Here is a 144,179-nt window from a genome sequence, read left to right on the forward strand (position 1 = left end):
GGGTCAGCACAAATCTCACTTCAATGTCAATTCCCCATCCATTATTCCCATGGGTTGAACTTTAAAGCACAGGTATATCACAAACTTAAAGGTTAGCAAGATACTATGAAATTTCCAGAGTTGTTGATTTTGTTGACTTTTGTCTTCCATAGGCACTGGTACATAAAGACGACTACGAGATTGGAAACAAACTTTAGCAAGATATTAGGAGTTTTCTAGGTAAGGCTTTTGATGGCTTTGGACTCCTGTGGGCAATTCTGTTAACTGGCTATATTTGGCTAAGTTTTTATGCATATTGTTTTCTTAAATTGTTTTGTTGTTTACTTTGCTAAAACCATGAAGAAACTCCAGTTATAATAGTAATAATAGCAGTATGAGACTTCTTTTGAATAACAGTAATGGAGTGTGTTGTGTGGTTTCTCTCTCTCTTCTTCCTCTTTCCTTCCTTCCTTCCTTTCCTTCCCGTCTTTCTCTTCCTGTAGAATTCTGAATATTCCATGAGCTTTACTCTCTTATTCCCTAAGCAACTAAACCATTCTAGACTTGCCCATCTTAGTCCATCTAAGTTCATGTAATGAAATTATGTTTATTTGGGCTGGATATTAGTGTATCACTGCTATAAAATGAATATAAACCAATTTAATAACATTTTTAAAACTACTCTTTATATTATGAAATCTAATAAAAGAAACTCCATAAAATAAAGTCAACAACCCTTGTAACCATAAGTAAAAAATAGAATTTTGCTATCTACCATTCCTAATAATAATCCCTTCCTTTTCTTCAAAACGAATCAAAACCCTGACTTCATGGAAATCTCTTCTTTATTTTTTAAAATAATTTTATCACCCAGATGCTCATCCCTATGCAGTAGTTTAGTTGCGCTCTACCCATCTGTAAATCTCTTTTTTATCTAGAGACTCTGTCTTTTTTTCCTTGTAATTTATGCATTGAAGAAATGGTATCTTGTCTAAGATCTTACCACACACTTGATTTTGCTTGATGGCATCTCCTGTTGTCATTTAAAATGTTGGTCTGTCCTGTACTTCCTGTAAATTGGCACAAGCACAATCAGATTTATACTGATGTCTCTTTTCTTTAAACTTCATAAGTGGTGGTGTGTTCTATTTGGAGGTACATAATGTTCAGTTGCTTCTTTTTGTGATGTTAGCTACAATTAATGATCAATGCCATCAGTTTTTAGGTTGGTGATGTCTCTTTAGATGTTTTGATTAGTGAAGCTCATTCTGTAAAATAAAGAACTTGAGGGGACAATATTTCCTGAGTTCTCACATGTGGATAAATTTGTGGCTTTTTATTTGAAAATCAGGCAGGTTATAAAATATTTGGCTCACATTTTCTTTCCCTGAGCATATTCAATATACTATACTATTATCTATTGGTATAAAGATTTGTTGTCACTGTTTTATAAGTCATTTTTGTTATTTTACTAAATTTTTGCCTTTAAAGTCCAATAATTTTATTCAGAATGTGACTCTGTGTTGGTTGATTTGGCTAGGTTAGTTTCCTCTTTTAATATACAGGTCTAATTTTATTTCAAAGATTTTTTAATGAATCATATTTTTTTAATGATTTTTCCTTCCCTGCATTTCCTCCTTTGAAGATTGGGATCCTATGAAAAATAAAACAATTTTGAACAGATGCTGAGGCATGTCAACATAGGGATGAAAAAGAAATTATCAAGCAGTATTGAAGGCCAAATTGAGATTAAATAACCTAAATATTTATCAGCATATTGATTATACAAATCAGTAAAGCGTACATGTGAGTATTTCTGGAATAGTTCCAAATTTTACTTTTTTTTTTTTTTTTGTGGTACTGGGGCTTGAGCTCAGGGCCTTCACCTTGAGCCACTCCACCGGCCCTTTTTTGTGATGGGTTTCTCTCAAACTATTTTCCTGGGCTGGTATCAAACTGTGATCCTCCTGATCTCTGCCTCCTGAGTAGCTAGGATTACAGGCGTGAGCTGCTGGTACCCGGCACAATTTTATTTAAAATAAAGGAAATGTGATTGTATAAATAAACATAGCTGAATTCTCATTCATTGATAAGAATGTTTTTGTACATTAACAAATCAGAAAAGAATATCTTGGTAGAACAACTGTCCCAATTTTTGGTTTAGAGAAAAATATTCATTGCCTATGTCATCAGCCAGTAAAGGCCCTTTAACTCTTCTCTTTATTATGTTGGCAGATTTCAGATGTCCAAAACATTATTTCTGCTAAATTTTAGGACTGTCGAGCTGAAGGTTCTACCTGCTTCAACAATGAGCAGACTCTCTGAAATGGAACTCTTTCAGTATTTTCTACCTTAAAATTTAGCTTAAAATAATACTAAACAAGATTGCTATATTAAAATAGCATATCATGATGGGCACAGTGGCTCACATCTGGAATTCTAGCTACTTATGAGGCAGAGATCAGGAGGATAGTGGTTCAAGGCCAGCACAAGCAAAAAGTTTGTTAGACCCCATCTCAACCAATAACTGGACCTGGTGGCGCGTGTCTGTCATCCCAGCTATGTGAGAAGCATAAATAAGAGAATCACTGTCGAGCCCAGCTTGAACAAAAAAACTAGACCTTATCTCAAAACAAGAAAAGGGGAGAGCACATACAGGAGATATAGGAATAGGTAGAAAACCCAAAAACATGAAAGCGTTTGATGTCCTCACTCCAGAGGAACTAATACAGAAACCTTAAAATGATAGGTTATCATGAGCAGGGGATCAGGAACCAATGTAAAGATCAGTTAAAGTTGAATCAACATGGGTCGTAACATATGGGTACATGAGAGTAATAGTAGGAATCTTTCTGTATAGCTATCCTTAACTCAACTAGCAAAAACACTTTGTCTTTCTTATTATGCATATGTCTTTTCTTCAACGAAATCAGTGATAAGGGCTGAACGGGACCTGCCTGAAACTGAGGGAGAGGAAGGGTGGAGTAGGGGGGCAGGATGGAGAAATGACCCAAACAATGTATGCACATGTGAATAAATGAACAACAACAAAAATAAACAAATAAAAAAAACCTAAAGACAGAAGGGCTGGAGGCATACCTGAAGTGGTAGAGTGCCTGCCTAAGAAGCATGAGGTCCTGAGTTCAAGCCCAGTACAGCCCACCAAAATAACATAGTATTTCATTAATATCTCCTTTCTTCCTGGGAATGGTAAATGTGCTCCTTAGTTGATCTTTTTCTTACTTTCCTTTAAGTTTCCCAGTGTTCTGCTCTGATATTGTCAAGTCTGACATCACTGATGCTTCTTCAGAGATTGACTTTCTTTACCACCTTCCCTTATATTCCTGTTAAAAGGGGTGGGGTATTGTAAGGAGTTAAAATATCAATAGTTATCTCAGAAAAATATTTCGTTCTACCTGGTCTTACCCTGAGGAGTAGGAGTGGGGAGCTAGATAAACAACAAATTCCATCCATAAATCTGAAAGAATTCTGAGTCAACTTTAGAATCTCTTGTGAAGTTTTACTACTTCTAGCCAATCAGTCTTTTTTCAATTTCCTGTTACTACAAAGTCCATTCTTTTTTCTTGATCTGCTTTGCTGAAATTCTCTTGCTATCCTTTCCACATTTGTTGTTTGTATTCACTAGGATGATGGAATATGGTTGGAATGCACTGAGACTGGCTAAGTAGGATCTTTTAAAAAATATTATTAAAAAATATTATTAAGTAGTATTTCTACAAAAGGGATTCACTGTAATACTTTAATAAATGTATATAGTGTACTTTGATCACATTCATCCCCTCTATTGCCAAGTAGGATCTTTAATATTTAAAAAAAATTTTTAAATTAAAAAAATTCATTATTGTTGTGCTGGGATACATTGTGACATTTACAAACGTTCTTACAATAAATCAAAGTTGAATTTACCCCCTCCATCATTCTCCTTTATCACCCCTCACCCCACTCCTGGAATAGGTTCAACAAATCTCATTTTTCTATTTACATACATTTGCACCATATTCACCCTGCTTCACCCTTTCCTCACCTCCTTCCCCCTCCCACTTGTACCAATCTCTCAGACAGGACCTGTCCTGTCCTCCTGTTCTCTGAATTTGCAAAAGAAAAAAATGACATTTTTGTTTGTTTTACATAGCTACACAGGAAGTTTCCTTGTGACATTTCCATGTATATATGTATTATAGTCTAAACTGGTTCATCTCCTCTATTTCTCTCTTTTCTACCTTAGTCCCCTTCTTATGGTGGTTTCAACAGGTTTAAAAATTCTCTATTCATTCTTGTATAGAGAGTACATCAACCATATTCACCTTCTTAGTTTCCTTCTTTTACCCTACTGGTACATCTCTTATGTGACCTCCCTTTAGTGTGACCTGTTTTTCACAATATTGCTGTATTTGTGTTAAGTTATATTCCACATATGAGAGACAACATTGGCATTTGGCCTTCTGAACCTGGCTAACTTCACTTAAGATGGTGTTCTGCAATCCCATCCATTTACCTGCAAATGACAAAATTTCATTCTTCTTTGTGGCTAAATAAAATTCCATTGTATATAAACAGTATATTTTCTTAATACATTCATCAGTGGTGGGGCATTGCCAAGTAGGATCTTAATGTGAACTTCTGGACTAGTTTACTCAGTTTGTGCCCTGTGCAACAGTCTCCTTTTAAAGGATTTCAGCCAATTTCTGTCTCTATGTACTTAAAGATGTCTTTTGCTGCTGTTACCCACAGACAGCTTTAGGATGCTGATATTTTCCTTGAGCATACCAATATCTAAACTCTCTTGGGCCAAGAATACATGATAGATGCTGATCCTTCCTTGTGACAATACTTAATGACTTGGAGTACTGCTTCCACATCAAAGGCAGTGTATCATATGACTGCTGATTCTTTGGGTTTTGATATCTTAGGGAGATTTACACTGTTTACTGCAGCCTCCTTGCTACAGTACTCAGACTTTGGTATTTGAAGCCTGGCCTAAAATATTATCACTATGTACCATACTGCACTAAAAGTTTGCCTCCCTTCTGTTTTTAAGCACTGGTGTATTTGCCTTGAATCAAATTCATTTACCTTGATTCATCTCATAAAATTCTGTCCAAGAAAAATAGCCTTCTCAATCCCTCAGTTCCTTGATAATTCTTAAACTATATCTAGAGCCCTGGTTATATTCTTCCCCTCCTCATTTCCCCAATTAAATATTTTTGTTCTCTCTATTGCATATATTCTCACCAAATAATCAGTCTGAGTAATTGACACTCCTTCAAATTAGGAGTGTCTTACATAGTACCAAGGCATTGCAAAGTAAGAAAGATGAAGCCAACTGATTCTTGTCTACTAGTTCACATAAGTTTCCACTTGGCTTATAGCTACAGTACCTATTGGTGACATAAAGGACTCAGCAGAGAGCTACTGTTCAGTGCCTGCTTGGGATATGGTTGTCATTCTATTATTTCTATCCCACATTTAGAAAAGTGGTATATTTTATGAGGTTTCTTTTGGTTACATGTTAGACACACACTCAATAAGTGTTTCCTTTCTAGGGTCATGAGATGACACTATCTACACTACCAAGAATCAGAAGGCAGAGTCTAATGCTTTTATTACCCATCTACTTCTTTCTTTCCATTTCCTTTGTCTCTAATCTCAGGGAAATATCCACACTATGGACAAACCTTCAATCTCTCCATCCTTCACTACCCCTCTAAATTAATTTAATTCAACATATTTCTCGCATGTAGCTCAGCTGAGATGGGGGTGGGGAGAGGCTCACAGGAGCAGTTTAAATATCTCTTAGAAAGCCTTGGAGTGGGTGTCTAGCAACTGCTTAATTCTCTTTTTAGGAGGGGTGTGTGTGTGTGTGTGTGTGTGTGTGTGTGTATGGAGGTAGTTTACTCTTACTTTTTTCGGCCTTAAATTTTAACTAAAATTGTGACTGAAAAAGTCCCATTTAACAGTCCGTTAATGTTCTCCATTAAATGTCAATCTTCTGTTTATGTTTAGCAAATGTGCATGTACTTCCCTAACTCTTGTCTGTTGGCTTAGGAAACTTCTTCTTCCAAGACGACTGGACAGGGCACTATCTATCATCTATATCCTAAAATATAGGTGGTCTTTCTTTTTATTACTTTCTCTTTTTTATTTTTTTTGTACTGGGGGTACATTGTGAAATTCACAATAGTTCTTACAGTATATCATAGTTGAATCCCCCCCTCCATCATACTCCTTTATCCTCACCATTCCTGGAATAGTTTCAACAGATCTCAGATGCATAGCACTGTGAGCCTACCCCCATGGAGAGCGCTGGAGAGGAAATGTGGAGAGTGAAACAGAGAAGAAGCATTTGAATTATTGCATAATAGGGCAATAATATGTCCTTGGTTTCTCTCATTGCTGTATCACTAATTAGGGCAAATGAATTAGTTGTTAGGACAGAGTTCCAGAGGAGAAAGCAAAGGCTTCTGGGACCCAGAGTTAAAAATATTCGGTGGTGTTGTGAAGAGACAGTTAAAGAAGGAAAAAAAGAGTAGCATGGTGAAGCATGCAAAGCAACAGACTGCTCTGAGAGTAGCTGGTTAGCATTGTGGGATACACTGCACATAAGAGGGTGGTATTGTTATATAGAAACCACTATGCGGCATTCTACCTTGGGATGCTATAAAGCACATATTTTATAGGAAAAATAGAAATTAAAGGATTGGAATATATGGAACAGACCTTGTGGATGAGAAGAAACTATCAAAACTAGGATTTTTTAGTATGTAACAATACAGAACATTTCTGAAGCTTTGCAAGGAAATGGCAGTATCTGAGATGTCAGTTAGAAATGTGACTGTTTGAAGAGGTATATTTTCTCCCTTGTATGGTGATCATACAATTATCCCTTTTTCTCCTTGGTAGACTTTGCTTTATCTGGTACCATCAAAGTTAGGTAGGCATCCAGGGAAGAGACTCTTTAACCAATGCCTACTTGTGCCTACAATCTTTAAATGCAGCCTTTCGACTAAGCTGTCTGTTCTTCCTTTGGACAACATTCTCAGTTTTGAAGCAAGGCCAAAGAGAATAAAATCCTAGGAACTGAAGTCAGCTCTTTGGGTACCATCTGACTAAGAAAACCCACATTAGGTCTGTCTTGAGGTGGTTATACCTGTGCTAATGGTCAGAACACTTAGGGCAGGGCCACAAACTTGATGACAAATTGTGTCTGTTTACAGATGGTGGAGTTTGGCCACATATACACAAAAGGACTTTCAACTAACATCCAGAAAAACAGATACATTCTGATCTTTAGGATAAACCTATCATATGAGGTTAAATGACCAACCCACGTTAATACATTGGAATCCCAAAGACAAATCTGTAGACTCTATCTGTGGGGTGTGTGTGGGGGGAATGGGGAGCTACTATGGACATTTTTCTGTTGTAGAATGACCAAGCTTGGGGGAGTGTCTCTTATTTTTATTTTGCATAAAATTATGTATATTTAAGGTGTTCAATGTGATGTTTTGATATACATATGCATAGTGAAGTGAATACTGCAATTGAGCAAATTACATCTCTTCACATAGTTAACCTTTTTTGTATAAGAATACTTAACTCTTTTAGCAAATTTCAAGTATACAATATAGTATTGATAATATTGTTAACTATAGTCTCTTTGCTATACATTAGATTGCTACAACTTATTCATTCTATATAACACAAACTTTGTACCCCCCCTTTTTTTAGACAGTCTTTTTTTTCACTCTGTCATGGCATGTTTTTATTGTTGTGGTGGGTGTGGGTACATTGTGGCATTTAAAAAGGTTCTTAACAATGTATCAAATATATCATACTTGAATTCACCCCTCCATCACTCTCCTTTATCCCCCCTCCCACCATTCCTGGAATAGTTTCAACAGGTATCATTTTTGTATTTACATGTATGTGTACACAGTATTTGCACCATATTCACCCTCCTACACCTTTTCCCCACCACTTACCCTTCCCACTGGTACTGATCCCCCCTGGGCAGGACCTGTTCCACTCTTCTGTTCTCTTCCAATTTTGCAGAAGAAAAATGAAAAAAGGAAAACATGACATTTTTGTTTGTTTGGGATAACGGTAGTTACACATGGAGGATCCTTGTGATATTTCCACATATATATGTATTATAACCCCAATTGGTCCATCTCCTCTATTTTTCTTCATTCTACCTTAGTTCCTTTCTTATGCTGGTTTTAGCTGGCTTAAAAATTGTATATTCATTTTGTATAGAGAGTATATCAACCCTATTCATCTTCTTTCAAACTTCATACTCTTTGACTAATATCTCCCTATTCCCTCCATACCCAAATCAGTAGTAATTACCATTCTACTTTGAGCTTCTATGAATCAAATTCTTAGATTACACATATAAGTGAGATCAGTCAGTAATTTTCTTTCTGTGTCTGGCTTATTTTACATAACATAATATCCTCCACTTTTATCAACGTCATCCCAATTGGCAAGATTTCCTTCATTTTTATGACTGTATAATATTCTAGAATATATGTGTTTGTAACAATTTCATTACTTATTCGTCTCTTGATGGACACTTTGGTTGTTTCTGTATCTTGGCTATGTGAATAGTGCTGTAATAAAAGTGGGAGTGCAGATTTTTTTTGACATACTGATTTCATGTCCTTGGTTTATACCCAGTAGTGGCATTTCTGCATCACAGGGTACTTCTACTTTTAAATTTTGTGAAGCTTCCATACTATTTTACATAATAAGCTGTACTTATTTGCATTCTCACCAACAGTGTTTTAAGGTTCTTTTTTCTCCAAATCCTCACTAGCACTGGTTATCTTTTTATAAAAAGATTTAAAAAGATAACCATTCTTACTGAAGTGAGGTGATACCTCATTGTGATTTAGATTTGCATTTCCTTGTGACTAATGACATTGAATATTTTTCATTTATCTGTTGGCCATTTTCACATCGTCTTTAGAGAATTGCCCATTTTTTTTAGTGCCAGGAATTGAACACAAGGGCTCATGCATGCACATAAGGCAAGTACTTTAACACAGAATTACATCCCTAGCCCTACTGCCCACTTTCAATTGGGTTACTAGTTTTATTTAAAGTATTCTGGATATTAACCCCTTGTCAGATGTGCAGTTTGCAAATATTTTCTTATATTCTGTAAGTGGCTTCTCAATCTGTTGATTGTTTCCCTTTGATAAACAGAAGTCTTTTACTTTGATACAGTACCCTTTTTCTCTTTCTTGGATGCTAGAGGTATTGTCTTTTTTTAAAAATTTTCCCCCCTTACCCCCGGCCCTCCCCTTACCCCCCAACCTCTCCCTCTCCCCCCTACCCCCTCACTACCAGGCAGAAACTATTCTGCCCTTATCTCTGATTTTGTTGAAGAGAGAGTATAAGCAATAATAGGAAGGACCAAGGGTTTTTGCTAGTTGAGATAAGGATAGCTATACAGGGAGTTGACTCACATTAATTTCCTGTGTATGTGTGTTACCTTCTAGGTTAATTCTTCTCAAACTACCTTTTCTCTAGTTCCTGGTTCCCTTCTCCTATTGGCCTCTGCTGCTTTAAAGTATCTGCATTAGTTTCTCTGCATTGAGGGCAACAAATGCTATCTAATTTTTTTGGTGTCTTACCTATCCTCATACTTCCCCGTGTGCTCTTGCTTTATCATGTGATCAAAGTCCAATCCCCTTGTTGTGTTTGCCCTTGATCTAATGTCCGCACATGAGGGAGAACATACAATTTTTGGTCTTTTTGGCCAGGCTAATCTCACTCACAATGATGTTCTCCAGATCCATCCATTTACTTGCGAATGATAACATTTCGTTCTTCTTCACGGCTGCATAAAATTCCATTGTGTATAGATACCACATTTTCTTAATCCATTCGTCAGTGGTGGGGCATCTTGGCTGTTTCCATAACTTGGCTATTGTGAATAGTGCTGCCATAAACATGGGTGTGCAGGTGCCTCTGGAGTAACCTGTGTCACAGTCTTTTGGGTATATCCCCAAGAGTGGTATTGCTGGATCATATGTTAGATCGATGCTTAGATTTTTAAGAAGCCTCCAAATTTTTTTTCAGAGTGGTTGTACTAGTTTGCATTCCCACCAGCAGTGTAAAAGGGTTCCTTTTCCCCTGCATCCTCACCAACACCTGTTGTTAATGATGGCTATTCTAACAGGTGGAATCTTAGTATGGTTTAGATTTGCATTTCCTTTATTGCTAGGGATGGTGAGCATTTTTTCATGTGTTTTTTGGCCATTTGAATTTCTTCTTTTGAGAAAGTTCTGTTTAGTTCACTTGCCCATTTCTTTATTGGTTCATTAGTTTTGGGAGAATTTAGTTTTTTAAGTTCCCTATTTATTCTGGTTTTCAGTCCTTTGTCTGATGTGTAGCTGGCAAATATTTTCTCTCACTCTGTGGATGTTCTCTTCAGTTTAGAGACCATTTCTTTTGTTGAGCAGAAGCTTTTTAGTTTTATGAAGTCCCATTTATCTATGCTATCTCTTAGTTACTGAGCTGCTGGGGTTCCATTGATAAAGTTCTTGCCTATACCTATTAGTTCCAAAGTATTCCCTACTCTTTCCTGTACCAACTTTAGAGTTTGGGGTCTGAAATTAAGATCCTTGATCCATTTTGAGTTAATATTGGTATAGGGTGATAAACATGGATCTAGTTTCAGTTTTTTTGCAACTGCTAACCAGTTTTCCCAGCAGTTTTTGTCGAAGAGGCTGTCTTTTCTCCAATGTATAATTTTAGCGCCTTTGTCAAAGATAAGTTGGTTATAGTTGTGTGGCTTCATATCCAGGTCCTCTATTCTGTTCCACTAGTCTTCATGTCTGTTTTTGTGCCAGTACCATGCTGTTTTTATTGCTTTTGCTTTGTAATATAATTTGAAGTCGGGCATTGTGATACCTCCCACGTTGTTCTTTTTACTGAGTATTGCCTTGGCTATTCATGGCTTCTTATGTTTCCATATAAATTTAACGGAAGATTTTTCAATCTTTTTAATGAATGTCATTGGGATTTTGATGCGAATTGTGTTAAACATGTAGATTACTTTTGGGAGTATAAACATTTTTACTATATTGATTCTACCAATCCATGAGCATGGGAGATCTCCCCACTTTCTATAGTCTTCCTCAATTTCTTTCTTCAGAAAGAAATACCTAGTTTACATCTAGGTATTTGATTTTTTTTGAGGCTATTGTAAATGGGATTGTGTTCATATATTCTTTCTCATTTTTTTCATTATTAGTATATAGAAATGCTAATGATTTTTCTATGTTGATTTTATATCCTGCTACCTTGCTATAGCTGTTGATGGTGTCTAAGAGCTTTTGAGTAGAGTTTTTCTGGTCTTTAAGGTATAGGATCATATCGTCTGCAAATAGGGATATTTTGACAGTTTCTTTGCTATTTGTATTCCTTTTATTCCTTCTTCTTGCCTAATTGCTCTGGCTAGGAATTCCAGTACTATGTTGAATAGGAGTGGAGATAGTGGGTATCCTTGTCTCATTCCTGATTATAGAGGGAATGGTTTCAGTTTTTCACTGTTACGTATAATGCTGGCTGTAGGTTTGTCATATATAGTTTTTATAATGTTGAGGTACTTTCCTTCTATTCCTAGTTTTCTTAGAGCTCTTATCATGAAATGGTGTTGGATCTTATCAAAGTCTTTTTCTGTATCTATTGAGATGATTAAGTGGTTTTTGTCTTTGCTTCTATTAATGTGGATTATTACGTTTATTGATTTTCATATGTTGAACCACCCCTGCATTCCTGGGATGAAGCCTACTTGGTCGTGGTGAATGATCTTTTTGATGTGTTGTTGAATTCGGTTTGCCATTATTTTGTTGAGGATTTTTGCATCAATGTTCATTAAGGAGATTGGCCTATAGTTCTCCTTTTTGGAGGTGTCTTTGCCTGGTTTGGGGATAAGTGTAATACCGGCTTCATAAAATGTGTTAGGCAGTTTTCCTTCCCTTTCTATTTTGTGGAACAGTTTAAGGCAGGTTGGTATTAGTTCTTCTTTAAAGGTCTGGTAGAATTCAGCAGAGAATCCATCAGGTCTGGGACTTTTCTTTTTTGGGAGACTCTTGATTGCTGCTTTAATTTCATTTTGTGTTATAGATCTATTCAGGTGATTAATATCCTCTTGGTTCAGTTTTGGATGATCATATGTATCTAGAAATCTGTCCATTTCTTCAAGATTTTCAAATTTATTTGAATATAGGTTCTCAAAGTAGAACCTATATTCTACTGATGATTTCCAGGAAGTCTGATGATTTCCTGGACTTCCATGGTGTTTGTTGTTATCTCCACTTTTGCATTCCTGATTCTACTAATTTGGGTTTTTTCTCTCCTCATTCTAGTCAGGTTTGCCAGGGGTCTGTCGATCTTCTTTATTTTTTCAAAGAACCAACATTTGTTTTAGTCATTTTTTGTATGGTTTTTTTGGTTTCTTTATCATTGATTTCAGCTCTTATTTTTATTATTTCTCTCCTTCTATTTGTTTTGGGATTTGCTTGTTCTTGTTTTTCTAGGAGTTTGAGATGTATCTTAGGTCATTGATTTGGGATCTTTCAGTTTTTTTATATATGCACTCATGGCTATTAACTTTCCTCTCAGTACTGCCTTTGCTGTGTCCCATAGGTTCCGGTAGGTTGTGTTTTCATTTTCATTGACTTCCAGGAACCTTTTAATTTCCTCTTTTATTTCATCAATGACCCATTGTTCATTAAGCAATGAGTTATTCAGTTTCCAGCTGTTTGCATGTTTTTTGTCTTTATTTTTGTTGTTGAATTCTAGTTTTATTGCATTGTGATCTGATAGAATGCATGGTATACTTTCTGTTTTCTTATATTTGCTGAGGCTTGCTTTGTGCCCTAGGATATGATCTATTTTGGAGAAGGTTCTGTGGGCTGCTGAGAAGAATGTATATTGTGTAGAAGTTGGATGAAATGTTCTGTAGACATCAACTAGGTCCATTTGATCTATGGTATGTTTTAGATCTTGGTTTTCTTTACTGATTTTTTGTTTGGATGACCTATTTATTGATGATAGTGGGATGTTAAAGTCTCCCACAACTACTGTGTTGGAGTTAATATATGCTTTTAGGTCCTTCAGGGTATGTTTGATGAAATTGGGTGCGTTGACATTGGGTGCATATAGGTTGATAATTGTTATTTCTTTTTGGTCTATTTCCCCTTTTATTAGTATGGTTTGTCCTTCTTTATCTCGTTTGATCAATGTAAGTTTGAAGTCTATTTTGTCAGAAATAAGTATTGCTACTCCTGCTTGTTTTTGGGGGTCATTGGTCTGATAAATTTTCTTCCAGCCTTTCATCCTAAGCCTATGCTTATTTCTGTCAGTGAGATGGGTCTCCTGTAAGCAACAAATTGTTGGATCTTCCTTTTTAATTCAGTTTGTCAAATGGTGCCTTTTGATGGGGGAATTAAGTCTGTTAACATTAACTGTTAGTATTTACAGGTATGTAGTGATTCCTGTCATTTAGTTGCCTTAGTTGTTTGAGCGTTTGATTGTGTGTAGGTAAATCGATGTTACTCTCTACTTTCTTGCTTTTTCTTTTTCTGTAGTTTGGTATTGCCTGCTCTTTCATGGTTATGTTGGATATTAACCCCTTGTCAGATGTGCAGTTTGCAAATATTTTCTTGCATTCTGTAAGTGGCTTCTCACTCTGTTGATTGTTTCCCTTTTTTAAACAGAAGTCTTTTAGTTTGATACAGTATCCTTTTTCTCTTTCTTGGATGCTAGAGGTATTGTCTTAAAAAAAAAACTTGCCTACTCAACAGTTCTGGAGTGTTTCCCGTATCTTCTCTTTTAGTAGTTTCGTAGTTTCAGTCTTACATTTATGTTTTTCATCCTTTTTGAGTTGACTTTTATAACTGGTTAGAGAGGTATTACAGGTTAGAGAGGATTCTAGTGGTCAACTGACTTTTAACAAGGATACCGCAGCCATCCAATGGGAACGAATAGTCTAATATGCGATGCTGGTACACAACTGAATATCCACATACAAAAGAATGAATTTGGATTCCTACCTCAGAATATATAAAAATTAACTCAATATGGATCAAATACCTAAATGGAAAAGGTAAAGTATAACTTTTAGAAGAAAATTTAGACATAAGTCTTTGTGATTTTGAATTATCCAGTGTATCTTAGATGCAACACCAAAAGTACAATGACCAAAAAATAAATGAAAAGGGCTTCATCAAAATTATAAACATTTTGGGCATAGTGTAATGACACATTTCTGCAATTCCAGATATTCTGGAGGTGGGGATTGGAAGGAGTGATGTTTGAGGTTAGCCTGGGCAAAAAGTTAGTGAGACTCCTAGCTTCCACAAACAAGTCAGGCATCAGGGTATGTGCCTGTAATCCCAGCTTTGCAGGAGGCATAGGTAGGATGATTATGGTCCCAGGCCAGCCTGGGAGAAATATGTGCAAGACCCCATCTGAAAAATAACCTAAATGCAAAAGGGGATGGGGGTGTGATTCAAGTAGTAGAGCACTTGCCTAGCAAGTACAAGGCCCTGTGCTCAAACCACAGTATCATCAAAGAGTTTAAAACATTTTGCTTCAAAAAACATCATCAAGAAACTGAAAAAGCAACAGAGAATGGGAGAATGTTTTTGCAAACTGTATATTTCTTAAAAATGCAGTATCCAGAATATATGAAGCACTTCCACAACTCAACAACAACAACAACAACAACAACAACAAAAGGACAATGACCAAATTGAAAAAAATTCGCAAAAGTCTCTAGTAGATATTTCTTTCTTTTTGGTAGCATTGGGGTTTGAACTCAGTGCCAATTGCTTGCTAGGCAAGCACTCCACCACTTGAGCCAAATTCCCAGCCCTTTTTTGCCTTTGTTATTTAGTATCTTGTTTTTGCTCAGGTTTGCCTGGACCCCAATGCTCTTATTTATGCTTTCTGAATAGCGGGGATCATAGATGTGGACCACTACACCTGGCTTATTTATCAAGATGGGATCTTGCTAACTTCCTGCTTAGGCTGGTCTTGAACTGCAACCTTCCTGATCTCTGCCTCCCAAGTGACTGGAATTGCAGGCATAAGCAACCGTATCAGGCCTTCTAGTAGACATTTCTTCATAAAAGATATGGGAATGACTCAAATGGTTAGGTATTAGGGAAATGCAGAGCAAAGCCACCATGAGATGCAATATCACATCCACTGGAAAAACTAACAAAAAGCATGGAAAATCATGTGTTGGTGAGGATGTGGAAGAACTGGAATGCTTGTTCATTTGCTGTTGTAGTATGAAATGGTGTAGTCACTGTGGCTAATAATGTGGTAGTTCCCCAGAATATTTAACATAGAGTCACCGAACAACCAAGCAATTCCACATGTATACCCAAGAGAAATGAGACCATATCTCCATACAAAAAATGTGTACACAAATGTCCAAGCAGTTTTATTAATAGTAGCTAAAAAGCAGAAATGACCTAACTGCCAACCAACTGATAAATGAATAAAAAAAATGTGATGTTTCCATGAAAAGGAATTTTATTCACCCATGAAGGGAATAAATTTCTGAGACCTGCTACAATATGGATAAGCTTTGAAAATATTAAGCTAACTAATAGAAAACAGGAAAAAGGACACATATTTTATGGGTCATTCATATGAAATTTCCAGAATGGAAAATCCATAAAGAAAGAAAGTAGTCTAATGTTAACCAGGGGTTTAAGCAGGCCAATTAAGGAATGGAGACTGAGTGATAATGGGTATGGGATTTCTTTTAGGGTAAATGAAAATATTCTGGATTTAGATAGTGATGTTTGTTGCACAACATTGTGACTTTACTAAAATCACTGAATTGTATACTTTAAAAAGATGAATTTTGCAGGGCACCTGTGGATCACGCTTATAATCTAGCTACACAGAAAGCAGAGATCAGGAGGATCATGGTTCGAAGCCAGCACAGGCAAATAGTTTGTGAGAGCCTATCTTGAAAAAAACCCATGAAAAAAAAGGGACGGTGGAGTGGCTCCATGTGTAGGCCTTAAGTTCAAACCCCAATACAGCAAAAAAAAAAAAAAGATGCATTTATGGTGAGTAAATTAAATCCCAAAAGATATCTAGGAAGCAAATAAAAGAGGAAGCATCACTTAGAGCTAGGTTGTCCAATATGGCAGCATAGGGTGATAGGTAGATACTGAGTACCTAGAATGTAGCTGGTCTGAATTGTGATGTGCCATAGTGCAGAATACATACCTAATTTAAAGTAAGGTGAAAAGTTTCCTTAATAAATTTTAATATTGATTACAGGAGGAAATAATAACATTTTCAATGTATTGCTTTAAATATAAATGATATTAAACACTTTAAAATATGGCTATAGGAAATTTTAAACTCACACATGTGGTTCATATTTTTAATTCACATTGCATTTTTATAAGACAGCACTTCCTGAGAAAGATAATAAGTGAAACTGAGCACAGTCTTCCTTGATCCCTAGATAGTTGACACCAGGCTTTAGTTTGCAAGTGGATCATGGAAAAGAGGCCTGGAATGTTTGTTGGGAATATTGATTTCTGTGGTGGTGGTGGTGATGGGTTTTAAAAAGGGAGAAAATGGAAGCAATGCTGTTTTTAATTATAAAAAAATACCAAGGACCTAGGAATGCAAGATTACTGTTTATTCATTAGCAAGAATCAATTTGGGGAGTCAAAATTTCTAGGAATAAAATGTTTGGGCCTGAATAGTATGTATTGATTAATGAGCTAATCTCTGAAACTCACATATACATACAATACTTGTATTACCTAGCTATGACATGTTGTTTTATTAGAAGAAACCAATTTGATCATCTCCTCCACATGCTGTCTACAATTCAGCTCCCTTAGCCCCCGTCCCAACCATGAGCATTCATCTCTGTACTGCACAGACATTGCAGCTCCTCATCCTGCTGGTGGTGTCTGATGTAGGAGCCTGTGATTAAGTAAGAAATCAGATATGGCTGGAGACAGTCAAACAAAGGCTGGGCAACTATTTTACAGAACAGAAAGGAAACTCATGCATCAGAAAAAGTGACTAATAAACATATCAAAAGAATATGCTGGCATAAATACCAGAATCTGAACAGATAAAACAGTTTAAGGAATTCCTTGGAACCTATAATAAAGTTACAGAAACCTGGTTTTTGGACTGTGTTAAGGACTTAACAAGAGAAATAAAACCTGAAGAGATCACCTATCATACTGTTGCTTACAGAAATATTTTAAAATGACAAAAAATTCATGAGATTTCAGGAATATATTCAGCAGAATGAAGCCTTGGAAGCCCAAGTCCTTGGTCAGTCATGATAGAGAAGTCCTGATGGGTAGACTTTCAATGAAAGATTGCCAACACCATTGCAGTGGATATGAGAGTTTGTCTAATAAAATCCCCAGAAAGCAGTAGGTACCATGTTAAGCCATCTGTCATGACTTCTTGGTGAAGGGAAACCACTGGAGAAACAAAATTGCTGCTTATCAGGAATGATTAAAATAGAAGGTCATTGTTCAGTTAAAATAGTATGATGCCACATTTGTTGAGGCCTTATGATTCAGAAGCTTGGTCACTTTGATTAGAAAAATAAATTACTATTTCTTTGAAACAACTGTTTCTTTCCTCTCATTGAAACAGTTGAGATAAATGAAATAGTAGGCTACCACATTGAACTCTTCCAACGATTCATGCTTCTATGCAGCTGACTTCATAGAAAGCTCACTGAGGAATTATTTTTATCTCTTCTATGGTATGAACCTCATAAATCAGATCCTAGGAGTATAAAGGTTTTCTAGAGGAGGGTCAGTTGGCCTGACCCAGGAAAGGGTACACTGTTATTTAAAGAAGACAGAACAAGCAGGCAATGGTGAGTGCACCTCTGAGCTTTCAGAGCCCACAGAACTTTACCTTGGCAAACCACAGGATTTAGTGGGATATTTATGAAAATACAAACACATTAAAAATCTTTAAAAAAATCAACTATTATTTTAATAGCATATAATGGAGCCTAGTATGGTGGTAATACCTGGAATTTCAGCAATAGGGAGGCTGAGGCGAGAGGATTATGAGTTTGAGGCCAGTCTAAGTTACATAGAGAGACCCTGTTTCAAAAAAAAATTAGTACATATCAGGTAGATGTTGGCGAAGACATCTCTGGCTTTCAAGATCCATATGGGTTCATTTTTGTTGACCATATAACTTTGGGGCTATTGTTTAAGTAAAAAAAGAAAAGAAAAAAATTGTAAAAGTTTAATGAAGAAAAATTGTTTCTTTGGTGGACAGTAACTTAAGAAGGTCAAGATACTTATATATAGGTCTAGGACATATAACAGTAGATTTATGGCTCAAGTGGCTTCTGGAAGCTTGGTGGGACTTCCACTTCCTTGTCAGGAATATAGAATACTGTGGTTATAGATGGGAGTGGAATAGAAAGAGATAAAGCAAAAACTCATTGTTTTGTGAATAGAAATCTAAAATATACACAGCTTTCTGCAAAGGCAAGCTTCTTGTCAATTGGTTTGCTTCATGGTTCAGGGAAGCAATGCTTTCAGATTAAAATATTTAAGATTGTAGTGTTTATAGCCATTGGTAAGAAATCTCCCCATCTGAAAATAGATGCTTCCTATTTTCTGTAGTTAACTGCAAGCGATATTCATTTTTAGGCATTCCTTCCTTTTACTATTAAAGGAAGAAAATACAAAAAATGTTAGCGGGCGACCACAAGTTATCATCTGTGTCATTGATACCTGTATGGGAAGGTCACCTCTGCTTGATGCAAAAGTCTAACATGTCTTTCTGTTTAAGGTGTTTGTAAAGAATTAAGCTAGAAAAGAAAATGACCCTTCATTTTTTTTTATTTTTTAAAATTTTTATTTTATTCATATGTGCATACAATGTTTGGGTCATTTCACCCCCTTCCCCCACCCCCCCCTTACCCCCCCTCCCCCTCCCTCTCCCCCCACCCCCTTGCTACCCGGCAGAAACTATTTTGCCTTTATCTCTAATTTTGTTGAAGAGAGAGTATAAGCAATAATAGGAAGGACCAGGATGACCCTTCATTTTACAAAGAAACAAAACACACTTAAGAAGCGGGGCAGGAAGGAGAAAATGAATAAAGATTTTAACATTCCAACTTACCAGTAATTTATACCTGCATGTTAATGAACTTTTGTTTCTTGAAGACAAGTTTTTACTTGCTACATGCTTTGGGGAAATGTTTGAATTAAAATCTTGATCTTAAGATGAGAAAGAGCAAGAAAGTCCTGAGACAAAGCAGGATCAGCTTTGCCAGACTTAAAAGGAGAACCTGTGCTGCTGTTCTAAAATGAAAGAAAATAGAGGTACCAGGGAGGACATTTCTAAAGATACAACAAAAAGATGAGCATACAATGAAAAATGGAAGTGACTCCTTCCCAACACACACTCTCTTCACACAGGACAAAGTACCTAAAAGTTGTGATATACAATTCTTTCAGTCTTCTATACCTACATGCACGTGAGAGACTTTTACAAATTTCTGGAGAATACAATGTGTGTGGAGGTGTGTATGTGTGTGCTGCTTTTGAGGCAAACTGAAAGTTATACCCAAGCAGATAGCAAGAGATAGAGAGGAAGGACAACTAAGAAAAGGCTGTTGGCCAGAGGTTCAGTTTTAGCTCATTCTGGGCAAATTATTACGAATTGAGTACAGAACTTTGAGACATTGGAGAGGGTGTCTAGAGATTGATGTGATAATGAGCCAGGATTTTATCTTGGCTGACCACAAGGCTAAGGAGCTCAAATCTCAATAGAAGGAAAGACCAAACACACACTGTCACATGATCATCACAAAGTATCTCTTTGATGGATAATGCTTGAGAGTCACCATACAATCTTTAGGACCAGCATATTTGACAGAAGAATTTATGGCTTTAAGTGACTCAAGGAAGGAGACCTGGCAAATTCATTAGGGACATGGATTCTTGTGGCAGTAGGTGGGATCCAAGAAAGATGCTCAGTCATGAAACTGGATTCTAGTAAACCACAAACTCAAATGTGAAGGGTTTTTTTTGGAAAGTCAAGGTCCTTGCTTAGGGGTACATTTGCTAGAAACGAAGTCAAGGGAAAAGTGGATTTTGATTATAAAAGGAAAAGAATTTGCACTGGTGTTTATTTTAGTTAACTATGAGAGTTTGTTCTCCATTAAAGACACAAATTAGGGCTGGAGTGGCTCAATTGATAAAGTACCTGCCATGCAAACTGAAAGCCCTGAGTTCAAGCACCAGGATCACCACTACCAAAAACAAACAAACAAACAAAATGACACAAATTATTTCTTCTCACCCAGAAAGAAAAATGACAATGCAAGTCAAGAAGAACAGGGGACTGTCACATCCAAAAGTGTTGATCATTGATTCATTCATTTGACTATTCTAATTTCTTAGTTTGAGGTGGTTTTTGGTTTTCATTCATACAGTTCAAGAGTCAGAGTGGGATGTTAGCAATAGACAAGCCTAGCAGGCCTAAAGGAAAGTTTACTTGGCCTGATCCAGGGTCCAGTAGTGTCCAGTTCACTTTGAGCTGAACACCCATTTAAACTGCCACAGGGAAAAAGCAAATGGGTGCTCCATGTGCCATAGGTTGAATATAGTTATAAATAATGCATTTTACATGTCAAAATAGCTAAAAGAGAGAATTTGGGATGCATTTTCCATAAGAAATGATAAAAATTTAAGATGGTAGACATGTTATTTATACTAATTTGAATATTACCCAATGTATACATGAATCAAAATATCACATTAGACTCCACAAATATGTACATATATATATAAATAAAAATAAAATTAATTAAAAATTCCAAAAAGGCTCTAGAAAATAGTAGGTATCATTCAGAATGTTATTAACACAGGAAGCTCACCAATTGTGGGGTGGTGTGGTGATGGGGCATTATATTTATGGCTTAAATGTTTTAGAAGAACTTAGGACAGGGTGTGAGCGTCACTATGTTCCCCACACAAAGAACATGGGAAGCACATGAGTCTCCTAGCATTTTGCCTCCTGGACTTCATTCCCCTGAGGATTTTTTTCTTTTACACTTTTCGGATATCATTCCTCCTCACATCCTCAGCTGTTCTCTTTCAGAACACTCCTGTGTTTGGTATGGGTTTCCCCACACGTCAGGCAATTCTCCAGTGGACACCAATTGGGTCTCCTACAATTTAACTCAATTCTGACACTATCTACGTAGCCTAGACCCACAACACTGCCACTCTTCAGATGTCAACTGCAAGAAGTAGGTTTCCACCTATACTTCTGACTGACCGGCTATAAACTGGGAGTTCCCACAGCTATCCTTGGGTTAGATTAATTTCCTCTAGCAACCAACAGAACTCAGGGGAACACTTTGCTTAGAACTGCCCATTTATTGCAAAGAATATTACAAAAGATGAACAGAACAGCCAAATGGAAGAAATGAATAGGGCAAAGTATGAGGTAGGGATGCAATGCTTCCATGCTCTATAGGTGCCTCCATGGGTTCAGCTCTCCAAGTTCTGTCTTTGGGATTTTTATGGGGGCTTCTTTATAGACATGTGGTTCATCATAGCTTAACCTCCCGCTTTGATCTTTCCTAAGACCAACTTTCAACCTGAAGCTATCTAGTGGTCCCTAACCAGTAGTCAACTCATTAACTTACAAAACACTCTTATCAGTCAGAAGATTCTAATAGTTTTGTCAGCAATATGTCAGGAACAAAGAACAGAGAACAAATTTATGTATTTCTTATATTGTCATATCACATCCACTCTCTTTTTTTCTCAACATAAAACAACAATGAGCTCTATTGACTTTTCCTACCCTGTGTAATCAATCAGTTCTCCTGACTGACCATATTCATGCCACATGTCAGCATCTTTGAACCTTGTTACCTCCCCACCAAAAGGAGAAGGTTTTTTTTTTTTTTTTTGCCAGTCATAATCATCTCAGCTTGTGCTAAAGGCAAGGAATTGGATCTTCTACCCACTGATGGGGGAGAGTAGCTTCTTTTGAGATCTTAGGCTGGTGGATAAATTATGAAAGACAGTGCAAAATGTCATTGAATTTCTCTGTACTCGAAACTGATTTTAGCCTCCAAACCTCTCTCACTGCAACCCAGACCTCAGGCATGGCTCTTGTCAGGGTCTTGACTGACAAGTGTACTATTTTTTACTTACCTGTTAAGTCACATGTCTGCTTAGTGAGGAGAACTGTCCACAAACAGAAAATTCATTACAAGGCTAACAATGTACTCCTGTTTAAAGATTGCACAACAAGTAGAAATTGATGAAAAAGAAACTATTTTGTGGACAAGCAATATTTATGTTCACCTTGACCAACCACATGACTGAGGTCCTACTGTTGAGAGGGTATTTTAAAAGAGCATGAAACTTGAAAAATATAGTAACTATTAGTGTCTCTTTGGGGTAGCTCTTGATGGCCACCATTCCATTATGGGGTGCCAGGACACTTAGAAAAAGCCTTTATGGCTGAAGTGGGCAATGGAGTGAGGCCCTGGAGATCTTTTAGGAATCCTTATTCTTGTGAGGGCACAAACAAGTGGTCATCCAAAGGACTGGCTTTCACTCAACTGAAAAGCCAAAATTCAGACAGCTTCCTGGGAAGGTAAGCTCCTTGTTTGGAGAGTTTATTAGCTAGACTTGAGGTTAGGGCTTAAGGGGGAGGAGAATGTTCAGATTAACACACTGAAGCCTCAAGAATATGCAAAATTAAAAAAAGAACTGCTGAAGACATTTTCAGAAATTCATGAAGAAATCTCTAGATTTCAGTGATACATGCTTATTCTATGTAACTACTATTCTGCTTTAAACATTAGAAATACATCCTTCTGCCAAAAAGGCAAAGAATGAATAAAAGAAGAGTTTACTATATTGAGTCCATGTCCTATTCACACTTTGAATAGCAAAAGCCAGGCTCTGGTGGCTCACACCTATAATCCTAGCTTCTTGGAAGGCTGAGATTGGGAGTATTGCAGTTTAAGGTTAGCCCAGGCAAATAGTTCACAAGACCCCCATCTCCCAAAAAACCAGAGCAAAATATGCTGGAGGTGTGGCTCAAGCAGCAGAGCACATGCTTTGCAATCACAAAGCCCTCAGCCGAAATCCCAGTCCCACCAAAAAAAAATTGCAAAGTTTAAGAACACCAAAGCCGACCTGAAGAGAGTCTCTTAACCTTAGAGTACATTGTTCCTTGCAGATTAAAGATACTCATGAGACAGTATTTTAAAAATTTAGAACTCACTAGGGTTCACCTTGGCCAATTATGAAAAATGCCATTGATGAAAGAACAACAAAAAATCAAACATTTTTAAAACTAAAAAAAATGGCAACAAAAAGGTATCCATTCTAGGGAGCTCACCAGAAGGCCACTACTTTTAACAGAAAATTGTATGGCTTCTCACAGTCAGGCCTGCAGAGTCTCTTAGCAGTACTGATCTCTCTCTCTCTCTCTCTCTCTCTCTCTCTCTCTCTCTCTCTCTCTCGCTTTCTCTCTCTCTCTCTCTCTCTCTCTCTCTCTCTCTCTCTGTGTGTGTGTGTGTGTAAGGAGTAAAGACACAGAAGACCTTCTGGAAAGATCAAATCCCTATTAGAAAGTGTGTTGGTTAGTTCCAAGGTCAGGGTGGTCCCACAATAGGAAACAATCAGTAACGAATTCTCTTGATCTTTCTGATTTGTCCTGAATGCTTACTGCAGCAAAGCAGAAGTGGTTGTTTTCTATTAAAAGATAATAGTATCTTCTCCTTACAAAAGGAAAGAAAATGATTGAACAACAACAAAATATGCATACCACTAAAACATAGTACAATGGAGGCTACTATGTTGAAATCTACCCAAAATATTTTTCTTGCCTGATGTCTTTTGTTTGTTTATCTTTGTAGCAAACTTACCAACCATTAAATTTTGATGATATTTTATTGGAGGCTTTCTTTTCTCCCAATGGACACTGGGAATCCTCCACATTTGCATAAAGTGGGGTAAAAGCAAATCAAATGACAGCCAAGGGGTTACCAGGGGCTTATACACAAGTGGTTCAATAAACCCTGCACTTTTAAAATTCTGAGTTCTATACTGAAAGACCACGTTTTACAGAAATTTCTCAGAGTTAGAATAAGAGCACTGAAGACTGGACACTTGGGAATCTCAAAAAGAGAGGAAAATCAGATTACATGTTTCAAGGATCTGCTTACCTTATGGGAAACATGAAGAAAAGCTGATGCAAGTTGCAGTTAAAGTTATACTCCATCTGTGAGTCAAAAATGTGATTGTCATTTTATTGTTGATTAAAATGGAAGCTCTGAAGGAACATCTGCTGCTTTGGATAACAACCCATATTTTAATGTTTTCTAGCCAAGATCAGATCAAATGACCTTCAGCACAATTAGCTCATTAATCACTCAGAAACCTCATAATTATTTGATGTCATTCAGCTTTTTACTTACTCACAAAACTCTATTATTAGACTGATTTCTATAAAAGACACACAGGCACAAAGCCAGCTATTGCTAACCTGAATATTTGTATTTGTTGGAAGATGTTGCTCTGGAAAGGGTAAAAGTCAGTGAGAACTGCAGCAGGCTACATAGAATGGGGATATGAAAGTAGGACTGTGTGTCACTAGTAGAGACTTAACTTCATCAGGAAGTTGCAGTGCTATTTCCCTGGGTTGTAAGAGATCGTTCTTATAGGCAGTGCCCCAAGAGATTACTTTGAAGGTCCCACTTCATAGAAGACCCAAGAACAACCTTGGAACACAAACACTTAGATATGTGCAGCAAGACTCACTCTGAAGGCAAAGTTTGAAGTTAGTTTAGAGAACCTGACTTTCAGAGAAACTTTTTAGAGACCTGATGAAAATCCTCATTTTTATACTTTTTCTTTTCTGGCCTTACAGGAAAGACTTCAAAGGCCTCCACTAGTCTTGACTACAACTAATTGAATTTTATGGTCACAGGGCACTATTGGCAAAAGATGAGAAGGAGGCTGAAAGGGTCAGGAGTTCTTTAAATTTAGCTTAATTCCAGTGAAAAGCAATAACAGACACCCTTAAAAAGTAGTTGAAGTGTCTTCTTATTGGTCCCAGATGATTATATAGAAAGATTTGGGCATTTTACTTTTATAAATGTATACATATGACTTCTGATAGTGTACTGATCTCCTCTGAATAGGCCAACCTCACCCCTGATGATGGTAGGCCTTCCTCCTTAGTCCACTAGATTTACCAGAGAAATAATAAAATATCTTAGTATTACAAACCTAACTTTTAGAAGGAACTCAAAGATCTGTATCTCATTCCACAAGAGAGAAATGTCAAAATGCCAGAAGGTAGAAGTATAATGTGTGGGGGTTGGGAGGAGGTAAAAGTAAGGGTTCTTAGGCAAATAGTAACCAAAAGAGAGTAGATGTATCACTAATATTGGACAAAATAGACTTTAATCAAAAACTGTTATAAGAGGCAAAGAAAGACATTGTATAATATAAAAGGGTGATTCACTAAAAAGATATAGCAAGTATAAGTATTTATGTACTAAATCTCAGAGCTCCTAAATATATGAAATAATCTTTAATTGAAGGGAGAAAAATAAATAGCATCATGGTAACAGTAAAAGGCTTCAATACCCCACTTTCACTAAAGGTTAGAACAACATGGAAAAACAATAGAGAACAAAGGATTTGAACAACACTGTAGACCAATCATATGCCTGTATGACCTAACAGGCATATACAGAACACTTCAGTCAATAACAGCACAATATACATTCTTCTCAAGTGTACATGGAGCACTACCTGAGACAGACAACATGTTAGGCAGCAAAATAAGCTATGTGCATTTTTTATCACAATAAAAAGAAGTTAAGAAAAATGTAAAGGCTGTGGACATGGTCTTCAGATCTATGATAAATTTGTTCTAGCTGTGCTTTAGCTCTTCACATCACTAAAAAGGATGATAAAATAGTACCTTTTACTCAGGCTTATCAGGAAAAAATTGAAATAATGTATGTAAAATCAGCACAATGCTTACTAGATAGTAAGTGATTATGATTGATTAGCTACAGTTGCTAGTGAAGACAGCCTTAGGCTACAATTTTAAAGCAATTGTTTTTCTGTAGTGAGGGAAACAAAGTTGGAACCTTCATGATAAACTCAGTCTTTATCTCCTCTTTCAAGGCCCTTAGGTGGATCAGAGAAGTAGCTTCATGAAAGTGTACAGATCGGATGTTTCTGATACTCTGCCTATTTCATCTAAGGCAGCCATCTACACATCTTACTGACCAAAACTTTGTTTATTTAGTTCACTAAATTTACTGGATAAAGAACAAAGGATTTGCCAGGCACCTTTGGCTCACGTCTGTAATCCTAGGTACTTGGGAGGCTGAAATTGGGAGGATCATGGTTTGAGGCCAACCTAGGGAAAATAAGTTGCAAGACTCCATCTCCTAAATAAGCGGAGTAAAATGGGCTGGAGGTATAACTCAAGAGGTAGACAGCCTACTTTGCAAGCATGAAGCTCTGAGTTCAAGCCCTACTCACATCCCTCAAACAAAAAGGGTGAGAGAGAGCAAAGGGTTTTAAGAGCATACTTCTAACTTCTAGAGCTTCCTCTCCTATCTCCACAGAAGAGGAGCATTGCTGAGGGTTATAAGAGACAGAATAGTATGTTAAAAATCTATCTATGGGGTACAGACATCAACTTTAGATTTAAATAGAAAAAAAGAGTGTGGTTGAGGGGAAGCAAAAGGTATGTGTCATGATTAAACAGTCCTGGTCAAAGTATGGTCTATTTGATCATTATTCCAATCCTTATTTGGGGAAGGGTTTCAAAGAACTTTTATTTCTGTCATCACTTGAGAGTACCAATCTGGTCAAGATAAGCAAGTCATTGTTGCTTAGTGGGTGGGTAGTATGTCATTCAGAGGCTCTGCTGTTCCTTTCCTTGGGAACACTTAACTCTGTCCTTTCTTGTAAATATGTGATGGATCAGACCTGTCCTTCCTGAATTCTAAGATGACTGTAAGGTGAATGGCTTAGAGCAAAGAAAGATATAAAAATGGAGACAGAGGTGCCACCCTTTTTTCCAGTTTTTCATTAATTCCTGGGCCTGTGGAAGGAGTAAGTGCTTTTCAAAACAGCAGCTTTAAGCACCTGTTAGACAATCACTCCTGTGAGATACCAGAACAAGTCATGCCAAAATATGCCACTTTGGCATAAGGATTATTTTGAGCTGAAGACAAGTGAGAGCAAGCAAATGCAGGAAAACTCCCTGTACTCCATTTGCCTAAAGTTAGGATAAATTTACAGAGACAAAACCTATCCTGCCTCCCTTCTCTTCCAGAGAGAGCAAATGTTAACCCCTGAGGAAAACTTCAGACCCTTTTTGGCCTCAATATGTCACCAGAGGAATCTACTGAAACAAGCTTTATGAAGCAACTTTTATTTACCATTTATTTGCTTTTCCCCAACTTTCCACCCCTAGAGACTCAAAGTCTTTTCATTTGTCTTTTCACTTCTTTAAAAACCTACTGTTCTTTGTTGAAAATTGTATATAATCTAAAATTCAATGCCACCTCTTGAAGAACTACTCATTCTCTGGGCATCTATCATGTATATGTAAACTTGTTTCTTTTTCTCTTTGTTAATCTGCCTTTTATTATAGAGATCTGTTACAAATAGAATTTATTAGGGCTATAAAATTTATTATTCTTCCTCTATATTCCCCACTCTTTTTCTCCCAACCTGGTGAACACTAATCTTTCTATCTCCATATATATGCCTACTCTTAATATTATATATAAAACAAATAATATTTGTTGCCTTTTATGTCTAATTTATTTCACAGCATAATGTTTTCAAGGTCCATTTATGTTGTAGCATGTAGCAGACCTTCATTCCTGCTGATTGAAAATAGTATACTATTGTATGGATACTACATATGTCATCTATTCATTGACTGATGAACATTTGGGTTGTTTCTACCTTTTGACTAATATAAAATTGAGGACAATGAACATTCACGTGTACATTTTTGTTTGAATACTTGTTTTTGATTTTGGTGAATTTTTGCCTAAGAGGAGAACTGCTGATTCATATGGTAACTCTATGTTAAATATTTTTGAGGAATTGCCAAGTTCTATTCCATAGGGGCTATGTAAATGATTTAACACCATCAACAGCAATACACAAGGGTTCTAAATTCTGTAATGTTAACACATATTTTCTGTTATTTTTAATATTATTATAAGCACTATTATTATATTGATGATTTGAATTGTAAATGTTCTCCAACGGCTCATGTATTACAGGTTTGGTTCCCAACTGATGATGCTATTGGGAGGCAAAGAAAACTTTGGGATGTGGGGCCTAGTTGGAGAATGTAGGTCACTGGGAGTATGTCTTCAAATGGGATATCTTGTTCTGGTCTCTTACCTCCCCCCTTCCCACCCACTTTGTTTCCCAGGTGGCTGCCATGAGGTGAATGGCTCTGCTCTACCAAACCTTAGCTATCATGATGATCTGCCTTGTCATAGGCCTACAGTGATGGGACCAAAATGCCATGGACTGAAACCTCTGAAACTGAGTCCAAATAATTTTTTCCTCCTTTAAATTGATCTATCTCAGAAATTTTGTCAGAGAGATGGAAAACTGACAATTATTATTATTATTATTACTCTTATTGCTATCCTAGTGAATATAAACCAGTATTTGTTGTGGCTTTGATCTGCATTTTCCAAATGACTAAAAATTAAAAAAAAATTTTCCATGTGATTATTTGTCTTTTATATGTCTTCTTTGGAGAAATATCTACTCAAATCTTTTTCCCATTTTAAAGTTGCATTGCCTTTTTGTTCCTTCGAGGTACTAAGTCCTTATTGAATGCACAATTTGGAAATATTTTCCAAATTATTTGGAATATCTTTTCACTCTCTTAATAGTGTACTTTGATGTAAAAAAGTTCTTAATTTTGTTGAAATACAACTTACCTTTTTTGTTTCGGTGCTTGTGCTTTTGGTGTCATATTTAAAACACATTGGGTAATCCAAGGCCACAAAGATTTATGTCTATCTATTCTATGATTTTTATTTTTAAGGTCTTATAGTTAGGTCTTTGATCTATTTGTATTATTTTTTGTATATTATGTGAGGTGAGATAGGGGTTGAACATTTTTTTTTCATTCAATTGGTCTTAAACTGCTTTTTGTTTCTTAAGGCATCTGATCATTTTTATAACTGGAGACTTCTTTTTTTTAAGTCTTTTTTTTTCTTTTATTCATATGTGCATACAATGTTTGGGCCATTTCTCCCCCCTTCCCCCCACTGGAGACTTCTTCATTTGCTTTTTTTGTCTGCCTGGATTTTTCTTACCCCAGATCTTTGTGTAACCATACATAGCTCCTTCTGAACTTTTAGGTCTCATGTAAAATATCACCTCAGAATCTCTCCTGAATATACCATCTAATCTAAAGTCCCTCTTTCAACTCTAACACCCTATCTTAAGACCAAAATTTATTTTTGTTTAAGAATGTATCACCCCCTTAAAGCAACTGAGGCCAATAGGAAAAGGGGAACAGGTACTAGAGAAAAGGTTAGATCAAAAAGAATTAACCTAGAAGGTAACACCCACGCACAGGAAATCAATGTGAGTCAATGCCCTGTATAGCTATCCTTATCTCAACCAGCAAAAACCCTTGTTCCTTCCTATTATTGCTTATACTCTCTCTACAACAAAATTAGAAATAAGGGCAAAATAGTTTCTGCTGGGTATTGGGGGGGAGAGGGAGGGGGCGGAGTGGGTGGTAAGGGAGGGGGTGGGGGCAGGGGGGAGAAATGAACCAAGCCTTGTATGCACATATGAATAATAAAAGAAAAATGAAAAAAAAAAAACTATGAAATCAACCCAAAAAAAAAAAGAATGTATCACCCTATTTCATTAATTGTTCACTTGCTTTTATTGACTTTCTTCTTTACTAGAATATGAGCTCTGCAAGAGCAGGTCCTTTGTCTATCCTTTTGTCACTGTTATCTCCAGTGCCTGACACATAACAGGTGGTCAACAAGCCATTGTAGAATGAATGTAATGGTCCCATAAGTAGTAGTAATACCAATACCAATGTCCTCTAAATCATTTTGCAACTTAATCAATGATCTGTTTCCACAGTATATAAGGGTGATATTTAATTGACTAGATAGAAAAACTAAGCTTTGGGAAAGGTAAAAGTGACAGCTCAAGGTCAAACAGGGAGTCTTTCTTTGATTTGTAGAGCAATTCTCACAGCATTAATTTATCTTGTGGTATCCCACAAGACTAAAGTAGAAAGACAAAAGAGTCACATGGTTTAGAGCTGCTCAAGGCCACATCCAAGGTGCTTGAACTTGATTTTAGCTTTTGTTTCAGTTCTTGAAATTTGTCTAAATTCAAGAAAAAAAAAATCAACTGGTACCAGAGTTGATGGCTCTTTGCCATGCATAGCAAACGTCAGCAACTGAGTGACCCCTCAGAACTCATTAAAATGAAAAAGACTCGTTAAACAAGCTGGAAATATAGTTTCATTTCTGAGTGAGATTGGTTTTTCACAGCTCATCTTTGGTTACCTTCAGACAAAGGCTGGTCGATAAAGCACTTAAAATGGAAGGAATTTGAAGCACTCTGTCCCCCTCAACCCACTACCCCCACACCATACATCCTTCCTGAGTCAGTTCTTCCTGACCAACTCTTGTCTTTAAGAGGCTGTGGTGTGTGGGAAACAGAATGATAAGAGAAGGACTCACCAATCTTTGTCTCCTTCACAAGTCCTGTGTACTTACCCATCCCTTAAATGTGGGTGTTTCTCAGTGTTGCTCTTGTCCATAGCCCTCATATTTGACAAACATATTGGTCAGGTCATCTGCTCTTAGTGTTAGTGCCTCTCACACATGAACTTTCAGCCCAGAACTTTACTTTGAGCTGTATATCTATATAACTATATGTTTACTGCACATCTCTTCTGAGATTTTCTAGAGGTGTTGTGAACCTAGCCAAACTGAACTCAATTATAAACTGATCATCATAGTCCTTCATCAAAAAGAAGAGGTGGAAAGGGAAGAAACTACTATGTACTGTTATTCTTATCTTAAAGGAGGATTTCTCTATGCACTTGTTTTCTAAAAGCAGAAATTTAGTATCCATACATTTCTTCCTTTCCCTCATACCCATCTTGATCCCTGCTTTCTGCTCTCATCAGCCTGTCTTCTGTCTCCAAGTCTTCCTGAATTCATCATTTAGTAGACCTATTCTGTGGTTTTGGGACCATCATTTAACTTTTCTAAGTAAGCTTCAGTTTTCTGCCCTGAAAATGGGGATTTCACAAGGTTGTCGTGAGGATCAACTTTACTATTTCAACTTAAGAGATGATTACTCTTAAAAGGCAAGTGCAAACATTAGGCAATATTTGCCTACAATTCCTAGCATATATTACTCATGACAGCCTCCTGGGAGGGTCACTGATGTCCCTATGATGTTCACAAGAAGGAGCAGAAAGAGGTAGAACAACACTTTTGGCCATCAATTGTTTTACTCACTGTTGTCTAGAAAACATGGTTTATACTGCAGCTCACTAGATAAATTGCCCAAATGTGTTATAGGGCAATCTTAACCTAGCACCCAAAAACTTACCCAAATAATAAAATGAGGTTCATTGAATAAGACTTTTCTTACTGTGTGGCCTTCACTTCTAGTAACTGTTGCTTCATCACATTTTGTGGGCAAGTAGTCTTGCTTGTAGTACTGTCTCCACTAGTCAGCCACTGGTGGTATCAGATTACCACTATGGAAAAGACTGTTATATGTTTCTAGGGCTCTATATTTTAGTTCCTAAAAAATTTTGGGCTATCTTGTAACTCTCACTTTTCCATCAGGAGCTAAGCTAGCCTCTGAAATGGAAGACTTCTTCTAGCTCTTTATGTCTTTCTATAGTGGGGTGGCCCAGGATTTTGGAGGAGCCTGACTGGCTACACCATTCAGCAAAGCCAGGAAATTGTAGTAATGTTTTAATAACTAACTGGTTGTCTACAAATCAGCCTTTGTAAGTGAGGTCACCCAATTCACAAAGTTCTGTGACTTACTTCAGGAGTTAGAGGCAAGAATACTGATTTCTTGTTTCTGGGATATGGCTTCTCTTATTTCATAGAAGTTTTTAAAGCTGACTTAAAGTGTTCCCTAGGAAATGACTTGGGTTTGGAAAGTCAGTTATGCTACTAGTAGCCACTCTGCTACATGGTTTGGCTGACTGAGAAGACAGGTGTTAGCGTTGGAAAGCCTTCAAAAGACTTTGAGGGCTTTGTGGTGAGAGAGGTAGGATGGGAAAGAGTGGCACAGGAAATGTTGTTGAGATAGCTGTGAGACTAGTTGTCCTTTCAGCCCTGGACCATGATGGTAGGACATTGCTCTAGAACTAGAATTCTATTCAAACCTTGATTACCTGGAACATGCGAGAGTTAAGTTTCTGTTCCTAGGAAAATCAATCTGATAATTAGTTCAATGTTGCAGTGCCTTGAATGTAGAAGCCACAGGGGAAATGAAAAGTGAAGTTTGAAGCTTATACATGTAAAATGATCAGTGAGAAAAGGGAACTGTGAGAAAAAACTGGAGCCTGGAAATGATAACACTACAAATTTCTGTATTTCACAAGAAGATGGTTTCCAGATAGTTATTATATTAAAGTTTTTAAAAACTATTTTTGAATTATACATTAATAATACAAGAGGATTTACATTGTGATAATTGTACCTTGAACAAGTTCACCCACTGCATTATATTTCCATTCCACTTCTCCCTCTTTCCCCCTCTTTCTAACAGATTCGTTGGGTTTCATTATGCTGTTTTCATATGCATATATGTAGCCTATTTCCATCCTTTTCACTTTTCAGTACCCTTTGATTTACCCCTCCCCCATTACATTTTAAAACAGTCAGTAGCTTTCCTTTGCTCTGAGCTAGGATAGACCTAAAAGCATGATGCAGTGTCAAAGACTTTTAATGTAACGACTCAGACTATGTCAAGGTGGCCTTTACCTTGCCTGCTATTAACCAAATTGGTGAAACAGCAATTCTTAGGAAACCCTGAGATAAAAATACAAGTTGATGGATACTCTTTCCTGTAGCTGCTCCTGTTTTCATAGAGATATGTCTAAAGTTGTGTGGTCTTAGAAATCTAGAGTCTGGGGACATCAGCATCCTAGGATCTACCTCATTTTGCCACAGTTATCTATTTATGTATGCACCATATTTTTGTGCCATACTGAGGTCATAATAGGCTTATTCATAGGCTGTCACTGCAACTAAAAGGAAATTTTAAAAATCTCTGTATGATCTGTCCTCTTCCTACCTCTTCAGCCTTAGCTGGTACCACTCTCTGTTTTATCATGTTTCAGCCCCTGCCTCCACTTTTAGTTTCCCAGCATGCCAAGATCATTCCCTCCTTGGAGGTTTTGAATTTGCATTCTTCTTGACTTCTTCCAGCTCTTGTTCTTAGCTCCAAACGACATCATAGAAGCCTTCCTTGACCATTTAACATAGGTCTCCATACCCCTACTACCCTGTCATATCATTACTTTTTAATCACTCAGAGTTCCTCGCTGTCTGTTATTATAGTTACTTATTTGATTTCTTCCATCTCCTGAATAGAATGAAAAGTTCATAAGGCCAGGGTCTCTGTCTATCTTAATTCTATGCTTCCAGAACTTCACAGTGCCTGACACATGTTGAGGATTAGTAAATTCTTTAGTGTGTTTGTACGATTCTAACAAAATGATCGAGACTGGATGATTTATGAAGAACAGAAATTTATTGGTTCACAGTTCTGAAAGTTCAGAAGTGCAATATCAGGGCAGTGACTTGTTTGGTTGTCTGGTAAGGGTTGCTCTGCTTGTTTCCAAGATGGTGGCTTATTGCTGCATCCTCTGAAGGGAAAGAATGATATGTCCTCACATGGCAGAAGGTAGAAGGTCAAGATATCCAAATATTGTGTGAAGCTTTTTTTTTTTACAATCAATTCCTAGGCCCCCCTCTTAACACTATCACATTGAAAATACACAAATTTTGGAGGGGACACATTCCATTCAAACCATGGCAGTAAGTAATCATTAACTGGTCACCTTTCTATAAGAAAGCCAAGAATCAGCATGGGTGATGGATCCCCACACTGGTATATAACACCTTTTAAAGTATTTCATTGAACATATAAATGTAAATATTCTCTAAATTTGTTTTTTAGGTATATTTCAATATACACATGCATACAGAAAGATACCCATAGTGATTAGTACAATGCAATTTAGTTTAACTTATACAATTTGAACTACAAATCTGGTACATTTGTTAAGTTTTGAAAAAGAATCACTGTTTTATTTTTATCCATTAAATATAATAAAAATCTTTCTTCAAAAGTTGTTAAAGCAAGAAACAAGATCCATGAGAAATTCATTTTTGGTTTACTTCCAAATAACACACAAATTGCAATCTAAAAGTTTAAAAGTTGCTACCCAGCAAAACATTTTTGAAATGAGTCAGTGCCAGCTAATGTATTGTATAATGGGGGAGAAGCCTGTGTGTAACATACCAAACAACTATGATAGTTATTCTAATGTGATTAACATTGTATGTAGCTAACAAATCTATACAGACAGAGACTAAAGTAATTCTTTGAATGTGCGTTCTATTGTTATGCTGGAGCTAGTTTATACCAGCTTGTGAAAGTCAATTCATCTTCCCATCTCCACTTCATTGACATCAAGTTGGTAACCTGAACTTGGCCATGGTGGGAGGATTTTGCACTACCAAAATAGAAAATGCCACAAATCAGTGCTCTCTTTACCTTCCTGTTCACTCTGAAGTCAGTCACTAAGCACTTACTAGTACACCATATAACTGGTCAATACCACCAATTCATCCTCTGAAGTTAATAAGGAAATTCGACTAAAGTACCTATGCTTATTGCAGCTCTTTTCAAAGTAGCCAAACTGTAGAAATAGCTGAGGTGCCCAACAAATGATGAATGGATAAAGAAAATTTGATATATATATATATGTACATATATAATGGAATATAACTCAACCATAAAGAAAAATGAAATTATGTCATTTGCAGGAAAATGGATGAAACTAGAGATTATAATGTTGAACAAGATAGGCAAAGCTTAAAAGGCCTACTATGGCTTATATGTGGAATCTAGACTTAAAATAATGATGATGAGCATAGTAATAATAATGGGACATGGGATTCATAACAAAGGAACTCTCTGGGGAGGGATCAGTGGGACAGAGGAGGAAGAAAGGAAAGGATATTGAGGGGGGAAGAGGATCAAAGTACATTACATATAGATATATGAAGACAGCAAAATCATACCCACTAAAAACTAAAAATGGGGGAGAAGGGGAAATAAGGGGAATATAATGGAGAGGGTGAACTTGTTCAAAGTAAATGGTATACATCTATGGAATTATCACAATGAAACACCTTTGTATTATTATTGTATGCTTATTAAAAAATAAACATATAAATAGGTAGTGAAAAATGACTTAAAATACATTGAGAAAAACCATGATGACAGATTCAAAAAATAGTTAAGAGAGAAGTACATTTGCAGGAGGCTATGGAATATTTGGCTTACAGTGAACACTACAGGCAATATATTTTAAGGAATCAATGAAGGTTGACTGGCAGCTCAACAAAGCAGAAAGCAAGCAGCATGTTTCCATTTATTTCACTTTTTCCTCTTCCTTTTCAACCTCTTTCTCATAACAATTAATATAATATCTAATATAATCTATTGGTGTTGGTCTAAACCCATTTCTCTGTAAAAAGCCAGAATAAATATTTTATGCTTTGTGAACCATAAGATTTCTGTCACAATGGCTCAACTCTGCGATTGTAGCATGGAAGCAGCCATAGATAATACACAAATGAGTAAGTTGTGGCTGTATGCCAATAAAACTTTACTGAAACAGAAAGCCTACAGAATTTGACATGCACAGGCTTTGGCTTGTTGACCCTTTGTCTAGACTGCAAAATATTGTGGGAGTTTTAATCTTTCTTGAGAGGTTCTACCGTAGACAGCAATGTTTGACAAACTAGATATGGGGAGGGGAATATGTATCAGAATCACCTGTCTCCCAAAGCATTTTTTTTTGTTTGCAGAATCTTATTCCAGACCAATTAAATGTAGAATTTAGATACTTGTGGCCAATAGCAATTTTAGCACTATTAGAAATACTGTGTATCATCTTACCCCTTAAACACATGATAACAAGCATCCTCTTCTCAATTCTTCCCTCATGATCTTATGGAAGCATGGCTAAAGAGCACTTTTAATTGAAAAAATATAAAGAACCACAGGATTAAAATAATTTCTGTCTGAAAAAACTATCAAAAAAATAAAAAATAAATTTAAAAAGGAAATAAAACTGCTCAATAAATTATTATATATAATTATATATATAATTATTATTATATATAAACATTATATTATAATTATATATAATATATATAATTATTATTATATATATTATATATAATATATATTATTAAATATATACTATTTTTGTATCCATATCATTTCATTGAAGGGACCTAGACACAGAAGAAAAAGAGGTTAAAAAGAGGGAAGTAAAAATGTATTCTTATTAGAGTTCCAAATAGTGTTAGGTTCCCCATATGACAGGTGTAACCACTAAGTGACAGGCAATACATACTGGTAAATTGAGTGGAATCAATTATTTTTTATATGTCAAAGTTTCATTCACATCTCACACACAGTTTCCATATGTCTGTCAGTATTTTTTCATGAGGGAGGACCTAGCACTTTTCTTTCTATTGCCCTATATCTGAAGCAGTGACGCTGAAAGAGATGACAACTGTGAGATTATTAAAATTATCTGGGGATCTTACAGTGTCAAAAGTCCGACATTCCTCACCAAAGGTCATCTTTCCCTCCCCTAGGAGATGCCTCAGTAAGCTATTACTACAGATGAGAATATTGTTTATCAGTATGTTGTGGAAGAAAAAAATGATTAAAAACTGCTGATGAGAAATAGCTGGATAAACAAATGCATACATGAATATAAATGATGAAAGATAGGATGTAAGCTTGTACCCACATCAGGAAGGAAAAACTTTAATAACTTCATAAAAAATTAAGATGCAAAGAATGTACTAGTTCGTTTATTTGTTTTTCCTTATATTTTGACATATTGCCATAAAATGCCAGAAAACAGCATTGACAACCTTTAAAGAATTCTGGGAAAGGCAACTGGGCCATTACAGAAGGGCAGATATTTTGTATCAGTCAAGTATACTCTGTGAAGTTAAAGTAGTTACAATTCCTCCTTCCCACTCATTTTAATTTGTTTAGCCAGTTCCCTGTTCACAAGGCATCTGGGAGGAGAAATGAGACACATATGCAAAAACTACAATGTAGAAGGTGATAAGTTTCCCCAAATAAATACAGAGTGCCCAGGGACATTTACAGATGGGAAAAATGACATCAGGTTGGAGCAGAGCATCAGGTGAAATTCCATTTATCACCAGATTTCTCAGCTTTTTCCCCAAGCAGAAAAGCAGTCACTGGGGCTTTCAGATAAATTGAACACTGACTTTTAGTAGTAATGTTATATTTAAAAAGATATTATTTAGCCCTTTCAGTGTGTGATTTCAATAGATCCTTTTCACTCTCTCCCTTTCTTCCTTCCTTCCTTCCTATCTTTTTTCTTTTTAGTTTTGGAGGGACAGGGTCTTGCTATGTAGCTCAAATTGGCTTGGAATTTGCCATGTAGGCCAGGCTAACCTTGAACCTGCAATCTTCTTGCCTCTGCTTCCTGAGTGCTGGAAGTACAAGTGTTTACTACCCTGCCCCCTCTCAATAGTTTCTTAAATGTGAGCTCATTACATCTCAGAGCCAAAGATTCCTCTGTTGGAGCATCATCCCCACCAGACAGTGGAAATCAGTTTTGAGAAAAGAGGTTATTCTGTTTTAGTCCACTCAGGTGTGTGCTGTCTCAGTTGTTTCTTCGCCTGTCTGTTTGCGACCTAATCTCTTTGGTAGAATTTGGTGCTTTGGACAAAAGTTAGGGACAACTTCTGTTCCTCAGCTGGCATTCGGGCAGCAAGTGAGAAAGTGAAATACATATGCAATTCAATAGTAGGTGTGCCTACACACACACACACACACACACACACAGCTGACTTGGCAGCTGCAAGTTGGAGCTGAGGATCTCAGGATGCCTGCTCAGCAGGTTTCTACTTCAAGTGCCTGCATGTCTGAGGCTGAGTATGAAGCCTCCAGCGTGGTTGGAGTTAATTCCCATTAGGTTGGACTCCGCCCCTCTCTCCCAAAGGTGAAGCAAGGTTTTCAGACATCACTGCAAAGAGCAGCTGGGATTCCCATCCTTGTCTGACAAGCTGTGAGAAGTTCTTTCTTAGATCTGAGCCTGAAGAGAGGGAACAAGTCAGTCAGCGTCCGTGGTCAGAAGGTAAATATGCAACTTGGGCCAAATGCAATTGAAGCATCTAGATAAGAAACTGCTTTGCTCTCCCCTTGCTCAACCCTCTTTCCCCCATTCATTCCTTTCTCAGGCTTCCTGTCCTTTCATGTCAAACTCAGAGAAGCTGTTATCTTCCCAAGGGCAGCCTGGTGTGTTTTTATTTCCTCATAATCTGTTCTTTACACGAGGCTGAGAGGAATGAGGGCTGGATTCCTATTTCATATTGACAAGGTTCGAGGACCCAAGGGTTAAGTGCTAGCTGCTTTCCCCAGCGGAGTTGGTAACCTGAGGAGAGGAAGTCCATGTCTCTGGGAGTGGAGGGAAGGATTTTTGTCCTGATTTGTCCATAAGAGTAAAAATGGATCCAGTTTTCGATGTGGTAGGCCGATCTCTTAGACTTGCCTAAATTGGAGTGACGGGGCTGAAATGGTGTGATGAGGTTAAACTAAAATGCAGATGTCCAGGCCATTAGGGATGGAAATAAAAGATGGGATTCATTCAATAAATATTTATGAATTCCTACTATGTGCCAAACATTATGATTTCCAGAAGAACCTAAAATATGTTAACTATAAATCCATTCTTGCAAAGAACATTCTGTGAAGTGGTTTCATTTTGTGGTGAGAAACTAAAAGCAGAAAGAAGTGAAGGAATGAGGAGAAATCACTGATAGAGTGGTTGAGGGGTGAAATAGGAGACAAGTGATGTTCTGCTTCTTAGATGACTTCAAGTGTTTTCCATTACTTATGAGAGAATATGGTCTTCTCTAGTAGAAAATGGGGGAATTGAGCCCTATGCTGGTGTTAGGTAGGAGTCACCACAAATGTTATTTCACTTTTCCATTTTGTACATGAAACTGAAACTCAGAGGTGTTTAGTGATTTGCCTTACAGGTTCATATCACCTGGAAGGGACAGACCTCAGGACCCTGTGTCAGTTCTGATTCTAAAATCTGGACGTTTGCTACTAAAACAATATTCCTTAATCATAAGCTCCCATCAGAATCAACTGAGGTTTTTATTTTATTTTTTGGAAGTTTTCAATGTATTTTTATTTTTATTTATTTATTTATTTTTCTTTATTCATTTATTCATGTGTGCATACATTGTTGAGGCCATGTCTCCCCCCTGCTCCCTGTCCTCTCCCTCTCCCCCTTCAACTGAGGATTTTAAAAATGCAAATTCTCATAAATTTGAATTCAGTGAATCTGGGAGGGAGGGTTCATAGTCTGCATTTTAAACAAGCGTCTAAGGTGATTCTGATGTGGAGGTTAAAACCCCCAACTTGAGAAAAACTGGATATATCAAGCTGCCTCCCAACTCCTCTGAAGTGGTTGGAGAAACATTCAGCTTACCTTCTTCCCACACTGGCCAGATCCACTCAGTGGAGATGGCCATTTGTGGTGTCATTTTATTTCCAGCTGAGGCCATGGAGTAAAGGGTTTATTGGGCAACGATAGCAGGGCTGGAGCTATTGGTGTGGGGGATGCTGTGAGAGATACCTTACCAGTTAGTCCATTGTTGACAGGGCTTATCCATGTCTTGCCAGAGTAGCTTTTGCCATCACTGGTGCAAATAATGCTGTTCCTCAGAGGCCAGTCCTAAACAGACAGTTTTGCAGCCATGTTTTCCTCAGAAGCTATAAGTCAGTGACTCCCTTTCTAACCACTTCTTGTTTTGATCATTAATTCACTGGCTTAGTTTTTTTCTAAACACTGTTGACCTGGTAAGGGAGTGATTTCCTTCACTCTGAAGTTTTACAAGCTCTAATGGGAACAAAAGGATTTATCATTTTTTTGTAAGAACAGGATGAGATGAGGTAGAGAAAGGTATTAGTTTATTTTTCTCCATATATATATATAAATCTCCAGTTTTGTTGATAATATGTGCCCACATATGAATAAGTACACACCAGAGGGAATAAGTGAGGAAAAAAATGATTAAATGCTTGTCAGTGGATGGACACCACAGGGAGAGGGAGAGTGCTCATTTTGGGGAAAAGAGCCTATCAGTAATCTGATTTGATGAAAGGTTCTTATTTGGAGGACAGTGACCAGCTGTTCTCCACTCCCTCAGAGGACTCAGCAAAAGGAACTGATCTTAAGTTGCAGTAGAAACGTTTTATAAAGAGATATCCAAGTGATTTATTGACAGTGAAAGTTGTGAAGTTACTGAGAAAAACTGCAGACTTCCCTTCCCTAGATTTCTTTAAAAGTAGTAGAGATAACCATTTGACATGTATGGCTCAGGTAGGTTTCCTGTGTCCTATAGGGTCCAGGTGATCTCTACCCATAAGGGTGTGTTAGAATGACTAGCATACCTTGGAAGATTAGCAAACTGGGGATAGTAGATGCAGAAAAGATTTCTTCAACCCTGATTATTACAACTTTCTGGCCTCATTCAGTGCATTTCATACAACTACTCTCATGATTCATTTACCCATAGTGAAACTGAAGAAAGAAAGACAATGAAATACCTAAAGGGGGAGGTTCAAATGTAATCTTACCAATGCCTGGTTGCTGGACCACATAGCAGGAGCATTAGGGTGAGTGCTGGGTTCCTGAAATCCAGTGTGGCTATGAAAGCAGAGAAACAAAGGTATCACATACAAAAAGCACACAAAAGGAGTTAGGAGAGAATGAAGCATAGCATGGTTTGAGATTTTTGTTAATGTAAACACTAAGCAAATTAGTTTTTGGGAATGATCTTAGTTTGCTTTGGAGGACTGTCGCAAAAGGGGTTACTTCACTGCAGATGATGGTACTAAAAGCATTTGCTGAAAAGTGCTTCTCTGTCTGGCATATGTGAATATGTAACAGTGTGTGTGTATAGTCTCCACATGCCCTCCTGCCTCCCAGTCCAGTCATGGGAGAAGCTGGGTTGTTACACATTGTGTGCTCAGGAAATACTGAGCAATTGAACCTCTGAAATCTAATTCCTTGATCTCATAAGGTCAAGTCTATGATACAGAAAGGTTTACCTTCAAAGTATATAGGCTTCCTCTCCCCAATGTTGACTTCCGTAGTCACTTTTAACTTTATATTATGAGTCCTAGAGAGAACATTAGAGAAATATCTGTGGCAGTCATTCTCAAGACTGGTGTTGACTGACAACATTTCTAGTTCTAAATAGGGTGGGCTGGGGATGTGGCTCAAATGGTAGTGTGGGCCTAGCAAGTGCAAGGCCCTGAGTTCAAACCCTTGTACTGCAAAAAAAAGTATTGAGAATTACTTTTAAATACTGTGATCATCTCATCCCAGGTTGTTTGGGACTTTTCTGACTTTATCGCCAAATGTCCTACATCTCAGAGAACTCCTTGGTCTCAGGCAAACTGGCATGGTTTCTCACCATAGTCCTAAATGAAATAAGAACAATGAATTTAGATACTGAAGGTCAGTGACTTTTCTCATAGCTAGATACATTTAACCTGAAATTTGAGATTCTGCCTTCCTACATCTTAGCTTCATAATGCCACTTTTAAGATGAAATCATGGTAGCAGTGGTTGGTAATATTATAGTTTATTTATCAGCCTTATTTGTCACAGATGAGGTCAACCTTTTGTCAGAGTCCCTCCCATTTTTTTCTACCATAGTTTGGGTATCACACACTGATATAATCCCTTCCTCTGCCTTATGTTCTCTGTCCCTCCTACTAGCTGTCATGCTGGAACTTTTGATCTCAAGGTAATGATGTGCATGGGGGACATATGAAGTTACTTCAGACTGCAAGTGCTGAGCTTGAAATCACTCATGATCTTCTTTTGTTGCTTTACACAGTGTGTCTGGAGAAACTGGCCTTCCTTCTACCTTCTCTGTCTTTATAACTAATTCATTTCCCATTCTTAAACACTTTTTTGAGATTCTGGATGGGAAATTATGGAAAATTTTATTTTATTTTATTTTATTTTTTTTGTTCTTCGCATAATCAATTTTTTTTTCATTTTCTTTTATTATTCATATGTGCATACAAGGATTGGTTCATTTCTCCCCCCTGCCCTCACCCCCTCCCTTACCACCCACTCCGCCCCCTCCCTCTCCCCCCCTCAATACCCAGCAGAAACTATTTTGCCCTTATTTCTAATTTTGTTGTAGAGAGAGTATAAGCAATAATAGGAAGGAACAAGGGGTTTTGCTGGTTGAGATAAGGATAGCTATACAGGGCATTGACTCACATTGATTTCCTGTGTGTGGGTGTTACCTTCTAGGTTAATTCTTTTTGATCTAACCTTTTCTCTAGTACCTGTTCCCCTTTTCCTATTGGCCTCAGTTGCTTTAAGGTATCTGCTTTAGTTTCTCTGCGTTAAGGGCAACAAATGCTAGCTAGTTTTTTAGGTGTCTTACCTATCCTCACCCCTCCCTTGTGTGCTCTCGCTTTTATCATGTGCTCATAGTCCAATCCCCTTGTTGTGTTTGCCCTTGATCTAATGTCCACATATGAGGGAGAACATACGATTTTTGGTTTTTTGAGCCAGGCTAACCTCACTCAGAATGATGTTCTCCAATTCCATCCATTTACCAGCGAATGAGGAAAATTTTAATTGTAATACTACTGGGGTAATGATGTAATACTACTGGGTTAACACTATGGGGGAAGGCTTTGTTTAGAGGAGAGGTGGGAAACAATGGCTCTGCCATTGGATCACTGTACACCCTTGTGTAAGTCACTTGGCTTTTGAACCCTCATTCTACTCATTTGTAAACTGAGGGGTTAAATACCTGTCTTACTGACCTGGAAGACTGTCAGGCAGAACACATGAAATAATGGATTTGGAAGGGATTGTGATGATGCACCCAGTAGCTGTTTATCAGCTTTTGGCCTCTCCTCTTGTGGCCTGGGCTTCTTCATGAGGAAGGGAGTACACAACAGAGGACTGCTTGTACTTTTCATAGTCTTACACCTCCAACATAACATGCAAAAGCATTACCTCATTGCGATCAAGCATACCTGCTTTCTAACAGCAATTACTCAAAACTAGTTCCACTTCTCCCCCTGTTGGCTTTCATTCCCTCATCACATATTTCTCTCATCCCTCCTGCTCCTCTCTCCACCCCCAAAGCCTCATTCCCAGGGGCCTAGAGCAGGGCACTTTTTTCTCAAACCCTAACATTCCAAAGTAAGCACCTGCAATTTATGATCTCTGCTCCCTTCCTGCACAAAACACATAGCACGAAATACATATGCATCAAGAGGGGAATTGTGGTGGAGTGAGAAAAGAGCATTATATTAAAACCAAATAACTGGGCTCTGGTTTGGCCAATTTACCTTGCTAGCTGTTTACCCTTGGGCAAAGCACTTCCTCTCCATATTCCCATCTGTAAAGTGATGGGGGCAGGGGTTTAAGCATTATATGGTAGTAAAGCACTGGCCTAGGAATCTGAAGATCAGGTTTCTGGTTCCAGTGTTGCTGTTTGGTAATTGGGACTGGGGAAAATCACTTTTCCCTTTACTGGACCAATCTCCTCCAGATGTAAAACAAGAAGGTTGGATTAGGTGATTCATTAAGGTTCCTGCCAGTCTGGAAATCGGTTGATTCTATGAAAGTGGTTCATTAAACAAATATGAATTATAATGCCTTTTCTATGCCAGGTCCTGTGTGATGATACTTATGAAAGCTCTCATGGCTGAGACTCTGAATACAATTGTTGCTTGCTCCTGTTAGTGTCCAATTGGGCACTGTGGTGGCCTCATATAGCTAATTCTTGTACTTTCCCTGCTTTGGGTCTCCCCAACATCACTACTTATAATTTTAAGCAATGGCTATGAATCCTGAAGAAGTTTCTGAAACACCCCACCATCTGCCTGCTGGAGACATTCACAGTGCTGTCATCAAGCTGCAGTGTGGTCTCTAGCCATCCTAATAGAAAACTTGGCCAGAAAGCATGGCAGATTAATGGATTGAGAAGGAAGTGGTTGATTTTGACAGAGGGGTCTGTGAAAGGCATTTGTGAGCTGGGCTAAGGAGACTAGATCTGGAAAGTCTCTCAGCATCCTGAATCTGGGGTTATTTATTCCTAAAGGGACCTTGAAAGGTCTGTACAGCTATATGTTTCTGCTGCAAGGCAAGGAGTGCCAGATCCTCATCTGTTTCAGAGATAATAAGCTGTGTAAACTATATACAGGAAAGGACATAGAAGCTTTTCTTAGTATCCAGTCTAGAGTTAACTGCCACTGGTTGAAAAGTTGTCTCCCATTTTGATTGTAAGTGGAGTGACCTCTCCGTGATAGGTACAGGATACAAGAGTAGGTACCTTTTATTTTATTCTACCCATTTCAACTTGGTTGATATATCCAGTAAAAAGCCCACAGTAAAACACATCCCACCTAAGTTAATGGGAAACATCATATACCAAACACCATGGTGGCTTACATGATCTTTAACCCCTTATATAGGGGCAAGTCTGTGACTGGTCTTCCTTCCTCCTTCACTCCTGAAAACAACTTTGTTTGTGACCCACTGCAGTCTTCTAGGCCCACAACGCTGTTCAGCTGGAATCTCCAGGGACTCTTGGGACAGGCTTACTTTCATTCAGACTCTCTTCCTTCCACTGGTTCCATGCTGTATATCAAGCATTATTAGTTGGCTAGTCAGGCTATTTTTGGGTTGGCAGTGTAGTCACTAATTCAGTTTTGTTGGTTTCTTTCACTGCAGCTTAGTGACTATACTCTGAACCAGGCAGAAGGAAAAGAAGATGGAAAGCAGAATCCTACAAGGGCCCAAATGGACTTCAAGAGAATAATCTTATCTAGAAGCAAAGACCAAGTGGTACATAAATGAGCCCACAGACTGGCCAGACAGATGAAAAATAGGCTGTTGGAGCCTACGTGGTAACTTCTTGCATTTAGCACTCTAAACCAACTCACCTCCCCATTCCACAGAGAACCCTGAGATCATGAGGAGCAGCCTGACCCTGGTGGGGACCCTCTGGGCCTTCCTGTCCCTTGTTACTGCTGTGGCCAGTTCTACCAGTTACTTCCTGCCTTACTGGCTCTTTGGGTCTCAGCTAGGGAAGCCAGTATCCTTCAGCACATTCCGGAGATGCAACTATCCTGTGCGGGGAGAGGGGCACAGTCTGATCATGGTAGAAGAATGTGGGCGCTATGCCAGCTTCAGTGCCATTCCAAGTCTTGCCTGGCAGATGTGCACAGTGGTTACAGGTGCCGGCTGTGCTCTGCTGCTCCTGGTGGCACTGGCTGCTGTCTTGGGCTGCTGCATGGAGGAACTCATCTCCAGAATGATGGGACGTTGCATGGGAGCAGCACAGTTTGTGGGAGGTAAGACTGTGTCCCTCGGATTGAGTAGGTTTGGGAGCTTTGGGACAGGGGAGGTAGGGAGTGTGGCCTTATAGGAAAATCCACTCTCACTTCTTCTACTTTGTTCAACTGTAAGCCCATGAATAGGGAAATCTCTGAAATTCCTAGTCTAGCATTTCCAAAAGTGTAACTACATCAGAGTGTAATTCACAGCAAAATTGGATAGTAGGCAGAGTTAATATATGTTACTTAGCCTCAGTTTTTGTTACCTGTAGGTCCCCCATTTAAGAATCACAACCAATAGAAGAGAGTAGACTAGTGGTCACTGGAGGCTAGGAGAGAGGGGATAGTGAGACAGAATGTGGTTGGATGGGTACTAAAATACAGTAAAATAGAAGGAATAAATTCTGGTGTTCTACAGTACAGTAAGGTGACTAGAGTGTTTAAGGAGAATAGAAATGATAATTATCATTTCATCATTATACATTGTATACATGTATCAAATTATTGCACTGTACCCCATAAATATGTATAATTATTATACATTAATTAACAATAAAATAAAACAGAACAAAAAAATCCACTTCACTATAGAGTTCTTAGTTTGTACACCATTAAATTCACTGTGCTAAAACAGTTCTCAATGCAAAAAAAATTTAAAAGAATATCATCCAGCGCTGTCTTCCAGTGACTGAAACACATACTCAATAACATTAGTGCTCCCATATAAACTTAATCCTTAAAAGCCTTGCCCTTTGGGATTTATCTCAGAGGACAGCAACCTGATAAACACATATACAGAGACACAAATTATTAACAATTTTCTTGAACGCAATACATCTGTAATAGTAAAATGCTAGGTAACAGACAGACTATAAGTGACTGTTTATTTGGCCTACATCTAAGGCTACCTCTGTCTGGCAGTCATTAAATAAGTCAATCCAGATTTTTCTGTGACCCCAATTCACCCTACTGATCCTTTCCCTTATTCATCTCCCCTTAAGTTTTTAGTGCAACCAACTTGGGATGCTGACAGTCTGGGGATGGAATAAGAAAGAACAAAATGTAAAATGGCAGACTACAGGAAGGCAATGGAGCAATCTAAGAAGGAAAATGAATTTAAGCAGACAGACAAATGTATATGTGAATATTTGTGCTATTTTGTACACCTAGATGGGGCACTGGGCAAAGTGCTGGTAGAACCTACTGCTGAAATGCATTGTTTTTACAGTTTTAGAATCATCATCCACTTCTTTAACATTATTGTCTCTATTAGCATTGCAGTATGAGAGAGTAGAGCCAGGAAAGTTGGATTTCACTTGTTTGTTTTACCATGTTTCTCTGTGGCTGTCTATGGGCAAATGACATGACCTTTCCTGTGCTTCACTTCCCTTGAGTTTATTCCCTAGCAATTCAGTTTAGATCTGCGCTTAGGCAGTGATTCTCAACCAGTGCTGGTTTTTATCACTTCTCCCTGCTCCATATGGCATTTGGTTATGTTTGGAGACATCTTTGGTTATCAAACCTTGGGGAGGATGCTACTGACACCCAGTGGGTAAAGGTGAAGGATACTGCTACACATCCTACAATGCATAGGAAGAAGACATCCTCCCCCCCACCATCAAAGTAGCCAGTTCAAAATGCCACCAGTGCCAAGACTGAGAAAACTTGGGCTAAGATATCATGGTTTCCTGGCCTGCTTGTTGTGCCAATTAAAGTGATGCTTTCTGGTTCCCTCTACTCAGACTCACTCTAAATGCTTGGAATTTGTGTTTTTATTCTAGTCTCCCTCAGTTCTGAATTTTCGTACTTTTTAGCTACATTAAAAAGTAGAATTAAGTTAGTGTCCCCTTGAAAATCATGGTACCAAACCAGATGTTAACACTGATCTAAACCACTGATTTTATTTTTCTTTGGAAGCTCCATGGGTATCATAAATGAGTTAGTCTCATCTTTCACCCGTATTCTTGTGTACCCTCTAGTTAACTCAGCAGTTCTAGGAGCACATTATTTCAGCAATGACATTTGACTGACAGGAGAAAGGGGTGGTGGTCCTTACTATTTGTCTTTATAACCCAGCTCAGTGCCTGGGTCAGAGCAGGTATTCAGTAACTATAGAAAGAATGAATGTGTGCCTAAAGCTAAAGCAGTATCTAGTGTTTGTTACGATAAGTTGGATGTGAGACCTGAGTTAGTTATTTTCTATGTTTCCCCACAGGCCTGTAGACTCCTGAATCTTTTTTCTTTTCTGATAGAGGAGTGATAAAATACCCCATTTGTATTTCTAAGAATTTCCACCAGGCATATATCAGAAGGCTAGCAGTAACAGCCTCTAGTAGACTCCAAACACTACTTCCAGTTTGCTTTGTCTTTGGGGTTTGACTGAGACTTTTATAAAACCCTCATAGTTCTCCCTGTGTGCATTTTAGTTGTTGAGTCAGGATGTGAAAGGATAATTAGGATTTCAACATTTCCAGGCTGAGTGGAACAGAACTTTGGCTGAATGGCTGGTGTCATACAGGGAAAACGAAAACCCAAAAACCATTTTAGTCTCATATGACTCTGCCATTCTATAGTCCCTAATACATTCACTCATAGATAGGAATATGGTCACAGTATTTACATTTAATGAGTGTCTTTAAAGTTTAATAATTAAGTGCCATTTGTCAGTAGTCTCAGAAAGGATCAAGACCAAGGGTGTGCTACCAGGTTTTAACCAGGGAGGGGAATGATGTTGGGACAGATTGCTAGACCTCTACAGCTTTCCTATCTCTAACCAATCAACTAGCAGCCATTCCTGACTCCTTTCTAGGGACTGGTAGCTGTAAGATTATATCAGATATGAAGAAATGGTGAAGAGTATCTGGATGCATCATATTTTCTAGGAGCTCCTTGGCACATGACCATTACCTTTGGGTCTTTGGATATCTTGGGTATGACCCTCAGAAATGGGCTCTGCCAGTAGCAGGAAGCCAAATCTGGGCAGCATTTGGAGCACCATGGATAAAAGACACACACAAAAAAAGAGCCATGGGGGTTAAGTTTAAGCCTGTTGTTCAGCTGAGAGAAATTGATTTTGTTGCTCCATGCTTGGCTGCTTCTCGGCAGCTAGTGCATTAACCGAAATACATCAGGGGAAGAGCCAATTTGTTTCAGGTCTGGATTATCTCTGCCAGGCCCCAAACCACTGAAGAGATGGAGTATCCATTAAGAACTACCTCCTCCCTGTCCTGACTCTTATTCTCCAGTCTGGCGGCTGCCCACAGAGATGAGTAGGAAGTAGGAGAGACAGGAAGAAATAAAGAGCTGCTGGCCTGAGTCATACTCAGCAAGGTGACCTAATGGGGCCCTGGGGTCCCATTTGCTCCACCTGCAGCTGATGCAGCTGGACAAGCCTAAGGTCCAGAAAGTCTTCCACTGGGAACTTTGTGCCCTGCTCCAACTAGTGAAGGAAACATCTGGCTATGAGATTATTTCAACTCTGGGGATGCTGAGGTTTCCAACCAGCTGGCCCCTGGTCCCTGAGAACATGGTCATTATTCACATTCCCCTGTGTATACATATGCAAGATGCTTGTGAATTATCCTCTATCTTCAGTGAGAGCTAAACAAAGAGGAAATAGGTGAAAAGTAAATATAAGTAACTTCTTGGCAGGAAACAAGTGTAAGATCTTGGGTCAGGTTACTTGAGGGAGGCCAAGAATCTTTCTAGAGCAGAGAATAAATTGGAATCACCTGGAGTGTGTAAAAGAATGTGAATCCCCCAACATAGCAACAGGTGGAAGGCTGCATGTTTTGAAAAATGTCCCCAGTGGCTCATAAGTGTATGCTGTATTCCCTTTCCCCAACACAAAAGATAACTACTACCATGGATATATATATATCCATATATATATATATATATATATATATATATATATATAATTTTTTTTTTCCTTAAGAGGGCAGAATTGAGCACACCCAGACAGGCACCAATAAGTTTTTTTTTTTTTTTTTTTTTTTTGCTATGTAAGTTCCTAACATTACATGCTTCAAGCTGAATGAAAATGGCACTGGGGGCAGACATCCTAGAACTTGATTTCCCAAAAGGTGCCATCTTTCTAAAAACTATTATCTTTCAGTCCACATATAGTGTATAAATGATCAAATCGGAGTAATTAACTTTTCCGTAACCTCAAACACTTATTATTTCCTTGTAATGGGAACATTCAAAATCTACTCTTCTAGCTATTTTGAAATATACAATATTATACTTCAAATAATAATCATTATATAATGATTGTAATGTTATAATCATTATAGTTATTAATTATAGTCATGCACTTGTGCAATAAAATACCTGAACTTATTCCTCCTATCTAGCTGTAACTCTGTACCCATTATTGTGTGAATTAAAAGAACACCATTATCCTCTCTTGAAACCATGTATTTACTGAAAAGTTCTCCAAAATGTCACCAGATATCATGTCATTTATCCTTCTTATGCTGAACAAGGAATATAAAGTGGCTGTCTGTTTAAGGTGGTTAACCTACTAGCAGAAACTCATGTAACAAATTGGAGCAAAGCAGAGAATACTGTCCAGGGTCTCTGACTCCTGTATTGGGGTTTCTGCACTCACTGGTACTATTTTCGTTCAGAAAAATGCTATCACAATGTTTTTTGGAGTGGTCTATGAACCATTTGCCTAAAAATTACCTGTGGTGTTTGTTAATGAAGATTCCCTAGTGCTTTAGCCTTGGACAGGACCTGCATTTTACATAGCCTCTCACGCTGATTTATTTTTAAATATATATTATGAAATATTTCAGATTCATATGCTACTCAGATTAAAATGTCAATACTCTTTAAACCTTCTTCATAACCGGATCATATCCCTGGTCTCCACTACAAAGATTATTACTGTCTTGATTTCTTTTTTATCATTTCTGATCATGATTCCAGTACACACTAAAATTTAAGAAACTTGTCTCAGTTTTGTTCATGGTTGATTCTGTCTGGAATCTCCTTTTCTTAACATCTCTGTCTATAAATATTTTCCCGTCTCTCAAAGGCCAGGTCCAATGCAGCCTCACTGAAAATCCAACTTTGATTTACTTTTGACATCTCTAGCAGATGTGAACAATCCTATAACTCTGAGAGAGAATATGGGGTCAAATAGATGAAGGAAGTGAACAGGAAGAAAAAGTCAGAGGGCAGGCTTGGATTTTCCAGAGTTATATTTGAGTTGAAGCTGCTATAAGACCAGTAAACTGAGCAAATTAATCCACATTGTGCTTCTGCTCAGGGTAGTAATGGAGGATTGGCAGCCATGCAAAGACAGGGAACTTGGGAATGGGGGTGAGGAAGTGTAACAAGATGACTGCTTACTCTATAGTTGCATTTGTGAGTTAGGTGGTAAGAAAATGGGGTTTAGAAACACCCAGTGAGGAGACTAGTGCTTGCAAATAAATAGGCACCCATTTAATTGAGAATGTGTTCTTGGGAGGGGCTGTGGAATAATAGTCATTCTGGGTAACTGTGATGTACCTGTAGGGAGGGGTCGAAGTTCCGTCTGAGATTTTGCACCTGAGAATTTGTATTGGTATTGAGCTTGCCACAAGAGCTGAAGCTGAGTAATGTCCAACTCCAGATCTCTGCTTGGTCAGTGAAGTAATTCAAACTATAAAACCCATATTTAGGTGGACAAATGTTACATTTTATAATAGGGGATTCTTATGGAAGGGAGCAGTTGAAGAAAGCAAGCAAGATGGCAGCCTATTGGACATGTGCCCATTTACAGTAGGAGAAGAAAGATAGTAACAAACTCTAAAGAGCTCTGTTTCTTTTCCTAGAGACAGGTGAGACTAGTGAAGTATCCAGTTGAGCAGAAAAGTTGAGAAAGACTTCTCTAAGGGGTATATGTAGTTGAAAGGGCACTCAATAAAAGTGTGAACTAGCCATAAAACTCATATGTGGCAGGGCTTGGATTTAAATTCTGCCACCAGAGCTCCAGCTCTTTTTTTGCTTTGAATATAAATTTTTATTATTTAAAGATATCTTTAGTAAAATTGATTACTGTAACTCCAAAGGCAAGGGAAGAAATTGGTGAATACCATTGTGAACCTTCAATGTAACAAGAAAAGAAAACTAAAATGAAAAATCAATAGTTCCACAATATAGTTGAAAATTTTACCCTTCTGTCAGTAATTGATAAGTAAACTTCAGAAAATCAGAAAGATTTAGAACATTTGAATAATACTATCAAAGAATAGCCCAAATTTATATCTATAAATCACTGTAAACAATAATAGAATACATGCTTTGTTTAACTCCAAAGGGAGTCTGTTTATACTTCATCCTGAGAGCTCCTGCTCTTAACATTTCTAGTGATGCTTTTCTTAAGTGTTGGTACCAGGATCAGATGCATCAACATCATGGGGTACATAAAAATGCATATTCGTGGTCTTCAGTTACTGAATCAAATACCTGGAGCCAAAGCCCCCACTCTTCCAGAAGGTCAGCACCTAGCACTGGCAAATGACTTCTCTGTTGATATTTGAAGTACATCTTCACAACCTCAAATTGATGAGAGGAACTGTTGGGGACAAATATAATTGAGGATGAATTATCCTGTGACTTTATTTGTTTATTTACTTATTTTTTTGGTGGTACTGGGGATTGAACTATGGGCAGGTGCTCTACCACTTGAGCCACACTTCCAGATTTTTGTGCTTTATCTTTCAGATAGGATCGTGTACTTTTTTCTCAGGCCAGCCTTGGACTGTGATCCTACTACCTACACCTCCCAAGTAACTGGATTATAGGCATGAGCCATAGTGCCTAGCCTTCATTAGTTTTAAAAGACACAGTTTTACTATGTAGCCAAGGCTGGCCTTGAACTAGCAGTCCTCCTGCCTCAGCCTCCTGAGTGCTGGAATTATAGGTATGTACCACCACATTGGGCTCATTTTTATTTTTTAGTATGTCCCCAAGGCTTATGTAATCAATAGCCAGTTACAAGTCAAATATCTCCATGAAGTATGTTTACAACCTTATGTGCTCACCTGTCCAAATGGCAGAGTGACAGGCTGATGGGGGGAGGCAGGAGGACAGGTTGGGCAGAATCTGGTGCTCTATGCACTGGGGTAGGACTCGTGCCTTGCAGAGAGACTTCTGGTCTCTCACCAGGTGCCTCTGCAATATTCCAAGTTAAAAACTTCAATGAGGCAGTTTTTTAATTGAGTCCTTTTCAGCTTTTGGCTTTTGTGTATCTTATGAAGACAAAGATGGGAGAAAGAAATTAGCACAAGGAATACAGACAGAAACTGGGAGAGGATACACAAGGAGAGGCAGCTGTTCAATAACAATGTATCTTTGTTAAGTACTAGCTATGTATCAGTTAGTTTATTTGTAGTAATATCACTGATTTTTGGAACATCTGTATAAGATATAGTACTATTATTATTTCTGTTTTTAAAAGGTAACTGCCTGAAGTCACACAGCCTCTAGATGGCAGAAGTGGAATTTTAACTTAGATCTATACTGATTCTAGAACCCATTCTCTGAAGCCATCATGTTGTGTCATCTGTCCAACCTAATGCCTGCACAATTACCAATGTCTCCTAGAGACATTCTTGCCATAAGGAAGTCATTTATAGACAACTGTTTCTAGAAAAACAGAGCCTGTAAGGAAGGGCTGATGATCTCTCAGATCAGTGAGAAAAAGTGTTGCCAAATGCCCTTGGGTAGATCACTTTACCTCTCAAGGTCTCAACATCCACATCTCTAACAGGGAGGAGTTATAACAGGCAATCCCCTTTCTATGGTTTTTTGATTCTATCAGATAGCTAGAATGGTCTTCCAATTCTGCTATTGAAGTCCCTTCAAAAAGCTTCCTCCTTGAAATGTGTGGGCAAAGGGAGACGTCTAATATGTAGTAAAGCATACCCTGAAACAGATGCATTTATGGTACCAAGGATACAGAGTTGAAGATAAATATGCTCCCCCCGCACCGCCTTCAAGGTGCACACATTCATGGGGAAAGCAGATATCAAAGCATGATGAAGAATATATATCACAGACTATTTAGTCACTGGAATAAACACAGAGTGCTATAGAAGAGACAGGAGGAGAATGTGAATTAGCCTGGGGATTGGGAATGGTGAGGGAAGGTGCCCCAGAGAAGTAGATAATCTCTGGTCTGATCTTCTAAGCATGATGAAGTCTGAGGAGAAATGAGGGCTAAAGAAGGAAGGGGGTTTCTCATGTTCTGTCAAGAAAGGCACTTGGCTAGTGCTAGTTGCTGCTTGAGAAGTCAGAGTTCTTGCCAGTCGCAAGCATCTGAATGTGGAAGCTAGAAACTATATTCTTTCCTCCCTAGCCTTTCCGGCAAAGCTCAGCCTCTATTAACTCTTCCCACCAAGGGTATACACTACAGGTGGAAAGGCTTAGTTTTCATTTCTAATTTTGTCTTAACCCATTGTGCATACTCTGGGCTACCTCCTCATCTCATAGGATTTCAGTTTATCTGTGAGTAAAAACAGTGGCATTGGCCTATTGCCACTGGACAAATTCTAAAGCCTAGAAAGATCTTTGAGTGACCAGTTTCATTTCCTGTAAGACTATAAGACAAAGAAGAATGCTTTCTAATTTTAAATTTTCTACTGCCAGACATTTCTAACCTTAATTAGTCATTCTTCTAGTTTTAAAAACTGTTCTGTCAGTAAGTTCTCCCTATTTAAACCTTTCTTGCTATTTCTTAAGGTCCTTGTCTTCTGTGGCCTCACTGGGTAACGACAAAAGCTGGTTGCTATGTGGCAGACAAGCTTGGAGGCTACTTTGAGACTTCTTAAGAATCCATGTGAAGGCAAAGTGAGCTTTCGAGTTCTTAGAATGTCAGTGGGATCTTCCTCAGTGAGGAAAGATGTGAAAGTGAAGCCAGAAGTCCCTAAAGCGGCCTGCCTTTAATGGTCCTGCTGATTCCCAGAGATCTGGAACCTAGAATATAGCATTCCTTCTCACCAGTCAAGTACCTCCTCTGTGGCAGTTCTGTGTTTTGGTACTTCTTGCATCTACATTCATGACAGGTGTCCCTTCCATGTCCTTTGGTGTGACATTCAAGTATAATGGTCTTATGATCAGGAGTTTTTGGTTGCAAATAGCAGAGACTTACTTGAGTTTTCTCAATTGAAAAGGGAATTTATTATAAAAAAAGGAAACTGGTTTCTCTTTTCTCTAGATTGTTCATGGACCGTAATGAGTTTTTCTCATGATGCATCTGTTTCATGTTACTTTTCTACTCTAGTTTCTCCCTCTACCAGTCAGGTTTCTCATCTTACCCAGAACTGATGTCCTCTCATAAGTTTGGATACAACTTGGCTTTAGCTTGACACAGATTGATTCTACCTACTGTTTTTTCAACTTCTGCACTCTCTGTTAATTAACTCAGCATCTCTATATTTCTCTATAATTTCTTTTCTTTCTTTCTTTCTTTTTTTGAGACAGGGTCTTGCTAAGTAGACCAAGCTGTTCTAGAACTCATAATCTGTCTTAGCCTCTTGAGGGCTGAGATTACAAGTATGAACCACATACTCAGCTATGTACCACCACTATGTTTCTTAATTAAAATTTTCAGAAGTAAGAATTTGGTCCAGATAATCTTTTCATGCCAGACTAAATGTAAGTCATTACAGGCTAGTCAATGAATTTGGTTGTATTTTTGTCTGGTATCAATGCTTGATCCAACTCCATGTGGCTCCTCAAATGCAGGGTAAGGTCATAGGTTATAAAATGTGAAAATCTAGGCAGTTAGAAAGAGCTCTGATATGAGGTAGTTACTTCATCAAGTTAGGTACACACAATCAAACCTTCAAACAACTAAGATAACTAAATGGCAGGAATCACCACATACCTATCAGTACTAACACTTAATGTCAATGGACTTAATTCACCCATCAAAAGACACCGTTTGACAAAATGGATTAAAAAAGAAGATCCAACAATTTGTTGCTTACAGGAGACTCATCTCACCGACAGAAATAAGCATATGCTTAGGATGAAAGGCTGGAAGAAGATTTACCAAGCTAATGGCCCCCGAAAACAAGCAGGAGTAGCAATACTTATCTCTGACAAAGTAGACTTCAAACCTACATTGATCAAACGAGACAAAGAAGGACATTCCATACTAATAAAAGGGGAAATAGACCAAAAGGAAATAATAATCATCAATCTGTACGCACCCAATGTCAACGCACCCAATTTCATCAAACATACCCTAAAAGACCTAAAAGCATATATAAACGCCAACACAGTGGTTGTGGGAGACTTTAACACTCCATTATCATCAATAGATAGGTCATCCAAACAAAAACTCAATAAAGAAATCCAAGATCTAAAATATGCAATAGATCAAGTGGACCTAGTAGATGTCTATAGAACATTTCATCCAACCTCTACACAATATACATTCTTCTCAGCAGCCCATGGAACCTTCTCCAAAATAGATCATATCCTAGGGCACAAAGCAAGCCTCAGCAAATATAAGAAAATAGAAATAATACCGTGCATACTATCTGACCACAATGCAGTAAAAGTAGAACTCAACAACAAAAGTAAAGACAAAAAACATGCAAACAGCTGGAAACTAAATAACTCATTACTTAATGAAGAATGGATCATCGATGCAATAAAAGAGGAAATTAAAAAGTTCCTAGAAGTCAATGAAAATGAAAACACAACCTACCGGAACCTATGGGACACAGCTAAGGCAGTCTTGAGAGGAAAGTTTATAGCCATGAGTGCATATATTAAAAAGATTGAAAGATCCCAAATCAATGACCTAATGATACATCTCAAACTCCTAGAAAAACAAGAACAAGCAAATCCCAAAACAAATAGAAGGAGAGAAATAATAAAAATAAGAGCTGAAATCAACGAAATAGAAACCAAAAAAACCATACAAAGAATTAATGAAACAAAAAGTTGGTTCTTTGAAAAAATAAACAAGATCGATAGACCCCTGGCAAACCTGACTAAAATGAGGAGAGAAAAAACCCAAATTAGTAGAATCAGGAATGCAAAAGGGGAGATAACAACAAACACCATGGAAATCCAGGAAATCATCAGAGACTACTTTGAGAACCTATATTCAAATAAATTTGAAAATCTAAAAGAAATGGACAGATTTCTAGATACATATGATCATCCAAAACTGAACCAAGAGGAAATTAATCACCTGAATAGACCTATAACACAAAATGAAATTGAAGCAGCAATCAAGAGTCTCCCCAAAAAGAAAAGTCCAGGACCTGATGGATTCTCTGCTGAATTCTATCAGACCTTTAAAGAAGAACTGATACCAACCCTCCTTAAACTGTTCCATGAAATAGAAAGGGAAGGAAAACTGCCAAACACATTTTATGAAGCCACTATTACACTTATCCCAAAACCAGGCAAAGACACCTCCAAAAAGGAGAACTATAGGCCAATCTCCTTAATGAACATTGATGCAAAAATCCTCAACAAAATAATGGCAAACCGAATTCAGCAACACATCAAAAAGATTATCCACCACGACCAGGTAGGCTTCATCCCAGGGATGCAGGGGTGGTTCAACATACGAAAATCAATAAACGTAATAAACCACATTAACAGAAGCAAAGACAAAAACCACTTGATCATCTCAATAGACGCAGAAAAAGCCTTTGATAAGATCCAACATCATTTCATGATAAAAGCTCTAAGAAAACTAGGAATAGAAGGAAAGTTCCTCAACATTATAAAAGCTATATATGACAAACCTACAGCCAGCATTATACTTAACGGAGAAAAATTAAAACCGTTCCCTCTAAAATCAGGAACCAGACAAGGATGCCCACTATCTCCACTCCTATTCAACATAGTACTGGAATTCCTAGCCAGAGCAATTAGGCAAGAAGAAGGAATAAAAGGAATACAAATAGGTAAAGAAACTGTCAAAATATCCCTATTTGCAGACGACATGATCCTATACCTTAAAGACCCAAAAAACTCTACTCAGAAGCTTCTAGACATCATCAATAGCTATAGCAAAGTAGCAGGATATAAAATCAACATAGAAAAATCATTAGCATTTCTATACACTAACAATGAGCAAACGGAAAAAGAATGTATGAAAACAATTCCATTTACAATAGCCTCAAAAAAAATCAAATACCTAGGTGTAAACCTAACAAAAGATGTGAAAGACCTCTACAAGGAAAACTATACACTTCTGAAGAAAGAGATTGAGGAAGACTATAGAAAGTGGAGAGATCTCCCATGCTCATGGATTGGTAGAATCAACATAGTAAAAATGTCTATACTCCCAAAAGTAATCTACATGTTTAATGCAATTCCCATCAAAATTCCAATGACATTCATCAAAGAGATTGAAAAATCTACTGTGAAATTTATATGGAAACACAAGAGGCCACGAATAGCCAAGGCAATACTCAGTCAAAAGAACAATGCAGGAGGTATCACAATACCTGACTTCAAACTATATTACAAAGCAATAACAATAAAAACAGCATGGTACTGGCACAAAAACAGACATGAAGACCAGTGGAACAGAATAGAGGATCCAGATATGAAGCCACACAACTATGAGCAACTTATCTTTGACAAAGGAGCTAAAAATATACGATGGAGAAATAGCAGCCTCTTCAACAAAAACTGCTGGGAAAACTGGTTAGCAGTCTGCAAAAAACTGAAACTAGATCCATGTATATCACCCTATACCAAGATTAACTCAAAATGGATCAAGGATCTTAATATCAGACCCCAAACTCTTAAGTTGATACAAGAAAGAGTAGGAAATACTCTGGAGTTAGTAGGTATAGGTAAAAACTTTCTCAATGAAACCCCAGCAGCACAGCAACTAAGAGATAGCATAGATAAATGGGACCTCATAAAACTAAAAAGCTTCTGTTCATCAAAAGAAATGGTCTCTAAACTGAAGAGAACACCCACAGAGTGGGAGAAAATATTTGCCAATTATACATCAGACAAAGGACTGATAACCAGAATATACAGGGAACTTAAAAAACTAAATTCTCCCAAAACTAATGAACCAATAAAGAAATGGGCATGTGAACTAAACAGAACTTTCTCAAAAGAAGAAATTCAAATGGCCAGAAAACACATGAAAAAATGCTCACCATCTCTAGCAATAAAGGAAATGCAAATTAAAACCACACTAAGATTCCACCTCACCCCTGTTAGAATAGCCATCATCAGCAACACCACCAACAACAGGTGTTGGCGAGGATGTGGGGAAAAAGGAACCCTTTTACACTGTTGGTGGGAATGTAGACTAGTACAACCACTCTGGAAAAAAATTTGGAGGCTACTTAAAAAGATGGACATCGATCTACCATTTGATCCAGCAATACCACTCTTGGGGATATACCCAAAAGACTGTTACTCCAGAGGCACCTGCACATCCATGTTTATTGCGGCACTATTCACAATAGCCAAGTTATGGAAACAGCCAAGATGCCCCAGCACTGACGAATGGATTAAGAAAATGTGGTATCTATACACAATGGAATTTTATGCAGCCATGAAGAAGAACGAAATGTTATCATTCGCTGGTAAATGGATGGAATTGGAGAACATCATTCTGAGTGAGGTTAGCCTGGCTCAAAAGACCAAAAATCGTATGTTCTCCCTCATATGTGGACATTAGATCAAGGGCAAACACAACAAGGGGATTGGACTATGAGCACATGATAAAAGCGAGAGCACACAAGGGAGGGGTGAGGATAGGTAAGACACCTAAAAAACTAGCTAGCATTTGTTGCCCTTAACGCAGAGAAACTAAAGCAGATACCTTAAAGCAACTGAGGCCAATAGGAAAAGGGGACCAGGAACTAGAGAAAAGGTTAGATCAAAAAGAATTAACCTAGAAGGTAACACCCACACACAGGAAATCAATGTGAGTCAATGCCCTGTATAGCTATCCTTATCTCAACCAGCAAAACCCCTTGTTCCTTCCTATTATTGCTTATACTCTCTCTACAACAAAATTAGAGATAAGGGCAAAATAGTTTCTGCTGGGTATTGAGGGGGGGAGCGGGAGGGGGTGGAGTGGGTGGTAAGGGAGGGGGTGGGGGCAGAGGGGAGAAATGAACCAAGCCTTGTATGCACATATGAATAATAAAAGAAAAATGAAAAAAAAAAAAAAAAAAAAAAAAAAAAAAAAAAAAATGAGGTAGTTACTTGTAGAAGACATATTGGCAAGCAGATTCAGACTGCTTTGCCAGTCTGAAAGACAGACTGTTACTGTCTTTGTAACAGTAAGAATACCACTAAGATCCTGTGGAGTTTCCCTACAGTGACTATGTTACCTAAACCAAAGGGAGATAAAGGTAAGAAGCAGAGTGGAAGGTATTGGGAGCCAACAAAGTGAGGGATACTTGGCTGGTGGGCTAAATGATTTTTTGAGGAAGGAGTGTAGTGCCCTGCTCACCAAGAGAAGCCTAACCAACCTGTATGTGATTTGCCGACTTCAGTTTGGAAGCTGACTCCAAGTTACAAAACTCATGACCTATTGCCAGCTACTAGAGGCCTGCTTGAAACTTAGAAAAATTTCAATTTTAGGAAACATTAGTGGTGTCCTTATTGTTATTTTCTGTAAATAAGACCAAGTTATAAGAAATTAGAAAAATTAATCTTAAAAGTTATTGGCTGGGCATGGTGGTTCATACCTGTAATCCCAGCACTTGAGATGCTGAAGCAGGAGAATGGCAAGTTCAAGGCCAGCCTGAACTACACAATGAGATGCTGTCTTCACACCACTCCATAGTTTGACTGTAAAATATACATTAGCCTGTTTCAACTTCCATTACTACCCTTTCTTTATGAGTTGTCCCCTCCACTGTCTAATGCACTCCACTGCTGATGGCATGGCAAAGAAATCTTGTTGAGTTCACAATACCATAGAAATCTAGAAGTGCAAGGTCTGAATGAAGGAGGCAGTATCAGAGCTGAGCTAATCCAGGGGGTATATTGGGATAACAGAAAGACTATTGCATTTTTTTCTACCTGTGTGTATGCTTTTCTTTCCAGGACTACTGATTAGCTCAGGCTGTGCATTATACCCTTTGGGATGGAACAGCCCGGAGATAATGCAAACATGTGGGAATGTCTCCAATCAATTTCAGTTAGGTAAGGTGTCTGGACAGGATGGCAATAATGCTTCATGGAAAAGGTTTTCTAGCCTCTTTAAGGAGCTTCTGTTTGTTAGTGGTACTTTGTCTGAATCTCTTATGCTGTTAGCTTATGGAAGGTGGTGTTTGGGCAAAATCACAAGTGTTGGCTATAAATTCTACTTCTCTCCGCATTATTACACACTTTTACTTAGAGTCATTTGACCAGTTTGGAGAAACTCAAGAAGAATTTAAAATTTACTTGTAGCCAGACATGGTGGCACACATCTATAATCCTAGCACTTAGGAAGCTGAAGTCAGAGAGCTGTAACCTTGAGGCCAGCCTGGGCTACACAGTGAGACCCTGTCTCAAAACAAACAAACAAACAAACAAACACTTGGAGACTAATGATCTACTATCTTCTGAATAAATCCTAGTTACTATTAGTGTTTCCTTCTTAGCACTGTTTCCCACATATAAATTGACAGTATTTCTTATTAATCTTCAATGAGGATATAACAAGAGGTAATTTAGTTTACATGAAGCATGAAAAAACTAGATTAGGTGTAAATTGTTCCTAATAGTAAGAGCTGTTAAATATTATAAGTAACAGTTATAACTCTAGAATAGTCCTTGGTTTCCTACTCTCACTGACTGTAACTAATGTTTGCAGTTGTGAATTAGTAAGATATGAGACTCTAACTGGAAGACTTCAAACTATGTCCCCAACCTATCATGATGGAATTGGGTAGGAGAGGACATGTCTAAATTTCCTTGAATATATTCTCAACTGTAGGAATGGATTTGTGAACCATGAGTCCACTTGTACTCCCAATATTTTTCCCTCCTCTGTGTTGCCTGAAACTGTCTTTTGAGCCTCATCTGACTCATGTTCGGAGGAAGGAATGGTTTTCCTTACAAACATAACATGAGAGCAGGTCTATATGGAAGATATGACAAGTCTGGACTCTGTAATATCCATTATTCTTGATTCAGGTCAGAGAAGATTGATAAATATAATAATTTTGTCATATAGGATGGAATGAGGAAAAACATAGGGCAAGTGTTGAATAAAAGCAATAGAGTCATTGGTCTTGCTAGCTGGGCTAGAGAAAACTGAAAATTAAGCATACATCTCCTACTTAGTTGTTAGGTTTAAGATTATACCTTTTAAAAATAATAGCCTTATTGATATATACTTCACATACCATAAAATTCAGCTTCTTAAAGTGTATAATCAATGGCTTTTAGCTTATTCACAATGTTGTGCAATTATCACTACTATCCAATTCCACAATATTTTCATCAGCACAAAAAGAAACCTCTTACCCTTTAGCCATCAGTTCCAAGTCCCCTCTGCCTCCAGCCCCTGGAAAACACTGTCAATATGGATTTATCTATTTTGGACATTTCATATAAATAAAATAATGTAACATATAGTATCCTTGGAAGTACAAATGTATTTAGTTTTGAAGAAATCATGCTCAAAATGCAACAAAGACTCAAATTGTAAGACCTGAAACTATAAAACTGGATTTTTTTGTCATGTTGTTAAAGTTTTTGTTTTATGTATTCTATTTAGATAGTAGACCTTTTTAGATATTTGCAATATTTTCTCCCATTCTGTGGGTTGTCTTTTCACTTTCTTAACGTTATCTTTTTGAAGTACAAAAGTATTTAATTTTGATGAAATCAGATTTATCTAACTTTTTCTTTTGTTGTTTGTGCATTTGGCATCACAGGTAAGAATACAGGCATAAATCCAAGGTTATGAAGGTTTGCCCCTATGTTTTTTTTGTATACTGTAAAGTGGAAGTCCAAATTCCTTTTTTGTTTTGGATATCCAGTTATTAAATAGCCTATTTTTCCCCCATTGAATGGTCTTTGTACCTGTGTTGAAAAATCAATCACCCATAAATGTAACTGTTTGTTATTTGGACTCCTACTTGTATTCCATTGACTTATATGCGCATCCCTGAGCCAGTACCACACTATCTTGACTATCATAGCTTTGAGGGGCTAAAATTGGAAAGTGTGAGTTCTCCTTTGTCAAAACTATTTTGGCTATTCTGGGTCCTTTGGATTTCCATGTGAATTTTAGGTTCAGCTTGTCAAATTTTACATCAAAGTCAGCTGATATTTTGATAGGGATTGTGTTCAATCTGTACATTATTTTAGGGGGTATTGTCCTTTAATAATATTATGCATTCTGGTCCATTTACATGAGATGAATTTCCATTTAGTTAGGTCATGTTTAATTCCTTGCAGTGATGTTTTGTACACAAATTTCATTTCTTTGGTTAAATTTATTCCTATTTTATTCATCTTTAAAATATTTATTTTAATTGACAAACAATAATTATATATACTTATGGTATAAATGTGATATAGTAAACCATGTGTGCACTGTAGAATATTTAAATCAGGGTAATTAACACAGACATATTTTCTTAATTTTATTTTCAAATTACTTGTTATTAGTGTACAAAAATACAAATGTTTTTTATTTCTAGTTATTTACCTAGTTATTTTAGTATCCTGCAACCTTGCTTCCTTTATTGATGCTAATGCTTGCTTAGTGGATTACTTAGGATTTTGTATATAGAAGATCATGTCATCTGAAAATATAGTTTTGCTTCTTCCTCTACAATCCAGATGCTTTGTGTTTCTTTTTCTTGCTTAATTTCCCTGCCAAGGACCTCCAGGAAAATTTTGAATAGAACTAGTGAGAGCGGAAAGAAATCCTTATTTTAGCCCTGATCTTAGGTGTAAAATAGCCAGTTTTGCATCATTAAGTATTGATGACTTTAATCTTGTTTACCACAAAACTATTTTTTCTTTCTTCTTTTACTTAGTTGCATTCTATTCCTTTAGTAATCCTTTATCCTGTACTATATGTCTTCTTGAGGGCTCTAGCTCCTCTCTCCTCAATGTACTAAATATGTGATATTCTGTGAATCCCTAGAAATAAATGGAATAGTGAAGCCTACTTGAGTCAAGTCTCATAGTTCCCTTCATTGAACTAACTTTGAATTTTTCTGGTTTCTTAAGTGTCATTCATTTGTCTTTGGAGTTGGTAGGGAGGAGAGTAGATACAGGTATTGTTGATCTGTCAAAGTAAAATAAATTTCTCACTCTGACACTGTGACAGGCCTTCCACAGTCCCCAGCATGAAGGGCTCATACTTGTGTCTTCAACCCATCTTTCCATAGGCTTCTATTCCAGTTATCCTGAGCCATCAATACTATGATTTTTAAAGATTTTCCAATTAAGACTGCTCAATAACAGAAGTATCACCAAGCTTGTTCAGAAATGAACCTGTATTATGTCTAATACAGGTTGAGCAGTCCTAATAACTCCATTTGCATCTTGGTTTCTTGGATCACTAAGCCAATCATAAAAAGTCTTCGGCTACTCTGAAGAGACCACATAGAAAGTTCTAGAGATCCTTGGAGACAGAGATAGACTCAGTTGAATCCAGCCTTTCATCCATTTCTGCCAATGGACCAGACTTATAAGTGAAGCTTTCCTGGACTATCCATACCAGTCATATGAATATCACTGATTGACCCTGAGGTAATTTTTCTGGTACAGCAATAAGTAACCAGAAAAAATGCCAAACAATGTATATAGATATATTTTTTCTCTTGCCAAGCTCATTTTTATTTCACTATGAATACATTAATAAAATAACAAATAAAAGTAGACAAGGTATACAAAATGCAAGCATGAGTATATGTAGGAAAATGTGTTTCTAGTTTCTTACTTCAATAATCACAGAATTTAAGGGAAGAAAGTGACTTTAAAAATCATCACATTGAGTGATATAAGCCAAGCTCGAAAAGTCAAGCATCACATGTTTTCACTCATATTTGGACTCTAGACCTAAAATTATGATGATGATGATAGTAGGACATGAGTGTAAAAGGGGGATCAGTGGGAGGAGGAAGAGGAAATGAAAAGGTACTGGGGTGGTGAAGAGAACCAAAAATCTTACATATGTGTACACACACAGACATATACATATAAATAAATATATATATATATATATATATGGATACACTGTTTGAAAAAGGGGAGATGAGTGAGGGAGGTGAAAGAAATATAATGGGAGGTGAATTGTTCAAAGTATAGTGCATGCATCTGTGGAATTATCACAATGAAAACTCATATTAATATATGCTTATCTATAAAAAAATCTTAATTCTAGAAAAGCTAATTAATACTTGCCAAATCTCACAGTTACTTCATTCATTGAACTATTCATTTATTCATTCACTTAACTCTTCCTTATCCCCTATATGTTATTTTTTTGGTGGTACTGTGGTTTGAAGTCAGGCCTGGTTCTTACAAAGCAAGGGGTCTACCACTTAAGCCATACCCCTAGCCCATATTTTCAATCAAAAGTAGCTTGTATATGTTGCAAAATAAAACAGTAAATATATTTAGGTTGAAAATGCAGTCAGTCTTTTTCCTGAACTTAATCCTATTCCCCAAAATGACCACTAAGTTTTTTGCATTTTCCAGAAATTTTAATAAATATAAAAGTATTTGTTTCCAAGTGTGATCATATTTTTAATGTAAATATTGAGTTATTTAGCTAGCTATGCTTTTCAGCACTTTGAGTTTTTCACTTACCTATCTCGTCAATATATGTGTATATGTGTATGATATATGATATATGTGCACATATATACATATGTACATATATCATACTCCTACATTTTAGGTTTGTCATATTTTTTCATTTTTATAAGTAGCATATGCTTTATGAAGGCAGAGATTTTTGACTGTTGTTTATTTATATCTTGCTAGTGCCTGCTTGAACAGTATCAAATAGTAGGCACTGAATAGTTTTAGAATGACTAAATTGCATACTTTTAACTACTCTTTTATTTATGCACATTTACATTGTTTCCAGTTTTTAACTTTTCAATACATATTTTGGTGAACAACCTTATGCATATGTCTTAACATAATAGTATTCCCTAGCATATAGTATACAAACACATATGAGTATAGTTATTGGAATTGCAGCTCTCTAAATTTCAAGTTTTCCAAAGTTACTGATGAATTAAATGTCCTCCAAAGGGGTTGTACCAAGTTATTCTCCAACCAAAAAGGAGAGCTTACTTGTTGTCCCATCATCTTCTTGGTTTTTGCAACCATCATTGTTATGATTTCTTTCACTCTGGTATCTTCTTTTAATCTGTATTTCAGTAATTATGAAAAAGACTATGCATTTCATTTTATTATTTGTTTCAAACAACATATTCAATTAAAGTAACTTTCAAAGGTAACAGTATCTTACTTAGAATTATAATCCTTAAACATTTTTAGACTTTCATTCATTCATTCTAAGTCTACCTTAATTTTGTACCCTGAGTACCCTGAATAGAATGTTTCTGAGATTCAATTTGACATTGCTTAGCTTGGAGTCAAAGTCTTTCATAGCAGCTCATATCCTCAGGTAAGTTTGTCATCAAAGGACCTATGCTGCTTCTCTTTGAGTGGCCAAATTTTGGTAAATGCTGTCTTCTTTCATTTACCTATGGAAAAATATAAAGGGAGGAAGAAGAGAACAGGAGACCAACTTCTTCGTTCACTTGTTCTTCTTTTTTCCCTATCTGTACATGGGATGGAGGAGAACAAAGATGACATTAACAATAATCAAGATGTTTTTGAGCATGTACTGTATTCGACGCATTACATCAAGTATCCATTGAGAACAGGCAGAGAGAAAATAACTGAAAGAAGACCTTCTTGCCCAGGGGCACAAAACTTGTAACTGGCAGAACCAGGATTCAAACTCAAGTCCACGAGTATGCTAGCTAAGCTCTTAATCACTACTTATGTGCCATGATCATTATGAAATAATGATTGCTGTAATTCATTGAGCATTGCATACAGAAATCATGTTAATGCACTTTAAAAATTATTGTACACTTGAAGTATTTTTAAAAGTAAAGACTAATGTATCTATTGCAGATTGAGTAGACAGTTAAGTTCACTCAGCTGACAGTTAAGCTTATATACCGGTTTAAGAAATGAAACCTTACAAATATTATTGAATTCCTTTGCATATCTGGCCCCAATTATATCTCCCTGCCTTTCCAACAGTGGTAACTATTATCCTGAATTTATAGGTTGTAATTGCTATATAAATTCAAAACAGTGATTGTGATATGAACTTAATATTCATTACCATGTTTTATTATTGAAACAACTCTATGAGGTTGATTTTATCTACTGGTATTATCCTGAAAGGAAAAATAAGACCCTTGCATCATTTCATGGAAACAACAATCCTTAGGGTGACAGTTTTAATGAGGCAGCATCCTTCTATATACTGCTTGGCATACATAGCTACATGTAGCATGCTTTTACACAGAAATATATAATATCTGAACAAAATAGATATTGTCTATTATTTGGGTCTGTCTAGTTCATTACCATCCTTTATCTTAACTATTACATTGTCAAAGGCCTCCACCACCATATTTTGTATCATAACATCTTTTTGGTTTCATTTGTAGCACTGATCACATCTAGCAATTAGTTAATTTATTTGATTACTTGTCTACCTTATTAAAACAGAATCTCCATGCTGACAGAGACCATATCTCTCCTTTTTTTTCATTCTCAAATGATGTTTTTTGAGTGAATAAATGTGATCTTACCTCCTTAGTTTGAAGGCAAGGATCCTGAGGCCTGGAAAATGATCACACAGTCCAGGTTTTCTGACTCAGACAGGGACTATAGTTGTTATCAAAATACAATTGTCCATATGATGCCCAATTATAGCATTGATAAGTGCTATGAAGGAAAAGATAGGGTTTTGTATGAGACAATAATATAGGAGTATCTAACTAAAATTGGGGGGAGGGATTAAGGAAGGCATCTCTAAGGAGATGTGACTTTAGAAGTAATTTGAAGAGATGTACAGGAAGAAAAAAGTTCCACACTAAGGTATGAAGGCCCTAAAGTGGAAAAGCACTTGTGTTGGGGAACTGTCAGGCCAGTGTTGCTGGAGCAGAGTGTGATGGAAAGAGTAATGAATGATCAGAGATGAAGGCAGCAGTCAGATTAAGGCTTTGTACTTTACCTCAACTACAATGGAAAGTAATTGTAAAATTTTAAGAAGGAGAGAGGCAACATATGATTTATATTCTAAGAAGGCTCTATTGGCAGTGGTGCAAAGAATGGTTATGGGGGTGATGGCAAAAGTGGAAATAGAAGGCTGGGTAAGAAGCTATAACCATAGATTAGGCAGAGTAGATGAAGGCAGAGGAGCTTTCATTGGCAATGGAGCCAAGTAGACTGACTCAAAATACATTTGATCCTCCATGTCTACAGATCACGATTCAAAGGTTTTGCATCATTGGGTACAACCAACCACCAAATGGAAATATTTGGGAAAATTTGCACCTGTACTGAATGTGTACAGATAGTTTTTGGTTAATATTTTTTAAAGAATACAAATAGTTTCTGCTGGGTAGCGAGGGGTAAGGGGGGATAAGGGAGGGAGGGGGGGTAAGGGAGGGGGTGGGAAGAAGGGGGAAGAAATGACCCAAACATTGTATGCACATATGAATAAAATAAAAGTTAAAAAAAATAAAGAATACAATATAACCACTATTTATATACATTTACATTGTATTAGGTATTATCAGTAATCTAGAAATGATTTAAAGTATGTGGGAGAATATGCATAGATCATATGCAAATACAATGGCATTTTACATATGGGACTTGAGCATCCATCCATGTATTTTAGTGTATGTGGGTGGGTGTTGCCAGAACCAATACCCATGGATACTGAATGACAACTGTATACTTTAAATTTTTAATCAATTATAGATGTTTAATTAATTATAGAAGGTGATAGATTTGCTGTGTCAAGAAATGGGAATGACTAGAAGAGAAACTACTCTGGTTGGAATTGGAAAGAAAAAGAAAGAAACTCAGTTTAGACAGATTTTTGAGATATCTATGTGAGGAGTCTAAGTGAGAATGTTAAGCAAGTGTTCTGGAGATCACTGAGGAGTCTGGTTTCAAGTTTAGAAACTGGGAATTCGTTTTTTGGTGGACTGGGACAGGGTTTGAAGTCAGGGCCTCATGTTTGCTCGGCAGGTGTTCTACTACTTGAGCCACTTGACCAGCCTAGAAATTGGGAGTTCTTAGCACATATATAATAAAGATATGGGGATGAAAGATTGTGATAATTGTAATGCATATCATCATCTAGTGAATGTTTTCTATGTGCCAGGCACAGCTCCAGATGTTTTATATTTACCATATCGTTTAATCTTCACAGTAACCTAGTAAAATAGGTGCTGTTATTGTGTTTATCTGAAGAAGATGAGTTTATACACAGGCAAACTGACTTCTCCAACATGAATTTATCCAGGAAAAATGAGTTGAATGAGAAGGAAGTGTGGAAAAATTCCCTACATGTAAAATTTGAGTAATAATAACAAATTCCTATTTGGCATTCACTATACATATAGAAACTTATTACATCCTAGGAGCAACGTGCATGGAAATGATTATTATTAGCCTCTGTCTTTGTCCATTTGCATTGCTATTACAGATGGGTAACATATAAAGAAAAGAGGTTTATATAACTCATGATTCTGGTGGCTGGGAAGTCCAAATAGTGTAACACCAGTGTCTGACTGTTTCGCAACATGGTGGAGAAGCAGAAGGGGAATTAGCTAGCTACATGCAGAGGGGTCACCTGTGTGAACAAGGAAGCAAGAGGACAGGGGGGAAATCAGGCTTACTCTTTTAAAGCAACCTGCTCTCTTGGGAGCTAATGTACTCATGAGAGACTTGCCCCTGTCCTGTGAGACAGCATAGACCACCCATTTATGGGGCTGGAGCCTATTATTATTCAACTATCTTCTATTAGGCCTAGCCTCTTAAGGTTCCACCACCTCAACACTGCTACCCTGGGGACTAAGCTTGTAGCACATGAACCTTTGGAGGACAAACCATAGCAGCTTCATTTTAAAAAGTAACTTTTTATTAGTGTATACTAATTGTACAAAATAATGGGTTTCACTATGACATTTTCCAGAAAGGGAAATCAAAGTTAAGAAAGATTAAGTAGTTACCTAAAGTCACTCAACTAGTGGAGTGGCAGAGTTGAGGTTCTAATTCCAGAGGTTTGGCTTAGGCAGCACCATTCAGCAGAAGTTTGTGCGGTGATGGAAATGGTCTGTGTCTTGCTGTTCAATGTGTTGTTAGATGCAGGTTGTTGTTGAACAACAGAAATTCAGTTGGTGGGACTGAAGAGTTGAATTATTAATTTCAATCTTATGAAATAACTAACTTTCTTAATCTAACTTATTTTTTATTAATTTAAATAGCCTCAGTGTGATAGTGGCTGTCATGTTCAGCAGCATAACTCCAGAATCTGTGCTCTTAGCTGCTACATTCTAGAGGAACCTACTAAGGAGCTCAGAAGGAGTTGCTGGAGAGACATAAAACAGAAAATCAAGAATTCCAGGTTATGGGAGCTAAAAGAAAGTGAGTGTGTCAAAAAAGGTATAAAATTGTTTAGAGGCATTGAAAGTTACTAAATAAGGATAGAGAAGTGGCCATGGGAGTTGGCTAGACAAAGGTGACTTGGAAGAGTAGTTTTACCCATATAGATATTGGAGATATTGTTAGATAAAGAAAATGAAGGCATTGTGTGTACACTATTCTTTCAAAGAGTTTTGCTGTCCTGCTGGGGGTGGAAATTAGTGGTGAAGCACTTATTTGGCATGTGCAAGACCCTGGATTTGATACTCAGCACTGCACAAATAAATAAATTTATTTAAAATAAATAAATTTATTTTAAATTTATTAAAATAAATAAATTTATTTATTTTAAATAAATTTATTTAAAATAAATAAAAAATATCATTCTGCTGTGATAGAGAACAGAGAAAATGATCAGAATCTGGAGGATCAATGAAGAGAGTTGCAAAGAAGAGAGTTTTCTTTTGAGATGGCCAAATGCTTGAATGCTGATGGGAATAATCCTATAAGAGAGAGAGATGGATACAGAAAAGCAAGGTCCTTTAGCAAGTGAATGAACAATGAGGAGGAATTTTTCTTTTGCTACATTATTAAAAAATCCAAGAAAGAACCTTGAATAGAGAACCTCAACTGATTTTGTAATGTACATAGTTCAACTTTGCTGAGATTTTCAAAATCCTCTGAAATCTACAAACTATGAGAGAATTTCTTTTTTTAATCATCTCTCTTTTTTTAATTCATTTATTCACATGTGCATACGTTGTTTGGGCCATTTATCCCCCCTGCCCCCCACCCCCTCCTTCTCCCTCCCACTCCCTTGCTTCCAGGCAGAACCTGTTCTGCCCTGTTCTCCAATTTTGTTGAAGAGAAGACATAAGCAATAATAAGAAAGACATAGCATTTTTGCTAGTTTGAGATAAGGATAGCTATATAGAAAGATTCCTAGCATTGCTTCCATGCACATGTGTATTACAACCCGAATTGATTCATGGCCTACACACAAGAAATACTGAAGTAGACCCCATGTGAACTTAAAGAAGCTAAATACTCCTAATGGGATGAAGCTGTTTTCAAGCAAACTTACAAAACCACTGTGTTATCAATAGCATCTAATTTCTAAGGTAAGGCCTATGCTATCTATGAACAACATTTACAACATATTCTCATTAACATAATATAATTTACTCTTCAAAAACTCATGCCTAGCTGATGGTAACATGCAGTTCTTATAATGAGGAAACCTTGACACATGGAGAGGTAAAATGATTTATGTAAAGTCATGTAGCAAATTAAAGGCAGAACAGGGAATTGAGCCTATCTCCGAATTCATTGTCCTGTATGTGCCACAGAGTGACTATTCTTCAGTGGTGAGGGTATGTCTGAGTCATTTGAGAACTTATTTTCAGAAACAAATTCTGAAACCCAGTTTTCATCCTATCTACCCATCCCCACTTTTAGCCTTAGTCTCTCAATCTTTTAATATGATAAGAGGAAAAACTAAATAAGGCTACTGGATGGGCAGAATAGAATTGAAGAGGTTTCCAGTGGAATGGATATATATAGGAAATATTTTAAGTGCCTCTAATTTTACTTGCATTAATAAAAGCATCTAAATTGTCCAGCTAGACTTGATAATAAAAGACAGATATACACAACTTTTTGTGTTCCATATGCTCCAAGATCATATACAGTAAAAAGCCTTTGTCTTCTGGAATGTCTACTCCTTATTTCAGTCTTCCTTCTTGAGAAAACAATTGTTTGTGGTTGGGGGATGGGAGGATGCATGATTTGAGAAGGTTTGGGGAAGACACAACCCCAAAGACAAAAACATACAAGCTAGGTGTTATAGTGCACACCTCAGCTTGAAAGGCTGAGGCAGGAGGATTAGGAGTTTGAGGTCAGCCTGGGTTATATAGTGTCAAAAAATATACTGTCTCAAGAAAAAAAAAAAAACTAAGCAAAACAAAACAAAAACCCCATACAATTGCAAAAGGAATTCCAAACCTTCCCCATAAATTTGACCTCCTTCTACTGCCTTTCCTGTTTCTAAGATTTCTTCTTTGTCTCTCAGTCTGCCAGAATCCTGCAGTCCCAGTACTCCCCTGGTGCCTGCTCTAAAAATTACTAAACTCTTACTTACCAAGGTCTTCAGTTGAACAGTTTAGGAAATGGACTCCCTTTCTTGTTTTCTTCATTTAAAGAAGAAATTACCAACCAACTATTTAAAGCAGAAAATCAACAAACATTAACTGTAAGCTTGCACTGTAACCTACAATGAAAGGGACCTTGCATATCGATCAGTAGGCTCAGTTATAGGTACTGAGATCTAATAAGGGCAAGTGACTTTCTCAAGGCCCTACAACTAGTGATTTGAGATTAGCTTTCTGACTGACATACTATGTCGATGCTGCTTGATGACAATCCAATACCTGTTTGTTGAATGAATCGCCCATTAAGAATGAGAAAGTCAGGCAAAAGCTCCCAGCAATAGCCCTGTTAAATACGGTGTCTTTTCTACATCTTCATTTTATTAAGTGAATGAAAGATTTAAGCTGAGAAAGGTGCTTTGTTGGTTGTTAATTGTATTGTAGCCATCAAATGGAAATTTCATGGACTTGATCCCACACAAATGAATCTCTGAGAAGTGTAATGCTAGATTGATGCATTTAATGCCACCTTTTAGCCATCCTTCACTAGGCCTCTAATTGACATCAAAAGCAGTGGGAGCCAGGAAAAAGAGAAGAACCTATGGGAGGAGGGCTGAGTACAGATTGTTTATTGGTAAGAGTGGGCTTTAGCCTAACCAGACCCTCAGAGTTGTGACCTTGGATAAATTATTCAGCATTTGTGAACTTGTTGCTGTCTCATGGAGTTTTTGTGGGGATTAAATATGATCATGCATGAAAGATACTTAGTATAGTATTTGGCATATAGTAGCCAGTTAATAGTTACTATCTGATGTCATCCTTACCATTAAATTGATACCACTTTTTACTTGACATGGACCTTCTACTTTATTGTTCTTTTTTTTTCTCTTTAAACAATAATACAGAACCAGGCATGGTGGCAAACATCTGTAATCCCAGCTACACAGGGAAACAGAAACAGGAGTATTGAGGTTTGAGGCCAACCCAGGCAAAAGGTAGTGAAACCCTATCTCAAAAAACAAACCAGGTGTGGTGGCACATGCCCATGATCCCAGGTACTTGAGAGATGGAAATAGGCAAATGTGTGAGACCCTATCTGAAAAACAAACTTAAAGCAAAAGGACTACCTGTGTGGCTCAAGAAGTAGACCACTGGCCTAGCAAGCATGAGGCTCTGACTTTAATGCTCAGTCCTGCCAAAAGGAAAAAAAAACCTAATAATACATGTGTAATACACTAACATCAGAAAATCAAAAAGAAGGAAATAAAATTTCCCCCAAAACCCCACCATTCATTGTCACCAGTATTAACATTTTGGCCAATAATTGATTTAGATTTTTTTAGTTTTTAAATTTAAAAATATATCAGCTGATATGTGTTGAAAGCTGTTGAATAATGGGGGTGGGAAGGAAGGGGTAAGGGAGACTAATGGAAGGGTTTGAAACTGACCAAAGTAAAGTGTACTCACAGCAGGGATACATAGAGAAACCCCTTTGAACATTGACTTTGGAATTAATAATGAAACACAGAACTGTAAACTAGATACAATGTCAAGAGGGTATTTTGAGAAGGGGGAGTGTAAATGGAAGAGATGAAAGTGATGGAATATGGGTAGTTGGGTTCATGTACATATACAAAACAGAATGATGAAACCTCTTGCATGTGCTTTAAGTGGGAGTTGCCCAGGGGAGATGGAGGGGGCAATCTAATCAATGTATAATGAAAAGCTATTTGGAATTGTTATAATGAATTACCCCTGTACAATGAATGTTTCCTAATAAAAATGAAAAAAGAATATCAGCTGAAACCAATTTTAAAAAATGAAAATGTGCTTTAGTTTTCAGAAAAAAGACCAATTATAGCAAGGAGCCAGACTATATAGCATGAAGGATAAAACCACAGGTTAATGATGGAAAGAACTGTGTTCACATTTGAACTCTGCTACTTATTAGCTGTGAAAACCTAGTCATACTGCTTAATCTCTTGGTGTCTACCTTAATAAGTATTGGTAATAGTATTTCTCCTCATAGGATTATTAAGATGGTTAAGTGAAGTAATAGATACACCACAAAGCACCATTGGCTGCTTTAATGTAACTTGCTATTAGTAGGTAGCAAGCTCAATTCTCAAGGGCCTCTTTGGAGGGGATGCCCAAGGCTCAACTTCTGGAGGAGACAGAAAGAGGGACCTATTGAACCTGGCAAAGACCTGCCATAGAGGCAACCCAAAAGCCATGTGTGTGTTCACTGTGTTTCCTCTCTCTGAGGCTCATTTCCGTGGCTCTCCCAACATTTCCTTTCATTCTTGTCAGTTCAAAGCCTTTTACAGTGACTTGGGGTTTGGCCTTTGTGGATTCAGTTTCCAGGCATTTCCTGATACCTTTTCTTTCTGTCAGTTTCCTTCTTTACGGACAGTCTGTTTTCTTGTGCTCACCAAACAACAATAAGGCAACTAAAACATTCTCATATCCACAGAAGGGCAATAGAATGAGGTAAAGACAGGTCTGACCAGGCTATCAGGATAGCTGGGTTTTAATCTTCCTAATTTTGCTCAGGCATATCACTTTCAGACTCTGAGCCTTAGTTTTGCTGTTTTTCCAAGAGTATTGGACTAATGGATGAGTAACCAGAGGGTCCAAATACCTACTTAGCTTCCTATTATGACATGCCTATCATTTATAGTGAGGTTGTTGATCTAATTTCATATTTATCTATTTTGGTCTTCAAAGCAGTCGATCTGAACTATCCTTTTTTTTTAATTTGGAGTAATTTTTATTTATTTATTTATTCTTTAATTCAAATGTGCATACAATGTGAACTATTCTTAACATACACACACATAGAGGAAACCATGGGAGGAGATGTATCTGTTAATTTGTTTCACTGTGATGATCTCTTCACCATACATATATCAAAACATATTACGTACATTAAATATATACAATAAGATTCAACCAATCTATTTAAGAGAGTCATCTTAAAGGAGAGGAGACTTTAAGAGTCACTTTCCCAGTGGGAGAGATAAGGATTAACCAAGGAAATTTCCCCAAACAACTTTCATGGAGCATCAACAGATGGAAAATTCATGGCTCAGATGTTGCTTAAGATTTGTTAGTTACCTGCATAGTCTACACAGACAGGAGTCTCCATTCAGAGAAGAAGCCAGGATAAGCTGGAGAAGGCAGGAGGAAATCAGCGGTCAGGGAGCAACTTAATTCAACTGCATATCTCTATTGCCTAGCATACTCTTGGCACTCTGTAAATGTTGCATTGGACGTAATAAACAACCTGTAAAATGATGATTCTGTTACTGTCTTACTGGGTGGCCATAGGCAATTCATTTCAGTTCTTTAAACCCATTTCCCCAGGGCAAATGTGAGGATGATATTATCTACTTCAGAAATTGTTTTGCCATGAGATGAAAAAGTACACATAAAAATGCTTTAGGAAGATAACACCCTACATGTCAATAGGGTACAAGATTAGTAAAATAATCTGTTAGATTTTCTCACTGATCATCTTCTGTATTCAAAATCGTGAGATATTTGCAGTAATGAGACTCTATACATGGAACAGGATGCTATTTTCATTTTGACTAGGAAAAATAATGATGGGGCTTATAAACATTTCTCTTCTGAAATACGGAAGGATGTTCACCCCTGGATTAGCTGATTGGCTGGGATTTCCAGCCATTGACCCCAGAGAAAGACAAGGCTATTACAAAGGCCTCAAGGGCAGGTCCTGTACATAGCCTTATTTCCCCCAGTGTCTACAGAGGGACTAGGTGGCTCAATAATTGGAACAATGCAGGACTATGAACTGGTTGTCTATATATCAGACAACCACACGATGGCAGTAAAACCAGGCAAGTTTATTCTGTTCTTTGCTGTTCTCTTACTCTTTTTTTTTTTTTAATTTACTTTCTCTTACTCTTGCCTCATGTTAAAAAACTGTTCATTTCTTTCACTGTAGTTCTTTCTGTAAACCTCACTGTCGGTTTCCTTTTCCACCTTTACCTTTATTATGTGATAGTCTTTCCCTGTCTACTGTAGAAAGATACTGTAATTTAAGCCTTTCTTTAAAAGCAGAACCTACTTTTAGTTTTTATTTTTAAAAACCATTTTTATTAGCATATATTAATTGTACAGAGGGGTTCCATTGTGATATTTCTATATTTCCTTAGAGTGTACCTTGGTTAGGCAGAACCTACTTTTAAATGGGAATGCTAATACTGTAACACTCAAGTCACAGGGCAGTAAAGATGAAATGAAATTATATACCTTACACATTTAGTAGAGGGTCTGCACCAAAAACATCAACATAATTGATATTATTATAATTGTTCTGGTTATAGGTTAGACTAACTCAGAAATTTTATTACTAAAGAAAATAGGTTTAAAAAGAAGGGACAAGAAGGAAAACCAGGGCCCTCTGCAATCCTCTAACCTCCTGGTGAGGTTTTAGTTACAAGGGTGAAATGATCTGTTACATCTGTATCTTGTGTTGTATGATTTTTTCAAACCATTGTTACCAAGCCTCATCTAGGTGAATTGTGAGAAAAGCTGAGAAAGATAAAAGTGTGTCTCTCAAGTAAAAGCCCTTAGCACTATATCAAGCACTATGTAGATTCACAATAAATGTTGATTCCCTTCCATTTTTACTCTAAAATCTAGACTAGTATGGGCTAATGATATGGTCAATTCAGGTGGTTCTCAAGTAAGTTGTACATAAGAATCTTCTGTGCTCTTTCAACAGAGATATCAATCTTGTAGATCTGGACAGAAGTTTAGGAATTTTCACCTTAAAGTTTTCTTAAACATTTTTGGGAACTGCCAGGTCAGGTGACAGAATGTTTAGCCCAGAGAAAGAGGAACCAAGAAAAATGAATTATTCTAGCCTCTGTGCTAAGTACTTTATATGTGTTATCTTACTTGGCCCTCCTAACTGTTCTGTGAGGCAAATGGTATTACTTTAATTTAACCCATAGGGGAGCTCTAACTCAGAAAGGTTACGTGACTTGCCCCAGAGGTTCAGTTTGCAAGTCACAAGGCATGGTTTCGAGCAGAGTAAGTGTCATCCCACGTTCTTTTCTAGCATCATACTGACTTCCCAAGCTCACATGGGCCTAGGCCCAGTCTCTATACCTTCTGACTAATTGGGGACTTAGATGAAATGGTTCATTGGCCTGCTTAATTCCTTTCTGTAGACAAATATCCTTCCCTCTAGCTGGGACCTGATGAATGAATAAAACAAATGAAAGTGTATTAAATGAGATAATGGATGAGAAAAGTACCTTGTGAATTGTGATGTGTTATACTTATATTGGATGGTATTATTTGTGACATTTGGTATCACTCTGCATATCATTTAGCTTTTTCATTGGGTAACAGGGTGACTGACATAATTTAAAAGGAGGAATGATTTATTTTGACTCAGTTTCGGGATTTCAGTCCATAGTCCTTGCCTCATTGATTTATACCTGGTTAGGCAAAGGAGAACATCCTGACAGCAGGAATGTGTGAGGAGGGAGCTATTCACCTCATAATTGGCAGGAAGCAAAGGAAGAGACAGCAAGGGCCTCACACAAGACACAGTCTTGAAGGACATACTCCTAGTGATACATTTTCCTACAGCTAAGCCCTACCTCCTAAAGTTTCTAGTACCTCCCCAAATAAGGCCACCACCTAGGAAGCAAGCATTTAATGCATGAACCTGTGGGGATGCACTTCATATTTAAACCATAACGCTCAAGGACTAGACTCTGGATAAATTTCTATGGTGTGCATCTATTGGCTAATGGAACATAGAGAGAAATAGCTAATGCTCAAAGCTGCCATTGCTGGTGTGGAGCTAAGCACTCATTCTTGAGTACTGAGGTAGGTCAGATTGCTGGATCTGATCTTCTAGTCCTCTTCAGAATTTAAGGATTATGTCAAAATGAATGATAGCCACTCAACTAGCAGATTCTGGTTATTCCTGAATATGAAGTACTGAATAAAGCAGTGTAAAAATGCAAAGAATTCAAGGATACAATCCTCAAGGAGCTTGTAATTTATTTGAGGAAACACTTAATTGGCTATCTAACAAATACAACCATAATGATGCTAATCCAAATGTGTGGCATCATCCAAACAAAATACTCTCAGAATGCCAGGGCACACAAAGAATACTGTAGAATCTTATCTCCTTTTTCTTTTTTTTTTTTCATTTTTCTTTTATTATTCATATGTGCATACAAGGCTTGGTTCATTTCTCCCCCCTGCCCCCACCCCCTCCCTTATCACCCACTCCACCCCCTCCCTCTCCCCCCCTCAATACCCAGCAGAAACTATTTTGCCCTTATTTCTAATTTTGTTGTAGAGAGAGTATAAGCAATAATAGGAAGGAACAAGGGGTTTTGCTGGTTGAGATAAGGATAGCTATACAGGGCATTGACTCACATTGATTTCCTGTGCGTGGGTGTTACCTTCTAGGTTAATTCTTTTTGATCTAACTTTTTCTCTAGTACCTGTTCCCCTTTTCCTATTGGCCTCAGTTGCTTTAAGGTATCTGCTTTAGTTTCTTTGCGTTGAGGGCAACAAATGCTAGCTAGTTTTTTTAGGTGTCTTACCTATCCTCACCCCTCCCTTGTGTGCTCTCGCTTTTATCATGTGCTCATAGTCCAATGCCCTTGTTGTGTTTGCCCTTGATCTAATGTCCACATATGAGGGAGAACATACGATTTTTGGTTTTTCGAGCCAGGCTAACCTCACTCAGAATGATGTTCTCCAATTCCATCCATTTACCAGCGAATGACAGCATTTCGTTCTTCTTCATGGCTGCATAAAATTCCATTGTGTATAGATACCACATTTTCTTAATCCATTCGTCAGTGCTGGGGCATCTTGGCTGTTTCCATAACTTGGCTATTGTGAATAGTGCCGCAATAAACATGGATGTGCAGGTGCCTCTGGAGTAACAGTCTTTTGGGTATATCCCCAAGAGTGGTATTGCTGGATCAAACGGTAGATCGATGTCCAGCTTTTTAAGTAGCCTCCAAATTTTTTTCCAGAGTGGTTGTACTAGTCTACATTCCCACCAACAGTGTAAGAGGGTTCCTTTTTCCCCACATCCTCACCAACACCTGTTGTTGGTGGTGTTGCTGATGATGGCTATTCTAACAGGGGTGAGGTGGAATCTTAGCGTGGTTTTAATTTGCATTTCCTTTATTGCTAGAGATGGTGAGCATTTTTTCATGTGTTTTCTGGCCATTTGAATTTCTTCTTTTGAGAAAGTTCTGTTTAGTTCACTTGCCCATTTCTTTATTGGTTCATTAGTTTTGGGAGAATTTAGTTTTTCAGGTTCCCTGTATATTCTGGTTATCAGTCCTTTGTCTGATGTATAGTTGGCAAATATTTTCTCCCACTCTGTGGGTGTTCTCTTCAGTTTAGAGACCATTTCTTTTGATGAACAGAAGCTTTTTAGTTTTATGAGGTCCCATTTATTTATGCTATCTCTTAGTTGCTGTGCTGCTGGGGTTTCATTGAGAAAGTTCTTACCTATACCTACTAACTCCAGAGTATTTCCTACTCTTTCTTGTATCAACTTAAGAGTTTGGGGTCTGATATTAAGATCCTTGATCCATTTTGAGTTAATCTTGGTATAGGGTGATATACATGGATCTATTTTCAGTTTTTTGCAGACTTAATGCAGAAACTTTAAAGCAACAGAGGCCAATAGGAGAAGGGGACCAGGAGCTAGAGAACAGGTCAGTTCGAGAAGAACCAACTTAGAATGTAACACATTTGTACATGGAAGCAATGTGAGGAATCTCCCTGTATAGCTATCCTTATCTCAACTAGCAAAAACCCTTGGTCCTTCTTATTATTGTTTATAATCTCTCTTCAACAAAATTAGAGATAAGGGCAAAACTGATTCTGCCTGAAAGCAAGGGGGTGGCGGGGGAGAGGGAGAGGACAGGGAGAAAGGGAGGAGGGAGGGGGAAGGGGTGAGAAATGATCCAAACATTGTATGCACATATGAATAAACAAAAAAAATGAAATACAGGTTGGAAAAACACAAGGAGAGCTCAGAAATAAATGCTCAATAGTTGCAGGGGAAGTTTCAAAAGGACACAATTGGCTTGACAAAAGTGTGTATGAGAGAAAAACAAGACAAATCAGGGCATTTCTGTCATCATCGGGATTTGGATCTTTACTGCATGCTCCTCTGACTTCCTAGCAAGTGTCCTAGTATTTTTACTCTTCAGAGCGTTGGGTTGGACCAATGTGATGTTGGGAATCCACATGTTGTACTCCCTGGTAGATCTGACTGTGTCAGAGGCTCAGTGGCTATTAGCAATAACATGTTTACCTGAACAACTGTTGTTTTCAAAGGTTTTTTTCCCTCTCTTTCTCTGCCAAGGGAGTCTGGCAGACATCTGGAATATTCACTAGGTTCTGGGCCTCCAATCTGGGCTGCTAGTGACACTCACACCCAGCATGGAGTGTGAGAAGAGAGCTGTTCTCAGAGCTTTGGCTGTCTTTTTACTGGGGGCCGTGATGAGGGTGGTAGGGTGTTTGGCAATTGAATTCATTGGCGTTGCTTTATCTTTGAAGATTATTCATCTGTGTTTGCTGGAACCAAGTGGAGAAAGTTTTCTGCTCATTTAGCTTGGCTACATAGAGAATGTTTTTATATTGCTACCTATGGGGACCCTAAAGTCTAAAACTTAAAGCCATCTCTGAACAGATGGGTCCACCAACTTCTTTCAAGCCTGTGCTGCTCCTGCTGACAAAAAATTCAGGTCCTTTTGACCACTCAGAACATTGCAGGAACAAGCCAACCAAAATGCTGCTTTCTGCACACCTAATTAGCATAGAGATTAAGCAACACCCTGGAGAGGAAAGATAAAAACCTCAGGTCTTGTCATTTCTTAGGTACCCTCTCTTGGAACCCCCTCCCCAACTCTGGGGGTTCTACTCTCCCACTTTACACTTTTCTACCTCAATAAACTCTCCCACTTTACATTTAAAAAAATTCAGGTCCTTGTGGCAAAAAATAGTTAAATCAGCAGATAGCAATTCCAATCTCCTTCACTCCCACCATGCACACCAAACATCAGCTTGAGAGATGGATTGTAGCCTAGTGTCATGAACTTAGCTGGTGCCACAATGATGGAAAGAACAGTTGATTTTTCTGAGCTAAATCTGCTTAGGAATGGATCTGGTAAAGAACTCAATTCTCTCCATTCTTCAGTCCCTATGTACCACAGTCTTAGTGTTGTACTTTTCTATCTACCCCACTGGCCCTTCTTTAAGTCTGTCTCTGAATTCTAAATAATTTCTAGATGTCTCTTTGTAGCAAGGGTCTTGTCATCTGGTCCTGCATAGGTAACCTAGCTTGATGTGGGGAAGGTTGTGAAGGCTACACCAGGTAGTTCTCAAACAGATTTCTCTGTGTATCTGTTTTGTACCTTTGCACTGAGGGTGAGGATAAGGATGAGGATGATATTCAGGTAATCATTGTAGGTCCCTCCCACCCTTGGGGTTACTCCTTACATTATTTTGTCTATTTAAGGCCAGAATGGCATCTTTCAAACGTTCTGGTTATTGGAGTATATTAGATACAAAAACAGATGTGCATATTGTTTTCTTTGCATTCTATTTGAAACACCTTTCCACTTATCTGAATGCACGGATTCCTAGAATTTGGATCTCATCTTTGTAGAGAAATACAGCTTCCTTCTTATACTCCTGAACTATTTACATTCTCCAAATAGCTTTATCTTGTCTTGCGTCCCTCCAAAGCTTCAATCTCTGTTACACTTTTTATCCCTCTCCCATCCATCAGCTTCTCTCAACCACATCAATATCTAGGACTTCTTAATGCTGATATTTGTCACAAGCATGATTTTTCCTAGAGTAGCAGCTGTCAGAGCTTGACTCTTGGTAACACCTGTGTCAAATGAAACTTTCATATGTCTAAATGTTTCCTTATATCTCATCTAGCCCTAGTCATTTGGGGAGATGTTAGTTGCCATTATGTACCTGCTATACCCCTGCTTCCTTTTTTTTCTTTTATTCATATGTGCATACAATGTTTGGGTCATTTCTCCCCACTTCCCCCCGCCCCCTCCCTGCTTCCTTATCTCTTCCTGTAATCTTTAAGGGGCCTGAAATTCCCCATCAGGTGATTACCTGAAATAGTACCCAAGAAATTGAAAAAACAGACTTATCTCACTCTTTTTGTGTGCCTGTGCCTTTCAACATTGCTTCATTCTTTCTTCAAGAAGGACTCCTTTTTTGGGGGGGGCTTAGTTCTACAGCATTCTTGGCTTCAAAACTGGCCTCTCTTCAGATTCTGTCCTATTCTGATTCCTAACTCTGATTCCTGCACCAATGTTAGGTTCCACCATGAGTACTAGTTTGGCATTAACTTAGTAGCTCAGCAGAAACCATCGACAGCTAACCAGGCCCTATGCCCTTGAAAAGCATAGGGGTTGGACTCTGGAGAAGGTGGTCAGTTTAAGTGGCATCCAGTGACAATTTTTCTGTTAACAGTAGTGTTGTAATAATATAACTTAATGCTGAATCAAAAGGAAACAGATTCAATCTCCAAACCAATTTGATTTGCAACTTGGAATAAAAGCAACATGTCTTGATTTAAATGTCAGATCCACCGCTGAGTGATGATTTAATAACTTTTATGAGGGATGCTGTCACAGCAAATTCAGCACTGGAATAGAGTGACTCACAGTTAGGGTGTTAGAAAGGATATAGAAGCACACAAAAAGGAACAAGCTTATCTCAGGACTCATCTAGAAACTTTGAATAAAGCTAATTTGCAGTCAGAACCTCTACTCTCCAACTATCCTGCTGCCCAATCATTCTCTTCACAAACACTCATGCATGGGCAAGAGAAAGTCTCCAGGTGTAATGTCAGCTCATTGCAGCATTTTCTTTCTTGCATTATTATCGTTATTGTTATTTATTTGCATATAATTGTTGCACAAGGGAGATACATTGTAACATTTACATGTGTGCTTACAGTATATCTTAATTAGATTCACTCCATCCATTGTTCTTCCTCATAGCCCCTTCTTAGAACCATTTCAAAAAATGTTTTCATGTTCATTTTCATACATGAATACAAAATGCATCCACCATATTCAGCCTCCTTCATCCACTCTGTTGACTTTCCCTCTTCCCACTGGTACCCACCCCTAGACAACACCTGTTTTACCTGCCTGTCCTTTGTATTTTAAGTATGTATTGATTGTTTAAGGGCGGTTCACCTTGGTTTTTCAGACATGTATATATCATGCTTTAATCAGATGAACCCCATCTATTACTTTCTCTTTCTCTATAGCCCCATTTGCAGCATTTTCTGAGGACACAGGACCTTGAATAAGTGTTGGCGCATTCAATCCAAAGGCAGTAGTAAGCCCGGTTATTTCTCTTACTCTGTGCGGATTTGAACTCAGGGCCTCAGGCTTGCTAGGCAAGTGCTTGACCTCTTGAACCACATCCCAATGAGAACTCATCTTGTCCTAGTGCCTTCTGTTTAGGCAAGTGCTTAATTATTTCTTCCCACTTTAGGTGCAAGAGAGTTCAAATCTAGTGAAGTTAAATGATTTCTCCAAAATCTATGGTTTCCTGGCTCTTAAGAAATCAGTTTTCCCTCCTCAATACCTTGTGGAATCCCTCTCGGTGTCCTTCCCCAGCTTCCAGAGCTATAATACCAGAATGCTCACAGCTGATCATGCCTCAGTCCCAGTCTGTTTCCTGGGTCAAGAAGGAACCATGCATGATCATTCCTAACTGAGAACATTCCATTCTGTTGGGCTAATCCTTCCATTGTCAAGATTCATTTTGAAGGGAATTTAAAGTGTAAATCTGGTGTTTGCCTAGATGAGGGTTGCTCAACCTTGACAATATTGACATTTTTGGCTAAATCATTCTTTGTTTTAGGGAACTGTTTTATGTATTATTGGATGCATAGCAATGTCCTTGGCCTCTGGCTGTCATTCTCTATAACCTCCACTTACTTCCAATCTCTTACACAGAGTTTTCAAGTTAATCTTCTTAAACTATGCCTCTAACATAGTGGCTCTCAATGAGAAGCCACTATGTCTTTCTCAAAAACATTGGGCAGTTAATTTTGATTTTTAGTACTGGGGAAGGAGAAGGAATAAGTTACTGTGGACAACTAGTAGGTACAAGACCCAGGATAACCTCCTCTACACACATTCATTTCCCTCAACAAAGAAGTTTCCAGCCTGAAAGGTAAATAGAGCCAAGATTGAGAAAATTTTCTCTATCAAATAATTTGTTGGTGAAAAACAGTCCATTGTTTTCCATTGCTTGTGAGAGAGGTCACCTATTCAGGTTCCCTTCTGATGTAGATTTGGTTTATTATTTGCCAACTATTGATTTCTTTTCTGAAACAACTCTGAACTGTGTGCTGCTTCTGAGACACATCATCTGCTTTCTCACTCATGTCACTTTGCTCATACCAACAACTCCCTTTGCCCAAAATGCCCATTTCCTGCTATTAAAGTCAAGTTGAAACACTATTTCCTCTGTAAAGTCTTACCTGAACCCGAATTCTCCCAGCTGTGAAAGAGGTTTCCCTGAATGTTTCTATAGTATTTTATTAAAATGTCTCTTAAAGTACATATCATTTTCATAGTATAATGGAAAATTTTAATTGGAATGAGCTTTTGAAAATCTCTTTAGAAAAGCTTCTTCCTGAAGAAAAGGAAACTGAGTGTGAGAAACTGAGTGTGAGAAAGACTTTGTACTTCCCATAAAACTTAGGTTAGAGTAACTTGGTTCCTGGCTTCATTCTCCTGGCATGAAACTTTAAAATTTTGAGCTTTGAGCTTTAAATTAGGTCTGGCCTGCAAATTTCTACTCTGAAATTTATAAGCTGGCCAAGTCATTTGCTTTTCTGAAACTTATTTTTCTCTACTATAAATGAAGTAATAATTATGGTGGTTGTGAGAATCATTTTAGTTTGTGTATTCAAAATGTCTGGCACATAGTAGGCACTTGATAAATATTTGTCAGAATAGTATTAGAACCACTGCTGTTTTTCTGGTGCTAGGGATTGAACCTAGAGTCTTGCTCATGTTGTGTAAGTGCTCTACCACTCAGTTACACCTCTAGGCCCTCAATGGTGCTTCTAAGAATAGGATTTAGGGATTGATGATAAGTCCACAGTACTTCTTAAAAAAGTGACTAGAGGCAAAGATTAGTAGTTCATTGCCTCTGCTCCCTGATTTTTCATCTCGCATAGAATGACCCTTCTGCAGGACATAAGACAAGTGTCCATACTTTCTGTGGAGTAGCTGAGTACTAACAGTCATTTTCAAAGTGGAAAGATAGCTCTTAACATGTCCACTTTTGCTTTTTAGCCTTTTTGGAATGCCAATGATATAATTTCTTTGTTCCCTCAAAGGTAGCATTGTGGGGAGGTGATGAGATAAAATATATATTTCCTCTGTTTCTTTTTAGTTTCTTATATGGCAGCATGCTAGGATTTAGATACCATTCAGCAGCATCACAGGAGTGTCTGTGAGAGGAAATTCAGAATGCCTTTGGGGTGGCAGTGGGAGCACTTTGGTGCTGGCTTTAAGCCCATTGGTAGCTGGAACTTCAGCAAGGTTTAGGGAGGCCTTTCTTAGCCAGCTCTTTACTTGAGAACTTCTCTGTCAGCTTAGGGCTTTGGGGTAATAGCATGCTATGCATTTATTCCTTTCATTTAGACAAACAAGTCTTTCCCTGGTCTCAGAGTACATGTACTTAATAGAAATATCCCTGCTACTCTAATGAGGAGATGACTTGACAGGAAAGTGAAGAAACAGAATAAGAGTTCTGATGCCCTGTCTAGACTAGATTGGGAATATGCTAAGGAAGAGGAAGTTGCTTGACAGTAGGCTTGCCTCAGAGGTGGCTCCTGCCTACTCTGTAATGGGAACAGATTTTGGTTGAGGGGCCAGAGGAGAAGCTCAGAGGAGTCTGCTACAAATTGATTTAGGAGTCTCTTCTTTAAAGTTTACAAGTCAATAGTGTATTAGAGGAAAATGTTTTTTAGGGAAATGAGAAGGCCAGTAGGGGGCAGAGCACCAGATTAGGAGTAAAGAGATTTGCTCTGAATCCTTGCTTCTACCTCTCTGCTTTTGAGAGAGTTCCTAAGGCCTCATATTCTAGTCTGTAAAGTGGGTGCAACAAAGTATGCAGTCTTCCTCCCAATGATGGCAAAGCTTGAAGGTTTTCCAATCTCCAGTTTTCACTGTGAATCCCAAGGAATTCTTCAGTCTACCCTTCCCAGACTCCACTTCTGTTTTCCATGTTGAAACTACTTGGGAGATAGTTTGATTCCTTTGTCTAAGGAGGTTACTCTTTCAAATCTTCCCTCTTTCTCAGGTTTTCATTGTTTTTTCAGTCTACTGACTGGCTCTCACTATGATTTTGGGTGGGGCCACAGGAATTTAGGAAAGTTACATAATTGCACAAGTCTATTAGTAAAGTTCTACCTCTTTGGAAGGACAAATATTTAACACTAGTCATACGAGGGGAGAAGGGACTGGATAGTCAAGTGCAGTAGGAATGATACATGGTACTGTAAGAACCTCTGATGAGGAATTTGACTTAGGAAGGTCAGGGGAAGATTCACAGAGGAAGTAGTGAATTGAGCTCTTAAACTAAGGAAAGAGTGGTGGGAAATATATGTATATACATGAACATGCAGGAAGTAGTTTAGGTAGAAGGAAAAGAACGTGCATCAGCCTTATGGTGGAAAGGGTCATGGCACATCCTAGGAACAAATAGAATATGACTTTAGCTGATTTTCAACTTCAATCAAAAACTGAAACCAGAGTTTTAGGTGTCAAAGGTTGAAAATACAAGAATACCTAGCCCCAAAGTACTATTAGGCTAGATCACACCTATTAAAATTGTACCCATTATGGACAGAGCAAGTGAAGCATTATCAAGAAAAAAAAAACCTAAATATACCCATACTATAGAGCCAACAAACTGGAACAGGGAACTGGCAGATGAAAAATATGTGAAATGCAGATCTTCCTCCCAATGTCTTACCCAAACAGATATAGCTGCATGTGAGGTATACAGATGAATTCCTAGATAACTTCTTGGTTGAGGTGACATGAGCCCATTGGAGTGGAGACATTTAGCAGGTGCCAAGTCCTAAATACTATTCTGAAGAATATATGAATAGGTGAATAAGAGAAGAGAAGGTGTTTAGCGTGGGAGAGACAACATTATGGTGACTTGGTTGTTTGAAAGACTATTTCCAGGATGGAAAATTTGTGATAAATTAGATTGACATAAATGGAAGATCAGACTAATTTGGGGCCACCTTAGATTCTTTCTATGACAAATCAGCTAGTCAGTTAAAATGAGGAAAATCAAGGTTCACTGAGTACCATGTGAATAGAAGTAATTGGTTGTTTGATTGAATTTAGTCTTTAAAAATAAATAAATACAAGTCTTGGCATCCTCAACTTGATACAGTGAGGATTAAATTTCTGTGAGGTAGGTCAGTGTTACTGCTTACTTTTTTTTTCTCAGGACCTCTTTGCAATTTTATATAATTAAGCACCTACCACAGTTTCTGGAGTCTTGTTTTCTTAAGCACTTTATTTTAGCTGTTAATTATTCTGATACCTCAGAAAATAATATCTCTTCTTTCTCTGTACATTAACATTGTCTGAAAGAGTCCTAAAATCCCACCAATCCTCCAAAAAAAGGAATCTACCTTGAATAGAATGGCAGGTGATGGGGTAGATGTGTTTGTGCATGTGACCTTTCCCATTACCCTTCAAACAAAAACATTCCCCCTAGAAGCTTGGCTTTGGTTTCAATGTATTCTTCCCACGTCTATTTGAAGGTTAGGTAGGAACTGTAGCAAGGGGGAAGGGATTTGATTTTGCCTGCTACCTGTCTTTTTTTCTGCCATATCTCTTGATGATGCAGGACATGGCTCTTTAAAAGCAGCCTGTGTGGTAGCACATCACTATGGTCGAAAGTTTGAATCATGCAGGGTTCACATACTGATGCTTTCACCTGGCTGTGTGATTTTTTTTCAATAACTTAACCTGTGCTTCGGTTGCCTCATCTTTTCTGAGACAGGAATAACTCGAATACTTATCCTGTGCACTTACTGTGATGATCAATGAGGTATATGCATAAAATGTTTAGCAGAATGTTTGATACTTGATCAACTTGTTCTTTCATCATTGCCATTAGCATTGCTACACCATCATCACCCACACCCCTCACAGCTTCCCATTCTAACTGGAAAATAAAATCTATAAGCTCTCACTAAAGCAGAGAACAGCAGTCAGCAAATGAGGAAATAAGAAACCCAGTTGTATTCACTATTCCTGTTCTTGGCCTAACCATAATATCCCAAAGAGAATGTTTGATGACTCTATTTTCAGAGATCATTTCTATATTTTGCTACCAAAGAGACAGTATGAGGAGACACCACAACACTCATGTCTCTGTCCCTGTTTCCACAGGTACCTGTCGGCTTGGCTGGGCCTATTACTGTGCTGGAGGTGGAGCAGCTGCAGCCATGTTGATCTGTACCTGGCTCTCTTGCTTTGCTGGAAGAAACCCTAAGCCTGTCGTGTTGGTAGAGAGCATCATAAGAAATACCAATTCTTATGCTATGGAGCTTGACCATTGTCTCAAATCTTGAGCTTTTGAATAAAATTGATTAGTGAGGGTGGGAGAGGGGATAAAAGGCAGCCTTGAAAAGAGGTACTAAGCCTTGCCAGTTGGCACCCACCTACCAGTAGTTTAGCATAGAGTTTGCATGCTTTTTAACCACCTATTATAAAGTTTCTCTTCCCCATAAACCAGTAGGTTAGTGCTATTTTAAAAATTCATCTAGAACAATGACTCTCTCAAACAACAAGAATTTCTTCTGACCCTAATACCCAACATGCTACTTTATGAAAAATAAGAAGATTCTTACTTGAAAAGTAACTACACATCCAAGTAGCTCTTTAAAGTTTGATAGCTCCTGTCTCACACTTACTTTAAAGCATAAAGGCTGAGTAATAACAGCTGTAAAGAGAAGAACCAAGAGATGGACAGGGCTTATTCCTACTATTCCATTTATATGGCCCTACATCTGGTATTTATTGTCACCCCCAAACATATCTGGATACTACTGCTCAAACTTTTGTGACTTTGTCAAGACTGTATCTTCTTTGCTTTTCTCCTTTGCAGTTGTGGGAAAGCTTTGTGGGAGGGTAACTCCCAATGGGGAAAGCATTAATCAAGGATGTTTGTATGTAGTCTGGGACTTGTTTGGAATTATGCTTTAGGATATTCATAGGAGTTTGTTTTCTCTTCTCACTGAGTGATTGATATCAAAACATAGTGGCAAGTATTCTCTAATCTCCTGTAGATACAAAAGTGGTGTTCATCAAATGTTCTGAGAAGAGACTAACATTTATTGGGCACTCAATAAATACAAATTCATAGTAATGTTGACAAGGACATTTCTGCTAGATCCTTATTGAAATTTTTATCAGAGTTCATTATAATTGACTAGGAAATCCACAGTGGCATTTTGCCCCTGTAGACACTCCTGGTGTGATAGAAATTTTGCTACCTGTTTCAATGACTGCTCATCAAATGATCGCTCCTCTATCTGGGATGAGTTAGACATGAAAGAACAGAGCCCTGATGTCACCTAGAGCTGATGTATTTTTAGGCCTGGCCTCCATCCCATCTGTGCTCAAGGCTGATGGATAGTGTAGAAGAACTTGGTGTCTCCTGGGGGAAAAATTACTCTCACCCTCCCCCCAGTTAATTTAGGCCAGCTCTATTGTTCCATAACTACAACTTTAGGAACTGAGGAGGGCCTGTGACTCAAAAAGCCAGCTCATCTGTTTCTATTCTTAATAATTTCCGCATGATTTGGGTACAGCCCTATCTATCTAGAGGGAGAGAAATAGGAAAAAAATGGCTTGATGATTTATACAACATCTCTCAAAGTTCTTATATTGGCTTTGTGTATATAAGTGAATTCAAATGTGTATTCCATTCAGTTAATTCATTTATTCAGTCATTCATTAAGGGAACGTTTCTTGAGTATCTCACTATATGCCACATTCTGTACTACATACTAGGACTAAAAGAATGAAGACAATTTCTCACCCTAAAGGAGATAGTGGTAACTTATTGAAAGGAAAGTCAATAAATAATTAGTGTGTTAAGTGCTAGGAAAGTGATGGGGGAGGGAGCTAAAGGATCACAGAGGTGCCACAAGACCAATTTGGCAATGATGAGGGTTTATGAAAGATTTTTAGAAAACATGATACCTGAAACAAGATGGTTCTGAGAGATGAACAGGGGGAGTTACTCAGCAAAGGAAAAAGTGCACAAGTTAAGAAACTAAAGAGGGCAAGCAAAGGTGTAAGGACAGCATGGGATGACAAACAAGTAATAACAGGGAAGCAATCAAAACTAAAGCTGAAAGGACCAGCAGGAGCCAAATTCTGTGGAACTCCAGCATAAAGAGTTTGAGTTTTACCCTAAAAGAAGACCATTGAAAGGGAAGTGACGTGAACATATTTGTGTTTTGCCAAAGATCACTTTGGCTGCAGTGAAAAGAACAAAAGAGAATAGTGAGAGACTAGAGATATTTTCATAATCTATGTGTAAAAGGACCAAGTCCTGAATTAAGGGAGTGACTGTGGGGCTGGAGTAGATGGATGAATTTGAAAGAAGATGCAGGCTTAGCCTCCCTAATCTAAAAATGTGAAGTCCAAAATGATCCAATACTCAAAACTACTTAAATGTCATGTCAATGCTCAAAACATTTCAGAGCACTTCAGATTTTAGATTTTTGGATTAGGGATGCTCAACCTATAAAATTGATGCAAATATTCCAAAATCTGAAAAACTCTGAAATGCGAAACACTTCTGGTCCCATTCATTTTGGGTAAGGGATATTCAACTTCCATTTAGGAAGTCAATTCCACAGTTTTAATGTCTAATGGACATGTGTAAGTGGGGCAAATGAAAATTTTGCAATGACCACTCTAGTATATAGGTAGTTTCTGTCACTAACATGGGGGACACAAGAGGAATAGCTGATAGTAGGAAACTGGTGATTAAATTCTTGCCAGGTATAGGTCCCTCCTAGAAGTGATTGACTGACTAAGTATGAAGGTAAAGCAAGTTACCTCCCCACTGGAAGAAAGAAATATAATTTTATTTGCAGCATCCTCTTTTCCTTAAGAAATAAGAAGAACAATAGCTAAAACAAGAAACAAAACTGGTTAAAATCTAATTTTATTGTGTAGACACAGTAATTCAACCTTAATTTAGAAGAGAATTTGTGGAGAATATGTCAAATGATTGAGAAAAGGCCGATCAGTTTGTCTTTTTTTTCAGATCATTCTCTTTAGAAAAGGCAATTCAATCAGGTAATCTCTCCTCTTGGGCTACGAAACCTTTTGGAATTCTGTGGCATAGAATTTGTGGAAGTGAGGGCATATATCAGAATCCTGGCAGGAAACAGATGGTATCTCAAGTCATTTACCTGAGATAAGCTTAATGAAGGAACCATTCATGGTGGTATATGTAGGGTTCAGGGAACCTACAATTGATGTGGAGAGCTGTTATCATCCCTAGGACTGAAGGAGCATGGAGAAGAAAGCAAGAACTGTAGCTGTGTGAGGGGCTGCCTGATAGGAGTTGTGGCTTCAGGTACCATAATGAAGTCTCTGCCCAATGCAACACAGTGGGGAAGGAGACAGAGGAATCTTTATCTCACTCTCTGATCTTCTTCCAGTGTCCGCCATTAACCAGACACAACTAGATGCTAGCTGGCAAAAAAAATTTTGCTGCAGTCCATTGTGGTCGGCCACCTTCAGCACCAAACATGCGAGAGAAGTGCAGAGAATGAAATTTGGGGATATAGAGGTAAATGGAAAAGAACAGCTCAGTGAGTTTTTGTAGCTTCCAAGATACTGCTTCCCAGGAATTATTAGTTTTGCTTCCATCTTGTGCCCACATACCTAAACACAATGTAGTAGTTGTATTCTAAGAAAGAAGGGGTTAATTTGAAAGAACTATTTAAAGTGACCGTCACTTTGTGTTAATTGTAGGTAAAAGTTGGAATATTTCCTCCTTCTTTTAGGGAAAGGGGACCAGATTTAAAAAGAATTTTTTCCCCTGAGAGTGAGCCAGGACTGTAGGGGCTTTTATTCAAAGAGGAATGGAGCCCCATGTTAAATTTGAATTTAAATTCTTCCTTGCCTGTGTCTGATTTCTTTCCTGCCAAATCTTGTTTTGGCATAAATGTCTGACTAGCCTAATTTGTTTCCCATGACCTGGAGCAGAGTCTTGGAAGCTAAAGCTGCCTCTTCTGTCCTCTGTTGTGAGAAGAGGAAGGAGAGCCATGGGTCAAGTGGAAGGCTGAATGAGAGAAGTTAGGACCTCAGAGTGAAGTTAGTTTGTCCCCATACTGACAGACTCTCATGCTCCCTGCCTGTGTGTGTAGACTGAATGTCAAACTACAGATCCTCTCCGGCCCTAGAATACCTTCTACCTTACAGAGTGGGTGAACGGTGGGAGGCTACTCAACTGGTTTAACTCATGGTTGACTGAGTATTTCTTGAGAGTCCATGTAGCAGGACACTTCTTTCAGAAAAGAATGCCGGATGGGTAGTAACAGCACAGTTAGCATGTCTTCTTATCTAGAGGGTGGGAATTTCTACATGTAGAGTGGAAAATTTTAAATCAATCATATTTGTCATGAGTCATGCCTTCTCTTTATTGTCACCCTGCAGTATACTAACTCTCAAGGGAGTAACAGCTGATGACTTCCAAGCAGTGGGTTTTGGCCTTGCAGGAGCATGAATCCCAAACCAAAATGGAAAGGCCCTGGTGGTCTCTGGGGGAAAAGGAGCTCTAGGTTTTTTAAGAATTGGTGGCCATATGAAGGTTTGCTTGGGTGACAGAAAGCCCTATTAGGAAGAGGGAGGATCTGGTCCCTTCGGAATGTTGTAGAGACACTGTACTAGTCAGCTTTTTGTTACTGTAATGAAATGCCTGATGTAAGCTACTTGTGAAGGAAATGGCTTTATTTAGCTTTAAATTGTGTAAGTTCAAGGCCATTAAATAAGATCTGGTGAAGGTCTTCTTGTCTGTATCACATCATGGTGGAAGGCAATGGTAAGATCTTTGGGAGCAAAGGATTATGTCTTGATACAGGAAGCCAGATAAAGACTCTGGGACTAGGCTCAGGCTTTTAAAATAACTCACTTTTTTGAGAACTACAAAGAATTTGCAAGGGAACTACCTTAATTCCTTCCAAGGATAAAGCTCACAATGGCCCAAGAACCTTTTACTAGGTCCTACCTCTTAAATGTTCTACCTCCCCAGGCTGGGCATGGTGGAACACAGCTATAATCCAAGCTACTCAAGAGGTGGACATGGGAGATCATGGTTCAAATCTAGCCTAGGAAAAGTTATCAAGACTTTATCTCAAAGAACAAGTTGAGTTTGGTGTACATACCTATAATCCCAGGTACTCAGGAGACAGAGGTAGGAAGATTGTGGTCTTGAGGCTGGCTTGGGCAAAAGGCCTGAGACCCTATGAAAAACAAGTTAAAACAAAAAGGGCTGTGAACATGGTTCAAAAGATAAAGTGCTTGCCTGATGTGAGGCCCTGAGTTCAATCCCCAGTACTATGAAAAAAGAAAGAAAGAAAAGCAAAAGAAAGAAAAAGAATGGTTCCACCTCCCCAAATCATCACATTAGGGACCAAGTTCCCAATATATGTGCCTTTGGGTGGGGGGAAAACCATATCTAAACCACAGTAGATACTTTCATCAGAGTTTTGCTTTCATTCTGTAGAAATACTAATGTGGAGAAGTTTCAAGATTGAGTTTGGTCCAAGGCAGCCTGGAGATGGGAAAAATGGAAGTTTCAAGAAAACTAATAGTGAATGAATCTTAGAAGAGGTGCAAACTATCTCACTTGGTGGCTTGGGGAGAAAGGTATGCTATTTCTAGAAATCCAATCAATCTCCAACCAGGCCTAGTAAAGAGGAAGTACTCTTCGAAGGAGACATCTCTCCTCCCTGTGTCCTTGGTTTAAGAGCATTTTCTGAGCTGGAGGGAGACAAGCCTTCAATGGTATTTATCAGTGGCTGCTCACTAGATGTAGGGGGATGCATTTTCAGCTTCAATTTTCTTTTTGTCTACTTATGAGATTAGGTACTCCCAGGATTGATCTTTTCTATAAACGCATCAACTCCCCACTGAATCCTCAAAGCTAACAGCAAATAAACAGTTGTTATGTGTGTGCACAAATGACTTAGATTTTCATTATACAGAGCTGCTGGTATGTTCAGAGGCAAAAGTAGGGGGAGACAAAATGTTTGGTTTTGAGTGCAGCACTGCATCTTGTTCCTTCTTTCTTCTCCAGAAAGGAAGCCCTAGAGAACAGTACTTGGGAGGGGGCATTGAGGCCAGCTGGATCCATGTGGGCAACACCCCAATACTGGCTCCCTTTCATGTAGTGCCTCTGCTTCCTGAAGAGGTTGTGGCAACTACAGATGTGGAAACAAAGTCAAAGGAGTGAAAAGGGTATATAGAGAGTGGAATACCAGAATCCTTCCAGAGAAGTGGTACCCCTCCCGCTGTGTTCTAGTAGAATCTCATTTGGGGCACTTCGACTTTCTTTACAAGGTATCTTTTTGTATTTTATGTGGTAAAATATTGTCCCTGTAGGTGACATGGCAAAGTGAAGATAGTCCAGGCTTTGGAGTCAGACAGATCAAGGTTTGAATCCCAGCTCAAACATTTCTTCACTGCATGTCCTCAGGCAACTTAATTTTTCTGAGTTTACTAAATTTTCTAAAACATCTCCCATCTGCTGTTTACAGTCATGACCTCCAGCAGCTGCAGAAAGTATTCATCACTTAGTGGCATGCCACCACACTGAGAAACCATGTGGCTTAATGTCCATGCATGATTAAGAACTGACTAAAATACTGATAACTCCCAAATTAATGTCTGCAGGGCAAAATTCCCCGAACCCCAGATTTATATATCTGACTACCTACTCCACATATCTACGTGGATGTATAGTAGGCTTGAAAAATTGTACATGACTACATCCAAGATCCAGACCTTCCTTCTTAAATCTACTCTCTGACTCTGTATGATTAACACCAACTTAGAAATTAAATGGCTTCATACTTATCTGGTTTTCCCCACTACCTCCTTGAGTGGCTCTTCTCTGACTCTTCTAACTCTGTTCAACTGCTTTGTGGGGGCTAGGGGGTGTAGATAAAAATCAGGGCCTTCCTCATCCAATCATGCATTCTATCACTGAACTACACCCTTAGCTCCTGTTCAACTTCTTAATGTTGAAATGTTCTAGGGCACCTTGCTTCTCTGGGTATACAGAATCTTCCCAGGAGATATCATCTGCATGTTGATGAAGGTCTGATTTAAACAGTCAGGTTGCTCAAATTTAACCTGTGCCACAGGAAGTTATTAGTCTTCTCTTCCTATCCTTTCACTAGCTGCTCTTGCCAAAAGGTTGGGAGTAATTACTGATTCCTTTTCTTTTCTTGAATACAACCTCCAATCCATGTGCAAGTCTTATCAACTCTACTTTCAAGATACATTTCTTATCTGCCTACTTCTCTTATCTCTACTACTACCACTCAAAGACATTAATAATAAAAAATTGTAGCAAACTGCAACTGAAAGGGAACATTCTATCCTGATAAAGGGTATCTTTGAAGCTATCAGAAAATATACTAAATTATACAATTTTAGAAACATTCTAATTAAAATAAGAAAAAATGAAAGGAAGAACATTCTAATACACAATGGCAACAAAAAATAGGAGATACCTAAGAGAAAAATCTTATAAAAGTTGCAGAGAAATTTATAAAACATCATTAAATGGCATGAGAAAACACAAAAACTGATTAAACAGGATTCATGAATAGAAATATTTAATATATTAAGGCATGTACATTCTCTCCAATAATTTGTAAATTCAACAAAGTTCCCATAAATGCACTCTGTTTTTAGTGTAATTTTACATGCTAATTTTCACATTTGTATTCAGATATCAAGATAATATATTGTTGTAGAGATTAATATGTGTGATATTGACTCAGAGATAAACCATAGGTGAACGGAACAGAATAGAAGATCAAGAAACACTCACCAGTATAAGGAAATGTGATGTATGATAGAAATTGTCTGTCAGTGAGGGAAGGTTGGCCAAATCAAGAAATGGTACTGGAAATAGATTATCAATTTGGAAACTAAAATAAAATTATATCCTTAATACATCCCACTAATAAAAGTCTCAATTCTGGAAGGATGGATGTGAAAAAAATTTCAAAATGAAATATGTTTGTGACTTTAGGTTGGAAAAGGATTTCTTAAAAAAGACAAAAAAGGTACAGGCTATAAATAAAAAATGATATTCTTGACTATGTAAACACAAAAACTTCTCTTAAGAGTAAGTAATACAAGGGACTAATCTGATTAAAACACGGCATATACATGTCTGAAATACTAAGGTGAACTCCCCTTGAATAATCAATAATGGAAGACAGGAAGGTAAAACAGGTCCTGTCAAGGGGTGGGTATCAGTAGGAGGTAGGAGGGTAAACAGAAAGGGTGAAGTGAAGGAGTGCAAATATGGTGAATATATTTTGTATTCACATATGAAAATAGAACAATCAAACCTGTTGAAGTTGTTCTAAGAAGGGGGGGATGAGGGAGAATGATGGAACGCATGAATCTAATTAAGATATATTTTAAACACATACGCAAATGTCACAATGAAACACCCCTGTACAACTAATATTTGCTAATAAAAAAACTTCTGATCAATGAAATATCTGATTGACTTCTCTGGCCCCATACATTGGGAGGGACAAAGTGACTAGTTCTGGCCAGTGGGCTGTGAGAAGCAGTGATGTATGCCACTTCCAAGCAGGAGTGTTAGTATTTTTGCTAGTAGGTCACCTTCCAAAGCTTTCTTTCCCTTCCACCATACTGATAGTATTCTAATATTCTAGTTCTTTCTAGTTAAAGGCAGCCTGGCTCCTGGAGTGAAGCCAAGTAAAGCAGCATTTCTGGCCAACCAGTGATGCATATTTGTTATTATTTTCTTTTTCTTTTTTGACAGTAGTGACATTTGAACTCGGGGCTTTGTAGTTGCTATGCTGGTGCTCTGCCACTGGGGCCATGCTCCCGACTCTTTTATGTAAACTTCAGTTATTTTTCAGGTAGGAGCTCATGTTTTACTTGGGCCAGTCATAGACTTTGATCCTCCTGGCTATGCCTCCCACATAGCCAGATCTACAGCACGTACCACTATTCCTGACTCATTTGTTGAGATATGGTCTTCCTAATTTTTGCTGGTTCTATCTGCCCTGGAAACATGATCATCCCAATCTCCACTTCCTGATTACCTAGGATTACAGGCATGAGCTCCCTACCAAGCCCCACATGTACTATTTTAAAGAAAACCTCATCAACAAACTATCATAAACAAAAAGAAATGATAAATCTCAGACTGGGAGAAAATATTTGTAAAGAAGACTTTTTGAAAACGGGGTGTTATTATACAGGCCAAGCTGGCCTGCAGCTAGCTATTAGCTCAGGTTGGTTTAAAAATCACAGTCCTTTTGCCTTACCCTCCTGAGTACTGAGATTATAGTCATACAACATGCTCACCTCTAAAGAAGATATTTATAACAAAGGATTAATATCCAGAATCTTTAAAGAACTACAGATCAATAAGGAAAAATATAATCAATTCAACAAAAAACACAAATAATATAATGGAGTAATTTAGTGAAGAGAAAATCTGACAGAATGCTCAATTGCCTAGAACTCAGGAAATACTAATTAAAGTAACAGCAAGTCAGTAAAGTAGTACAAGTTGTTTTAATAATAAAGCAGTACAGTTTTATATTCAACAGTTTGGTCAAAATGTAAAAGTGAAGTTATAGCATGTTGGTGAGAAATAGGAACTATCATTCCTGACGATGAAATTACAAACTGGTATAACCCCTTTGGAGGAGAAGTTGTCAATACATAGGAAAGCTGAACGTGCATACTAAGATTTGGGAATGTTATCTCCATGAATGTGCTGTTGAGAAACTCTAGTACAATAGCACAAAAAGCATATACAATTATGATTGACAATGTTGTTAATGTTTGAAATAGAAGACATCAAATATCTAGCAGTAAAGGAATGGAAAATAAATTTACTATGTATTCAATGGAAATTAAAATGAATGACCTGGGGTCACATGTATGAAGATCTCTAAAAAAATCATAATGTTGAGTGAAAAATGCAGCTTTCAGAATGTCTTATGGGTATACCTTTTACATAAAGTTTGAAAATACACAAAGAATACTATGTATATTTGTCATAGATTAGATTTTTGTGCAGAAAGTATGCCTTCTCGTACCATCATTATTGGAGGAATATAATTTTCCAGTCTATTCATGGTTTGGCCATGGGATTTACTTTTCCAGTGGAACAGGAACACATGGGTAGAACTGATAGTGGGAGAGGTTTGAGCCAAGGCCTTATAAAAGTACACCATATACACATAGAAAATGTCACAATGAAATCCATTATGTCATATAATTAACATATACACTAATAATAAGAATAATAGAGAAGCATCATGACTGTGGTTTGTTCCCCTGGATACTTTTGGCCTGAGAAGTACATGTCACTCAAAGCTATCCTTCAATCTCAACCTCAGAATGAAAATATATGTGAATTTTATCAAAGTGTATTATATACATATATGAAAAGATTATAATGACACCCCTTTGTAAAATTAAAATTTGCTAATAAAAGAGAAAATATATGGAGAAATGATTTCCCACTTGATGTACAGATCTGAGCACGAGAATAGATTTTTCTTGTTATAGAATATTATGTTTAATATATAGCAAAAACTGAAGGATGAAATGTTACATATACATATATGTAATTTGAGCATTTAATAAAAGCAAGAATAATAAACACTAAATTCAGGAAACTGATTATTTATTTTTATTCATTTATTCACATGTACATACATTGTCTGAGTCATTTCTCCCCGTCCCCCACCTCCACCCTCTCCCCCTCACCCCCCTTGCTTCCAGGCAGCACCTGTTCTGCCCTTATCTCTAATTTTGTTGAAGAGAAGACAATAATAAGGAAGACAAAGAGTTTTTTGCTGTTTGAGTTAAGGATAGCTATACAGAGAGATTCCTAGCATTGCTTTCATGTACACATGTGTTATAACCCAAGTTGATTCATCTCTTAATTGATCTTTACACTGGTTTCTGATCCCCTTCTTGTGTTGACTTCTGCTGCTTTAAGGTTTCTGTATTAGTTCCTCTAGAGTGGAGAAATCAAACACTTTCATGTTTTGGGCTTTCTACGTATTCCCATACCTCCCGTATGTGCTCTCCCCTTGTTATGTGATCCAAGTCCAACCACATTACTGTATTTACCCTAGATCTAAAGTCCACATATGAGGGAGAACATATGCTTTTTGGTCTTCTGAGCCTGGCTAACCTCATTCAGAATGATGTTCTCTAGTTCCATCCATTTACCTGCAAATGATAAGATTTCATTCTTCTTCATGGCTGCATAAAATTGCATTGTGTATAAATACCACATTTTCTTAATCCATTCATCAGTAATGGGGCATCTTGGTTGTTTCCATAACTTGGCTACTGTGAATAGTGCTGCAATAAACATGGTGTACAGATGTCTTTGGAGTAACCTGAGTTGATTTCCTTTGGGTATATCCCCAGGAGTGGGATTGCTGGATCATATGGCAGATCTATGTTTAGATTTTTAAGAAGTCTCCAAACTTTTTTTCCAGAGTGGTTGTACCAGCTTGCATTCCCACAAGCAGTGTACGAGGGTTCATTTTTTCCCACATCTTCGCCAACACAGGTTATTGGTGGTGTTTTTCATGATGGCTATTCTAACAGGGGTGAGATGGAATCTTAGTGTAGTTTTGATTTGCATTTCCTTTATGGCTAGAGATGGTGAGCATTTTTTCATGTGTTTTTTGGCCATTTGAATTTCTTCTTTTGAGAAAGCTCTATTTAGTTCAGTTGCCCATTTCTTTATTGGTTCATTGATTTTGGGGGAGTTTAGTTTCTTAAGTTCATTGTATATTCTGGTTATCTGTACTTTGTCCAATGTATAGCAGGAAAATGTTTTCTCCCACTCTGTGGGTGGTCTCTTCAATTTATAGACTATTTCTTTTGTTGTGTAGAAGCTTTTTAATTTTATGAAGTCCCATTTATTCATCCTTTCTCTTAGTTGCTGAGCTGCTGGGGTTCTATTGAGGAAGTCCTTGCCAATACCTATTACTTCCAGAGTATTCCCTGATCTTTCCTGTACTAACTTCTGAGTTTCGGGTCTCATATTAGAGGCCCTTGATCCATTTTGAGTTGATACAAGTACAGGATGATAAACATGGATCCAGTTTCAGTTTCTTGCAGTCAGATAACCATTTTTCCCAGCAACATTTTTTGAAGAGGTTGTCTTTTCTCCATTGTATATTTTTGGAAACTTTGTCAAAAATAAGGTGGGAATAGTTGTTTGGATTCATATCCAGGTCCTCTCTTCTGTTCCACTGGTCTTCATGTCTGTTTTTGTGCCAGTGCCATGCTGTTTTTATTGCTATTGCTTTGTAATATAGTTTGAAGTAGGGTATTGTGATGCCTCCAGCATTGCTCTTTTTGCTGAGTATTGCCATCTCTATTCATGGTCTTCTGTGTTTCCAAATGAACTTTAGGGTAGATTTTTCAATCTCTGTGATGAAAGTCATTGGGATTTTGATGGGAATTGCATTAAACATGTAGATTGCTTTTGATAGTATAGCAATTTTTACTATGTTGATTCTACCAATCCATGAGCACGGGAGATCTTTGCATCTTCTGTAGTCTTCCTCAATCTCTTTCTTCAGGGGTTTGTAGTTCTCCTTGTAGAGGTCATTCACATCCTTTGTTAAGTTTACTCCTAGGTTTTTGATTTTTTTGAGGCTATTGTAAATGGAATTGTTTCCATATATTCTTTCTCAGTTTGTTTATTGTTGGTGTATTGAAAAGGTAATGATTTTTGTAAGTTGATTTTGTTTCCTGCCACCTTGCTATAGCTGTTGATGGTGTCTAAGAATTTTTGGATTGAGTTTTTTTGGGTTGTTAATGTATAGGATCATATTGTGTGCAAATAAGGATATTTTGACAGTTTCTTTACCTATTTGTATTCCTTTTATTCCTTCTTCTTGCCTAATTGCTCTGGCTAGGAATTCCAGGACTATGCTGAATAGGAGTGGAGATAGTGGGCATCCTTGTCTGGTTCCTGATTTTAGAGGGAATGGTTTCAGTTTTTCTCTGTTAAGTATAATGCTGGCTGTAGGTTTGTCATATATAGCTTTTATAATGTTGAGGTACTTTCCTTCTATTCCTAGTTTTCTTAGAGCTTTTATCATGAAATGATGTTGGATCTTATCAAAGGCTTTTTCTGCATCTATTGAGATGATCAAGTGGTTTTTGTGTTTGCTTCTGCTAATGTGGTTTATTACGTTTATTGATTTTCGTATGTTGAACCACCCCTGCATCCCTGGGATGAAGCTACTTGGTTGTGGTGAATAATCTTTTTGATGTGTTGTTGAATTCGGTTTGCCATTATTTTGTTGAGGATTTTTGCGTCAATGTTCATTAAGGAGATTGGCCTATAGTTCTCCTTTTTGGAGGTGTCTTTGACTGGTTTTGGGATAAGTGTAATACTGCCTTCATAAAATGTGTTTGGCAGTTTTCCTTCCCTTTCTATTTCATGGTACAGTTTAAGGAGGGTTGGTATCAGTTCTTCTTTAAAGGTCTGATAGAATTCAACCACTGTGTTGGCGTTTATATATGCTTTTAGGTCTCTCAGGGTATGTTTGATGAAATTGGGTGCGTTGACATTGGGTGCATACAGGTTGATAATTATTATTTCCTTTTGGTCTATTTCCCCTTTTATTAGTATGGAATGTCCTTCTTTATCTCGTTTGATCAATGTAGGTTTGAAGTCTACTTTGTCAGAGATAAATATTGCTACTCCTGCCTGTTTTCGGGGGCCATTGGCTTGGTAAATCTTCTTCCAGCCTTTCATCCTTAGGCTATGCTTATTTCTGTCAGTGAGATGGGTCTCCTGTAAGCAACAAATTATTGGATCTTCCTTTTCAATCTATTTCGTCAAGCGGTGCCTTTTGATGGGTGAATTAAGTCCTTTAACATTAAGCATTAGTACTGATAGGTATGCGGTGATTCCTGTCATTTAGTTGTCTTAGTTGTTTGAAGATTTGATTGTGTGTAACTAAGTTGAGGTTACTCTCTACTGTCTTGCTTTTTCTTTTCCTGTGGCTTGGTGCTGCCTGTCTTTTCATGGTTAAGTTGGGTTTCACTTTCTGTGTGCAGAATTCCTTGAAGAATGTTTTGTAGTGGTGACTTGGTGGTCATATATTATTTTAGTTTCTGCTTATCATGGAAGACTTTTATTGCTCCATCTATTTTGAATGATAGTTTTGGTGGGTAGAGTATCCTAGGGTTGAAGTTATTTTCATTCAGTGCCCAGAATACCTCACTCCTTGCTCTTCTTGCTTTTAAGGTTTCCATTGAGAAATCTGCTGTGATTTTGATAGGTTTACCTTTGTATGTTATTTGTTTATTTGTCTCTTACAGACTTCAATATTCTTTCTCTATTCTCTGTTCTTGTTGTTTTAATGATAGTAAGTCATGGGTAGTTCTATTTCAGTCAAGTCTGTTTGGTGTCCTGGAGGCTTCCTGTACCTGAATGGGTATAGTTTTCTCTAGGTTTGGGAAATTTTCTGTTATTATTTTGTTGAATATATTTCAAATGCCTTTTGCTTGTACCTCTTCTCCTTCTTCAATGCCCATGGTTCTTAGATTTTGTCTTTTGATGGAGTTGGTGAGTTCTTGCATACTCCTTTCACAGGTCTTGAGTTCTTTGAGTAATACTTCTTGAGTTTTTCCTTTAATTACCATTTCATCTTCAAGTTCTGAGATTTTGTCTTCTGCCTGTTCTAGTCTGCTAGAGTGGCCTTCCAATGTGTTTTGTATTTCCGTTTCATTCTTTTTTCTGAAGTTTTCCATATCATGGGTCATTCCTCTTTAATATTGTCAATTTTGGTCCTTGATTCATTTATCTCTCTGGTTATGGTGTTCTCAGTTTTTTTTTTATTTTAGGGGTCCTACCAGTTCATTTATTTGTTTTTGTGTTTTCTCATATTATTTATTTTTGTTGTCTTGGAATTTCTTGAGAGCCTCCTGTACATTTTGGTTGACCATGTCTAGTAACATCTCTATGAAATTCTCATTGATTACTTGTAGGATTTCTTCTTTCATGGTGTTCTTGTGGGTTTTTTTTTTTTTGTACTTTTAAACTAACTTTATTTCATTTTTTATTATTCATTTATTCACATGTGTGTACATTGTTTGGGCCATTTCTCCCTCCTGTCCCCCTCTCTCACCACCTCTCCCCCTTCCCCCTTGCTTCCAGGCAGAACCTGTTCTGCCCTTATCTCTAATTTTGTTGAAGAGAAAACATAAGCATAATAAGGAAGACAAAAGCATTTTTTTGCTGGTTGAGTTAAGGATAGCTATACAGAGAGATTCCTAGCATTGCTTTCATGTACACATGTGATACAACCCAAGTTGATTCATCTCTAATTGATCTTTACACTGGTTTCTGATCCCCTTCTTGTGTTGACCTCTGTGGCTTTAAGATTTCTATATTAGTTCCTCTGAAGTGGGACATCAAACACTTTCATGTTTTCAGTTTCTTACTCATCCCCATACCTCCCATATGTGCTCTCCCCTTATCATGTGACCCAAGTCCAACCACATTGCTGTATTTTCCCTAGATCTAAAGTCCACAAATGAGGGAGAACATATGATTTGTGGTCTTCTGAGCTTGGCTAACCTCACTCAGAATGATGTTCTCCAGTTGCATCCATTTAATTGCGAATGGTAAGATTTCATTTTGCTTCATGGCTGAGTAAAATTCCATTGTTTCTTGTGGGCTTTGTTGGTTTCCTTGGTATAGTTTATCTTTGTTTTGTTGGAGTCTGGATCTGGGTATCCATTTTCTTCATTTCCCTCTGAATCCTGTACTAATTTATTTTTGAGGAGAGAATGGTTTCCATCCCTTTTTTGTCTTCCCATCATTATTCTTGGTACTGTTTCTGTCCCTGGTTTATGTGTAATTTAGTATTAGCTAACTTACAATAGTAAAACTAACAAAACCAAGAAAGAAAGAGAAAAAAGAAACTGAAAAAGAAAGAAAAAAAATGGAGAAGCAAAGAAATCAACAGGGAGAACAGTGGACAATCAAACAGTGAACAAGACAAATAAACACTTAAAGAAAAGAAAAGAAAAATAATTCCCGGTTCAGGAACACTAGAGTTTTAGTTTTAGTAGTTCCGATATTATTCTTTTAGCATCCAGTCCTGTTTGTCTGTGTCTTCTAGGCAGGTTTGGGGCTGGCATCTGGTGGTGCTGGAGCCCTCTTGTTTTCTGAGTATAACATGGTGTGGAGAAGCTTTTTACGGGCTAAGGGTTCAGGGTTTCAGAGTTTTGTTTCAATAATAAATAGAGCACTCAATTGTAAGTTTCATTATTTCTTGGCCATGAAATTTTCTCCTTTTATTATTCTAACTATTAGTGCATATTAATTGCACAAATTAATGGGTCTCACTGTGACATTTATACACATGCATAACTTGTGACTTAATCATGTTCACTCTCTTTCCCTCCTCTCTTCTTCCTCCATCCCTGTCCTCTTCCCCTTCCTTGAAAATCTCTCTTCTATTTTCAGGTCTTTTAATTTTCTAATTTTTACATATGTGCAAACACATTTGATATTTGTCTTTCTGTGCCTGGTTTATTTTGCTTAACATGATGTCCTCCAATTCCATCTATTTTCCTATAAAAGACAGTATTACATTCATTTAATGGATAAAGGATACTCTGTTGTGTATATGTAGCATATTTTAGACATCAGAAAATGCAAGTATAAACCATATTGAGGGTTCATCTCACCTCAGTCAGAATGAATATTATTAAAAAAATAACAAATGCTGCTTAGGATGTGGAGATACAGGAATTTTTATATACTGTTGGTGAGTGTGTATTTAACTTTCTTTATATTGTGACAGAATGCCTGAAATAAACAAGTTAAAAATAGGATTTATTTAGCTTGTGGTTTGTGAGGTGTCAGTCCATCACGGCAGGAAGGATATGGCAGAGTAGAGCAGCTCACATTATGGAGGCCAGGGAGGGGATAGTGTGGGGGAGGTGGGGAAGAGGGAGAGGGAGAGGGAGAGAGAGAATACCTTCATTTGTGGCTTTTTCATTTTTCACTTTTTATTTTCCCTGGGCTTCCATCTTCTGGGATGGTACCACCCATACTCAGGGTGGGCCTTCCTCCTTACAGACATACTTATAGGTTTGCTTTAGTAATCCAGGCACTTCTCTGTTCAATCAAGTTGACAATCAAAATTAACCATAATAGTGAGAATGCAAATTAGTAATCACTATGGAAAACATTATGAAGATTCCTCAATAAACTAAAACTAGAACTGCAGTATGATCCAGCAATACATCAGCATATATAAGAGATACCTCCATGCCCAGTTATATTGCATATTATTCACAATATATTTGCAGTCTTATTTAACCTCTGTACATCGCAGTTCCCAGATCTTCAGACTGGGGACAACAATGCATTCTTCAGAGATTGAGACTATTAAATGATACGATACAAGAACCTAGCATAAGTTCTGACACATAGTAAATGGTCAACAAATGTTAGTTACTTACTACTACTACTACTACTACTACTACTACTACTACTACTACGATAGTTGCCTGTGTAGTGTAAGTTCAAGAGTATTTGGAAGACTGTTTTACCAAAATAATATGTTCCACAGCAGCTTGCCATTTCAATTTTTCTTTCACTTTTTTATTATAAAAATAGTTTTAGGATATATTCGTAATACAAGGGGATTCATGATGACAGTTCCAATTAGGCTTATAGTGTACATTGGTTAGATAACCCCCATCATCTCTCCCCCTCAATCCCCTCCCTGCCCCACTTAAAGCAAATTTCTTTGTTCTATTTCATATAAATATATGAAGCTCATCAACCATATATCCTCACCTTACTCTCCTTCATTCACCTTCCTCCCTTCCACAAGTACCTCCCCAAACACACATTATACCTATTTTACAGTCCAGTCTTTGATTTTTATATTTAAGTTGATGTTCAAGGGAGTTTCCCTATGTATCCCCACTGTGGGTATACTTTATATTGGTCCATTCAACCCCTTCCATTACTCTTCTTACCCCTTAACCTCCCTTTTTTGACAGTTTTCAGTACACATCCTTATATCCTCTACCTTCACAGATGTTTTATGATATTACTGATGCTGTATCATTTTTTTCCTTTCCCTCTTTCCCCGAGTTCCATAGAGTAGTTCCACTATTACTAACATGTTCTACATATGAGTTTGTATATGATCATGCTTGTTTTTGTATATATGTTTATCTTTTGGATCTATCTTCCACCTATGAGAGAAAACATGCAGCCTTTGTCTTTCTGAGTCTGGCTTACTTCACTTAACATGATGTCCTCCAATTGCAGCCATTTACCTTCAAACCACATGTCATCATTTCTTATGGCTAAATAAAACTCCATTATGTATGTGTACCACAATTTCTTCATCCATTGATCAGTTGTAGGGCATCTGGGTTGTTTCCATAGCTTGGCTATTGTAAATAGTGCTGCAATGTCTATTGTAGACAATAAACATTGTCTACAGGTGTCTCTATTGTATCCCAACTTACATTCCTTTGGGTAGATGCCCAGGAGCAGTGTCACTGAATCATATGGCAGTTCTATCTTTAGCTTTTTGAGGAATATCCATACTGCTTTCCATAATAGTTGCATAGTTTGCACTCCCATCAACAATGTATAAAGTGTTCCTGTTTTGCTACATCCTTGCCAGCATTTGTTGTTGTTATTATCCTTTATAATGGCCATTCTAACTGGGGTGAGATGAAATCTAAGTGTTGTTTTGATTTGCATCTCTTTCATAACCAGGGAAGTTGAATACCTCTTCATGTATTTACTGTGTCTCTTCTCTTGAGAATTCCCTGTTTAATTCATGTGCCCATTTCATCATTGGGATGCTGATGCTTTGGATGTTGAGTTTTTTGAGTTCCCTGCAGACTCTGGATATTAGTCCCTTATCAGATGAGTAGCTGGCAAAGATTTTCTCCCATTCTGTGGGCTGTCTCTTGAGTCTGGTGACTGTTTCCTTTGCTAGGCAGAAACTCTTTAGTTTGATGCAGTACCATTTGTTCATTCTTTCTCTTGGATGCTGAGCCTTTTGAGTCCTGTTTAGGAAGTCGTTTCCTATACCTATCCATTCCAGTGTATTTCCTACTGCTTCCTAGAGTTGTTTCAATGTTTCAGCCCTTAATTAAGGTCTTTGATTCACTTTGAGTTTATTTTGGTGCAGAGTGAAACACAGGGATCTAATTTCAGTTCTCTATATGTTTTCCCAACAACATTTGTTGAAGAGACTGTCTTCTCCGTTGTGTATTTTGGGCTCCTTTGTCAAAGATTAGTTGGCTGTACATGTGTGGGTTTATGTCTGGGTCTTCTGTTCTAATCCACTGGTCTTGTCTGTTTTTGTGCCAACATCAAACTGCTTTTATTGCCATGGCTCTGTTGTATAGTTTGAAGTTGGGTATTGTGAAACCTCCAGCATTGGGCTTTTTGCTCAGAATTGCTTTGGCTATTTGAGGTCTTTTGTGTTTCCAAATGTATTTCACCATTGCCTTTTCTATTTCTGTGAAGAATGTGATTGGAATATTAATAGGGATTTTGTTGAACATGTAGATTGCTTTTGATACTATGGCCATTTTCACAAGTTGATTGCCATTTCAATTTTTATTTCACTATTATGGAGTTATTTTAGTTTATATCTTATCCATCCTGGATGCTTCTTATAAACATCATTGTAAATATGCTTCCAATGGTTCAGTGTGACTAATTTTATGTGCTATCTCTTTTTGCCTCTATTCCTGGAATATCGGCAAAATGAAGACTCTAGGCACAGGTTTGGGAATAGAAATAAAGAAATGAATTTCAAAGGCAATGTTGGGCTATTTGGTTTTAAGGATGACTCTCAGTCCTCTTTAGCTGCTAGTTATTGCTCTCTGGCTCAGCATTTAGTTCATTCCTTAATTTATGGATCTATGCTTAAGACTCTTTGAAGTGGATTTGGGAGTAATTGCAATTAATGTGCAAATATGTGCAAAAGTTTGCAATACAGCCATAAGTGGTTGACTTTTTGTGAAAAAATAACTTGCTTAATGTGTACGTCGAATATAAAATTCTCTTATTTCAAGGATATATGTATCTTATTCTTCGTAAATTTTATAGAGTTGTTCAATCATCACCATAATTCAATTTTAGAACATTTTGTGGTTGCCTTCTGAATGTACTCCTTGTATCAACACACAATATTCTTATTGGAAATTCTAGAAAATATCTAAATTTTAGCTGTATGGTTTTATGTGTTTTTCAACAAAAATGATACAAAATTAATTTCTGTAGACTTAATATTATTTTATCATCAAACTTTTCATACCATTAGAAATGCACTAAATGACACAGGTAGGAGGGATATGGGGATCATACAAAAGACTCACTGAATTGAACATTTTTTAATGGGAAGAAGATTGTATTAGGATTAGTAACTGGTAACTGCTACAAAAAAACTAATCAAAATTTCAGAATCTCAACACAACAAATGCTTGTTTTACCACATCCCATGTAGCTTGGTGAGACTTCTCCATGAAGTTACTTGGAGATTCAGACTTCCTCCATTTTGTGACATCAGCATTTCCACATATAGCTTCTAAGACCACAAGAGGAAAAGAGAAAGACTAGGAGGTGGGGTGGGAGGTGGGCACCAGCTCTTAATCTCTGGGACCTAGAAGTGGTACACATCACTTCCATTGGTCAGAACTATCTACATGGCCCCAACCTAACCACAAGGGAATTTAAGAAATATAGGTTAATATGTAGATTATTTAGTGAGAATCTCTTCAGCTATGGTGGTGAAATTTGTAGTGCTTCGTTCTTCTCCTCTGTCCCTTCTTTAATACCTAAGAATGTTTCCAACATTTCACAATTTTATTTTATTTTTTATTATTTTATTATTCATATGTGCATACAAGGCTTGGGTCATTTCTCCCCCCTGCCCCCACCCCCTCTCTTACCACCCACTCCGCCCCCTCCCTCTCCCCCCCACCCCCTCAATACCCAGCAGAAACTATTTTGCCCTTATTTCTAATTTTGTTGTAGAGGGAGTATAAGCAATAGTAGGAAGGAACAAGGGTTTTTGCTGGTTGAGATAAGGATAGCTATACAGGGAGTTGACTCACATTAATTTCCTGTGCATGTGTGTTACCTTCTAGGTTAATTCTTTTTGATCTAACCTTTTCTCCAGTTCCTGGTCCCCTTTACCTATTGGCCTCAGTTGCTTTTAAGGTATCTGCTTTAGTTTCTCTGCGTTAAGGGCAACAAACGCTAGCTAATTTTTTAGGTGTCTTACCTATCCTCACCCCTCCCTTGTGTGCTCTCGCTTTTATCATGTGCTCAAAGTCCAATCCCATTGCTGTGTTTGCCCTTGATCTAATGTCCACATATGAGGGAGAAATATGATTTTTGGTCTTTTGGGCCAGGCTAACCTCATTCAGAATGATGTTCTCCAATTCCATCCATTTACCAGTGAATGATAACATTTTGTTCTTCTTCATGGCTGCATAAAATTCCATTGTGTATAGATACCACATTTTCTTAATCCATTCGTCAGTGGTGGGGCATCTTGGCTGTTTCCATAACTTGGCTATTGCATTTCACAATTTTATAATTCCATATTTTTTATTCATCAAAAGTTTAATATATAGACTATATACAGAACTCAAAAAAATTAACAAGACAAGAACAAATAATCAATAGTGTTTAAATGAACTGAACAGTTTACAAAAGGAGAAGTACAAATGGCCAATAAATACACGAAAAAATTTCAGCATCTTTAGCCATCAGGGAAAACAACATTGAGATTCCATCTTACCCCAGTCAGAATGGCTATAATCAAGAAAACAAAAATCAGCAAATGCTGGCAAGGATGAGAGGGTGGGCAAAAGGATAAGAACCCTTGTAAACTGTTGGTGGAAATACAAAATAGAGCAACCACTATGGAAATCACTACAGAACTTCCTCAAAAACCTAAATATAGAGGTACCATTTGATTCTGCCATGCCACTCCTCTGGATATGCCTGAAGGAATAAAAATCAGTGGAAATATTCATTGATTTCTTTCTTCAGTGATCTTTAATTTTTATTGTATAGATTTTTTATCTCCTTCAGTAAATTTATTCCTAGATATTTCAATTTTTTGAATCTAATGTGAATGGTATTATTTTTCTGACAGTTCATTGTTTGTGTACAGAAGTACTACTGGTTGTTATGTATTGATTTTGTATCCTGCTGTTTTACTGAACATGTTTATGAAATATAAGAGTATTTTGGTAGAGGGTCTTTCAGGAATGAGATCATATTACCTGCAAGTAGGGATAATGAATTCTTATTAGAATTCCTTTTATTTCTTCTTCCTGTCTTATCACTCTTGCTAAGAATTCTAGTAAGCTATTGAGTAAGAGCATAATTCCACATTATTTACTTCTTGAAATTAGATTTGCTATTGGTCATTTAAAATGTGCAGTGCCAGCTACACTATACTGTCACTGTTCACCAAAAGACGACACAAGTGAATATAGTTGCCCTATAGCCTGTAAAATTCTCATCTAAGATTGTCCATCCTATTTAAAGTTTTTTTTCCTTTGGTGGTACTGGAGTTTGAACTCAGGGCAATGTGTTTGCAAAGCAGGCACTTTACAGCTTGAGCTATGCTCCCAGACCTAAGATTATTCATTCTGGACAATAAACTATTTTAGTTTATCAATTTATTGAGGGGAATTCCTTGTAAAATTAGTATTTGTTCCAATAGATAACCATAGTTTATGTCATTCAGTACTTAGCTCAATAAATCACCAATTACTTAGTTCACTATTTGTCCACTCTCTGTAGTGTTCATGGTAAGTTTAATGGAGGGATATCTTTCCTTGTACTTTAATCTCCTCAATCTTTGCCATATTCAGTAGTACCTTACAATAATGTACTGAAGTCAAGGACCTACAAATTAAAGGTGCATTTAAAAAATGCTAGGGGAAAACCCTGACTCTCACTAATTAACTATGTGACATTGGGCAAGCTTCTTAAGCCAGTCTGATTCTTTACTTACTTATCTGATGTGGGCTGGTGATGTGGCTCAAGTGATAGAGTGCCTGTTAGCAAGCATGAAGCCCTGAGTTCAAACCGCAGTGCTGTAAAAAAAAATTTAAAAAATGATACTTGCCAGTGAAAATGAGTGGTCAAGGTGGGCTCCAATGAATAATAGCCTTGTGTATAGCCTGTGTTGCTAGCTAGCTTGCCTTTCCTGAATTGTAGATATTTCTTCTTTTTTAAGAGTTCTGCTTCTGGGTCCCAACCTGTCTTTCAATGTTTTGTTTTTGTGGTGCTTCTCTCTAACAGTGCTTGTGAATTGTTCTGACTCAACAGGTGTATGTATATTGTGAAAATCTGTACTTTAATAAACTTCCTAGGGATTTTGGATTATGGGCCAAATATCACTCCAGATTATCACATTCCACTATTCAGTGTGCATAGTTTAGACTTCTAACCTGAGTAAGAATGCCACAGTTCCAGGTAAATGCCACTTAAGGACATTAAATGTACATAATCACTATTATGAATCCAGCTATTGTAGATTGAAATGTAAGTTGTGCTTTAACAGTTTGCATTGGTTTATTAAATTTCCTTCTCCTTCCTTACCCACAAATGTCACAACTCTCTCTCTCTCTCTCTCTCTCTCAGCTCCTTTGCCCTTTCCCCCAAGATTGCAAAGTCCTTTTTGTCTAAACTTTGCATATTTCACCTTTCCTTTCTATGTTAGACATGCTTTCATTATTTATACAAAATTTTGACTCAGTAGCATTCCAGGATCGTGAAACTAAACTCCAAATTCTTTGGCACACAACCTGGGATAAAGGACCTTTCTCTCATTGTTATGTAAGCTTTCCTGCTCTGTGACACTATGCTTCCACACAGGTCTCCAAGCATTCACAGTTCTGCTGTCTGAGTCAGCACTAGCATGTCTCCCTGCCATACTTTTAGGGCTGAGTCAGTGGTTGTATAGAACATTAAGTTATTAACAACACAATTGTCTTTCTTTATTCTAAAGTCTTGCCAGACTAGATTGTTTTCAATTAGTAAATTTGGAGAGAGGGTTTTTTTAAATTGTTTGTATTGCTATTCTTTTTATAGAGTATTTGGGAAGCTTCAAAGCATCCATGCAAATGTACACTGTGATAGGTGTAAAGCATAACTCAAATATAGGATGGAAGTATATATGAAGATCATCCTCTATAATTTATCCTTTTGCTTTTGGAAAGAAAATGACTAGAATTCTCATGTGCCATAAATTTCATACTACCATACAAACAATTACATTTATATTCCATCCCTACTAGGTTCCAAAGAATAATGCGTATCTTTTTTCTTCTATAAATCTTCATCACAATGCATGGATACTAGCCCACTACTCAACCTCATTTTCAGTCATACTGCCAATTCTAATCTATGTTGATTTTCTATCTTCATTTATGTATATTTCTTAGAATTTATATTTTACATGGACAAATGGGACATAGTTAGAAATTCATTTGATTTTGCAATGACAGGAAAATCACAAGCATTTAGATAAATAGCAGTGTTTACAAAATCAGCAATCCAGAGGGCTTTAGGGTTTCAGGTAACTTATGATACATAAGTGGCCACTGCATACTGCTACACATGATTGAACACTTTTGTAAAAACCAAGCAACTAAAATGGTTTCCATTCTTTTAGACAACTTTGAAGGAGTATTTGTTCTTGAAGTAGTGTTTGGTTATAGCTGTAATTCAGTCACTCTTGTGCTTTCAGCTCAAGGACTGCTCAAGTTTCTGAAATGATGACAACAGTAGGATCTATTATATTTCTTGAATCATCTAAAAATGATTGGTTGGGATGATTCTAACTATTGCTAGATCCTTGGTATATATTGCTTTATGGATTCCCAAGTCTGCAAGTCTGCATGATGATGAGGGAGAAGTAAAGAGTGTGTGTGGGTGCACAAACATATACAACTTTCCTTTTGTTACTTCTGAGGCAGAATTATAAAATGGTATTCCTCAACCCTGGTGAGGTTCCACTCCCTAAGAAGAGGAGATTATCACTCATTTGGTTATGTTAGGCATATGGCACAGTTGACTTAGGTAATCAAATGATCCCTTAATTTTTTTCTGACTGGTTGCAGAAAGGGAAGGCAGAGGGTCAGAGAGTTTCAAAGAATGAGAAAGACAGAAAGCACTGTTATGGATTTGAGTGTGGAGAAGACTATGTGAGAAAAAATGCAGGTGGCCTTGGTGCAGAGAGTAGCCCTCTGGCTAATAGCCAGCAAAGAAATGGTGACTTTTGTCCAGTAGATGGAAAGAACTGAATTCTTCCACAACTAACCTTCTGAGCCTGGAAAAGAGCCCTAGGTCTCCATGCAAATGCAGCTCAGCTGACAACCTGATTTTAGCCTTGAAAGACCCTGAGCAGAGAAATTCCACTCATATCATCCCATACACCTGAACTGTAGAACCATGAGCTAATACCTGGGTGTTATTTGAAGCCACAAAGATTGTAAACAATTTGTTAAGCAGCAATAAAAAACTAACACATTGCAGAATTTGTCTTATCCTAAGATCATAGAGCTCCTGAGTCCATAGATCATGTTATCTCCATAGAAAAGGCCTACTTTCCCTCAAATAATGTCTTGTGTCCAGTAAGTATTCCAGAAGTGTTAAGTGATGACAAATAAGCTCACTGAGCCAGGTGCAATTGCTCAGTGTACTCATTGGACTTGGAGGGACATTGAGCTGCTTCTCTGTTCATGGCTTCTATTAAACTGCCTCCTGCCTGGAAGATAAGGGCCACAGAGCTAAGGCATCCCCCATAGCTTCTCTCTTCTCCTTACCACGGGTCCCTTAGGCAGACACGAGTTTAACAGCCACATCACATGGTCTTAAATGAGCTAGGCTGGACTCCCTCTGGAATCAGGAAGATGATATCAGGAATAAAAATAAACCACTAGGTGCTTGCTGCCCTCATTATTGGACTGATTAGGAGCCAAATGATGAAGTTACACTTTTAACATGATTATGAGGGTAGGAAAGGGCTTACTCCTTTTTCAGCTCCCATTAAGGTCTTTGTCCAGAGAAAGGCTATTATTACAGGTACTTTGCAAAATATAGCTTCTTTCCTTTTCTTAATAGTGAGGGCAACAGCAGTTACTAGAATGTTTGCTCATCCTTCCCTTCCATTCTTCTTTTTCTTCATTCTTCCTTTCCTGTGCTCCCTATTCTTAATTTCATTTCTTCTTCTTATTTTGCTCTGGAGCTGTTTAGTTGGGAGAGTGAGAGCTCCAGAGAGCACAGAAAAAACCCAGAGGCTCTCAAGTGAGATAAATGCCCTTTATTCTTAATTTGAGTTTCTCACTGCTTAGAGTGTAAGGGTAGAAAATAGAACAGTCTAACAGAAGCAGAGAGCAAGACCTTTTCCATGATGTTTGAAAAAGACTAAAAAAAGGGAGGTCAGAAAGGAGAATGAGGTGACCCTGTTTCAGTCCCTTGGCAGTCACTCAGTCAACATTCTGGATTGCAGTGACATTTACTGTCATTTCATGTCATTAAAAGGAGTATAAAGCACAAGGGTCCATGGTGCCCAGATATTTTCTGTCTGTTCTTTGGAATTTCTGTCTTGGAACATCTGGGGAATGTATATATAAAAGACATGAAGATGACACAGGTAGCCCCAGGATCATACAAAGAACTGAGGGGACAGAGTGTTGTAGAGTTGGAGAAGAATAGAATGCATGTGACTTAGTGGAAGGACATGAGAGGTATAAAAGGGAGTCCTTTATGACATAGGGTTAGGAAGGAAGAGTGGAATATAGTTTTGTGGATGCAGGGTGAGATAAGGCCAAACATTCATTATTTTTAGCTAACTGTCACCATTTCATTTTGTTATGGACTGAATTGCACCCCTTCCATTCATATGTTGAAGTCCTGACTCTCAGTACATCAGAATATGAATGTATTTTGGAGATAGGGTTTTAAAGAGGTAACTAAGATCAGGGCTGGGAGTGTAGTTCAGCGGTGGAGTGTTTGCCTAGGATGCACAGGGACCTAGGTTCAATTGTAGACTTCCCCCCACACACTGAAGGCAATTGATGGTAAATGATGACATAGGATGGGACTCTAATTCAGCATGACTGATGTCCTTATAAGAAGAGGAAGAGACAATAGAAATTTATTTATGTGCACAGAGAAAGGCACAATGAGAATGTGGTCATCTATAAGCCAAGGAGTGAGCCCTAAGGACAACTCAGATCTACTGATACCTTGAGCTTGAACTTCCAGCCTCCACAACTATAAGAAATAAATGTTATTGAAACTCCTGATCTATGGTATTATATTATTGCAGCCTGAGAAGACTAATACACATATAGAGGAGGACAGTTCTTAAGACCTGGTTTGTGCTGGGGTGAAAATTGTTCTGTCATTGGTGCTCATGGTCAAAGCTTTAAGTGGGCTAACAGTGATGGGTGTGTCAGTATTTGAGGAGACAGGAAGATTCTGGCAGGAATCTCAGCTGGGTGACCTTCTGTAAGTCATGTTACTTATCTGGGCCATTTTTGTCTCTTCAGTGAATTAGGAAATTAATAAGAGTGACTTGCTAATGCATGAATACAAAGTTCAAGGTGGATATCATAATAACTTTGGTAGATTTTTCAAAATACTCATGCTCTGCTGCTTTGTTCCCTGCCTCTGTCGAGAATCCATGATTTTTACTTTTATTTATTTATTTTTGTTTTATTCTGGCAAAAACACTTATCATGAGATCTAGCCTCTTAACAAATTTTAAGCTAAGTAAAATACACCAGACACAGAGACACAAGTGTTACTTATATGGGATGTCTACAACAATCAAACTCAGTCAGACATGGCAGTTCATGCCTGTCATCCCAGTACTTGGGGGGGTAAAGCAGGAGTATAGAGAATTTTAGGTCAACATAGACTATATAGAGAGACCTTGTGTCAAAAAATCCCCACCAAATGTATAAAATAAAAACCGGAATGGTCATTACTAGGGGCTAGGGTGATTGAGAAATGGGCAGTTATTAATCAACAAGCATGAAGTGTCAGTTAAGTAAGAATAATAAGTTCTAAAGACTTCAGTTTTTATATTGCAGATCATTTCAAGTCTAAAAGTCTTTTAGGAAGCCTGTACTTCCTATTATTAATTAGTCTTCTAGTTCTAAAAGAACAGTACCTTCTTCCTTTTGGCTGGGTAGAAACAAGAACTTATTCCATCCCATGATACAATGATTAGGTGCTGGTGAGAGGTAAGTCCTTCTTCTGAGGTGAGAGTTGAGGGGAACCATGACACTGGTGAGTAAGGCTTTCAGATCCTTTAGCTATTTAAGATTATTCAACAAGTGAGACTTGGTCTAGAAATATCAATGCCTTTACCTTCTGCTTTGTATTTGATCTGAGGAGGTGGTATGGAGTCATGAAAATTCTCATGGTCAGAGAGGAGCCCCTAACCTTAGCTTTCTTTGCTTTTCCACTAGCTATGCATCCATATATTGGCTGTTGTTGTCCATTCAGATAGTCTGAATGCCTGTTGTATGCATAGAGACCAGGGACCTAAATATGAAAATGGAATTTCCAGTTCATGCACACAGATCTCCTTGCCTCTCCCCTGCTACTAAGCCTGTTTGCCTCTTCTGACCTGTTCTAGCCTCCACTACTCAAATAAAAACACCATCACCTGATCAGCAAGTCCCATAAACCCCTGAAGCCCATACTAGAACTTCTACGTCTAGCTGAGTAAGTGGCAGAGTGATTGAGTATCTCTTTCTTCTGTTTTGATGAGCCTCTAACCCAGACAGGAGATTTATTTCTGTTGTCAATGTTATTGCATGGCTGAGAGACCAGTATCTACCTGGTACTTCAGCCAATCACAGGCAGGAGTAAAGAAGAGGTTGGAAGGTGGTAAGGTCCACTAGGGATAATGCAGGTTATTTTGAGCTTATCTTATTCTTAGCCAACAGCCTGGGGCATTGGTGTCTGCACATGATTCAGTTTGCCTGATGGTGGTGGCAGCAGGACACTTTGCTTCAGGTGCTTGGTGTTAAGGATTACAGAAATGAGTTATGATAAAAGCAGTTTCCTGATGCCAACTCAGTCTCTCAGTAGATCTCTGGAGGTCCGGAGGAAGATTTCATGTAGACAGCCTGCTATGTGAGCAGATGCAGAAATGCCAGTTCCCACAGGGGAGCTTAATGCTTAAAAAGGAAAACAATAGGCCTGGCACCCTAATCTGTCTAGTCTGATTTAGAGGTGCAAAAAAAAATCCCTATCATTCTGAGGTCTAGCTGGTGAGGCAAGATTGCCAACGGAATGGGAAAGGGGAGAGAGACCAATTGAGAGGACTGGGAAAAGAACACCCTAAAATTGGTGCCCCTTCTCTAAGAGAACAGTGACAGAGAGCCAGCACTTGAGACATCTTGATGTATTAAACACTAGGTATTGAGTTACACTGATTCCCAGAAATGCCTTCTCCATTCTGTCTACCCTTTAAAATCCTTGGGGTGTAGAATTCCTCAATAACTCCCAGGTATTTCACTTTCCTAACTGCCCATAGCAATGACAGTTCAATTGATAGTGCAATGCTGAATATAATATATTTTCTCTAAGTGAATGAATGAATGAATGTTCTATATCAGTGACTTCCATACTTCAAAATTCAGCAGGCCCCTTCTTTCAAATATAATCTTAAAATGAAACTCAAACAGAATGGATCAAAGTAGAATGCTCTGTATTAGGGCTGGGTGATGGGGAGGGGCAGTTATGCCTCTGTCTTCTCAGTCTCTCATATGAGAATGTAGTCAAAAGTTCTAAGATTCCTTCTGCAAATGTTTAATTAAATTCTATGATTTTTCTCAACCCCATAAATATTCTGGAGGATTTAGAAGAGGAAGGTCACAAATAAAGGGTTCATATGGCATAGGCAAAGGAAGCTCAGAGATTGGAACACATCAGAAGAGGCAGATGTGACCAACTAAGAACTTTAATTAGAACCTGGATATGTGAAGATTATCATTATTATTGACCATAACTCTTTACAAGAGAAATAAGAAAGAGTAAAGAAACAAGATGTGTGGATTAAGAAAATGTGGTATCTATACACAATGGAATTTTATGCAGCCATGAAGAAGAACGAAATGTTATCATTCGCTGGTAAATGGATGGAATTGGAGAACATCATTCTGAGTGAGGTCAGCCTGGCTCAAAAGACCAAAAATCGTATGTTCTCCCTCATATGTGGACATTAGATCAAGGGCAAACACAACAAGGGGATTGGACTATGAGCACATGATAAAAGCGAGAGCACACAAGGGAGGGGTGAGGATAGGTAAGACACCTAAAAAACTAGCTAGCATTTGTTGCCCTTAATGCAGAGAAACTAAAGCAGATACCTTAAAGCAACTGAGGCCAATAGGAAAAGGAGACCAGGAACTAGAGAAAAGGTTAGATTAAAAAGAATTAACCTAGAAGGTAACACCCACACACAGGAAATCAATGTGAGTCAATGCCCTGTATAGCTATCCTTATCTCAACCAGCAAAACCCCTTGTTCCTTCCTATTATTGCTTATACTCTCTCTACAACAAAATTAGAGATAAGGGCAAAATAGTTTCTGCTGGGTATTGAGGGGGGGAGCGGGAGGGGGTGGAGTGGGTGGTAAGGGAGGGGGTGGGGGCAGGGGGGAGAAATAAACCAAGCCTTGTATGGACATATGAATAATAAAAGAAAAATGAAAAAAAAAAAAATAAAATTATAAAAAAAAAAAAAAAAAAAGAAACAAGATGTGAAGGGCTAAGGTGGGTCAAAATGATGGTGAGAGCCCAAAGGAGTTATGGTTGGCCATCTATATCTAGAGATTCCCACTCTACTAATTCAAACACTATTCCCTAAACAATACAGTATAATAACTATTGCATAGAATTATATTATATTAAGTATTATGAGTAATCTAAGGATGATTTAAATCACAGGGGGAAATGTAAATACTGGCCAATTTAGACAAGCATCTTGAATCTCTGTAGATTTTGGTGGTGGAACTAATCCTCCATAGATACTGAGAGACAATTGTTTTAAGGAGAAACATAAAATCATCCATTACATTGCCAATGAATTTTTAATAAGTGCACTAGTTTAGGCAGTAGTGAATCACTGGGGAATAAAAATACCTGCTCTCACAAAGCTTACATTCTAGTATAAGCAGAAGATAGTCAAGAAATAAGTAGGCTTTCCCTGAATGATCTTATCCAGCTTCATGGATTTATTTATTTACCATCTATATTCTGATTGCTAAATTTATATATCCAGTCCCCATGTATCCTCAGGATTCTAACCTCATTTATCGAGTTGCCACTTGGGTCTTTATTAGACAAGCACTCTACCACTTGAACCACACACCCAGCTTCTTCCACTTAGGTCTTATTCATCCTTCAAGTTTAATATGCCCAAAGTGGAATTCCTAATAATGTCCTTCCTATTGCTTCCCTCATCTTGATAAATGACAGCCACATTCCTTCAGTTGCTCTGGCCAAGACCGTAAAATCACATTGATTTCTCTCATTCCTGTCTTCATTCTGTCTGCAAATTTCATCAGTTCCAGCATTAAAATACATGCTAGATCTCCATAACTACCACTCCAATTCAAGCTATTATCATCTCTTACCTGAAAACTGCAAGATACTCCTAATTGATCACCCTGTAATCAAATTTGCACATAGCAGTCAGAATAGTTTACATACTATGTATTATATTACATCACGTCCCTACATAAAAACTAAAGACATACCAAGATTCTAAGAATTATATGACTAAGCACAAAGCCTGGTCAAGATCTGGCCCTAGATTATTTCTACAACATTTTTATCTCATCAGTATCTCCCTCTTGCTCACAAAGCTCAAGGTACAATGATCTCACTTCTTTTGGATGAACAAGCCATACCCTGTCTGTCCTTTAAATATTTGCCATTTCTCTTACCTTTGCTTGCAATGTTCTTTCTATTACTCTGTTTTTCTACTGTAACTACTTCAGAGAGGTTGTGCTAGTTAACTTTCTGTTACAAAAAATACTTGAGAGAATTAGCTTATAAAGAAAAAAGGTTTATTTGGGCTTATAATTTTGAAGGTTTCAGTGTCATGGCTGTTTGGCCCTGTTGCTTTTGGGCCTGTGGCAAGGCAGCACACGATGGCAGCAGTACGTGGTGAAGCCATTCAACTTATGACCTGACCATGAAAGAGAGGAAGGATTTGGAAAATACTTATCTAAACTATAGCAGAGGTCTTCTCTCACTATTTAAAGAATATCCCACATTTTTATCTGGCACGAAACTACTTATTAGAGCTTGAAATTATTTCACCCATTCATGTAGTATGTATTTGTGCATGTGTATGTTTTGATTTGTGTTTCTGTCTCTGCAATTACATTACAAATTCCATGAATGTAGGGGCACTATCCATCAAATTTACCACTATATTTCTAGTGCTCTACATTTTAGTTGTACAATAAAAATGTTTTTATTGAATGAATGATGGTGGAAGGATTCTGGAACTGTAATATATGCATAATGAATGTCTGAAGAGACCAAAAACTGTGGATTTTCTGGGTCCCAGTCCTCCAAATTAAAGTCTGTTGACTTAGACACAAATTTTTAGGACAGAGTCAGGGCCAAAAACTAATTATGTCCAGAGAACATTGTGTGGAGGCCAGAGTAGTAGTTACACTTGTATTAGGCCAATGAGAAAATGCTGAAAACAAATTCAAATCTAGAATGAAATTGGCCCTGATAATCAGGGGACACATAGTTTTCTTTCACCAGAGATAGAATAGTACCTAAAGAGAATAAGTGCTTTGGCATCAAACTGACCTGGGTTTAAACCAGCTTAACCACTGAGAAGTTGGGTGACTTTGGTCCATTTAATCTATTTAAGTGTAAGTGTTTTCATAATTAAAATGGATATGATAATACTACCTACTGCATACATATGGTGATTGTAAGAACTACATGAGTTAAGAATGTGGAATACCTTGTACAGAACCTAGCACATAATAGGCAGCAGTGATGAACAAGAGGAAGAGGGAAAAGGAGGGAGAAAGAAAAGAATGAAGGAGCTCTCACAAGATATACAGTCCTAGGATTCTCTCTCCTTATACCATTGCCTTGACTTGCTATGTAGAAAAAACTGTTTTTTCTCTGATTTCACACCACCACAATCAACACAGATCACTTTTGTGACCTCAAAGGATGTGGGGATTTCTTCCTGCCAGCAAATAAGCCATCATTTGAACCACAGATACAAGCCAAGTACCCTCTAATTCAATTCAAGTCTGCCACTATCTATCCAGAAATAATATCAAGTTCCATAGGTTGAGGTCTCAGCCCCAAAGATTGCCCCTCATCCATACTTTAGATGCTGATCACAAGCCCCAGATTGTTTTTACCTGAGCTTATGACTGACTGGCTATAAATCAGGGTTCCTAAGATTGTATACTTGGATTCTATTAATTTGCTACAGTTCATGGGGCTCAGGGAAACATGTTTACTGATGGTATTATAAGGGATATTGTGAAGGACATAGTTGAAGACCTGTTAAAGATGATATATGGGAGAAGAGGAGCAGTGTTTTCATGTCATGTTCCAGGGTTCCACCCTCCAGGAACTTCCATGTGTTCAGCTCTCTGGAAGCTCTCCAAACCCCGTTCTTTTGGGGTTTTGTGAAGGCTTCATTATAAAGGCATGATAGATGGGATCATTGGTTAGTGGTGATCAACTTAACCTTCAGCCTCTGCCCTCCCCAGAGGTTGGTGAATAGGGCTGAAAGTCCCAATCCTTTAGTCATCTCTTTGTCTTTCCTGTGACCAGTCTCCATCCAGAAGTTACATGGGGGCAGCCAGCCATAAGTTAACTCACTAGAATACAAAAAGGTACATCACTTTGGTGATTCCAAAGATTTTAGGACGTATATGCCAGGAAATAAGATGAAGACCGAATATGTATTGCACAATCTCACACCTGCCTTCTCAGATGACTGTCATGACCTGGGCATAATGGCATGGGCAACAAAACTATGAGCACAATAAAAACCAGCCAATTCAATAGGAGAAAATACATTAAAGTTAATTACATGTCCTAGGACAGACATCATGGGACAGCAGTAGCTCACTAGCCCAGCAATTCTATGCTATCTATATCCATGATGGTCACTTTAATAAGACATCTTCTCTTATCAGAGTCTGAGGTGGAGATGTGTTGGGGCACCATGGAGACACACATGGCTCAGGAGCCAGGTATGACTTTCTTCAAAAGATTCCACAAATGCAGTACTATCAAAAGAAGTCACTTTGACCTGAGTAGGGAGCAATAAATTCTGAGAGGCAATCAGACCAATAGTTGTTCTTTTTTTCTGAGACAGGGTCTTACTTTGTAGCCCAGGATGGCCTTGAACTCATGATCCTCCTGCCTCAGTCTCCTGAGTGCTGACATTACAGGGATGTACCACCACACTCTGCCCAGTAGTTGTTTTTGATGCACAAAATAGAATAAGAAGTGAATTATCAATCCACAAATTAGAAAGAAATATTTTTATGAATATTTGTAGTTCATTATTAACTTTTGAAGCTCATTAAACAAGCACTAAAATGTGGAATTTTATGATTACTTTGTATAATTATGCATACACAAAGCCAAACTCACTTTAAAGTTAGTGGGAGATGTGCATGAAGAATTTAAAATTGGTCCCTATATTTTCAATTTTGTTTGATGTGGAAACATTTCAAAATGACAAAAGATTCATCTTGACTTTAAATGGACTGAAAATCACAATAATTTGTTTACATATCTGCATTCTTCTGGGAGTTTAAAGCATTTGCAGGTGTTCTCTTAGTTATTTTCATATTGGAAAGGGTAAATGGTTGTAATCTCTGCTTTTCTCCACTTATGGACACGGAGGCATATAGTGGCCAAATAATTTACTGACTATAGTGTAATAGATTACGTATACATTTGTCTTTTAAAATGGAATTAATAATAACACCTGCCCTATCTCATAGTGTTGCCATGAGGACATGTGTAAGACACTTCTTGTGTGACTTCACACCATTTAGACTTTACACTCTACTCCAGCTAATACTGCATTAATTATTTACTTGAAGACTTTCACCATTTCTCTGTGTGCAATATGACACTGCTTCATCTTGAACCCAGTGTGGCTATCTCTTGCTTCCTATCCTGTAGTTTTAAGGATACCTTTAGATTGAATGTACTTCAGATCATCCTTTACAAATGGAAGCCAGAGTTAATAGAATTAATGCTTTCCACTTTATCCTCCAGGTTGATAACTCACTTTTTTGAGGTACTAGAGATTAAACCCAGGACCCCTACCACTTGAACTACTCTTCCAGTCTTTTTGTTCTTATTTTGTTTTTAAAATAGGATCTTACTAACTTTGACTGGCCTTGAATTTGTGATCTTCCTGCCTCTACCTCCCAAGTAGCTGGGTTTACAGAAATGCACCATCATATTTGGCTTGATAGTTCTGAGACATATTCTATGTTTCTCACAAGGTTCCAGACATCCACAGAGATGCTCAACTCAAGAATTTCTACATGCATTTTCTATCTTTTTTTCCCTGTTTCACTTTCCTGACTCTCTCCCCTGGTGCCTGGAATCAGTTTTGAAATATACTACCTGCACCAAACCTTTTCTTCTAGATTTGCTGTCAGGATAACTAAGTTAAGGACCGAGTGACATAAAACCAGAAAGTACTATGTAATATAAGCTATTACCATGATGTGTATAATATCAGTAATACTCATAACAACTACAACAATCATAATTAACATTCACAATGTTAATTGCTGTTAAAGGCTTAAAAATTGGCAGGCCTTTCTGAAACCTTGGAAAAACCATAAATCAGTAATATTCTTCTCCTGGAGGAGCACAATATTTCTCAAGGGGAGTTCAGGCAAAAGGAGAAGGTAAGAGAATTAATTTCCTGCACTGTTTTAACCTTCTTTTTTAAAAATTTAAATAAGAAATGTTTATTCTTTTTTTGAGCAGTAAATTGTACTTTGAGATTCTCCTAAAAAAGTCATGACCCTGAAAGCAAATTTTGTACATCATTTACAAAGAGGGTTAAATACTGTGGAATTTGAAGAACATTGATGAGTCACCTATACAATTTAAAAGTTTTATAATTTTTATATCAAGATGGACACATTTTAATAACTTCTTGAAAATAAATTATCTACCAATTCACTTCTCCACATGTTTAACCTTCTGTATGTAACAATTCTTAAAATTTATCTGTTTGAGAACATGCCTGCAATCAAGGTGTCCTACTATGGTTCCACTTTCCTTCTGTCACAGTACCCTTCCTGATACATAAAAGGCCGAACATTTATACTAAACTTTACTATGATGTATTCCATCATCTCATTATTGTTTAAAAATAATAGCAACATTCTTTTTTTTTTTCATTTTTCTTTTATTTTCATATGTGCATACAAGGCTTGGTTCATTTCTCCCCCCTGCCCCCACCCCCTCCCTTACCACCCACTCCACCCCCTCCCGCTCCCCCCCTCAATACCCAGCAGAAACTATTTTGCCCTTAACTCTAATTTTGTTGTAGAGAGAGTATAAGCAATAATAGGAAGGAACAAGGGGTTTTGCTGGCTGAGATAAGGATAGCTATACAGGGCATTGACTCACATTGATTTCCTGTGAGTGTGTGTTACCTTCTAGGTTAATTCTTTTTAATCTAACCTTTTCTCTAGTACCTGGTCCCCTTTTCCTATTGGCCTCAGTTGCTTTTAAGGTATCTGCTTTAGTTTCTCTGCGTTGAGGGCAACAAATGCTAGCTAGTTTTTTAGGTGTCTTACCTATCCTCACCCCTCCCTTGTGTGCTCTCGCTTTTATCATGTGCTCATAGTCCAATCCCCTTGTTGTGTTTGCCCTTGATCTAATGTCCACATATGAGGGAGAACATACGATTTTTGGTCTTTTGGGCCAGGCTAACCTCACTCAGAATGATGTTCTCCAATTCCATCCATTTACCAGCGAATGGTAACATTTCGTTCTTCTTCATGGCTGCATAAAATTCCATTGTGTATAGATACCACATTTTCTTAATCCATTCGTCAGCGCTGGGGCATCTTGGCTGTTTCCATAACTTGGCTACTGTGAATAGTGCCGCAATAAACATGGATGTGCAGGTGCCTCTGGAGTAACAGTCTTTTGGGTATATCCCCAAGAGTGGTATTGCTGGATCAAATGGTAGATCGATGTCCAGCTTTTTAAGTAGCCTCCAAATTTTTTTCCAGAGTGGTTGTACTAGTTTACATTCCCACCAACAGTGTAAGAGGGTTCCTTTTACCCCGCATCCTCGCCAACACCTGTTGTTGGTGGTGTTGCTGATGATGGCTATTCTAACAGGGGTGAGGTGGAATCTTAGTGTGGTTTTAATTTGCATTTCCTTTATTGCTAGAGATGGTGAGCATTTTTCCATGTGTTTTCTGGCCATTTGAATTTATTCTTTTGAGAAAGTTCTGTTTAGTTCACTTGCCCATTTCTTTATTGGTTCATTAGTTTTGGGAGAATTTAGTTTTTTAAGTTCCCTATATATTCTGCTTATCAGTCCTTTGTCTGATGTATAGCTGGCAAATATTTTCTCCCACTCTGTGGGTGTTCTCTTCAGTTTAGAGACCATTTCTTTTGATGAACAGAAGCTTTTTAGCTTTATGAGGTCCCATTTATCTATGCTATCTCTTAGTTGCTGTGCTGCTGGGGTTTCATTGAGAAAGTTCTTACCTATACCTACTAACTCCAGAGTATTTCCTACTCTTTCCTGTACCAACTTTAGAGTTTGTGGTCTGATATTAAGATCCTTGATCCATTTTGAGTTAATCTTGGCATAGGGTGATATACATGGATCTAGTTTCAGTTTTTTGCAGACTGCTAACCAGTTTTCCCAGCAGTTTTTGTTGAAGAGGCTGCTATTTCTCCATCATATATTTTTAGCTCCTTTGTCAAACACAAGTTAGTTATAGTTGTTTGGCTTCATATCTGGGTCCTCTATTCTGTTCCACTTGTCTTCATGTCTGTTTTTATGCCAGTACCATGCTGTTTTTATTGTTATTGCTTTGTAATATAGTTTGAAGTCAGGTATTGTGATACCTCCTGCATTGTTCTTTTGACTGAGTATTGCCTTGGCTATTCGTGACCTCTTGTGTTTCCATATAAATTTCACGGTAGATTTTTCAATCTCTTTAATGAATGTCATTGGAATTTTGATGGGAATTGCATTAAACATGTAGATTACTTTTGGGAGTATCGACATTTTTACTATGTTGATTCTACCAATCCATGAGCATGGGAGATCTCTCCACTTTCTATAGTCTTCCTCAATCTCTTTCTTCAGAAGTGTATAGTTTTCCTTGTAGAGGTCTTTCACATCTTTTGTTAGGTTTACACCTAGGTATTTGATTTTTTTTGAGGCTATTTTAATTGGAATTGTTTTCATACATTCTTTCTCAGTTTGCTCATTGTTAGTGTATAGAAATGCTAATGATTTTTCTATGTTGATTTTATATCCTGCTATTTTGCTATAGCTATTGATGATGTCTAGAAGCTTCTGAGTAGAGTTTTTTGGGTCTTTAAGGTATAGGATCATGTTGTCTGCAAATAGGGATATTTTGACAGTTTCATTACCTATTTGTATTCCTTTTATTCCTTCTTCTTGCCTAATTGCTCTGGCTAGGAATTCCAGTACTATGTTGAATAGGAGTGGAGGTAGTGGGCATCCTTGTCTGGTTCCTGATTTTAGAGGGAATGGTTTCAGTTTTTCTCCATTAAGTATAATGCTGGCTGTAGGTTTGTCATATATAGCTTTTATAATGTTGAGGTACTTTCCTTCTATTCCTAGTTTTCTTAGAGCTTTTATCATGAAGTGGTGTTGGATCTTATCAAAGGCTTTTCTGCGTCTATTGAGATGATCAAGTGGTTTTTGTCTTTGCTTCTGTTAATGTGGTTTATTACGTTTATTGATTTTCATATGTTGAACCACCCCTGCATCCCTGGGATGAAGCCTACTTGGTTGTGGTGAATAATCTTTTTGATGTGTTGTTCAATTTGGTTTGCCATTATTTTGTTGAGGATGTTTGCGTCAATTTCATTAAGGAGATTGGCCTATTGTTCTCCTTTTTGGAGGTGTCTTTGCCTGGTTTTGGGATAAGTGTAATACTGGCTTCATAAAATGTGTTTGGCAGTTTTCCTTCCCTTTCTATTTCGTGGAACAGTTTAAGGAGGGTTGGTATCAGTTCTTCTTTAAAGGTCTGATAGAATTCAGCAGAGAATCCATCAGGTCCTGGACTTTTCTTTTCGGGCAGACTCTTGATTGCTGCTTCAATTTCATTTTCTGTTATAGATCAATTCAGGTGATTAATTTCCTCTTGGTTCAGTTTTGGATGATCATATGTATCTAGAAATCTGCCCATTTCTTTAAGATTTTCAAATTTAAAAAATATAAATTTAAAAATGAATAGACTAATGTTGGTAGTCATATATGTGTACAAAGAACCTAGAACAGCCAAAATAATTTTAAAAATAGAACAAATTTGAAGATGTTGCATTACATGTTTGCTTCTTACAAAGTGACAATAATCACAACCAATGTGGAACTGGCATGACAATAGAAGCATGTCCACAGAACCGAAGAGAGAGTTTAGAAATATGCCCACACATTTAAGCATTTATATGGGGAACTGATTATGATTAAAGAGACAAAGAACGATTAGGGAAGAAAAAGTAAACTTTCTAACAATTGAGTCTGGAACAAACAACAGGATATCCAGACACAAAATGTAAATTTCAGTCCATACCTTGCTACAAACAGAAAAGTAACTCAAAATGAATCATAGGCTTACATGTCAAAACTGAAATTACAAAGCTTACTGAAGGGCACATATGAGAAAGTTTTTGCATTTGTTAGTGTGATAAGTTTGAGGATTAAGAAAGAGATGGTGCCATGAGAGGCAGTAGCACACAGCATACTTTACTTGGTGAGTTGTTGCATCACTTGGGAAATTCCAAGGAGAGATCTTACAGAGTTCACCACCCAAAAGAGGAGTAGAGCAGGGGACCAGAAAAGAAGGGATAATCAGTGTTCCTCATCATGATCTTCTGCCTCACCACAGGTCCAGAAACAATGGCACCAAGTGACCATAAACTAAAGCATCTGAGAGTGTGAGACAAAATAATTCTCTTTACCTTTAGGTTGATTTTCTCATACATTTCATGTATGAGAAAATTCATATGTGCATATAATGTTTGGGTCATTTCTCCCCCCTACCCCTCACCCCCTCCCTTTCCCCCCTACCCCCTCGCTACCAGGTGTTGGTGATTTCTAGTAGAAAGATTTTTTTGGTCCTTCTGAGGGTTTTTAGTTAACTGCTTACATCATGGTGTTGGATGCAACAAATACCACTATGAAGTGTCCACACCTACTGTGCTGTTTCTGGGAGGGATACCACCACCTATATACCCCATCTGTCCTTAGCAGGTCTAAGTCCCTGCATTCACACATGGAAACAGCATCCTTTCCTTCTCCTATAGGACAAAATGATAAGGGGGAAAGTTATTGTCAGTACTCAGTCCCTACCCAGTCCTTGTCTTTCATCCTTGTCTGGTTCATTGTGGACTTCTCAATTTCACCCTCAACCCCACAGGTCTCACCTCCCTCCTTTCCCACACTCCTACCTCTTCACTCCCTTCTTCCCTGCACACCATCAGAGAGCACACTGACATACACACATCTCCTCACAAGAGATCAGTTTTATTTTCATCATAATAGTGTACCAGTTGATATAAAACTTGGTCTACACCATTGATCACTTGCCAGAGGCCAGACCTCTGGAGACTTTTAAATAGCTCTGAGGTCTCTGGCCTCACTCTCACTTTACTGGCTGTCTAGATCATCACTGGGAATCAAGGAGTTCTCCTCAGTCTTTTGCTCCTGTTTTGACTCTTCTTGACAAAGCTTCTCATTCAGCTGGTAACATGCTTGTACTTTTCCTTTCTTAGGTTTTATTGAAGTAGTCTCATCTCCAGAGGAGGCTTTTTTCTTTGAATTACCTTGACGGGATCTCTTGACCTGCATTGTTTTCTTGGGCTCCTGGAAGTATAACCAACTGGCATTGGTTTGGGGAAGAAGGTGAAGAAGGGATGGAAACAGGGGCATCAAGGGAAGGGGTGTGGTCTGAGCGGGGTTTGTGCCAGGCAGGGTAGGATTCTTGCGGAGAGGAGTCTTGGGGAACAAGAGGAGGACCGTGGGTCAGCTCACCTTTCCTTTGAATTTAGGCTTACAAACAGCCCTCCTCTTCATTCTCCCCTCGGTGCTCAAAGATGATTGTTCAGTGTCTTGGCTAGACAGTGTTAGCTTTCTGGCCATCTTCTTTATGTCAATGTCTGCCAGTGGTCTACTGCCCCGGCTGCCGGACTGCTTCATATGTTGGGGGCCAGATGAGGGGCCACACCCTTAGTCATTGTTTTGTAAGCAAGCCACTCACCCAGCCAGCCTATCCCTGGCCAGGGAGGAGCTTAGGATGTCACAAAGCACCATTCTGACTTGGAGTGGGGGGAAGGGGGGAAGGAGGTAGGCCAAGATATTCTACTTGGAAAAAGGGGGCATTTCTTTAACACTCCAAAAGAGCCTTCCAAACTAACCTATCATTTTTCCTCATCTCTCCATATCAATTCTGGTGGGTCACAGGGAGACAGTGTTCCTCCACATATTTTCTACGGATGCCAGCCTTATTTTTATTGTATTATTTTACCAATAGTGGGGTTTGAACTCAGTACCTCACGCTTGCTAAGCAGGTGCTCTACCACTTGAGCCACTCCATCAGCCCTGTTTTGTGTTGTTTTTTTTTTTTTCCAAGATAGGATCTCAGGAACTATTTACCTGTGGCTGTCTTTGAATGGTAATCCTGATCTCTCCCTCCAGAATAGCTAGAATTACAGGTCTGAGTCATCAGCTCAGCCCTATTTTTATGTTTTAGAAAACACTAGGTATCTCTATATATTTACTCTGTCTTTATGTCGTAGAATTAAATCTGTAATTGTTTATTTTGCCTTTTTAACTCTTGATTTTCTTAAACATTTACTAAATCCTTTATTTATTATTCATCCACTGCAATTATAGTTTCCTTTGCATGCAAAGCCTCTTTAGGGGGATAAAATTTAAAATGTGTACCAAATTTAAAATGTGAAGCATTCTGTTTTTTCCCACACTTTGTCACTACCTACTTTGTGCATGTCTTACTACAATCTATCCATACATGATAATGTGGCCATATTTAAGTCTCTGTTGAGATGGGATCATTCCACTACTCTCTTGTAAATTTTTCTTAGGCATCTTGAAGACTTCTTGCTTAGTGTTTATCAACAGGGAACATTTCCATCCCACTTGTTTTTCTGTGGACCTCTGTCCACAGAGGTTCACTTAGTTTTCTGTTCTCAAGGCTGAAAATTAGTGCCTTCAGCCTGTCAAAACTCCAATGAATAGACTTTCTCCATTTGGTAGCCTAGTGTTGTTTCATTTGTGAAAGCCATGCTTATCTTGGCTGGTATATTATCCAGTTTTAACAGTTTAGTAGTGGAGTATGAGGCAGATACTCATATACCAGAAGTTGTGCTGGATGTTTGCATGCAAGAAACTTTAACAAAAGACTATTGAGTTCACAAGGGTGTGGTAGGATACTTGTTCAACATTGCACTTGTCAAGTGCAATTCCAAAAGAACAAGGCCTCCAGATTGGAAAGGGAGAAGTAAAACTCTCATAAACTTATGTAGACAATTTTATAAATCTAAAGAAAAGTGCTTCTAGAACAAATAATTTAGTCTAACAAGATTCACAAGAAAAATGAATAATTTAGTCTAACAAGGTTCACAAGAAAAAAAGATCAATGTACAAAAATTAGTTCTATTTTATATACTAACAGTGAACAATTAGAAATTGAAATTAAAAGCAGTGAAATTTAAAAATGGAATTAGAAAACATGAAATATAGAGGGATAAACCTGAAAAGCTCTAGAAATCTGTATACTACAAGTTACAAAATATTGTGGAGATAAATTAATGAAGACATAAATAAATGGAGATATATACCTCAATCTTGCATTAGAAAAAGCAATAATGTTAAGAGATCTATTCTTCTAAAATTTGTTGATAGATTAAATATAAATCCAATCAAACTCTAAGAAAACTTTTTTTATTTTTTTATTTTTTTGAGGGGTAGATAACATTTCTTTCTTTTTTTTAATTTTTATTATTCATATGTGCATACAAGGCTTGGGTCATTTCTCTCCCCTGCCCCCACCCCCTCCCTTACCACCCACTCTGCCCCCTTCCTCTCCCCTCTACCCCCTCAATAACCAGCAAAAACTATTTTGCCCCTACTTCTAATTTTGTTGTAGAGAGAATATAAGCCATAATAGGAAGGAACAAGGGTTTTTGCTGGTTGAGATAGGATAGCTATACAGGGCATTGACTCACATTAATTTCCTGTGCGTGGGTGTTACCTTCTAGGTTAATTCTTTTTGATCTCACCTTTTCTCTAGTTCCTAGACCCCTTTTCCTATTGGCCTCAGTTGCTTTTAAGGTATCTGCTTTAGTTTCTCTGCATTAAGGGCAACAAATGCTATCTAATTTTTTAGGTGTCTTACCTATCCTCACCCCTCCCTTGTGTGCTCTCACTTTTATCATGTGCTAAAAGTCCAATCCAATTGTTGTGTTTGCCCTTGATCTAATGTCCACATATGAGGGAGAACATACAATTTTTGGTCTTTTGGGCCAGGCTAACCTCACTCAGAATGATGTTCTCCAATTCCATCCATTTACCAGCGAATGATAACATTTCGTTCTTCTTCATGGCTGCATAAAATTCCATTGTGTATAGATTCCACATTTTCTTTATCCATTCATCAGTGGTGGGTCATCTTGGCTGTTTCCATAACTTGGCTACTGGGAATAGTGCCGCAATAAACATGGGTGTCCAGGTGCCTCTGGTGTAACCTGTGGCACAGTCTTTTGGGTATATCCCCAAGAGTGGTATTGCTGCATCAAATGGTAGATCAATGTCTAGCTTTTTAAGTAGCCTCCAAATTTTTTTCCAGAGTGGTTGTACTAGTTTACATTCCCACCAACAGTGTAAGAGGGTTCCTTTTTCCCCGCATCCTCACCAACACCTGTTGTTGGTGGTGTTGCTAATGATGGCTATTCTAACAGGGGTGAGGTGGTTTTAATTTGCATTTCCTTTATTGCTAGAGATGGTGAGCATTTTTCCATGTGTTTTCTGGCCATTTGAATTTATTCTTTTGAGAAAGTTCTGTTTAGTTCACTTGCCCATTTCTTTATTGGTTCATTAGTTTTGGGAGAATTTAGTTTTTTAAGTTCCCTATATATTCTGCTTATCAGTCCTTTGTCTGATGTATAGCTGGCAAATATTTTCTCCCACTCTGTGGGTGTTCTCTTCAGTTTAGAGACCATTTCTTTTGATGAACAGAAGCTTTTTAGCTTTATGAGGTCCCATTTATCTATGCTATCTCTTAGTTGCTGTGCTGCTGGGGTTTCATTGAGAAAGTTCTTACCTATACCTACTAACTCCAGAGTATTTCCTACTCTTTCCTGTACCAACTTTAGAGTTTGTGGTCTGATATTAAGATCCTTGATCCATTTTGAGTTAATCTTGGCATAGGGTGATATACATGGATCTAGTTTCAGTTTTTTGCAGACTGCTAACCAGTTTTCCCAGCAGTTTTTGTTGAAGAGGCTGCTATTTCTCCATCATATATTTTTAGCTCCTTTGTCAAACACAAGTTAGTTATAGTTGTTTGGCTTCATATCTGGGTCCTCTATTCTGTTCCACTTGTCTTCATGTCTGTTTTTATGCCAGTACCATGCTGTTTTTATTGTTATTGCTTTGTAATATAGTTTGAAGTCAGGTATTGTGATACCTCCTGCATTGTTCTTTTGACTGAGTATTGCCTTGGCTATTCGTGACCTCTTGTGTTTCCATATAAATTTCACGGTAGATTTTTCAATCTCTTTAATGAATGTCATTGGAATTTTGATGGGAATTGCATTAAACATGTAGATTACTTTTGGGAGTATCGACATTTTTACTATGTTGATTCTACCAATCCATGAGCATGGGAGATCTCTCCACTTTCTATAGTCTTCCTCAATCTCTTTCTTCAGAAGTGTATAGTTTTCCTTGTAGAGGTCTTTCACATCTTTTGTTAGGTTTACACCTAGGTATTTGATTTTTTTTGAGGCTATTTTAATTGGAATTGTTTTCATACATTCTTTCTCAGTTTGCTCATTGTTAGTGTATAGAAATGCTAATGATTTTTCTATGTTGATTTTATATCCTGCTATTTTGCTATAGCTATTGATGATGTCTAGAAGCTTCTGAGTAGAGTTTTTTGGGTCTTTAAGGTATAGGATCATGTTGTCTGCAAATAGGGATATTTTGACAGTTTCATTACCTATTTGTATTCCTTTTATTCCTTCTTCTTGCCTAATTGCTCTGGCTAGGAATTCCAGTACTATGTTGAATAGGAGTGGAGGTAGTGGGCATCCTTGTCTGGTTCCTGATTTTAGAGGGAATGGTTTCAGTTTTTCTCCGTTAAGTATAATGCTGGCTGTAGGTTTGTCATATATAGCTTTTATAATGTTGAGGTACTTTCCTTCTATTCCTAGTTTTCTTAGAGCTTTTATCATGAAGTGGTGTTGGATCTTATCAAAGGCTTTTCTGCGTCTATTGAGATGATCAAGTGGTTTTTGTCTTTGCTTCTGTTAATGTGGTTTATTACGTTTATTGATTTTCATATGTTGAACCACCCCTGCATCCCTGGGATGAAGCCTACTTGGTTGTGGTGAATAATCTTTTTGATGTGTTGTTCAATTTGGTTTGCCATTATTTTGTTGAGGATGTTTGCGTCAATTTCATTAAGGAGATTGGCCTATTGTTCTCCTTTTTGGAGGTGTCTTTGCCTGGTTTTGGGATAAGTGTAATACTGGCTTCATAAAATGTGTTTGGCAGTTTTCCTTCCCTTTCTATTTCGTGGAACAGTTTAAGGAGGGTTGGTATCAGTTCTTCTTTAAAGGTCTGATAGAATTCAGCAGAGAATCCATCAGGTCCTGGACTTTTCTTTTCGGGCAGACTCTTGATTGCTGCTTCAATTTCATTTTCTGTTATAGATCAATTCAGGTGATTAATTTCCTCTTGGTTCAGTTTTGGATGATCATATGTATCTAGAAATCTGCCCATTTCTTTAAGATTTTCAAATTTAAAAAATATAAATTTAAAAATGAATAGACTAATGTTGGTAGTCATATATGTGTACAAAGAACCTAGAACAGCCAAAATAATTTTAAAAATAGAACAAATTTGAAGATGTTGCATTACATGTTTGCTTCTTACAAAGTGACAATAATCACAACCAATGTGGAACTGGCATGACAATAGAAGCATGTCCACAGAACCGAAGAGAGAGTTTAGAAATATGCCCACACATTTAAGCATTTATATGGGGAACTGATTATGATTAAAGAGACAAAGAACGATTAGGGAAGAAAAAGTAAACTTTCTAACAATTGAGTCTGGAACAAACAACAGGATATCCAGACACAAAATGTAAATTTCAGTCCATACCTTGCTACAAACAGAAAAGTAACTCAAAATGAATCATAGGCTTACATGTCAAAACTGAAATTACAAAGCTTACTGAAGGGCACATATGAGAAAGTTTTTGCATTTGTTAGTGTGATAAGTTTGAGGATTAAGAAAGAGATGGTGCCATGAGAGGCAGTAGCACACAGCATACTTTACTTGGTGAGTTGTTGCATCACTTGGGAAATTCCAAGGAGAGATCTTACAGAGTTCACCACCCAAAAGAGGAGTAGAGCAGGGGACCAGAAAAGAAGGGATAATCAGTGTTCCTCATCATGATCTTCTGCCTCACCACAGGTCCAGAAACAATGGCACCAAGTGACCATAAACTAAAGCATCTGAGAGTGTGAGACAAAATAATTCTCTTTACCTTTAGGTTGATTTTCTCATACATTTCATGTATGAGAAAATTCATATGTGCATATAATGTTTGGGTCATTTCTCCCCCCTACCCCTCACCCCCTCCCTTTCCCCCCTACCCCCTCGCTACCAGGTGTTGGTGATTTCTAGTAGAAAGATTTTTTTGGTCCTTCTGAGGGTTTTTAGTTAACTGCTTACATCATGGTGTTGGATGCAACAAATACCACTATGAAGTGTCCACACCTACTGTGCTGTTTCTGGGAGGGATACCACCACCTATATACCCCATCTGTCCTTAGCAGGTCTAAGTCCCTGCATTCACACATGGAAACAGCATCCTTTCCTTCTCCTATAGGACAAAATGATAAGGGGGAAAGTTATTGTCAGTACTCAGTCCCTACCCAGTCCTTGTCTTTCATCCTTGTCTGGTTCATTGTGGACTTCTCAATTTCACCCTCAACCCCACAGGTCTCACCTCCCTCCTTTCCCACACTCCTACCTCTTCACTCCCTTCTTCCCTGCACACCATCAGAGAGCACACTGACATACACACATCTCCTCACAAGAGATCAGTTTTATTTTCATCATAATAGTGTACCAGTTGATATAAAACTTGGTCTACACCATTGATCACTTGCCAGAGGCCAGACCTCTGGAGACTTTTAAATAGCTCTGAGGTCTCTGGCCTCACTCTCACTTTACTGGCTGTCTAGATCATCACTGGGAATCAAGGAGTTCTCCTCAGTCTTTTGCTCCTGTTTTGACTCTTCTTGACAAAGCTTCTCATTCAGCTGGTAACATGCTTGTACTTTTCCTTTCTTAGGTTTTATTGAAGTAGTCTCATCTCCAGAGGAGGCTTTTTTCTTTGAATTACCTTGACGGGATCTCTTGACCTGCATTGTTTTCTTGGGCTCCTGGAAGTATAACCAACTGGCATTGGTTTGGGGAAGAAGGTGAAGAAGGGATGGAAACAGGGGCATCAAGGGAAGGGGTGTGGTCTGAGCGGGGTTTGTGCCAGGCAGGGTAGGATTCTTGCGGAGAGGAGTCTTGGGGAACAAGAGGAGGACCGTGGGTCAGCTCACCTTTCCTTTGAATTTAGGCTTACAAACAGCCCTCCTCTTCATTCTCCCCTCGGTGCTCAAAGATGATTGTTCAGTGTCTTGGCTAGACAGTGTTAGCTTTCTGGCCATCTTCTTTATGTCAATGTCTGCCAGTGGTCTACTGCCCCGGCTGCCGGACTGCTTCATATGTTGGGGGCCAGATGAGGGGCCACACCCTTAGTCATTGTTTTGTAAGCAAGCCACTCACCCAGCCAGCCTATCCCTGGCCAGGGAGGAGCTTAGGATGTCACAAAGCACCATTCTGACTTGGAGTGGGGGGAAGGGGGGAAGGAGGTAGGCCAAGATATTCTACTTGGAAAAAGGGGGCATTTCTTTAACACTCCAAAAGAGCCTTCCAAACTAACCTATCATTTTTCCTCATCTCTCCATATCAATTCTGGTGGGTCACAGGGAGACAGTGTTCCTCCACATATTTTCTACGGATGCCAGCCTTATTTTTATTGTATTATTTTACCAATAGTGGGGTTTGAACTCAGTACCTCACGCTTGCTAAGCAGGTGCTCTACCACTTGAGCCACTCCATCAGCCCTGTTTTGTGTTGTTTTTTTTTTTTTCCAAGATAGGATCTCAGGAACTATTTACCTGTGGCTGTCTTTGAATGGTAATCCTGATCTCTCCCTCCAGAATAGCTAGAATTACAGGTCTGAGTCATCAGCTCAGCCCTATTTTTATGTTTTAGAAAACACTAGGTATCTCTATATATTTACTCTGTCTTTATGTCGTAGAATTAAATCTGTAATTGTTTATTTTGCCTTTTTAACTCTTGATTTTCTTAAACATTTACTAAATCCTTTATTTATTATTCATCCACTGCAATTATAGTTTCCTTTGCATGCAAAGCCTCTTTAGGGGGATAAAATTTAAAATGTGTACCAAATTTAAAATGTGAAGCATTCTGTTTTTTCCCACACTTTGTCACTACCTACTTTGTGCATGTCTTACTACAATCTATCCATACATGATAATGTGGCCATATTTAAGTCTCTGTTGAGATGGGATCATTCCACTACTCTCTTGTAAATTTTTCTTAGGCATCTTGAAGACTTCTTGCTTAGTGTTTATCAACAGGGAACATTTCCATCCCACTTGTTTTTCTGTGGACCTCTGTCCACAGAGGTTCACTTAGTTTTCTGTTCTCAAGGCTGAAAATTAGTGCCTTCAGCCTGTCAAAACTCCAATGAATAGACTTTCTCCATTTGGTAGCCTAGTGTTGTTTCATTTGTGAAAGCCATGCTTATCTTGGCTGGTATATTATCCAGTTTTAACAGTTTAGTAGTGGAGTATGAGGCAGATACTCATATACCAGAAGTTGTGCTGGATGTTTGCATGCAAGAAACTTTAACAAAAGACTATTGAGTTCACAAGGGTGTGGTAGGATACTTGTTCAACATTGCACTTGTCAAGTGCAATTCCAAAAGAACAAGGCCTCCAGATTGGAAAGGGAGAAGTAAAACTCTCATAAACTTATGTAGACAATTTTATAAATCTAAAGAAAAGTGCTTCTAGAACAAATAATTTAGTCTAACAAGATTCACAAGAAAAATGAATAATTTAGTCTAACAAGGTTCACAAGAAAAAAAGATCAATGTACAAAAATTAGTTCTATTTTATATACTAACAGTGAACAATTAGAAATTGAAATTAAAAGCAGTGAAATTTAAAAATGGAATTAGAAAACATGAAATATAGAGGGATAAACCTGAAAAGCTCTAGAAATCTGTATACTACAAGTTACAAAATATTGTGGAGATAAATTAATGAAGACATAAATAAATGGAGATATATACCTCAATCTTGCATTAGAAAAAGCAATAATGTTAAGAGATCTATTCTTCTAAAATTTGTTGATAGATTAAATATAAATCCAATCAAACTCTAAGAAAACTTTTTTTATTTTTTTATTTTTTTGAGGGGTAGATAACATTTCTTTCTTTTTTTTAATTTTTATTATTCATATGTGCATACAAGGCTTGGGTCATTTCTCTCCCCTGCCCCCACCCCCTCCCTTACCACCCACTCTGCCCCCTTCCTCTCCCCTCTACCCCCTCAATAACCAGCAAAAACTATTTTGCCCCTACTTCTAATTTTGTTGTAGAGAGAATATAAGCCATAATAGGAAGGAACAAGGGTTTTTGCTGGTTGAGATAGGATAGCTATACAGGGCATTGACTCACATTAATTTCCTGTGCGTGGGTGTTACCTTCTAGGTTAATTCTTTTTGATCTCACCTTTTCTCTAGTTCCTAGACCCCTTTTCCTATTGGCCTCAGTTGCTTTTAAGGTATCTGCTTTAGTTTCTCTGCATTAAGGGCAACAAATGCTATCTAATTTTTTAGGTGTCTTACCTATCCTCACCCCTCCCTTGTGTGCTCTCACTTTTATCATGTGCTAAAAGTCCAATCCAATTGTTGTGTTTGCCCTTGATCTAATGTCCACATATGAGGGAGAACATACAATTTTTGGTCTTTTGGGCCAGGCTAACCTCACTCAGAATGATGTTCTCCAATTCCATCCATTTACCAGCGAATGATAACATTTCGTTCTTCTTCATGGCTGCATAAAATTCCATTGTGTATAGATACCACATTTTCTTTATCCATTCATCAGTGGTGGGTCATCTTGGCTGTTCCCATAACTTGGCTATTGTGAATAGTGCTGCAATAAACATGGATGTGCAGGTGCCTCTGGAGTAACAGTCTTTTGGGTATATCCCCAAGAGTGGTATTGCTGGATCAAATGCTAGATCGATGTCCAGCTTTTTAAGTAGCCTCCAAATTTTTTTCCAGAGTGGTTGTACTAGTCTACATTCCCACCAACAGTGTAAGAGGGTTCCTTTTTCCCCACATCCTCGCCAACACCTGTTGGTGGTGGTGTTAATAGCAACATTCTTGACAAAGCTTCCTATGAGAGCAAAGCAAAGACAACATGGGCAAACTTTTGTGAACTTCTCACTAATGACTCTATAGCTTTTCTACATGAGCTGTTAATTTCCACACAGAGATAAAGAATGCCCTTATAAAAGCAAAACATCTATTTATGTACAAGTGTAGGATGAAATGCTTCTAAAATGCTATTGAGAATGTGATATCCAGAATTTTAGAAAACTGGTGTCATTTAACTAGGGGGAAAGTCTTTTCTGTTCAACTGATATGAAGTTTTAATATACTGTGTATGCATTAAAATTTTGTGGTTACAGTTATTCTTATATCTTGTAACTTTTATACTTGGATTAAAAGTGACTTATGTGCTGCTATTATAGTATAATGATATTCTGTGGTTTTTTTGTGTTTACTTTTAATAGTGAAATTGTACTTGGTATTTACCACCCTTTTTGTTGTTTTTGTTTTATGTGACTTCTTTTATTTAATATGATTTTTTACATTCATCTATAATTGAGGTTTATAAGACAAAAAAATGTGTGTGGTGTATTTTACTGTGTATGTGTGTATACGTATTAACGTGTGTGTGTATAACCCCCCCTGCCACAATTAGCTATCCATTCTACTATTCATGGATATTTGGGCTGTTTCCAATTTTGAGCCCTTATGAATAAAAAATTTGCGTCAATGGTATGTGGTACTCCCACAGACAACCCTGGGCCAGAAAAGCATAGCCCCCTGGACAGACTGACCCCCATCTGGGAAAAAAGAGAAACTGAATAATAAGCAATACGAACAACAAAGACACATTGCAAAGAAGGTGGGGTGCACTGAGTGCCGAAGTGTGGGGGAGGGAAATCCTTCCCGGAACTGTAAATAAACAAGCCGGGCCTGGCCAGAGAGGCTCCAGCGTGAGCAAGGGCACGAACCCAGCAACCAGGAGTGGAGAAGCTTGTGAGAGTGGTGGAGGGAGGAAAACTCCACAGGAGAGGGAGGAAGACCTACTTCCAATGTGAGCTGTAAATAAACACACAGGCCAGAGAAAGCGGGTGCAGTGTCATCTCCCTCAGTGTGCTTGGAAAGGGGAAAGCTTCTAGCAGCAACTTGCGCACAGGAGAACTCTGAGTAAACAAAGCCTGCAGGGCCAGGTGAGTGTTAAGCTCACCCCAGAGATCTGCATAAATAATGCCTCCAGCAACAGCAGGCTGACAGCAGCAGGCAGGCAAGCCACAGCCACAAATAGCCATTCACAGAACTGTCTCCATACTCTTTTTTTTCTCTCTCCCTACCATTGATGACAAAACAACTGAATTACACCTGCATGCTGAAAAACTTACTGAAACTGTATTGCATTTGAACTTGAGACACTTTGTGTGTGTTTTTTTTGGTGCAGTATTGTTCTACTTTATGCGTCCCCTTTGATGACACAACTACAGAACAACATCTGAGGCACCATCTCCAGAATTGGAGGCTGAGATGGACACCAAAATTATTAAGACTGAAACTTCACTGCATTTGAACTTGGAGGTTTTTTTTTTATTTTCTATTTTTCATTTTGTTTTATTTTATTTTTATATATACATTTCTTTCATTTACTTATTTTTCATTTCTATTCTTATTTTTATTCTTTTTATTTTTTATTTTCAATCCTCTATCTAATGCCTGTTGAGCTTACTGTTGATTAGTACACTAACACTCCCTGTTTATATCTTTGAAACTTTTTTGTTTGATTCTTTGTTTTGTTTTTTCTTACTTGTCTATTTATTTGTTTTTCCCTTTTTCTTTAACTTCTTTGCTTTCCATCTCCTCTCACCCCTTCCATTCTAAATATCACCATTGTTATTATTACAAGCTAGAAAATACCTAATTGCACACAGCACAGGGACAGTAACAACACCAAGGGCAATGACAGGAAGACAGAAAAACAGGGAAACCAGTTTCCCCACAGCAAAAAATTAGTACAGGAACCACAGGGAAATGAAGAAAACAGATACTCAGATCCAGACTCCAACAAAATGAAGATAAACTATGCCAAAGAACCCAATGAAGCCCACAAGAATAATTTAAAAGAAGACATACTACAGGTACACAATGAGAATTTTATAGAGATGATACTAGATATGGTCAACCAAAATGTACAGGAGACACTCAAGAAATTCCAAGACAACAAAAATAGAGCATTTGAAAAAGCACAAGAAGAAATAAAGGAAACCATAGAAGCACTGTATAAACACCAAAGTGAAACAGAGAACACGATTAATATACAGATAAATGAACTCAGGACAAAAATAGACAACATTAAAGAGGAAACTACCCAGGATATGGAAAACCTCAGAAAAAAGAAAAAAAAAGAACTGCAAAACAAAATGGAAGGCCAATCCAGCAGAACAGAACAAACAGAAGACAGAATCACAGAATTCGAAGATGAAATGGTAATTAAAGGAAAAACCGAAGAACTATTAATTAAACAACTCAAGACCTGTGAAAAAAAATGCAAGAACTCACCGACTCCATCAAAAGACCAAACATGAGAATCATGGGCATCAAAGAAGGAGAAGAGGTGCAAGCGAAGGGAATGCGTAATATATTCAACAAAATAATAACGGAAAATTTCCCAAATCTAGAGAAAGATATTCCCATACAGATGCAAGAGGCCTCCAGGACACCAAACAGACCAGATCAAAATAGAACTACCCCACAACATATCATCATTAAAACAGAAAGTTCAGAAATTAAGGAAAGAATATTGAAGGCTGTAAGAGAGAAAAAACAAATAACATACAAAGGTAAAACATCAAAATCACAGCAGACTTCTCAACAGATACATTAAAAGCAAGAAGAGAGTGGGGTGAGATCTTCTGGGCACTGAATGAAAATAACTTCAACCCCAGGATACTCTACCCAGCAAAATTATCATTCAAAATAGATGGAGCAATAAAAGTCTTCCATGATAAGCAGAAACTAAAACAATATGTGACCACAAACGCACCACTACAAAAGATTCTTCAAGAGATTCTGCACACAGAAAGTGAAACCCAACTTAACCATGAAAGGACAGGCAGCACCAAACCACAGGAAAAGAAAAAGCAAGAAAGTAGAGTAACCTCAACTTAGGTACACACAATTAAACCTTCAAACAACGAAGACAACTAAATGACAGGAATCACCACATACCTATCAGTACTAACACTTAATGTTAATGGACTTAATTCACCCATCAAAAGGTACTGCTTGACGAAATGGATTAAAAAGGAAGATCCAACAATTTGTTGCTTACAGGAGACCCATCTCACCGACAGAAATAAGCATAGGCTTAGGATGAAAGGCTGGAAGAAGATTTACCAAGCCAATGGCCCCTGAAAACAGGCAGGAGTAGCAATACTTCAACATACGAAAATCAATAAACATAATAAACCACATTAACAGAAGCAAAGACAAAAACCACTTAATCATCTCAATGGATGCAGAAAAAGCCTTTGATAAGATCCAACACCATTTCGTGATAAAAGCTCTAAGAAAACTAGGAATAGAAGGAAAGTACCTCAACATTATAAAAGCTATATATGACAAACCTACAGCCAGCATTATACTTAATGGAGAAAAACTGAAACCATTCCCTCTAAAATCAGGAACCAGACAAGGATGCCCACTATCTCCACTCCTATTCAACATAGTACTGGAATTCCTAGCCAGAGCAATTAGGCAAGAAGAAGGAATAAAAGGAATACAAATAGGTAAAGAAACTGTCAAAATATCCCTATTTGCAGATGACATGATCCTATCCCTTAAAGACCCAAAAAACTCTACTCAGAAGATACTAGACATCGTCAATAGCTATAGCAAGGTAGCAGGATATAAAATCAACATAGAAAAATCATTAGCATTTGTATACACTAACAATGAGTAAACTAAAAAAGAATGTTGAAAAGAATTCCATT

General features: G+C 37.8%; 1 protein-coding gene across 4 annotated transcripts; it reads left to right on the top strand.

The window, feature by feature from the left end:
• The first annotated feature begins 38,415 nt into the window (after positions 1–38,415).
• Positions 38,416–99,720, top strand: Lhfpl1 (LHFPL tetraspan subfamily member 1). 4 transcript variants are annotated; one of them, XR_012444233.1, is made up of 5 exons: positions 38,416–38,580; positions 45,241–45,863; positions 60,912–61,010; positions 89,200–92,626; positions 94,565–99,720. XR_012444233.1 is itself a non-coding variant. In XM_074062629.1 (4 exons), the coding sequence occupies exons 2-4, from the start codon at positions 45,482–45,484 to the stop codon at positions 89,379–89,381; spliced, it is 663 nt and encodes a 220-aa protein (XP_073918730.1). In that variant the 5' UTR covers positions 38,416–38,580; positions 45,241–45,481; the 3' UTR covers positions 89,382–99,720. The 4 variants fall into 4 exon arrangements, 2 of the variants coding, with proteins under 2 accessions (XP_073918730.1, XP_073918731.1); XR_012444234.1 differs by having other exon boundaries at positions 89,200–92,410; positions 92,496–99,720; XM_074062629.1 differs by having other exon boundaries at positions 89,200–99,720.
• The last annotated feature ends 44,459 nt before the right edge of the window (positions 99,721–144,179 follow it).

Source organism: Castor canadensis, chromosome X, assembly GCF_047511655.1.
Source record: "Castor canadensis chromosome X, mCasCan1.hap1v2, whole genome shotgun sequence".
NCBI lineage: Eukaryota > Metazoa > Chordata > Mammalia > Rodentia > Castoridae > Castor > Castor canadensis.

Excerpts from the sequence above, each read along its gene's own strand:
- Lhfpl1 (XM_074062629.1), top strand. The coding sequence starts at position 45,482 with ATGAGGAGCAGCCTGACCCTGGTGGGGACCCTCTGGGCCTTCCTGTCC. Across the intron at positions 45,864-60,911 it reads AGCAGCACAGTTTGTGGGAG|GACTACTGATTAGCTCAGGC; the intron begins GTAAGACTGTGT and ends TTTTCTTTCCAG. Across the intron at positions 61,011-89,199 it reads CTCCAATCAATTTCAGTTAG|GTACCTGTCGGCTTGGCTGG; the intron begins GTAAGGTGTCTG and ends CTGTTTCCACAG.